This window comes from Medicago sativa, chromosome 2 (genome assembly GCF_051527215.1).
Source record: "Medicago sativa cultivar Bolivia chromosome 2, Bolivia_mono, whole genome shotgun sequence".
Lineage (NCBI taxonomy): Eukaryota > Viridiplantae > Streptophyta > Magnoliopsida > Fabales > Fabaceae > Medicago > Medicago sativa.
In genome coordinates this window covers 82,487,067-82,608,410 of record NC_140750.1, presented here as the reverse complement: position 1 = coordinate 82,608,410, position 121,344 = coordinate 82,487,067, and the positions used below count along the sequence as shown (strand labels likewise).

The 121,344-nt window shown below is 33.5% G+C and overlaps 13 protein-coding genes, 3 long non-coding RNA genes and 1 pseudogene across 66 annotated transcripts; 11 read left to right on the top strand and 6 right to left on the bottom strand.

The window, feature by feature from the left end:
- Positions 1-3,892: 3,892 nt before the first annotated feature.
- On the top strand, positions 3,893-16,290 carry LOC146951548 (uncharacterized). Of its 12 annotated transcripts, XM_085747548.1 has the most exons (11): positions 4,109-6,430; positions 7,147-7,435; positions 8,301-8,368; positions 10,152-10,961; positions 11,203-11,273; positions 11,374-12,127; positions 12,397-12,861; positions 14,189-14,282; positions 15,294-15,408; positions 15,512-15,630; positions 15,840-16,290. In XM_085747548.1, the coding sequence occupies exons 4-10, from the start codon at positions 10,946-10,948 to the stop codon at positions 15,623-15,625; spliced, it is 1,629 nt and encodes a 542-aa protein (XP_085603674.1). In that variant the 5' UTR covers positions 4,109-6,430; positions 7,147-7,435; positions 8,301-8,368; positions 10,152-10,945; the 3' UTR covers positions 15,626-15,630; positions 15,840-16,290. The 12 variants fall into 12 exon arrangements, 7 of the variants coding, with proteins under 7 accessions (XP_085603676.1, XP_085603674.1, XP_085603678.1 ...); XM_085747550.1 differs by lacking the exon at positions 8,301-8,368 and having other exon boundaries at positions 4,047-7,435; positions 11,221-11,273; positions 11,371-12,127; XM_085747552.1 differs by lacking the exons at positions 4,109-6,430; positions 7,147-7,435; positions 8,301-8,368 and adding an exon at positions 9,504-9,551 and having other exon boundaries at positions 11,221-11,273.
- A 1,876-nt stretch (positions 16,291-18,166) lies between these two features.
- On the bottom strand, positions 18,167-20,947 carry LOC146951547 (uncharacterized; annotated as a pseudogene).
- Positions 20,948-22,840: 1,893 nt separating this feature from the next.
- On the top strand, positions 22,841-28,606 carry LOC146951546 (uncharacterized). The gene is made up of 5 exons (XM_085748754.1): positions 22,841-23,911; positions 24,656-25,357; positions 25,811-26,451; positions 27,355-27,433; positions 27,950-28,606. The coding sequence occupies exons 1-5, from the start codon at positions 22,841-22,843 to the stop codon at positions 28,604-28,606; spliced, it is 3,150 nt and encodes a 1,049-aa protein (XP_085604880.1).
- An 8,701-nt stretch (positions 28,607-37,307) lies between these two features.
- On the bottom strand, positions 37,308-37,694 carry LOC146951545 (E3 ubiquitin-protein ligase ATL4-like). Its single transcript, XM_085748752.1, has one exon. It carries the CDS (start codon positions 37,692-37,694, stop codon positions 37,308-37,310), a length of 387 nt encoding a protein of 128 aa, XP_085604878.1.
- Positions 37,695-43,776: 6,082 nt separating this feature from the next.
- LOC146951544 (uncharacterized) lies at positions 43,777-45,409 on the top strand. The gene is made up of 4 exons (XR_015027938.1): positions 43,777-43,913; positions 44,446-44,568; positions 44,815-44,890; positions 45,348-45,409. It is a non-coding gene; the product is annotated as an uncharacterized LOC146951544 (long non-coding RNA).
- A 771-nt stretch (positions 45,410-46,180) lies between these two features.
- On the top strand, positions 46,181-49,687 carry LOC146951543 (mediator of RNA polymerase II transcription subunit 15a-like). The gene is made up of 6 exons (XM_085747559.1): positions 46,181-46,338; positions 46,762-46,832; positions 47,660-47,751; positions 48,784-48,901; positions 49,007-49,106; positions 49,303-49,687. The coding sequence occupies exons 1-6, from the start codon at positions 46,323-46,325 to the stop codon at positions 49,323-49,325; spliced, it is 420 nt and encodes a 139-aa protein (XP_085603685.1). The 5' UTR covers positions 46,181-46,322; the 3' UTR covers positions 49,326-49,687.
- Positions 49,688-51,214: 1,527 nt separating this feature from the next.
- On the top strand, positions 51,215-53,617 carry LOC146951542 (mediator of RNA polymerase II transcription subunit 15a-like). Of its 4 annotated transcripts, none has more exons than XM_085747558.1 (6): positions 51,215-51,310; positions 51,420-51,483; positions 52,041-52,115; positions 52,321-52,749; positions 52,877-53,221; positions 53,310-53,617. In XM_085747558.1, exons 2-5 carry the CDS (start codon positions 51,430-51,432, stop codon positions 53,219-53,221), a joined length of 903 nt encoding a protein of 300 aa, XP_085603684.1. In that variant the 5' UTR covers positions 51,215-51,310; positions 51,420-51,429; the 3' UTR covers positions 53,310-53,617. The 4 variants fall into 4 exon arrangements, with proteins under 4 accessions (XP_085603684.1, XP_085603682.1, XP_085603683.1 ...); XM_085747556.1 differs by having other exon boundaries at positions 51,254-51,310; positions 51,420-51,495; XM_085747557.1 differs by lacking the exon at positions 51,215-51,310 and having other exon boundaries at positions 51,330-51,483.
- Positions 53,618-54,620: 1,003 nt separating this feature from the next.
- LOC146951541 (uncharacterized) lies at positions 54,621-57,119 on the bottom strand. The gene is made up of 5 exons (XM_085747561.1): positions 56,916-57,119; positions 56,748-56,837; positions 55,145-55,223; positions 55,019-55,064; positions 54,621-54,929 (listed from the first exon to the last, which is right to left on the bottom strand). The coding sequence occupies exons 1-5, from the start codon at positions 56,955-56,957 to the stop codon at positions 54,920-54,922; spliced, it is 267 nt and encodes an 88-aa protein (XP_085603687.1). The 5' UTR covers positions 56,958-57,119; the 3' UTR covers positions 54,621-54,919.
- A 2,132-nt stretch (positions 57,120-59,251) lies between these two features.
- LOC146951540 (mediator of RNA polymerase II transcription subunit 15a-like) lies at positions 59,252-70,695 on the top strand. Of its 2 annotated transcripts, none has more exons than XM_085747553.1 (11): positions 59,252-59,336; positions 60,594-60,717; positions 65,608-65,719; positions 65,829-65,949; positions 67,342-67,412; positions 68,022-68,096; positions 68,304-68,567; positions 69,154-69,228; positions 69,416-69,844; positions 69,971-70,315; positions 70,404-70,695. In XM_085747553.1, exons 2-11 carry the CDS (start codon positions 60,608-60,610, stop codon positions 70,407-70,409), a joined length of 1,608 nt encoding a protein of 535 aa, XP_085603679.1. In that variant the 5' UTR covers positions 59,252-59,336; positions 60,594-60,607; the 3' UTR covers positions 70,410-70,695. The 2 variants fall into 2 exon arrangements, with proteins under 2 accessions (XP_085603679.1, XP_085603680.1); XM_085747554.1 differs by having other exon boundaries at positions 59,252-60,499.
- Positions 70,696-75,268: 4,573 nt separating this feature from the next.
- Positions 75,269-77,195, top strand: LOC146951539 (mediator of RNA polymerase II transcription subunit 15a-like). Its single transcript, XM_085747560.1, has 5 exons — positions 75,269-75,497; positions 75,975-76,062; positions 76,292-76,403; positions 76,510-76,642; positions 76,819-77,195. The coding sequence occupies exons 2-5, from the start codon at positions 75,998-76,000 to the stop codon at positions 76,839-76,841; spliced, it is 333 nt and encodes a 110-aa protein (XP_085603686.1). The 5' UTR covers positions 75,269-75,497; positions 75,975-75,997; the 3' UTR covers positions 76,842-77,195.
- Positions 77,196-81,687: 4,492 nt separating this feature from the next.
- Positions 81,688-91,847, top strand: NRB4 (mediator of RNA polymerase II transcription subunit 15a-like protein). Its single transcript, XM_085747545.1, has 12 exons — positions 81,688-81,832; positions 83,269-83,392; positions 83,948-84,059; positions 84,169-84,289; positions 84,600-85,829; positions 87,130-87,200; positions 87,542-87,616; positions 87,824-89,143; positions 89,270-89,611; positions 90,171-90,371; positions 90,683-90,771; positions 91,415-91,847. Exons 2-12 carry the CDS (start codon positions 83,283-83,285, stop codon positions 91,617-91,619), a joined length of 3,876 nt encoding a protein of 1,291 aa, XP_085603671.1. The 5' UTR covers positions 81,688-81,832; positions 83,269-83,282; the 3' UTR covers positions 91,620-91,847.
- Positions 91,848-94,722: 2,875 nt separating this feature from the next.
- LOC146951536 (metal-nicotianamine transporter YSL3-like) lies at positions 94,723-99,940 on the top strand. Of its 36 annotated transcripts, none has more exons than XM_085747532.1 (14): positions 94,723-95,033; positions 95,160-95,232; positions 95,349-95,444; positions 95,537-95,589; positions 96,325-96,363; positions 96,559-96,589; positions 97,429-97,635; positions 97,724-97,870; positions 97,974-98,063; positions 98,357-98,493; positions 98,734-98,769; positions 98,884-99,091; positions 99,188-99,287; positions 99,457-99,940. In XM_085747532.1, exons 1-5 carry the CDS (start codon positions 95,008-95,010, stop codon positions 96,341-96,343), a joined length of 267 nt encoding a protein of 88 aa, XP_085603658.1. In that variant the 5' UTR covers positions 94,723-95,007; the 3' UTR covers positions 96,344-96,363; positions 96,559-96,589; positions 97,429-97,635; positions 97,724-97,870; positions 97,974-98,063; positions 98,357-98,493; positions 98,734-98,769; positions 98,884-99,091; positions 99,188-99,287; positions 99,457-99,940. The 36 variants fall into 36 exon arrangements, with proteins under 36 accessions (XP_085603658.1, XP_085603656.1, XP_085603668.1 ...); XM_085747530.1 differs by having other exon boundaries at positions 97,724-97,899; XM_085747542.1 differs by having other exon boundaries at positions 96,475-96,589; positions 97,724-97,899; positions 98,437-98,493.
- LOC146951537 (65-kDa microtubule-associated protein 1-like) lies at positions 98,921-99,818 on the top strand. Its single transcript, XM_085748751.1, has 4 exons — positions 98,921-99,018; positions 99,125-99,287; positions 99,457-99,612; positions 99,696-99,818. Exons 1-4 carry the CDS (start codon positions 98,921-98,923, stop codon positions 99,816-99,818), a joined length of 540 nt encoding a protein of 179 aa, XP_085604877.1.
- Positions 99,941-103,789: 3,849 nt separating the features above from the next.
- On the bottom strand, positions 103,790-107,457 carry LOC146951535 (uncharacterized). Its single transcript, XR_015025510.1, has 2 exons — positions 107,231-107,457; positions 103,790-104,039 (listed from the first exon to the last, which is right to left on the bottom strand). It is a non-coding gene; the product is annotated as an uncharacterized LOC146951535 (long non-coding RNA).
- Positions 107,458-110,857: 3,400 nt separating this feature from the next.
- On the top strand, positions 110,858-111,945 carry LOC146951534 (uncharacterized). The gene has a single exon (XM_085747507.1). The coding sequence runs from the start codon at positions 111,040-111,042 to the stop codon at positions 111,661-111,663; it is 624 nt and encodes a 207-aa protein (XP_085603633.1). The 5' UTR covers positions 110,858-111,039; the 3' UTR covers positions 111,664-111,945.
- A 2,638-nt stretch (positions 111,946-114,583) lies between these two features.
- Positions 114,584-117,178, bottom strand: LOC146951533 (uncharacterized). Its single transcript, XR_015027932.1, has 2 exons — positions 116,788-117,178; positions 114,584-115,471 (listed from the first exon to the last, which is right to left on the bottom strand). It is a non-coding gene; the product is annotated as an uncharacterized LOC146951533 (long non-coding RNA).
- A 3,216-nt stretch (positions 117,179-120,394) lies between these two features.
- Positions 120,395-120,889, bottom strand: LOC146951532 (uncharacterized). The gene has a single exon (XM_085748750.1). It carries the CDS (start codon positions 120,887-120,889, stop codon positions 120,395-120,397), a length of 495 nt encoding a protein of 164 aa, XP_085604876.1.
- Between the last annotated feature and the right edge of the window lie 455 nt (positions 120,890-121,344).

The following is a 121,344-nucleotide window of genomic DNA, read 5'->3' as shown; positions in this document are numbered from 1 at the left end:
ATAAGAAAGGAAATGCCCCTTGAAATTACCAATTTGCCCCTATGAGGGGCATTTTGGTAATTCAATTATTGGAAGTGGTTTTTTTTTTTTTTTTTAAGGTTTGGCCTATGAATTTCCATTTTTGCCCCTAACCAATTTTTTTAATTATTTTCTTATTTTTATATTTTTAATAACATTTAATTATTTTCCAATTTTTATATTTTTAACTATTTTTCAATTTTTCCTCCCAAATTCAATTGCTTCTACATTGCCGTTGTGGGAGATTAAGGTATCGTTTGACCCGACTTTTTTCAAACTTCTCTACATTTTTAAGGAGAAGTTAGGCCGAATACAATATCAATTAAGTACTTACTAAAAAAAGTACTTTTTTTGAACGCATAAAATTGAATGGAATGAGCTTTGACCAGAAGCTTTTGAATGTTACTTTAAAAAACTACTTCTCGACAAGTTTTTTTTTTTTTTAAGGTTTGGCCTATGAATTTCCATTTTTGCCCCTAACTAATTTTTTTAATTATTTTCTTATTTTTATATTTTTAATAACATTTAATTATTTTCCAATTTTTATATTTTTAACTATTTTTCAATTTTTTTTCCCAAATTCAATTGCTTCTACATTGCCTTTGTGGGAGATTAAGGTATCGTTTGACCCGACTTTTTTCAAACTTCTCTACATTTTTAAGGAGAAGTTAGGCCGAATACAATATCAATTAATTACTTACTAAAAAAAGTACTTTTTTTGAACGCATAAAATTGAATGGAATGAGCTTTGACCAGAAGCTGTTGAATGTTACTTTAAAAAACTACTTCTCGACAATTTATTTCACAAGCACCTCTTTTCAACTCACGCCGGGAACTTTTTCTTTATTTTTTAATATTATATTTCATTATGTTTTTTTCTTCCATTTAACTTTTTTTTAACCGTTCCATTAATTTTTTAAGGAGATTCCATTTAATTTTATTACCTTTTTTTCAAAGGAATTTTATTATCTTTTTATCACTTATATATTTAATTTCAATATCGTTTAATCATCACAATCTCACAAATATTTTTATTCACGATGTCATTTAATGATCCCAAATATTTTTATGTCCTTTCTTCAACCTCGCGAATATATACACACATTAACGTTTAGAGTAATATTTTATGTCCGTCTGTCTGTTTTTTTGTTACGCTAATGCATGTAATTTTTTTAGTGTTGCTTGGTTGAGTGCTACCTCACCAATTTTTTTAACTATATTCCAATTTTTATATTTTTAAAAACTTTTAACTATTTTAGAATTTTTTATTTTTAACTATTTAAAACTAAGTTGATGGTTCATGGTTTTTAAGGTTTATATTTTGACATATTATAATGATTCACAATTATCCGTCATTTTACCATCTATCCTTTCAATGTAATCTTTCAGACTGAATATTACTAAGCATATGTGAAGAGACTGAATATTGCTCAGTTGATATTACTTTTTTGATGTCAAAGAGATTTTTTATTTTTTAACGGTCAAAATATTAATAACCAAGTTCCTACACAAGACGCTAAAGAGTTTAATGTGTTTCTTTCGTTCATTTTGTGTCATGTAAATATTGGTGTTAATCCCTTTTTGGTAACTCTATGACAGTAGCGCTCACTTTTATAATTTTAACTATTATGTAATTTATGTTGTTTTCCTGCTCTTGATAAAGCTTTCATAAATATTTTGATAAAGTTTTTTAATTTTTGTGCAATATTCATTAATTTGTTCATTTTTCCTTCGGAACAATTTTTTTACAAAATACGTTACTGAACCCCATGCCTTAAAACATGCATCACAAATATTTGGATTATGCGAACTTCATTCTCAAATTTACTAAGAATGGTAATATTCCGTAATTTGAACATCTCTCCTTTAAAACAAGTTTTTAAAAGTGCGTATAATTCACATGAAAGGACTCGATACTAAATTGCAGTTAATATCTGCCTTTGCTGTAGATCATGTGAAATGATTTATATACGTTGAAACTGAAAGGCAAAATGATATAAATCAAGTAGAGAGACATTCAACTATCTGTCTGATTCAGAAGTTTGTTCACCTGAAAGGAATGGATACTAAATTGCAGTTACTATCTACCTTTGTTGTAGATCATGTGAAAGGATTTATATATGTGGTACTAAATTGCAGTTAATATCTGCCTTTGCTAGGGGTGGCAAAAATACCCATGCCCATGGGTACCCGTGGGTAAAATCCGTCACGGGTATGGAGCGGGTAGCTAAACTGGTATCCACGGGTATAATAAACGGGTATTTGACTACCCATTATTATATGGACATAGACACGGATTGGATTGTATCCATATCTATGGGTACCCATACCCGATAATAAATTAAGTAAATTACTAATATATCTTTATATATCACATCTTATTACTTAAAGTTGGTACCTTATTGAAGAAAATTTTACCCCCCACCTAAAAATCCTCAATAATAACCTATTTTTATTTTAAATTTTTTAAATTCATCTTATTAAGTTCACCATTTCTACTTCATTCACATCATAAAACATATAGATTATATAAGAATCATGAATTTTCTATGAATTATGTATGATTAATGAAATTTGAGTGGATTATGTATGGATGTTTAAAAGTTGAAGTTTTTTGGTAATTAAAAAAAGTTATTATTTGTACCAAAAAATAAATAAATTCAAAACTCCATGGGTACCCATGGATACCTCAATACCCACGGGTACCGGTATAGTGAGTACCCACGAGGATACGGGGCGGGCACGGGTATCATACTTATCCAACGGGGCGGGGACAGGTATCATATTATCCGTACCCATTGGTATCCATTGACATCCCTAGCCTTTGCTGTAGATAATGTGAAAAGATTTATATACGTTGAAGCTAAAACACAAAATGATATAAATTAGGTAGAGAGGCTTTCAGCTATCTATCTGATGCAGAAGTTTGTTCGCCTGAAAGAACTGGATACTAAATTGCAGTTACTGTCTTTGCTGTAGATCATGTGAAATGATTTATATATGTTGAAGCTGAAAGTCAAAATGATATAAATCAGGCAGCTTTGGTAATAGGGTTTTCATTGGTTTATAGATAGATATCAATTATTACTGGAAAAGTGTTTCTACCGCTGACAAAATATGTTTTCATTTGTTACTTGTGATCTAACCATTTTAAAGATTTAATTTTGTAATCCGTAATGCAAGAGTACTCTAAATATTGTATTATGGTTTATAATTATCTGTCATTTCACAATCTATCCTTCCAATATAATATTTTGTCAAATACGTTACTGAACCCCCGTGCGAAGCACGGGTTTGTAACTAGTTTTGTGTCAAAAAAAATGATCGGGACAATATTTAGACACACATAAGAAAATGTTTATTTTTTAAAAAATACGTGTTTTTTTTTTGTCAAATAATCTAATTGTTGAAGTTCCCATATTTTAAATGTTGAAAATTATTGTTTAGTTCCTCTTCTCTTTCATTTTTTAAAATATGTGAATGTGTCTAAATAATTGTGATTACTCAAGACTTTCTCTAAATTAATTTGTCAATTGTGTAGTTTGAAGCAGCAACTTTGGTTACTTCATCTGTAAAAATAAAAAGCACTTACAAAAACAAGTCTTTATCATTAGAACAAACCTTAAAAAATTTCTACAATTTTTTCATTTTGTCTAAGGTTTATTTTGGGTAAAATGTTTAATCAACCATTTGAGGAATACACTAAAATAAAAATGTTAAATAGACGTTTACAAATTTAGTTGATTGAATTTACAAAGTTACAACGTTTGATCCGACTTATTTTAAACGTTTTTACTTCGTAAAAGAGAAGCTTAGCAGCCTAGCCAAGCATATTTCTAGAGAAACTCTTGATAGTAAAAGTTGTTTATTTTTTGTATGTAAAATATACAAATAAAGGATTTCTGAAAAATGTTGTTTAGAGAATCAGAGTTACCTTAATTAAAAAAGAATTGGCGTAACATCATTTTGATTGTGAATGTGTAACTAATAGCAACATTAGTCGGTGAATGTGCAGAGTAACAAGTTTCACCTTCCTCAGACTGACTGAAAAACGAAGCAATAATGCGTTGGCCAATTCTCCTTTCAACTCGCCATCTCCGATTCCGTTTTCTCCCTTTCCAAACCCTTTCCTCATATCACACCTTCACCACACAACAAAACCCTAACCCTAATTCAATTTCCTTCGTGGACCCCACAACCGTTCGTGCAACCCTAACCTCCTTCAACAACGATTACAAACGCGCTTTAGAATTCTTCAATTGGGTCGAAACCGAATATAAATTCCAACACTCCACTGAAACATACAACCTTGTACTCGACATTCTTGGTAAATTTTTTGAATTCCAACAATGTTGGAACTTGATTCATCGTATGCGTCAAAACCCTCATTCTTTGCCCAATCACACCACCTTCAGAGTTATGTTCAAACGTTACGTATCCGCTCATTGTGTCGACGACGCTGTTAGCACTTTTCAACGTCTCAATGAGTTCAATTTGAAAGATGAAACTTCCTTTTCAAATCTCATTGATGCGCTTTGTGAGTATAAACATGTTCTTGAAGCTCAGGATTTGGTTTTTGGGGACAAAAAGATTCAAACTTTAACTTGGAACGTTGATGGGGTTGATGGGTTTGTTGTGAGTTGTAAAAATACTAAAATTTTTAACATTGTGCTTCGTGGGTGGTATAAATTGGGGTGGTGGAGTAAATGTTGGGAGTTTTGGGATGAAATGGATAGAAAAGGGGTTGAAAAGGATTTGCATTCGTATTCAATTTATATGGATATTTTGTCGAAAGGTGGGAAGCCATGGAAAGCTGTGAAATTGTTTAAGGAGATGAAGAGAAAAGGTATTCCATTAGATGTTGTTGTTTATAACATTGTGATTAGAGCCATTGGTGTTTCTCAAGGTGTTGATTTTTCGATTAGGTTGTTTCGTGAAATGAAGGATTTAGGTTTGAATCCTACTGTTGTTACTTATAATACAATTATAAGGCTTTTGTGTGATAATTATAGATATAAGGAAGCTCTTACGTTGCTAAGAACCATGCGTCGTGATGGTTGTTCTCCTAATGCTGTTTCATATCAATGCTTTTTCGCTTGTCTTGAGAAACCCAAGTTTATTATTGAGTTGTTTGATGGTATGATTGAGAGTGGGGTTCGTCCTACTATGGATACATATGTTATGCTTCTCAAGAAGTTTGCGAGGTGGGGGTTTCTTCGATTGGTTTTTTTAGTTTGGAATAGAATGGAAGAACTTGGATGTAGTCCTGATGCGTCTGCTTACAATGCTTTGATTGATGCTCTTGTGGAGAAGGGGTTGATAGATATGGCTAGGAAGTATGATGAAGAGATGTTGGCTAAAGGACTTTCGCCTAAGCCGAGGAAAGAGTTGGGGACAAAGGTTCTGGGAGGAGAATCTGTCGAGGAATAGCTCTTATGAAACCACACGAGATTTCGGTCTTATTCATTGAAGAGATATTCAAGTTTTGGGGCTTATAGTTTTATACAATAGAATGTGAGTAACGTGTCAGAAACTTTTACATCTATAGAACATTGCTCATAAATTATAACCATTTTTGAAATGCCAGTTTTTGGATCCTTACACCATTAATTTCTTCCAAAACCACACAAATAACTTTTTATGACATTCCTGATGCAATTTGTCACTGCATTGCTATTAGGAAGCTACCTTCACATTTTGAGACACAATGACACTTGTTAACCTCACATTCAGTCCTCTTCGTATCCTTACAAAGTTTGTTCTCATTTAGTGGACCCTGTTTTCAGTTTTCACAATACTGTGCAGATTTTAACTGGTTGGAGAAATGTCATATCTTAGTGCAATTGTTGAGACTGAACCAGAGTGAACTGCAAAACTGATCTCACACATGCTGTTTGATGGAACCCTTCTTCATCTGTCTCTTTTACTACAAAGCTAGGTTTTACTAATTGAATGAGCTTACTAAATCAGTGATTACTGTTCAAACTTGGATTCATAACTTAGACACAGGCCAAATGGCCCAAACTTAAGCCATAGATATTAGGGAGGAATCCACTTATTTCCTTGGCATGGCAATGCAATAGTCCTATGTCTATAACTTGCAATGGGAGGGCCTGAAGGGTTTCACTATTCATTTTGTGCACTGTCAGGCAGGACTGTCCAGAATTATTGATGTGCAGATAGAAGTTCAACTGGTGGATGTTGGTATCTAATATATTCATAGGCAACAGTTATCGGCTGCAGAAGACAAGGTGTTTCACAGTTAGTTTCCTGATGCTTTTTGACAGTTGATGGCTTCAGTAAGTATATCAAGTGCTGCCTGGTCAGTTGGAAATTTCTTTTCAATGGGATTTGCTTTTGGCTCACAATATTGCCTTACTTAGCCATTGATGTATTTGGGGATTTTCAACTGGTAATGGATTGTTTATATATAAGCTACTAAGCTCCACTAGTTTAATTTTTTTTATAGCTCTATTTATTTTATTCGTGCAATTCAATGCACCAACCAAACTTTCTGAGATAATCTATATGTTCTCAATGCAATCAAAATAAAACTCTGCACACACAAATATGATGGCAGCTTCTGCTTTGACAATCCAATGCATATTTTTCCATTTGAGATTGAACATTTTCTTGTAGATAAACCAAAGAAGAAGAATTTGAGCAATATGATAGATTCAATATTTGATTTGTCTCACAAAACTTATCATCCACACATTGCATGATGACATTTCTTATGAGAAAAAGATTAAAATATTTTCCAACTCAACAGAACCTCCCAAACATATTATTTGTTTGATTCGCTTTGATTGAATTCAAATTTGGATAATAATAATAAAAATCAATTAAGAAAAATAACATGTATTTGTTTGATTCACCTTACTTTTGTCTTTGATTCTGTTATTCTCCTCGTTGATTCTGTTGCTTTTGGCTTTGATTGATTAAATTTGTACAAGTTATTATTATAGTATGATGAGTAATAATATTTTCATATATGAATATTGATGTTGAATACGGTGTGTTTTGGTTTTTGTGTATATGTATATTTTTTTTTTTATAAACGTGTAAGTCGTAAAAAATTAAAAAGTTAGAGATAGATTTAGATAAAGATTGTCATTGGCAATCCAGGCGTGCCGATGAGCCAATAGAAGAATCCAATTCAGCAACAATCACAACAAGGTATGTCAAATTTGCTACCAACCATATTAAGCACAGTGGTCACAGCCACAAGCTCCACAGCAGCAATCAATGGCACAGATTCAATCTCATCCTGCACAATGGGAACAAGAAATGAGTTTGTGATGAGATATGTAGCAAATGCTTCAGGCACCAGGTTCCTTACTTCAACAATCGGGTGTTATTGATCAACAAAAGCAGTTATATCAATCACAAAGACCCCTTCCAGAAACGAAGTCAAGTAAAATTGGAACTATGCAATTTATGGTTCTTTTATTATTTGAAATTATGTCTCCAAATGTAGTAAAATATTTAGGGTCCTACCAACTACATTGGAACATTTAGGGTTAGATGTGAGATTGTGAGAGCGTACAGTTAAGGTCGATGTTCTGTTGGTCCCCAACAAGTGGTATTTGAGCCCTGATTAAGCTTGGTGGGGGAGCGGGAGTGGATCCTAGTGTGGATCAAGGATAGTGATGTGGCTGATTCACACTTGAAGGGGAAATTGTTGGAATTCAAGTGAGTGGTTAGTCCCAACTCCCAATCGACTAGGAATTGAGGTTTTGAAATGGTTGTTTTGGAATATGAGATGCTAATTCCAAAATTTTTGGGATTGGTTGGATTGCACAATCTCAGCCGAATGAATTTCCTTCTGGTATCGGGATGCCTCCTGCCTTTCTAATATGTAGAATCATAGGATTTTATATGTAGGATCTTGATTTTGACAGTCTTGGACAACACTCTTGTGCTTTTAACAATTCTTGACAAACACTTGCAAAGAAAAGGACAAGTGAAAAACAAAAAGTTACTACATGAATTCAACATATTTTTGTGCTTTTTTTAGTTATATCTGGATTTAGAACCTTGATTTATGCGCTTCTCCTGTTTCTTTATATCCTGCTAATCTTCTTATTTCATTTTGAAAAAATTGAGACTGTCGTCTTCATCTTTTTCATTTCTCGAATGTTTATCCTTTAATTTGTGATTATCCCATCTATTCTATTCTATATCTATTAAAAAAGCAAAGTGAGAAACAAAAAACAGAAGCGGATTTCCACATTTTTTAGCCTGTATGCTGATGTGTTTATCATAATATATTGTTGTAGATTCTCTGGATTCAGCAGCAAAGACCTAGCAGCCAAGTGAGGGTGATTGGCAAGAAGTATATCAAAAAGTATTATGCTACTTTCTCATCTTTATTTCTTGGGCACATTGGGTTTATCAACTTAAAATTGTCAAATAAATGACTTTTGTGCCAAGAAATATCTTATTGGTAGGAACAAGGAATTCTCACTAGTTAGTTAATGAAAAAAATATGGAGACGAATCCAAACTTATTGCTTTTTATGTGGATTCCTTCATCTAATGTATGAAAACATTCGGGCTGCATTGATAATGAATTTTTTCATTTTGCTTTTCTGTAGTGAATTTTGTATTACTATGTTTTTTTGTCCTATGGTAGTTGCTAGCATGAAGAAAGATTTCAGATTAGTTGTAATTATAGTTTTCTTACCCAGAACAATTTTTGAAAAACTTTTGAAAACAGGGTTAAAAGTTGATATAAATTATATAAAAACTAAACTTAAAAAATCATAACTTTTTAAAACTAAAAATATATTTAACAGGGTTAAAAGTTTTCTTAATTTTGATATGCTGTTAGTATAAATTTTATTACACTATCAATCAATTAAAAAATAATTGTTGTACCACTATTAAAATAGTTATGGTTAAAATCAAATATAAAACAATCCAATTGATTGATTGACAACAGGAAGGAAAATATACCTAAGTAGGGGTATTGAAACATTGGAAGGTGCCAAAAAAACACGAAGAAAAATATGATGGTGAACAATATAATTCAAAGATTAATACGTTAGTAAGTGATATAATTAACATAAATTCGATAAAAGTCAATAAAAGGATCAAATTGCTCGGCATTATTCAAAATCAGTTTTTTTTTTTTTTACAAGGGGATAAATATTCGACTCATAAATTCATGGATGAATTGGTGATTTACTCTTATCAATATCAATCTTTGAAAACCTTTATAAGATGACCTTTCTCTAACATTGAGAGTCACAATTAGGGGTGGAAACAACCTAGTTCACGAGATAAGAACTTACAACCTAACCTACGTAAGACCTTAACCACACCAAACTTTTTCTAAAATAGAGAAGACTTATACTTTTTTAAAAGTTTATCTAGCAAATAAGGGTAGGTCACACACCATATAAAAAGTCGGATATGAGGGACCCTACTTGTTTATATAGGAACCTCATATATAGGAAAAAAGAGTGCGGTGATAGCCTTGAACATGCTAACAAAAATGAGGAATGCCACCACTGCTACCATCTCCAGGTTTCCTTTTAAATTTTATATTCATCCTTTCAGAGTCTAATTTGACACGAATATTCCATTTTATGTTGTATTTTCAGTTAATTTAATCATTTACATTACAGATACTAGTGATTCAAGAGGTCGTTTTTTTTATACTTTATCACTAATTCATATATCAAAAGAACAATTAAATTTAAATTGTTGATTGATTCGGTTTGATTGAATTCAAAGGCCTTGGAAGAAGAAATAGTTGAGATCTTCCAGGGAAAAACAATAGGTAACATCATCCTGTTGTAGCCAAATTTGGAGAATAATCGATTAACACTAGATAGGAAAACCGAAAAAAAAGGAAGGAACAGTTTTATATGATATCAGATTTTTATATTTAATTACTAAAAAACAGTTTAGTTTGGGCTTTGATTACGTTCTTTGTTCGAGAATTATACATTTTTGGTATGCTTTCTAGGTATAAGGTTAGTTAATTAGCTTTCTTAAGTTTGATAAAACCATTGTCCGTTTATGAATCGTTATATGTATGTTTGTTTAGCTTTTGCTTCGACTACTACAATCAATGAAATCCTCTCAAGGCTTTTCCATATGGAAATTCTCAATCAATTTCAGATCGCACTGATTGAACAATGGCTCGACAACAGAAGCCGCAGCAACAGTTTATGAGGCAACAGGCAAATGCAACCGACATGGAACACACTCAGATGCTTGGGCCACAGAATAATGTTGCTGATTTGCAGCAATCACATAGGTTTCTTGCACATCAGAATAATCTTTCCAACTTGTGATGAGATATGCATCGGGATTCTTACTTCAACAATCGGCTGATCTTGATCAACAAAAGCAGTTGCATCAATCACAAAGACCCCTTCCAAAAACTTCGTCAAGCAAGTAAATTTGGGTATACACAATCAATTGAAATTATGGCTCCAGAGGTAGTCATATTTTTTGGGTCCTACCTACTCTACATTGGATCATTTAGGGTTAGATTTGTAGGTTGTGAAAGCGTAAAGTTTTTAAGGTCGATGTTGAGTCAGTCCCAGGGAAAAAACAAAGCAAAGAAAAAGATGATCTACGGCCTCTAATAAAACAAAGATCAGAAGTTGATGTTACAAATCAGAATCTTAAAACACTTAAAGTAACATTTTAGTTAATTGCAAGGACTAAACAGCAAATGCAATTTACCGAAATAGGTCTAGGGTTGGACAGGAATATATAAGAGAAAAAATCAAGTCGTGGAACCACTGTTTCAAGGTTAAAGGTAGAACGGCGCCCTCTTCGAAACTGAATCAGAGGCGGGCTGGTCAAAATTGAGGCATAGATAAAACGGCAACACAGAACCAACCACAGTCTCGAGTTTCAGATCAATCAGGACAGTGTTCCAGCATATAACAGGGTTTTTATCGATGGCGACGATGTCAGGTTAGTTTCAATCAGGTTAGCATATAATAGGGTTTTGATAAACCATGAACCTTGATTTTTGCACTTATCCTGTTTCTTTAAATCCTGATAATCATCTTATTTCATTTAAAGAAAAATTGAGACTGTTGTCTTTATCGTTTCCATTTATCGAATGTTTATCCTTCAATTTTTTGCCATCTTAATGCTTTTGGGAATATGTGGTATCCCTGTTGTACCGTTTATCATAATATATATGTTATAGGTTCTTTGGATTTAACAGCACGAACTGGACAGCCAAGTGGGGGTGATTGGAAGGAAGAAGTAGATCAAAAGGTAATATGCTATTTTCTCATCTTTATTTCTTCAGTGAATAGGGTTGAAAAACAATAAATTCTGTAGTTAAATGATGGATTTTAATGCTTCTGTTTAGAAGATGGATACTACTGCACTGCCAGTTAAGAGGTTATTTGACAGCAACAATTCCTTGGAAAGCAACAATTCCTTGGAATTTTCTGTTAAGAAATCAAAGGTGTCACTATATGATGATCGTGACAAAGATGAAGACGATATTCCTTCGTTGAATATGAATAAAAGGCCAGGCAAATCAGCTGATAATTCATTTTCCTCGCTGAGGAAAGAACTTGCATTGTTGAAAAAATCATTTGAGGAATGCAACGGGAATCAACAAATAGAAGAGTGGCGATTGTGGTCCATAAAGAGAAATATTGAGAAGTGCTGCAAAGAGCTAGAAAATAAGGAGACCCAAGTTAAGGAACTTGAGTCTGAAAAGAATATACTTGATGGTCGAGTAAATGAGCTTGAATCAAAAAAGGGTGAATTTGAAGGCCTAGTGAAGAACTTTGAATCAGAAAAGACACATTTCGCGAGCCGACAAAAGGAATTTGAATCAAAAGAAAAGGATTTTGAAAGAAGAGTGAAGGAGTTCCAGTCAAAAGAGGAGGAATTTAAAGGTCGAGTGAAAGTGTTTGAAGCAAAGGAAGAGGAATTCGAAGGAAAAATGCAGCAATTTGAAAACCAAGCTGAGGACAATCTCAAAGCACTCCAGTTAAAAGAGAATCAGATTGAAGTACAAATCAAGGATCCTGAGTCAAAGCTGAATAATTTTGGTGGACAACTAAAGGAGCTTGAGTTGACAGAGAAACAATATGATGAAGAAAAAGAATTTGGTAAATTTTGCTATTCATCTATTTTATTGAAAGAATTTCATTTCAACAACTTCTTTTATGGATGCAGTATATCGTAACCAAGTTGAAAAGCTAGTCCAGTTTCTATATCACACACATAATAGTCCTATTTGTAGTTTTGGCTATAATATTGACATTGAAACTGTTAGTATAATGTTTTTCTCTACATGCTTTCATAGTATATATCTTTTTTAATTCTTATTGTCACCTTCAATTTTTGTTGCTTAACTATCTGCTATCTAAATATGCAGATACATCTAACATGGATGATCAATTCAGTATTACCATTGATGGCACAAGCGAGGAATTTGGCATTCTAGATAATTTGCAAAAATCATCAGATCCAGCAAAACTTGTTTTGGATATAATACTAAACCCCACGATTCCACTGCCTAAGAAGGGAGACAAAGCTGTGATTATTGATGAAAGCCGCATCTATCTGCTAGAAAAACTGATGATAATCTCACCAGATATTAAATCTTGTGTAAGAGATGAAGCTTTGAAGCTAGCACATGAATTGAAAGCTAACATGAAAGAAAATACTGAAAATTCTTTGGAGGTTCTCGGATTTCTGATGATTTTGTCGATTTATGGATTGCTTACTTACTTTGATGAAGATGAAGTCTTCAAGCTTTTTGCTTCTGTTGCGTCTGTTGCTGAATACAAGATAGCTGTAAAGCTGTTTAGGACCCTGGGTTTTGTACATAAAGTCTCTGGTATGTTGATTTAGAAATTCTTTCGTCAGTCATCAGGATCTCTCTTATTGTGTCTATGCTTATGTTACATCATATAATTATCAAATCCATATTGCAGTTTTGTATCTAATCATGTCTTTTATGTTGTTTTAGATTGGCTTTAAATTTTAGTTGGAAATCAGTGCATACTGTGAACTTAAGAAGTTGATAGAATGTTGATTACATTTGTAGCTCATTTACATTTTTGCATGTTTTATAAAATGTATGATAGATTTTTGAGAAAAACATATGTAGAACATATTATTTGTGTGGTTGTACAAATGTTCCTGAAATAGGACAACTCTTGTTTAAAGTTTCCAAAGTCAAATACTTTTAGATGATAAGTAAAAACTATGCAGGATATATACAAAGATACTAAGATTAATAAGATATTAGATCTAGGTAACTTGGTACAAAATTGAACTCATGCAATTGGCTTCATTTTGTTTCCCCAAACAGTTTTGTCAATTGTTAAGAGAAAATTGACGTCTTGGGTGTTAATGTTTGGAAACTGAAATAGACTTGAAATCTATCTATCTTTTTATGTATCTCTTTCATTTTCTAAATGGTTTGATTAATTTTGAATTATTCAAACCAATTTGTTAGTTTTTTGTTAAGTAGAACTTATTTAGCCTACATTCTAGAAGTTTAAATGATGTGAATTTTTCTTCCACCTTGCAAATTTTGTTGAGAAATCAAGATGAAGAAATTTGATTCAGTAAATTGGCCGACAAGAATGAACAAGTTTTTGCACTAGAAAAATTTATTGTTGAAACCTGCTAATAGGATTTGACTACTAATGCTGGAATCTTAGATTTTTTTTCTTTTGTATTTTAACTTTCAAGGCTTAGTTTTGTTATGAAGAAACATTTTCACGCGTAATTTGTGCAATCATTTTTTTTTTTTTGTAACGAAACCTTTAAGTTGAATGTGAAAATGACATTCAATTTTAATTTGAATTATCTTGTTATCCACTCTTACCATCCATCTCAAAGAAATAAGAGCTGATATGGGTATTGAGATTGGTTTGTGTAGCTCAAAACTTATTTTTTGTTGAATTAAATTAACCATTGATTACAACATCAGTTGAGTTCAACGAAAATAGTTAGAGTTCTGTTATATTATGTGACGAATCAATTTTCAAATTTCGGTTAAGTTGGTTTGAAGCAATTTTAGCTTTTCTCTCCAAAGTGAGGATAAAATAAGAGCAGTTTTAGCTTTTCAGTTTGGCTCACTGAAAAATCAGTACCACTAATTACCTTTTAAATGTTATATTCTTATATATTCATCCTATATACCTTCCTTTCAGAGTCCTGTGATTGGAGAGTTCAATTTCGTATTAGTGATTGGAGTTGGAGAGGTCAATTGTCACCCGAATCACGCACAAGTATTGTCTCCAAAATGTAAGCTTTAGTTTTAATACGGTATCACTGATTTGATATGTAGTTTTTTACTATTAATGTATATCAAAATAACAATTAAATATAGATTGTTGATTGATATGATTCCATAGACTGGCAACATTTCATTAGGTTTTCGGCCTCTTTTTTTATAAGAAAAGAAAAATATATGTATGATAAGGCTCATGCACGGACTTCTAATATGAAAAACGATACATAGTACTATAAAGCTCCCCTCATGGCAAGTACCGGGAGCTCTGTTGTGAATCTATTGCAACAGTCTTATCTTGCATTTGCAAGAGGTTGATTCCACTAATCAAACCTCGACTTCGTAATCATTTCATATGGAAGAAACTCCATTTGTTGTGTCAAGACTCACCTTCAGACTTCGAATATGATACTGAAGAAACTTATATATAGCACAGATTCAAATAAACACCAGTTTCATGTGTGGGCATTGTGTGTCCCCGTAGAATGTGGATTATGGACTTCTCTTGCTTATTCAATTTAGACCTTTAGGTCTTGAAGGAGGAGAAAGAACCAAGTTTATGTTCTCCATGTGCTATCTTTGTATGCATGAGGCGTGTTTGGTTGGAGATTGCTTTCAATGAGTTTTGAACAAGAACCTGGGTTTTTTGCATGCTGTTTCAGGGTTGTGGTTTTGGCTCTTATGTCACATTCTTCTCAATTTCTTATGTTTTATGGAAAATGGATGTTTATTGGAAAACTAAAGTAATGTTTATAGTATTTATTTCCCTAATGTTGCCAAGAAAATTTCTTAAGGAGGAGAATATCTAAGATGTTATTGAGTAAATTTCGAGTACTCTTAAGCCATGTCTGACATCCATTCTACTTCCTATTTTTGGCGGGGATAATGAGAACATGTCCAGATGACTTTAGCGAGTTCTTCTTGCATGTCAGTCATATTCTATTATCTGAGGGTCGTCCAATGACAATAACATATCAAGAACTCATTTTATTTAATAATTGAGCCACTGTTTTTCATTTTTGTAGCGTGGAGATATTAAAAAGATGTCTTCCTCTTGGTTGTGGTGAAGAGGGATTGCATCATCTTTGGAAGATTGCCCTGCGGTTTGAAGAGAAGATGTTTACAGCTGCAACAAGTCAGGTACATCTTTAATTAGAAGCCTCGTGATTATCAATTTATTATAGTTATCTGTATTAACGCACATGGAAGATTGACACTTTACTGTTGCATTCCCTAATTTCAGTATGATTACAACTGGAAAATAGCTAGTAAGTTGCTTCAAACGATGGCTAGACACCGGGTCCAGGACCCTGTGGCCAACAATTTACCAACGAATCAAGTTGGCCCTAGCCTCTGATCCAGGTTAGCATTTAAAAGCCTTGGCATGGTAAAAGTATTCCGAGAGTATCTGACTCTCAGTTGTTTCATGTCTTTCAACATTAGCTATTAGGAGTTAGGACTATACTATGAAATATTGTTTTGAAATATAATTAAAACTTCAAGTTCTTCTCGTCCTACATGATCATTATCCCTATCATCCTAATTTTTTTAAAATTTTTAATATTTTGCAGAACACTCGTGAAACAACTTCTAGTGCTGATTTGATTAAATGGATTCCTCCAAATTCTAGTGAAGTTGCTACTTGCTCTTAAGTGTGATTATGCAGTTTTTAGTTCTGATAAGGACATTTCATTTTCGGTTATGCTATCAAGCTTGCTCAGTTTTGCAAGCAGAACTGTGGGGGATTTGACATGGTTTCAACATAGACTGAATAGAGGCTACAAAGAGATTCGAGTTTACTTCGACTCTAAGCTGCTATTCAATTGGTTAAGGACAATTGTCTTAATACTCATTTGTGTAGATGGGGTTAGAATTTTTTAGTTTCTGCCTGCATTTATTTAAGTTTTTTAATTGGCAGATGTTACTTGTATTTTCATAGAAGTTTTGAGTCCTTTTGTTTTTGGGCCCTACCCTTCATATCATAAATTTATAATAAAACAAGTTTGGCTATTACTTTTCTCACCCTATGAGTTTCTAACACGTCCTATCTGGATTCTTAAATCTGAAATGTTTTAACGTGTTTTGGAGATGCCGTTCGGATTCTATAATCTGAACTACATACGTCGCGCAAGAAATCAATAGAGTGGGAAAATGAGTCAACAATTTTGACTTTTAAAACAGTAGTGCTATATGGTACGAGGCTTTTTTTTTCGCACAAAAGGCACGACGGCTTGTTTACCTTACAATATCACTATATATGCACCCATTTTAATTATTTTAAACGTGAAGAAAAACAAATAAAATATACTCACAATCAGTGGCGGATCCAGGACCCTCGGCCAGGGGGTGCGAACTAATTAACTCCAATTAATTTTTTTACCTTAGGCTTTATTAATATTGGTCAAATTTAAACTAACTTTGCCCATGAAGAGTTCTAAAAAGAAACGCTATAATTCTCTAGAATACTAAAGTAATACTTCAATTAATTTTTTTACCTTAGGCTTTATTAATATTGGTCAAATTTAAACTAACTTTGCCCGTGAAGAGTTCCAAAAAGAAACGCTATAATTTTCTAGAATACTAAAGTAATTTAAGTACAAATTATCAAGGGTACAAAAACATATTTCTAAAAGCAAAGCCATATACAACTGTATACATTAATTTATTGATCCAAATAAAATTATAATAGACAACAAAACTCTAACCCTAGTTTCTTCACCTTCATCCACCAAAGAGGGGTGATTTGGGGTCAATTTTTGACCCAAAATCATCCCTCTAACTCGTTTTTTCTATTTCCCTTCTATTGAAATAAGTGATTTTCACATCTATTTCGCCTTTTCTTTCGTGATTTTGTCGTCTTTGTGCGACGTTGTTTTGTTCGTCGTCTTTGTGCGACGTTGTTTGTCTTTTTTGTTTCGTTCAGGTATTTGTTCGGTTCAGATTGTCAGATCAGCTTCGATCCAGTGCAGATTAAATCAATGACTTTGGAATCATCAATGTTGCAGATCCGGAGACATGAGTATTCCGGTGATTTAAATATAGTCATATGGGTAGGCTTTAGTACTTTGCCGTTTGATGCTATTAACATGGATGCTGTGAGTTTGTTCACAGATTCATCCCTTTTGTTTTTGGCGAATTTTCATTGTATCGATGTACTCTATCAATTTAAATGAATGAATATTATTTATTTTTGTCAAAAAAAGCAAAGCCATATATCATATCGGTAGGACAAAGGGAGTGATATTGCATTTGCCTTTAATTATAAACATTTATTACAAATTTTACATATATTAAGAAAAATTTGCAGTGCAGTTAATGTATCGAATTTGGGTGAGAATACTACTAAATTGCAGTTTGTATATAACCGTATCGAATATTGAATTTTATATTTTAAGACAAACTAGTAGTATCGATTAAAGTTATTTTTGAAAAAATAATATTAAATGCATATAGTTATTTTATATTTTAAGACTTATATTTACGGCCATATTTCTTGTTAATAGGTCTTTATAAAGTGTATAAATAAAATATAAAATTAAATTCAAGTTTTTTTTTTTTACAAGGAAATTAAATTCAAGTTAAAACTTTGAATTGATATTTATATCAAATTTACAAGGAATATTCACAACTTTTGCTTTAGTCCAGTGGCAAACCCATAAGATATGAGTCCTCAAATCATGTGTTCGATCACTTTGGCCTTAAAGTTTTAATTTAAATATGAATACTTGGTAAAAAGTAAAAGTTCTAATAAAATGAAATGTTGTTCAGATAAGAGACAGTAAAGACATAAGAAGTCATGACTCATAACAGTGGTTAGTCATAATGATTACAATAATAAATAAAATGCAAAAATGGCAAAAATGAAAAGAGTTTTGTCATAACATATATCACATATGTGAGTGAGAGAAGTTCAACGGGTGCAAGATGCAACCTCAAATATTCATGGTGTGCAAATGTGATTTTTTTTTTTGAAAGTGCTGACTTTATTAAAATAAAGGTGGCAATAAGTCAAAAGCCACAACTGCAGATATACAAAGAGGGGTTTCCTCAATCCATATGAAATCAGTACAAGATAGTAATGCAAATTTAGCTAAATAGTGAGCAGCTTGATTCGCCTCTCGACGAGCATGGCAAAATTCTAACCTTTGAAAACTTGAAACGAACCTTTTGCAATCTTCAACAATTGATCCCAAATAAGAGAGTTGGCGTTGATTTTCATTGATGCAAGTGATGATATTAAATGAATCTGATTCTACAATCAACTTTAGAAACACCATATCCTTTGCAAATTCCAACCCCTTAAGTAAAGCCAAACCTTCAGCCACATCTGAATCTGGCAGTGTCAATATGCACCAGCACTTCGCTGCAACAACGACACCTTCTGTGTCTCGGATAACCGCTGCTAATCCCCACTTCCCGTCACTATTCGGTCCAGCTGGGTCTACATTCATCTTGAAAGAATTTCCTATAGGTGAAGTCCAACGCACTGCCGATACCGGAATTGGAATAGGATTTATTACTGAACGCAATAGCAAGGCATCAATTGAATTAAATTCATGAATTGCTTTAATTGCACTATTACACACAGAAAGAGCATTAGGCATATCAATTCTTTCAAAGCACCTTTTATTCCTCACCTTCCATATCTCGTAACATATAGCTACCACCAATTGCACAATATCTCTTGCTTCATGAATAATAATTTTGGTTAGCCATTCATTAAAATTTAAACTTTCTTCACCATTGGTGGTAAAATTAATTCCTAAGGGTGATGCAAACCAAACTGTTTTAGCCCAATCACAACCCATAAATACATGGTTGATTGACTCTATGTGATGATCACAAACACATCACAATGGGGAACAATTAACTCCTCTTGTAAATTACAAAATTCCAGGGTGTGCACGTGCACACCCTCAAAGCAGTGTAGCTTCGCCCCTGTTCTAACTTAGTATCTCAATTAGGCATAATAATTAACATATCATAAGAGAACTATTATAATTATATACAATTTCCATATAAAGTATAAATTAATTGTGTTGTTCACCTCTTTGTTCTAATAACTCATTATCTCAATTACGCATACCAGTTAACATATCATAATAGAACTATTATAATTACATACAATTTCCATATAAAGTATAAACTAATTGTGTTGCTCACCTCTTTGTTCTAATAACTCATTATCTCAATTAGGCATACCAGTTAACATATCATAATAGAACTATTATAATTACATATAATTACCACATAAAGTATAAACAACCAAATTTTAAGTCTCAAATGTGTTGCTCTCCTCTTTGTTCTAACTCACTATCTTAATTAGACATACTAATTAACACATATCATAACATAACTATTATAATTACATACAATTTTAATATATAAAGTATAAACTAATTGTGTTACTCACCTCTTTGTTCTAACTCGCTATCTCAATTACGCATACTAATTAACATATCATAATAATCAACCAAAGTTTAAATCATAAATGGGTTGCTCATCTCTTTGTTCTAACTCACTATCTCAATTAGACATAATAGTTAACATATTGCATGAGAACTATTATAATTATATACAATTTCCATATAAAGTATAAACTAATTGTGTTGATCACTTCTTTATTCTAACTCATTATCTCAATTACGCATACCAGTTAACATATCATAATAGAACTATTATAATTACATAAAATTACCACATAAAGTATAAACAACCAAAGTTTAAGTCTTACTGTGTTGCCCACCTCTTTGTTCTAACTCAATATCTCAATTAGGCATAATAATTAACATGTCATAATAGAATTATTATAATTACATACAATTTCCACATAAAGTATAAACAAGCAATGTTTAAGTCCTAACTATGTTGCTCACCTCTTTGTTCTAACTCATTATCTCAATTAAGCATATTAGTTAACATATCATAATAGAACTATTATAATTACATATAATTTCCATATAAAGTATAAACTAACTGTGTTGATTAAATCTTTGTTCTAATTCACTATCTCAATTAGGCATACTAGTTAATATATCATAATAGAACTATTATAATTACATACAATTTCCATCTAAATATAGAATTTACAAATTCGATGCTTCGCAAAATCAAATATCTTATATAAACTAAAACCAGTTAACATATCATGATTTTTTTTTTTTACCTTTTTATATATCAGTTTACATCCATTGATAAAGTCTGAAAACTCCCTAATTACGTCGGCATTAGCCAGCATGCTAGGATGAGGTTCACATTTTAATTTTAGGACAACACCTATATTGGAATTTATCCTTCTCAAGTATGCAAGATACTTCGAAAAATCGCCGTCTTGAAATATAAGTGTTTGTTGAATTGGAATAATGAAAAAGTAAGTATAAATATACGGTACAAAGTATGTGTCAAACTTCGTTGTTTCTGATAATAGGTTGCATGTAATCCCTCATACTCATATCCCAAGATTCCAACTCAATTTCTTCATGTTCCAAAAGTTTCGATAGATCTTTGATCCGACTCGAATACAGAGCTTTCCTTTCTTCTAAAGAAACCACCAAACGGAAGCCGGAGATCCATACATTCCGGATCCGCTCTTCTTTTGAACAGATTCCAGAGCCACTTCACTGAAAGTTCTCCTCGCATTCAGATTCCTTGGTAATGAACGGCTAATGAAACGCAACATGATTTGTTGATTGATGTAGATTTATGACGAAGATATGGTGTTGCTGGTGTTGAGGCAAAATCCCTAATTAATTTTAAAGATAATAAACCAATATGATTAAAGAATTAATGGACTTTGATTAATTCCTTGGTATTTAACTTGTGCTCTTGAGTGTTTTACTAAGACAGGAACAAGGTTTAAATCATACCAAGAATAAAGAAATCAAAGGACATTTGAATTCATGATCTAACACTGAGGTCAGAAAGTTAGATCAGAATGTTGCTCAGAGATCAGAATGTTCGCACAAGAGATCAGAAGGTTGCTTTTATACAAGCCCAGAATCTCAAGAACATGGATCAAGGTCATGCAAGGCACATGTGACATAAATAAATGTCAAGAGAAGTACTTTTGCATGGATCAATCAAGCAATAAAGGCATATACAAGGATTATGTCAAAAAGGATACTTTATGTTCATTTAAGACTATGAACATTAAAGTCCTAGGAATATTCCACAAGGGAATATCATCCTAGATGTTATATTTACTGCTCTTCATTGTGTTTCACTATTAGGATTTGATTACATCAAATGGTAGTCTTACAAATCATCCTAAGTGAAACAAATGGAACATTCTGATGATCAGAATGTTCAGCTCAGCACAGGCCTACTTTATGAACAGTACAGTAGGTGAAAAGCAAAAGCAAAAGCAAAGCAAATCTATCTTGCTCAATCAGAGATAGACACGTATGAGAGTTGGTACAGAACAAGGACCACACAATCTCTCAAAGCCTGTGTATGAAGATGCAGAATCCCACTATATCCTCCTGCACCAAGTTCCAAGGCAGATCTGGCAACTGAACTTTCTGAAGTATGAAGCAAAGTCCATACTTTGGTTATTGCCCAGAAATTCATATGAAAAGCATATGACACGCCCAGAACTTCATATGTTCATTCATATATGATGAACCCATATGAAGAACATGATGAACCCAGATGAAGATCATCATGAACGCAACAACATTCTGAAGTTCATCAGAGATCAGAATGTTTGCCCAGAATTTCAAGTAAAAGCTTGTGGGACCCATGACACATGGCATAACACCATTGGACACCCCACAACGGCTATTTGAGCCCAAGGACTCTATAAATACAGTTCAAAGGCTCAGCATTACTTGCACCATTGCAAAGCATACAAGAAAACAACTCTGATTTTGTTTGAAGCTCTTGCAAACTGAAATTGATCAATCTCTAAGGCTTTCATTACTTAGTGCAAATCAATACTCCTTGTTATCTCTAAGATAACTCCTTTCTCTTCTTCCTCCTCTGTTTGATTCACAAACATTCAACTTCCATATAAATTGTAACTAAGTCTCATCTAGCTTTAGGGGTACTAAAGTGTTAGTTTGAGCAAAGGTTGTAAAAGTCTAAGTGGGTAACTTAGCAAGAAGGTGCAAGCCTGCTGAGGCTTAGAGAATACAGGATTGTAATTGTTCAGGTGAACAAAGATTGTAAGGTGCAGGACTTGAGAGGTTATCTCAAGCATCATAGTGGAAACTCTCACAAGATTGTGAGGAGAGGACTAGCCCACATTGGGTGAACCTCTATAAATCTCTGTGTGTTCTTTCTTTCTTCCTTATACTCTTTAATTTCAGTATACACAACACACACCAACACATTTACTTTATTAATCAGTTTCTGTGTATGAACTTCAGAACGTTCTGAGTTCAGAAAGTTAACTTAACTATTCCAAGTAAACTACTTGAGAATAACTTTTAAGTTTCAGGATAATTTTTAAAGGGTCACAATTCAAACCCCCCCTTTCTTGTGACTATTTTATCTACTTCAATTGGTATCAAGAGCCCGGTTCTAAGGGTTTGAACACTTTAACAAGTGTTAGAGAAAAGATTTAGGAAGCATGTCTAAAGTCAAGTACATAGCTGAAGGAGGATCATCAAACAGACCACCACTTTTTGATGGCTCAAACTATTACTTCTGGAAAGGCAAAATGGAACTCTTCCTCAGATCTCAAGACAATGATATGTGGCAAGTCATCACAGATGGAGATTTTGTCCCAACAACCAAAGAAGGAGCTGTCAAAGAAAAGAGTTCATGGTCAACAGATGAAAAGGCTCAGGTATTGTTAAACTCTAAAGCTAGACTCTTTTTATCATGTGCACTAACCATGGAAGAAAGTGAAAGAGTTGATGAATGTAAGAATGCTAAAGAGGTATGGGATACTCTGAAAATACATCATGAGGGTACATCTCATGTCAAAGAAACTAGAATTGACATAGGTGTCAGAAAGTTTGAAGTCTTTGAAATGAGTGAAAATGAAACCATTGATGAGATGTATGCTAGATTTACTACAATAGTAAATGAAATGAGATCTCTTGGAAAGGCATATTCTACTCATGATAGAATCAGAAAAATATTAAGATGTCTTCCAAGTGTTTGGAGACCTATGGTCACTGCAATCACTCAGGCCAAAGATTTGAAATCTATGAACCTGGAAGATCTCATTGGATCACTGAGAGCTCATGAAGTGGTACTTCAAGGAGACAAACCAGTGAAGAAGGTTAAAACACTTGCTTTAAAAGCATCTCAGCAAACCCCATCAGTTGCTGATGATGAGGTACAAGAACCACAAGAATTAGATGAAGTTCATGAAGAAGAAGCTGAAGATGAACTTGCACTAATCTCCAAAAGAATTCAAAGAATGATGTTGAGAAGAAATCAGATCAGAAAGAAGTTTCCAAACACCAACAATAGCACCAGAACTGAAGCTGACAAAAGCCAAGTCACTTGTTATGGCTGCAACAAAACTGGACACTACAAGAGTGAATGCCCTGACATCAAGAAGGTGCAAAGGAAACCTCCCTTCAAGAAGAAGGCAATGATCACTTGGGATGACTTAGAAGAGTCAGAACCTCAAGAAGATGAAGAAGCCAACATGGGATTGATGGCTCAGTCAGATAATGAAGAAGAGGTAATTGTCTATAAAACTGATTCTTTTTATAAAGATCTTGAAAGTAAAATAGATAGTCTCTTATATGACTCAAACTTCTTAACTAATAGATGTCATTCTTTAATCAAGGAACTTTCTGAAATAAAAGCAGAAAAAGAAACACTTCAAAACAAATATGATGAATCTAGAAAAACCATACAGATTTTGCAAGATTCCCATTTTGAAATGTCAGAAAAACAAAAAGAGTTAAACAAGAAACAAAAAGGCATTATTTCTGTACCTTCTGAGATGAAAAAGGAAAACACACTTTTGAAAAAGGAAGTTGAAACTTTGAAAAATGATCTTACAGGTTTTATAAAATCTACAGAAACATTTCAAAATATCTTAGGATCTCAAAATGAAAGTGCAAAAAAATCTGGCTTAGGCTTTAAGGATCCACACAAAATCATTGAAAGTTTTGTACCTAAAACTAAACCAAGAACTAAATGTTATTTTTGTGATAGGTATGGACATGATGAAAAAATATGCCATGTCAAGAAAAAAGATATCAAAGAAAATAAAATTAATCTTAGTTCAGAACGTTCTCATCTCAATAGATCAGAAAGTTCACAAAAGGCTGAGAAAGCTAAGAAGTCATGCTCCTACTGTAACAAATCTGATCACACAAGACAGAATGTTACAATAAGGAAGGATCTCTTAGAAGAACTAACCCTCAAGGACCCAACATTACATGGGTACCTAAAATTTTTATCTTGTCAAATGTAGGTCCTGCCTCAGGGTGCTAGAACAAAGCCATGGTACTTGGATAGTGGTTGTTCTAGGCACATGACAGGTGACAGGAACTGTTTCCTGACCTTTGAAAAGAAGGATGGAGGACTGGTGACATTTGGAAACAATGACAAAGGTAAGATCAGAGGTAAAGGTACTATAGGTAAACCTAACTCTGCTAAGATAGAAAATGTTCAGTATGTAGAAGGTTTAAAACACAATCTACTTAGCATAAGTCAATTGTGTGATAGTGGATTTGAAGTGATCTTTAAACCTAACATATGTGAAATAAGACAAACCTCCTCTAACAAACTGTTTTTCTCTGGATCAAGAAGAAAGAACTTGTATGTCTTAGAACTAAATGATATGCCTGCAGAATCCTGTTTCATGTCCCTTGAAAAGGACAAATGGATTTGGCACAAAAGGGCTGGTCATATAAGCATGAAAACCATTGCTAAACTTTCTCAACTTGATCTAGTTAGAGGTTTGCCTAAGATTAGCTTTGACAAGGATAAGATCTGTGAAGCATGTGTCAAAGGTAAACAAGTGAAAAGTAGTTTTAAAACCATTGAGTTTGTTTCAACTCAGAAACCTTTAGAACTTCTTCACATTGATCTATTTGGTCCAGTTCAAACTGCTAGTCTAACAGGCAAAAGATATGGGTTTGTTATTGTTGATGATTTTTCCAGATTTACATGGGTGCTGTTTTTAAAACACAAAGATGAATCTTTTGAAGCATTTCAACACTTTTGTAAAAGAGTTCAAAATGAAAAAGGTTCTAATATCATTACAGTAAGGAGTGATCATGGAGGAGAATTTGAAAATGCATCTTTCAAAACATTCTTTGATGAAAATGGTATTAAACATAATTTTTCTTGTGCAAGAACTCCACAACAAAATGGAGTTGTTGAAAGAAAAAATAGGACTTTACAAGAAATGGCTAGAACAATGTTAAATGAATCAAATGTTGAAGATTATTTTTGGGCAGAAGCCATTAACACATCTTGCTACATTTTGAATAGAGTTTCAATAAGAAAAGTTCTTAATAAAACTCCATATGAACTCTGGAAAAACATTAAACCTAGCATATCTTATTTTCACATATTTGGCTGTTATTGCTACATTCTGAACAATAAAGAAAAATTGGGTAAGTTTGATCCTAAATCAGATAAAGCTATCTTTTTAGGATACTCTACAACTTCTAAAGGTTATAGAGTGTACAATCTAAAAACCCAGACAGTTGAAATTAGTATGCATGTCATATTTGATGAATATGATGAACATTCTCAACCAAAAGAAAGTGAAGACACAGAAGTGCCAACACTTCAGAATGTTCCCAGTCAGAACATTGACACTTCAGTTGAGAAAGAAGATGATCAGAATGTTCAGGATCAAACCTTCCAAAGTCCACCAAGAAGTTGGAGAATGGTAGGAGACCATCCTGTAGATCAAATCATTGGAAGCACAACTGATGGTGTAAGAACCAGATTGTCCTTTCAAGATACCAACATGGCAATGAACTCTCAAATGGAACCCAAGTCAATCAATGAAGCTATTATTGATGATTCCTGGATTGAGGCCATGAAGGAGGAACTTTCTCAGTTTGAAAGGAACAAAGTTTGGAACCTGGTTCCAAATAATCAAGAGAAAACCATCATTGGAACAAGATGGGTTTTCAGAAACAAACTTGATGAAAATGGTAAGGTTGTCAGAAACAAAGCAAGGTTAGTTGCTCAAGGTCACAACCAACAAGAAGGTATTGACTATGATGAGACCGTTGCACCAGTGGCAAGGTTAGAAGCCATCAGAATTCTCCTTGCATATGCTGCACATAAAAGCATTAAACTTTTTCAAATGGATGTTAAAAGTGCATTTTTAAATGGTTTTCTAAATGAGGAAGTTTATGTAAGTCAACCTCCTGGTTTCATAAGTAAAGAAAAACCAGATCATGTTTTCAAACTCACTAAAGCACTCTATGGTCTTAAACAAGCTCCTAGAGCTTGGTATGACAGACTTAGCACATTTTTAATTGAAAATGGTTTTTCAAGAGGAAAAATTGATACCACACTTTTTAGAAAAACACATGACTCTGACTTACTTATTGTTCAAGTTTATGTGGATGATATTATTTTTGGTGCCACCAAAATGAAAATGTGTGAAGAATTTTCCAACCTTATGCAAAGTGAATTTGAGATGAGCATGATGGGTGAACTTGGTTTCTTCCTTGGTTTACAAATCAAACAACATCCAAATGGAATTTTCATAAGTCAAGAAAAATATGTCAAAGACATTCTTAAGAAATATAAAATGAATGAGGCAAAAATCATGGTCACCCCTATGCATCCATCTTCAAGTTTAGATAAGGATGAGAGTGGAAAATCTATTTCTGAAAAAGAATATAGAGGCATGATAGGCTCATTATTATATTTGACTGCTAGCAGACCTGACATTATGTTTGCAGTAGGATTATGTGCTAGATTTCAAACTTGTGCAAAAGAATCCCATTTAACTGCAGTTAAAAGGATTTTTAGATATCTAGTAGGTACTACTGATCTTGGCCTTTGGTATAGAAAAGGTTCTAGTTTTGATCTTGTAGCATATTGTGATGCTGACTATGCTGGAGACAAAGTTGAGAGGAAGAGTACAAGTGGATCATGTCAATTCTTGGGACAAGCATTGATTGGATGGTCTTGCAGAAAGCAAAACACCATTGCTCTCTCCACAACTGAAGCTGAGTATGTATCTGCAGCTAGTTGTTGCTCTCAAATTTTATGGGTAAGAAATCAGTTGGAAGATTACTCATTAAGGTACACAAGTGTTCCTATTTTTTGTGATAATACAAGTGCAATTAATCTTTCTAAGAATCCTATTCAGCATTCTAGGTCTAAACATATTGAAATAAAGCATCATTTCATTAGAGACCATGTTCAGAAAAAGAATATTGCATTAAGCTTTGTTGATACTGAAAATCAACTAGCTGACATTTTCACAAAACCCCTTGTTGAGGATAGATTCAATTTTCTTAAAGAAAAATTGTCAATCATGAAAAATCCCAATAAAGATTGATTACAGATCACTAAGGGCCTTAGACTAAACCCCTTGATGTCATCTGATGCAAATCAGATAGATCTATCTCAATCAGAACATTAATCAGAATGTTCCTGAGCTCAGAATGTTCCTGAGTTCAGAATGTTCATCAGGTCAGAATGTTCATATGATCAGAATGTTCATCCTAACATTCATACAATCAAAACATTCACAAGTTTGTTCACCTAAGTTTCATCCTTTCAGGAACCAGCTGCAGGTCAGAATGTTGAAATCTCTGAAGCTCAGAATGTTGAAATTCCTGCTGAAGATGTTCCAGTCAGTCAGAATGTTCAAATCTCTGCTGGTTTGAATGCATCAAATGAGCCTCTTCTTGCTCAAGTTAGCCAGCTGTCAGCAGATCCAGTGCCTATGGCCTCAGGATCTTTGCCTTCTGCTGAGGTACAGCTCATGGCTCAAACTGGTCAGAATGTTAACCTCTCATCCTCCACAATGGGATCTGTTGCTGGTGCAAGCAACTTTTTGGTTTCTAACCTTCCAACTCCAGACACCATTCCCTCATACACTCCACCACCACCACCAATGAAAACTACCACCACAAGCAAGCTTCCTAATATGGCTGCTCTTTTTGACTCCCTCAATACCTTTGTGTCTGCCAACAAAGAGAAGGCTGAAGCTTCTGATGCTGGTCCACCTGCTGCACCTGCCAAGCCTTCAAGGGCTGAGAAGTTAGCCTCAAGGGCACTCAGGGTCTCCACCAAGACACACAAAATTGTCTGTGCTTTGGCTGATTGGACTGTCAAAGTCCATGCTCCTGGTCTGGCCATTGATCCACCAGTTTTTGATGATCCATCTGTGTTTGAGTCTGAACCATCCTCAGATTCTGGGGATTCAACTCCCTGAATCATTTATGATCCTGATCCCTATCCTTTTTGCAGATGACTAAAGGGGGAGAAGCTTTAGGATTTAAGTCTTAAGTTTTTCTTAGTTTAAGGCCCTAAGTAGGTCTAGTGATCACTAGTTATTGGAGTTAGAAACTTCACTTTTTGCTTGATCACATGCTTTGAATTTCTTTTTGTTTTTGAACCATATATTCATGTAATTGTACTTCATGCTTTACATTAATGAATGATATTGAGTTTGGTTCAAATCTGCATATTTTTTATTTTATGCAATGAATTATGAAATTGAGGGGGAGCTTTTTAAAGTTCTTAAAAACTCTGCATAATGAATTATAAAAATGAGGGGGAGCATTAAAATAAATTTTCAAGCTCTGTTATTCTTCATATATAATCAAAATCCTTAATCCTAAATCATAGGTTTATCATCTTCAAAAAGGGGGAGATTGTTGAGGCAAAATCCCTAATTAATTTTAAAGATAATAAACCAATATGATTAAAGAATTAATGGACTTTGATTAATTCCTTGGTATTTAACTTGTGCTCTTGAGTGTTTTACTAAGACAGGAACAAGGTTTAAATCATACCAAGAATAAAGAAATCAAAGGACATTTGAATTCATGATCTAACACTGAGGTCAGAAAGTTAGATCAGAATGTTGCTCAGAGATCAGAATGTTCGCACAAGAGATCAGAAGGTTGCTTTTATACAAGCCCAGAATCTCAAGAACATGGATCAAGGTCATGCAAGGCACATGTGACATAAATAAATGTCAAGAGAAGTACTTTTGCATGGATCAATCAAGCAATAAAGGCATATACAAGGATTATGTCAAAAAGGATACTTTATGTTCATTTAAGACTATGAACATTAAAGTCCTAGGAATATTCCACAAGGGAATATCATCCTAGATGTTATATTTACTGCTCTTCATTGTGTTTCACTATTAGGATTTGATTACATCAAATGGTAGTCTTACAAATCATCCTAAGTGAAACAAATGGAACATTCTGATGATCAGAATGTTCAGCTCAGCACAGGCCTACTTTATGAACAGTACAGTAGGTGAAAAGCAAAAGCAAAAGCAAAGCAAATCTATCTTGCTCAATCAGAGATAGACACGTATGAGAGTTGGTACAGAACAAGGACCACACAATCTCTCAAAGCCTGTGTATGAAGATGCAGAATCCCACTATATCCTCCTGCACCAAGTTCCAAGGCAGATCTGGCAACTGAACTTTCTGAAGTATGAAGCAAAGTCCATACTTTGGTTATTGCCCAGAAATTCATATGAAAAGCATATGACACGCCCAGAACTTCATATGTTCATTCATATATGATGAACCCAGATGAAGAACATGATGAACCCAGATGAAGATCATCATGAACGCAACAACATTCTGAAGTTCATCAGAGATCAGAATGTTTGCCCAGAATTTCAAGTAAAAGCTTGTGGGACCCAGGACACATGGCATAACACCATTGGACACCCCACAACGGCTATTTGAGCCCAAGGACTCTATAAATACAGTTCAAAGGCTCAGCATTACTTGCACCATTGCAAAGCATACAAGAAAACAACTCTGATTTTGTTTGAAGCTCTTGCAAACTGAAATTGATCAATCTCTAAGGCTTTCATTACTTAGTGCAAATCAATACTCCTTGTTATCTCTAAGATAACTCCTTTCTCTTCTTCCTCCTCTGTTTGATTCACAAACATTCAACTTCCATATAAATTGTAACTAAGTCTCATCTAGCTTTAGGGGTACTAAAGTGTTAGTTTGAGCAAAGGTTGTAAAAGTCTAAGTGGGTAACTTAGCAAGAAGGTGCAAGCCTGCTGAGGCTTAGAGAATACAGGATTGTAATTGTTCAGGTGAACAAAGATTGTAAGGTGCAGGACTTGAGAGGTTATCTCAAGCATCATAGTGGAAACTCTCACAAGATTGTGAGGAGAGGACTAGCCCACATTGGGTGAACCTCTATAAATCTCTGTGTGTTCTTTCTTTCTTCCTTATACTCTTTAATTTCAGTATACACAACACACACCAACACATTTACTTTATTAATCAGTTTCTGTGTATGAACTTCAGAACGTTCTGAGTTCAGAAAGTTAACTTAACTATTCCAAGTAAACTACTTGAGAATAACTTTTAAGTTTCAGGATAATTTTTAAAGGGTCACAATTCAAACCCCCCCTTTCTTGTGACTATTTTATCTACTTCAGCTGGGTTTATAATTGTTGTTGATTTTTGAGACTACTAAACTCTATTCCCCCTTTTATAGATACCCATAATTTTTTGTTTAATTTCTCACCCTGTTTTCAACTTCTTTTCTTTTTATTATTCTTTTCTTTCTTTGCTTGGATTATGGTTTCATTTTGTAATTTACAAATTTGTGCAATAGTACTTAACAAATGTGTATGTTACACAGTACATATATTATTTTTACCCTTTTTTCTAAAAAAAAAAAAGGTAAAGTATAAATATACTCATCTAGTTTATTACACTTTTTAAATGATAAAGGAAAAAAGAAACCATATATATATATATATATATATATATATATATATATATTTATATTTATATCGTGTTTGTTATTTTTTTAATATTTAAATTTATTCTTATCTATTTGTTACATGTGTTATTTGTATTGAAAATTGAGGGTATTTTTTTTGAAAGAGAAAAGCCAGACCAAAAGAGCTGAAAGTGGTTTTTTACTTTATATATAGTATAGATGATAGTTTAGTAGAAAAACAATGCTTTAATTAAATATCACTCAAACTATAGTAATTGACACACTAGTTTGAAACTACAAAATACAAATTGTAATGTATAATACAACAAAGACTAATGTACTACGACATTTGGATTGACACTAAATATAGGACAAAAATATTATTATAAATGATGGCTATCTAGCTAAAATAGTGGTTTCTAATTCAATATTTAAAGAAACCAATTCATCTCTGAATCTTGTACTTCCACACTGATCCATGGACAAAGAGAGACATATCGTTAGCTCCACCAATATTTGGTTTATGTGTGACTTTTCAGTTTCAGTTTGAGAAATGCATAACATGGTTATGTCTATAATTTTCTACACATAATCAATGTTGAATTCACCCTGCAAACTCATATCAACTATGTTTTGAATATTTTCGCTTATGATTATAGGAATAACCCATTGAAGTATGCGAATGTTTTCTAGTTAACATATCATAACAAAACTATTATAATTACATACAATTTTCGTATAAAGTATAAACTAATTGTGTTGCTCATCTCTTTGTTCTAACTCACTGTCTCAATTAGGCATACTAGTTAACATATCATAATATAACTATTATAATTACATACAATTTCCACATAAAGTATAAACAATCAAAGTTTAAGTCAATTGTGTTGTTCACCTCTTTGTTCTAACTCACTATCTTAGTTAGACATATTAGTTAACATATCATAATAGAACTATTATAATTACATACAAATTTAATATATAAAGTATAAACTAATTGTGTTGCCCACCTCTTTGTTCTAACTCGCTATTTCAATTAGGCATACTAGTTAACGTATCATAATAATCAACCAAAGTTTAAATCATAATTGGGTTTCTCATCTCTTTGTTCTAACTTACTATCTCAATTAGGCATAATAGTTAACATATCATAAGAGAACTATTATAATTATATAAATAAATATAAATATATAAATATACTAGTATAATTAAATATAAATAAATAGTTAACATACTAGAGAATTATTATAATTAAATAAATATAAATAAATAAATAAATATACTAGTATTTCCATTTCTTTGAATATCAAGTACAATTTCTCGTACGCGCTTGAATTTAACTTTGATGTTAACGTTAGCAGCATACATTATTATAGGTTTAAAACCAGCAGGATATACATGGATGTGAAAACATAATTTATTAAAGGCTATTTTGGAGTAACTAAATAAATGGAGTTGAAAACATAATTTATATATTTATAAACTTCCTTTAAAACAAAAAAAATGGATGTGAAAACATAATTTATTAAAGACTTTTTTTGAAGGAAATTTATAAAAAGACTATTTGTTTACTTAATAACAATATATGTATTGGGTGCATTATCTTCAATTTTTTTTATAAATATTATTATGTAGAAAAAAGAATAAAAAGAATACAATATTATATTGTTGTATGGGCCGATTTTAATTTACTACTTTTATATTTAAAATCAAAATATGACTTGTAATAATTGTTTTATAAAGTCACTACAACTAATAGAATATCTAAAGTAGACGTACGGCTCCAAAAAGAAATATATAATACTATTTACTAAAATTAATAAGTATTGTTTTCAACAAAAATATCATTTATTATCATGCCCGCATATATATCGTAGAATTTAATAAAAGAAGAGATAAGATTATTAAACAATGTATTATTTTGTTAAAAGCCAAAAAAAAAAAAATTATTGGATAATATAAGTATCAGAGCTATCAAAGAATATGGTACAATCCTTAAAAAATATGGTACAAAAGTGACAATTGTCTAAAGATCAAAAGCTAAAAATACCAAATACTACATGCATCTTGTATCGGTTTTCATTTAAAAAAACAACAAATAAATATTTTAGAATGGAAAATATTCCAACATAACTCTGCTGAAGTGAAAACTGCAAATTACATAACCACTTCCACCTTGAAGAAAAACAGTCATACCAAAAGATACTACACCCCGCCACTTCTATTGGATCAAAGATTTGCTAAGTTAAAATGTCCACTAATCTGCTTAAACACAACATAACTTCACTTCCAAGACAAAAGAAATCGACCACGCCTGGGAATACACGATCACTTTGAGAACATGGAACAATCACTTACATAAGTAATTATGATCTTCGAGTTGATAGTAATCATATAAAATTATGCTAAAGAAAGTGCACTCTTATCAAACTTGCAAATAAAGATGTAACAAATGAAAGTTCTCTACGAATATGAAAAAGAAGTCTATTATTCATGTTGTATGTTAATCCTTAGTAACATTTAAAACTCTGAATGAATGTAAACTCCAAAAAAAACTCTAAATGAAATAATTACTGTTGAGGGAATATGACTTGGAAAGAGCGTATTACATGTACCAATGCTTGGGAAACAGTCTGATTATTAATTTTGCAGAGGCACGTTTTAATAGTCAAATTACTCATTAAATAAGACTCTTTATATTCCAAAAGTCAGATTGCAATGAACCAATAGTTTACTCATTAAGGCAGCAACAGAAAAACGACATTAATATAACGTGCAAACATATAGTATAATGGATTGAATCAATGTCTTCTTCTAATAGGATGTTATCTGTTAAATATAAGATAATATGAATCTGTAATTGCGGCAACAACCAAGATGCTGCAATCATAGATTAGTATAAAGATGGATTGAATCAATACATATTTTGAACGTTCATAATTCGTAATTACGGCAAAGACCAACAACATTAATATGTATATAAAATACATGATTTACTTTCCTTTTCCATCGTGACAGATTTGAATATCTCATTGTTGACCCTTTGCAGAACTCATGTATTAATATTACCAACATAAAGAACCATTATTTAAGTAGCAAACTCAGAAAACAATGAAAAAATAGTTTAGTTTTGAAGGGATGCAACAACATTGAAGTATATCTAAATTGCAATTGTTATTCACAAAAGGGCCTATTACATTAATACAGTAAAACATGTCACAAACATTCTAAATAGTGAAAAGATACATATCAATCCAAACCATAATAGCAGATATACGAGTTAAGTAGTGATATGACAACAAAGTTTCAATATTAAGACCTGACATTTTATGAATGGACGTTTGAAGGAATGGATAATGTTGTTTTGATTACACTGTGTGTTGCATTGATTTATAGTGAGTAGAGATTGTGGAGGGATACGTGTATGTGCTTTGGAAACAGCTAAAATTGTGTCGAGTGGAGGTTTGTATGGGTTTGCATGTGGTATCCCAAAGGATGTTATTAAAAGCAACAAGAAAAATTATGGGAAAAACAACCAGGAGTATGTTATGGTACCGTATGTCGAGTGTATATTTATAAATATGAGATATTGTGGATACTTATGGGAAGTAGGGATGACGATGAACCGAACCAACTCGACAATAGTTCGGAATTCAATTCGACAATTAGCTTGTTGAACTTGGTTCATGAACCAAATGAGCTGAAAATTAAGTTCGTTAAATAATCGAGCTGAATTTGAGTTGTATATAGTTTAACTCGGTTGGTTCGTGAGTTGGTTTGATAGTGTGTGTAATTGGAAGTGGAAGAATATTTTGAATGAATGGTAAAACTAAGAAGCCTGTAAAATACCTCTCTAGTTTAAGCTTTCAAACTAACATTTTAATAATGTCCTACATCGGCCATTTTTAAGCAACATAGAGGAACATCAGCTATAAAATAACCAAAGCATGTAGGAAGGCTAATGTATAATGGAAATCAAGCATTTATTTGCGGCTTCCACGTTTGCTTGTTTAAAATTTTAAGGAGCAATTTTGTTTTTAATTCAATAATAATTGCCTTTTAAAAAATCTTAAAAAACTGGCCTTGAAATTTTGTTATTCGAGCCGAGTTGTTCGTGAACATCAAACGAGCCGAAATTGAGTTGTAAAAAAAGTTCGTATTGAACTCGAGTCGAGCTCAGATGAGTTCGATTCGACTCAACTCATTTCCAGCCCTAATGAGAAGAATTGTTTGGTTTTCAATTTGGTATTTCAATATTTAATGCTTTTCATATCTTAAGCATGGAAATTTTGAAAATCAATCTGCATAAAAACCATAAGGTTACCATGTCACAGTTAACAACAAAAACCTCAGTAAATACCACCGAAATTTAAATTCTTATAAGATGGGAGGGAAAATTTTAGCGTTGTTGTCATTAGTATTTAATGCATTAGAAATAGAGGGAAATTATTAGGGTTAAGTGTAGCTTAACCTAATAAGCTTTAAGAATAAGGGAAATATGAAATTGCCACTGGTAAAAAGAAAGAAACTAAGGAATCATTAATTTAAAGTTTTTTAGTTCGAAAATAAGATTCCGTCAAAAAAATATGTTTGTTGTATAGTCTCTTAACAGAAAGTATGAGTTAAAAATGGCCTAAAGTTCGTCCCACATTACGGTGACGGAGCTAAAAAAAAATATATATTAGTGAGCTACAAAAATAAACTAAAATATATAAACACAATTTAAGTTGTAATAAACCTTAAGCACAAAACCGAAGTGAAAGAGTTTGACTAAAAAACTTGGGAAGGTACTTTAAAAAAATGAATTACGTGATTTACAACTGTTTTAAATCATGAAATTGTTTTTTCTTATAGTGCAATAGTTAATTGGAGGGAATTTTTAGTTAACAAGACAATATAAGAGAGGTTTGAAACCCCAAAAATTAGAAGGTTTGTAAACTTCTCTAATAAGTATAATTGTAACAAAAATTATGTCACCATGTTGGTGTTCGGAACAGCTGAAAACTAAAATTGTCATAAAATTATTTAAACCCTTGCAAAACGGACCTGTACATTTTAATTTTTTGATCCACCTCAACCCATGAGGAGTTCCACGGCTGCCACCATGGATACCTATGTTATGCTTCTCGAGATGTTTGCGAGGTTGGGGTTTATTCGATTGGTTAGTAGAATATATAAAGACAAAAGTTATTCATAAGCATTGACAATGTTTGAGTCTTGATAATTTATGTCTTTATTACACATATTAAGAAACTCAAAGATGTCCACAGATTAATTCTATCCTCAATTGGTAAAATTGTTAAAATTGCTAGGCCAGACGTCAAAATCGTGATCGAACCCTGACCCCTCCATTTGTATGTGTGAGTTACAACGGTTATTTGTCATTTTAAGGAACTTTGAAATGGAATCTATAAAGCGGAAATGTCATTGTTGAACTATAAAATGGAATATTATTTAAGGAACATTTTCAATGAATGAGTTAATGTAACTAGTCAATGACGTATTTGAAACTTAAAAACTTAAAACTTCAAATAGATGTATTAAATTAATAACTTAATTGACATATTTGAAACATAAAAAACCTAAAACACCTAAAAAACTTATAAAGACTAACCCATTATTTTTGTAAAATTTAAAAGACTAGAAGATGTATTTTGCCAAAAATATACAAACTACTGATACTAACCATTTTTTTAAGGATACTACTAACCATAATTGGTGCGCCTTTAATTATATAGAATATTATAGTTCCGTGAATAAGTTGTATTTTTCCTTCCCTGAAAAAAAAAATTGTATCTTTCCCTTTGCCGTGAGTTTAGCTCAGTTATTAGGATATTACATATTATATGCGGTGGTCGGGGTTTGAACCCCGGGTACCCCACTTATCTATATTTTGGGTTCTAACCATTAGCTGCTTGACAAACAAAATTGTATCTTTCCCTAAAAAAATAACTCATGATTTTGCTAAATCCATAGGTAAGTATGTCTCCCATGCTATCATCCTCCACACCGGTTGTAAACTCGCACTAAAACGTTCTCTAAAGTCTACAAACTCGAATGGAAAATAAAAATAAGGAACCAAAATAACAAAGGAAAGTTTGAAAAGAAAAAGAACCAAAATAACTATCAAAATTTAAAATTAAACCTAATTGTTTAATCTAACATTTTAAAATTAAACCTAATTGTTTAATCTAACATGCTTGACAGCCAAGTAAACTTTCACCACGAATGCCATTGTCGAATAAATATGTTGTCGCAAGCTTTTCCACCATTTCCTTCATCCCATCTTCACGGCCAACGACTTCGCTTTTTTGTGTCACTGGAGTCGGAATGTTCTCGTGATTGGAGATACTTATCGAATGCTCCTCACAGGAGACGTTGGGATTGGTTCCTTCGGTTTCTGAGGGTGATCGGAGAATCTCAATGAGGTCGGCTTCGGAGAGTAAGACGGAGGCGCGGTAGAGAGGACAGAAGCTATTAGAACCAAGCCACTTGTCGATGCATTCAGCATGGAAGGCGTGGCAGCAAAGAGGGAGTAAACGGAGGATATCGTTGTCCTCGAACTTGGAGACACACATGGTGCACTCGACTGTGTCTGATGCAACAGAGCGGTGGCGAGAGACGGAGGAGAAAACAATAAGCGGGAGGTTGTCAAATAACGAGGGATGTTGCCACTCCGGTGGTGAGCAGTGGCGGAGCTACATATGCCCTTGTGTGGGCATGTGCCTCCACAAATAATCTAATATTAGTACTAGTGATGGTGTTAAGCCTACTGATCCCCCATTAGTTAGTAAAAAAAATATTATCAAAGTAAAATTAGTCAAATTATCTAGTATCTCAATAATTGATAAATTGATCCATTGATCATAAAATATATTCCCCGTGAACTTAACTCAATTATTAGGGACATTGTCTAATATATGTAGGAGTCGTGTTTCGAACTCGAATATCTCACTTCTCCATATTTAAAATTTGTAATAAAATTTTGTTTTAAATTAAATGATCATTTCAATTTTTAATGCAATCTTAATTGCTTTTTCTAATTGTACACTAATAATTGCACTATTCTTAAGTATGATTGGAAATAGGTTAGACTGGCCTACAACCTAGTCTACATCATATAAGGCCAAACTTTTTTGTTTAACAGAGAAGACCAAGACTATTTTAGAACCCTTTTAGCTAAAAAAGGTCAGGCTACAACAATAGAAAACATCTTTTAGGCCTACAAGACCAATCTATTAAGTACATACAAATAACTTGCAAAGTCGAGCTCATATACCAGCTTATTGCACTTTGGAAAAATAACATTTTTAGTATTATAGTATATGAATATTGCCCCCACAATTTAAAATTTCTGGCTCCGCCACTGGTGGTGAGTCGAAATTATTGACGGTAAGCTTACGGCGGAGACAACGAAGAATGAGGTAGAGGAGGATGATACTAAAAACGATGTTAAGGAGGGCAAGAAAAGTAATGAGAATGATGGGACCGGCACCGTGTATCTGGTTTGAGTGTGCCCTAGGTCGTGTGTTTGAATAGACGGTGTTGTTAACCATTCTATGAGAGATAATAGAAAGGACTTTGTTATGACTTGCAGTGTTGTGTTGTTTGTTTTCAGGTTTGAGTTTGATAAGAATATGTTGTAGGTTATGGAAGGAATTGATACGAGGGTTTCTCTCTTTTGGTTGCAGGTTATGAAACAAAGATAGGGATACTCACTCGTACTATTATTCTCTCACAATCTCTCTAGTTTTATGTTTCCACGTATAGGAATCTAAACCACTATATATAGGAGGGATAGAAGTTTTGGGCTTTTTATTTCTTCCGTTTTTAACCTTTTTTAAAAATATTTTATATCCATTGAAATACAAATCTTTCTACTGTAATAGGAATAATCTTTTAACACTCGTATTTGCTAAATATATTTATTCATATTTCATAGTATATATCAAACTATATAATAAACGTAATAGAAGAGTGGAGATAGACGAATGATGTGATTGTCCCACTCGTATTTTTCTTCTTTACCTTTTCACTTTTAATCATATATTTATAAAATGTATGATATTAAAACTATTTTTTAATGTTATTTATCTACAAAAAATTTCTTGGTGACTGTTCCCCTTGAATCAGGCAAATTTATTGTATTTTTTTTTCTTTTATTAACATTAACATATTTACGATATTATTAATTTTTTTTAATGATTTGAAAGAAAAAAAAACTTTGTTTTTAGAAAAAAATTCTAAATTGAAACAACTCAAAATCTCAGAACTTCAGAGAGACAAAGACAAGTGTCTAGCATGATAGAGGATTTTGTGTATTTTGCTTTACTGGTTGATGAAAAAACCAATAAACATAGAAGAGGCATTTGAGAAATAGAATTGGAAGAAGCAAATGATTGAAGAATTGCAAGCAAAAAAAAAGGCAATACGTGGAAATTATAATTAAGGCCATGATGTGAATTGGGGTTTCGAGGTGAAATTTAAGCCAAACGGAGAGGTGTATTAGATTATGCAAAAAATGAGGTTTTATGCAAAAATTTGTGTTTGATTGTACAAGAAGTATAAACTGCACCACCTCTAGTAAGTTTGGTGATTATGCACCAAAAAAAAGCTGGTGTAATGACCAAGATAGGCAGGCGAGAATATAATAATCCAAGTAGATAAAGATTACGATGAGTTAGTGCATTAGATATTTTAGAGATGAGTCATCATGTTCTAGTTCTAGAAGGATTTAGAGATATATCCTTTGTGATGAGTCATTGAAATACCAATGCTATAAATAATGAGTTTGTTTTTTTTTTTTTTGAAGAAATAAATAATGAGTTTGTCATTATAATCATTAGTCTTTTTTAGAGTAATTTTCATCTATTAATGAACAACCCCAAAAGTTGTTCATTAGAAACTAGGTTTGTTGTTGTCTTAGGTCGTGATAGAAATTGACCTTTGTATCATTTAGATTTGAAATTGCTCTTTTTAAATGGTCTTCTTAAATGTCCATTTAGATGTGAAATTGCACCACCTCTAGGTTTGGTGATTGAAGGAAAACAAATAATAGTGTATAAATTATAAAGCTTTTTCTGGATTTAAAGCAGCTATCAAGAGATTGAAATAAGAGGATTTATTGTTTTCTACTTTTATAAGGATTCAAAAGAATATGTGATTCACATATATTATTTATTTGTTTATTTAATGATGATCTATTTGCGATTAAAATTTGAAAGTGACATCAAGGAGATTTTGAAGTTTAAAAAGATGTTTGTGGAAGAATTAGTATGTTTTCCTTTGAATAAAATTTGTCAATGCTTAAATGGAATGATCATGCAACAAAAAATTTACATACGTATCTCCAATTAATTTTTTTCTGAGATGTGGATGTATGTCATAGATGATAATATGAGCCACTTAAATTTTCATTTTGCTCTTTTCAAAACATGATAAAACTACTTTTTGCATGACTTTTAAAATAGTTGTGGTAGAATCAAATACTACTATTTTTTTAAGAGAAATACGACTCAATTGTTATGATTAATTGAAAATAGAAAACTTACTTATATAAGGAAATTGCTAAATGTTAAGGGAGGATTGTACTTCTTGTAGGTCATCGTTTAACTCTTTCAAATAATAACCACCCCTATCGGCTATTGCATGTATGGTTAGCCCGAACTTAATTGGTCAAATCCTCTATTTTTGTGGATTCTTCTCTTTCTTGCTTAAATAATTCTTACTAGCATTGCTCCTTATTATATAATAAAATAAAATAAAATTATCAAAAAAACAAATAGAAGATATCTCATGCATTGAGTGTCGAGAAGCGAAAAATTACATATTTGAATCCACAATCTAACATCAAATATTCATTCAACTATCATATAGAGTGTACCTACAAAACAAACATAAAAATATTTAATTAAATATGATTTTTTTTTTTTACAAAGTTTAATTAAATACTTAAAAACTTCGTATTGAATGAGATAAGAGTTTTATAAGGTTGATTTTGACACCGGACACGACACAACACGTTGACACCGATAATAATTTGAAAAACTGACATAATTCAATGTGATCATATGTGTCGGTGTCGGACATTGGAACGCCTAATTCGAGGAGTATGTGTGCTCATGGAGAGTCTATCATTGAATGAGATAATATTCCAATATAGATTTATAAGTAGAGTAGTCCTTACCTTACAAGCATGTCTGTAAGAGTGAGCTAGACTCAATCTAAATTCTGAGAAGGATAGTTCATTAGCAAAATTGATTCTTCTATGTTTGATTTTTGTTCTTGTATGTTTGTTTCCACTTTTGGAATAAACAAAATTGTTTCTATAGGTCTATAATTGGTTTTGACATATTTGATTGTTGTTGAGTAGAATTGATTTTGCCTCTTGAATTGATTGTGACTTGAAACTAGAATTTGTAGCTTTTGCCTTAAGAATTGATTTTTACCCTTAGATCGATCAATCAACTCGCTTAGTATCTGAATGTATTCAAATATAAATCATTTCATCTTCAACTCAGTTTTAGCCAAAATCAATTTTACATACAAACACATATTAAATTGAAGATTGACCCTTTATTAATATTGTGGCATTCCCTAATTTCAGTCTGATTATCTACGGAAAATATCTATGAAGATGCTTAAAATGGAGATTAGACCCCAGGACACCATCGAATCAAGGTGGCTCTAGCATTTAAAAGCCTTGGCATGGTGACAGTACTCCGAGAGTATCTATCTGACTCTCAGTTGTTTCATGATGTCTTTCAATATTAGCTATTAGGACTACACTGTGAAACATTGTTTATTTTTTTGAAATATAATTAAAACCTCAAGTTTTTCTCGTCATACACGTACGATCATTCTCCCCTATCTCTGATCTTAATCACTTTTAAATTTTTAATATTATGCAGAGCGCTCGTCAGACAACATCTAGTGCTTAAATGGATTCCTCCAAATTCTAGTGAAGTCATTGATAAAAATTGGTGGTCTAGCACTTCTCAAAATTCAACACTACATAGAGATAGAGGGAGAAAAGTTAATGCCATGTCGTTTATAACCTTTCTTTATAAAGAGAAGGATTGAAACAAAAACTGTTAGCAAGTAAGTGTCTTATTTTGGAACATTTGGAGAAGCAAGTAATGAAAGTATTGGTCTCATGACTCTGCAAGTATCAATCTTTCATTGCAAGAAGAAAGAAAGAAGAAAATCGAACAAAACAAAGTGAATCTCATATTTTAATGAGTAAATCACCAATTCATCCATTTAAATTGTACGAGTCGAACATTTATCCCCTTGAAATTTGATAACATGCAAAAAAGACCCTGATTATGAATGACCTCAGACAACTTGGTCATCATGAATCATAACTTGTAAGGATTAGTTTGACGGTAAGTGATATTATTCAAGGACTAATTTGCTAGCAAGTGACATAATCTATGGACTAATATGTTAGTAAATGATGTAATTTAAGGACTAATATGATGGTGAATGATATAACTCAAGGACGAATATGTTAGGAAGTGGTGTAATTCAGGAATTAAAATTGACATCAAATTAGATACAAGTCAACAGAAGGATGGATATCATAGTATTTTTTCGCTATTTGCAAATTTCAAGAGGATAAATGTTTCACTAATAAATTCATGAGCGAATTGGTGATTTGCTCTTTATCAAAATCAATATTTGAAAATCTTTAAGTTGGTCTTTTTGATATTGAGAGTCATAATTAGGCGGAGGAACAACCTAGGCCACTAGTAAGAGTCTACAATCGAGTCTAGTCAAGATTTTTTTAAAATAGAGAAGACTTATGCTTTTTTTAAAAGAAAAATGCTAACAAATGCTCTTACGATATCGTTAAACAATAAAAAATGGTAACCTTTACCTATAAAGTTGAGTAATTTATTATTCTTACATGTATTTAGGGCATCACTTGTTAGCTAGCATGTCCCTTTCTAAAAATATATACGACCAAACTATTTTGTTTGAGGGAATACGGCCAAACATTATAATATGTCATGTTGAATATAAAAAAATTAGTCTCGAGGGCTAGTTTGACTTAAAAAAATCAGTAAATCAGTCCACGTGTCTTAGCTCAATTGAAAATGTCAAAATTGTTAAACTGAACGTCGTAATCAGGGTTCAAACAATCGACCAAAAAACGAAAATCAATGAATGATAAAAGTAAATAGTCTTTTTAGTCACTGAATGTGTAACAAGTTGTCACAATAATCCATAAATGTATTGAAATTCCAAAGTAGTTTTTGACGTTAGAATAGTTCCTCAATGCCGACAATAACTCTATTCCTATGAGAACTAATATAACAATAAATATGTATAGACTCATATGGATATGATAAGAAGTATAATGTTGACTAAACATTTTAAAGTTAGGACTATTTTGCCTAATATTGTGCATAATGCTATTTTAATATTTCTACAAATTGAAAACTATTGTTGCTAGCTGCAAAAATATTATTTAGGGTAAATTATACCAAGAGTCTTTTAAGTTTGATGTTTGTAATAGATTTGTCCTTTTAAATTATTTTGTTCTCACATAAGTCCTTTAAGTTTGTATACGTTTTCAATTTAGTCCAAAGACTGAATGGAAAACGTTTTTAGACCTAAAACTTACAGATTTTAGCCTATTATTTACCAACAATTGATTGGAATTGAAATCCGCCTGAAAACCGGATCCTATATAAATCTTCACACCGAGTTCATGGATTCTAAGTTGGGTTTATAAAATCCTCCTTGCTCATGGAGATCGGTGACACCACAGGAATATTCATATTCATCAGGTTCTCTCTTCCACCGTCGCATGTTTCGTTCATTTTTTTAGATGATCAAATAAAAAAGAAGGAATGCTTTTATACGATACCCGATTTTTGTATTTCATATGAAAATTTAATTACTAAATAACACCTTTGATTCTGTTCTTATTCGTATAAGGTTAGTTGATTACCAAAATTGATTCATGAGGTCGACACTTTTGTTGTGATTACATTGAATTATGTCATTTTTCTTGAAAATTAATGGGTGCCAACGTGTCAATGTCATGTGTCATGTCCGGTGTCTACATCTGTGCTTCATAGATAGATACTCCATGTGAAATCACGAGCTTGTTAAAATAACAACAACCATTGATTTTCTCACTTTACACTTTTCTTGCTGCTTACATTTATCTAAAGTTAGAAATCATGATTTTATCGATACTCACTCACTTTGGCTCTCTAACAATTGATTACCTTTTAAATGTTAATATTCATATATGTTCATCCTTTATACATTCCTTTCAGAGTTTGATTTGACATTATTTCATTGTGTTTTCAGTTAATTTAATTATTTAAATTCGATGGATACCAATAATTGGAGTCCTAATCAAGCTGCTGAGCCGAATATGGATACTACTGATGGAGAGGTCAATTTCAACCACCAATAAATTGTCACTAAAATGTAAGCTTTGGTTTTAATAGTGTATCACTGATTTGATATGTAGTTTTTGACTATTAATGCATATATCAAGTAAATATAAATTGTTAATTGATATGATTCAATGGACTGGCAACATTTCAGTGATGTTTCTGGTCTATGTTTATGATCAAAGAAGTCAGCACCATATTTGAAAACCTCTTTACAAGTACAATATGTCTTTTTCTGAGGTTGAATTAGTCAATATTAACCCACAAGTTCATGAGCTAGACACGCAACAACGCAACGGAACCCTGTGAACCACCCCACCACCGGAATATTCATCTCCACTGTCTACTACCTTCAGGTTCCTTCTCTTTCTCTCTTCACAGTGATTGTATTCGTGTTTTTGGGTGAATAAATTTCCTTGTTGATTTTGCTCACCAAAAAATAAATAAAAGCTTGGTATTTGATTGATTCGTTTTGATTGAATTCAAAGGCCTTGGAAGAAATAGTTGAGATCTTCCAAGGGAAAACAATAGGTAACATCATCCTGTTGTAGCCAAATTTGGAGAATAATCAATTAACAATAGTAAATCAAAAAGAAAAGGGAAGGAATGATTCTATACGATATCAGAGTTTTCTATTTTATATAAAAAATTAATCCTAGGTATAAGGTTAGTTAATTAGCTTTCTTAGTTTGATAAAATCATTGTCTGTTTATGAATAGATATATGTAGGTTTGTTTAGCTTTTTCTTTGACTATTACAATCAATGAAATCCTCTCAAGGCTTTTTCACATGGAAATTCTCAATCTATTTCAGAGCGTGTTGATCGAACAAGTTAATGTGATAACGGCTCAACAGTCAATTTTGTCTAAGCCACAACAACTTTTTATGAGGCAACATGCAAATGCAACCAACATGAAACACACTCAGATGCTTGGGCCACAGAATAATGTTGGTGATTTGCAGCAATCACATACTCCCTCCTGTCTCAAATGTAAGAAACTTTTCACTTTTTTGGTTCATTCAATAAATGATGTATGTGGTCTATAATAAAGACCACATACATAATTTATTGAATGAATCTAAAAAGTGAAAAGTTTCTTACATTTGAGACCGGAGGGGAGGGAGTAGGTTTCTTGCACATCAGAATAATCTTTCCAAATTGTGACGAGACATGCATCAGGTTCCTTACTTCAATAATCGGGTGATCTTGATCAACAAAAGCAGTTACATCAATCACAAAGACCCCTTCTAGAAACTTTGTCAAGTAAGTAAATTTGGGATCTACACAACTTTTGTGTTGTTTTATCTTTAATCAATTGAAATTATAGCTCCAGAGGTAGTCATATTTTTTGGGTCCTACCTACTACATTGAATCATTTAGGGTTAGATTTGTAGGTTGTGAAAGCGTAAAATTTTTAGGTCGATGTTGAGTCAGTCCCAGGGAAAAAACGAAGCAAAGAAAAAGATGATCTACGGCCTCTAATAAAACAAAGGTCAGAAGTTGATGTTACAAATCAGAATCTTAAAACAGTTAAAGTAACATTTTAGTTAATTGCAAGGACTGAACAGCAAATGCAATATACCAAAACGGGGTCTAGGGTTGGTCAGGAATATATAAGAGAAAAAATCAAGTTGTGGAACCACTGTTTCAAGGTTAAAGGTAGAACAGCACCCTCTTCGAAACTGAATCGGAGGCGGGCAGGTCAAAATTGAGGCATAGATAAAACAGCAGTCTAAAGTTTCAGATCAATTAGGACAGCGTTCCAGTATATAACAGGGTTTTGATCAATGTCGACGACGTCAGGTTAGTTTCAATTGGGATAGCATATAATAGGGTTTTGATCTATGAAGCAGAGACACTCCTCGGATTAGGCGTGTCTCGGTGTCCAACACGTGTCGTGTCCGACACCGACACTTGTAATTACACTTGAGTTATGTAATTTTCTCAAATTATTATCGGTGTCGGCGTGTCAGTGTCCATGTCGTGTTTGGTGTTCGTGTCCGTATCCGTGATTCATAGGTTTTGATAGATCGTGAACCTTGATTTTTGCACTTTTGTTTCTTTAAATCCTGATAATCATCTTATTTCATTTAAAGAAAAATTGAGACGGTTGTCTTCTTCGTTTCCATTTATCGATTGTTTATCCTTCAATTTTTTGCCATCTTAATGCTTTTGGGAATATGTGATATCCCTGTTGTACTGTTTATCATAATATATCTGTTTTAGGTTCTCTGGATTCAACAGCACGATCTGGACAGCCAAGTGGGGGTGATTGGGAAGAAGAAGTAAATCAAATGGTAATATGCTACTTTCTCATCTTTATTTCTTCGGTAAATAGGGTTGAACAAAACTAAATTGTCAAACAAATTGGTTTTGTGCCAAGAATTATCTTATAGTAGGAACATAGAATTCTTACTAGTTAAGGACTAAAATGGAGATGAATCCATACTTTTTGGTTTTTATGTGGATAATTCTTATGCATCTATACTGACTTTTTTCATTTTGGTTTTCTGTAGTGAATTTTATACTATGTTTTTTATCCTTTAATAGTTGCTAGCATCAAGAAAGACTTGTTTTAATTATTAAATTGACTCTTTGCTAATATAGATGCTATTGCTTTGACGAGTTTTAAAGTTTTCAAGGGTAGCCAAATGCATAGTTTCATCCTCCCAATTTCAGCATGAAATTGAAATTTGTAATTTATGATGCTTTACAAATGGAAATATTTATTTTACTTATTGTGCCACTTAATACAAAAAATAATGCGGATATTATTGCGTGGGAAGTTTCATGCTTTCTAATGCATTCTTTATTTGGTTTTGATGATTTTAACAATAGATCAAAGCTATGAAAGAGAGCTCCTTCCTGGAGCTCAATGAGATGTATCAGAAAATTGCAACGAAACTTTCTCTCTCCCATCGTCGCATGTTCGTTCATTGTTTTTAGATTAACAAACCTTGTTGATTTCGTTCAAAAAAAAATAAAAATAATAGGTCATTTTCTATAGTTTAAAATCATGTTTTTATGGATAGCCAGTTTGGCTCACTGAAAAATCAGTAATTATCACTAATTACCTTTTAAATATTATATTTGTATATATTCATCCTACATACCTTCCTTTCAGATTCCTAATCGAGTTGCTGAGCAGAATATGAATACTAGTGATTGGAGAGGTCAATTGCCGCCTGGATCACGCCAAATACTTCTCTACAAAATGTAAGCTTCAGTTTTAAAACGGCTATCACTGATTTGATATGTAGTTTTTGACTATTAATGCATATCAAAAGAGCAATTAAATATAAATTGTTGATTGATATGATTCCATAGATTGGCAATATTTCATTGAGGTTTTCGGTCTCTTTTTTTGCAAGAAAAGAAAAATATATGTATGATAGGGCTCCATGGACTTAAATGCAAAATAATAGGGTTCTGGTTTGAAGCAGTTTTTATTGACCCTGGGGTTTTCTGCATGCCGTTTCAGGGTTGTGGTTTTGGCTCTTCTGTCAGATTCTTCTCATTTTCTTCATGTTTAATGGAAAATAGATGTTCAGTGGAAAACTAAAGTAATGTTTATAGGATTTATTTTCCTAATGTTGCCAAGTAAATTTCTTATGGAGGAGACTATCTAAGATGTGTTGGAATGAAAAGCTAAACACAACTGTGAGAGGATGATTATAGAAGAAGAATGAGAGAGATAAGAATGAATAAAAACTGTAAAATTTATTAATGAGAAGATGTTGTATATACAAGTGTGTATTCTACAGAGGCAATAACCTTATATATATGGAGAGATGGTTATGCTCACTAACTATAGTTAAGGTAACTACGTGATCAGGTTAGTCTCTAACTAACTCAATCTTATCCAACTAACTTCTAACTCAAGTAACTGAACTCTAACAAACTTGTGCTAATGTATAGTATATACTATATACATCTTAACAACTATGTACTAGACTATTGAACCATCGCATCCTCTGTGGTGCATTATCCTTAGGTACATAATCCTCTGTAGTTTGAATTATACAACTAATAAGATGTTATTGAGTTAATTTCTAGTACTTGTAATCCATGTCTGACGTCCATTCTACTTCCTATATTTTGGTGGGGTAATGAGAACATGTCCAGATGATTTCAGCGAGTTCTTCTTACATCTCGGTCATATTCTATCATTTGAGGGTCGTCTAATGACAATAACATATTAAGAGCTCATTTATTTAATAATTGAACCACTGTTTTTAATTTTTGTAGCGTGGAGACATTAAAAAGATGTCTTCCTCCTCCTGGTTTTAGTGAAGAGGGATTGCATCAACTTTGGAAGCTTGCCCACCAGTTTGAACAGAAGATGTTTACTGTTGCAACAAGTCAGGTACATCTCTAATCAGAAGCCTCGTGATTATCAATTTATAGTTACCCATACAAACACATACTATATGGAAGATTGACACTTTATTGTGGCATTCCCTAATTTCAGTATGATTATCTACGGAAAATATCTATGAAGATGCTTTTAATGGAGATTAGATTTAGACCCCAGGACACCATTGAATCAAGTGCTCTAGCATCTAATCCAGGTTAGCATTTAAAAGCCTTGGCATGGTGATAGCATTCCAAGAGCATCTGACTCTCGGTTGTTTCATGTCTTTCAAAATTCGCTGTTGGGACAATACTGTTGTTTTGAAATACAATTAAAACTAGTTTTCTCGTCCTACATGATCATTCTCCCCTATCTTCGATCTTAATCGCTTTTAAATTTTTAATATTATGCAGAACACTCATCAGACAACTTCTAGAGCTGATTTGATTAAATGGATTCCTCCGAATTCAAGTGAAGTTGCTCTTAAGTGTGATTATGCAGTTTTGAACTATGATAAGGACATTTCATTTTCAGTTATGCTAATAAGCTTCGATCTTGCTCAGTTCTGCAAGCAGAACTGTGGGGGATTTGACACGGTTTGAACATAGATTGAATAGAGGCTACAGAGAGATTCGAGTTTACTTCAACTCTAAGCGTTCTATTCAATCCAAACTGCTTTTATTTCAATTTTTTGTTGGCAGCTGCTACTTGTATTTCATTTCATAGAAGTTGAGTCCTTTTGTTTTTGAGGCCTACCCTTCATATCATACTAAAACAAGTTTTGACTTTTGAGATTAAGTTTGTTGTGCGGCGCATCTTATATGAAATCATGGATAAAAAGTGGCCTGGCACTTCTAAAATCCAACACTATGTAGTGTTTACTTCACATGAAAAAACTTGGAGAAAGAAAAACTAGAGGAAGAAAGAATGAAAGAAGCTATTGTTCTTTCGTTTATAACCTTTCTGTAAAGGGTAGGAATGAAATAAAAATAAAAATTGTCCGCATGTCTCATATTTTGAAACATTTTGAGAAGCAAGGAGTGAAAATCGAGTACATGTGTCATGTAGAACATTTTCTTGAGTTGGAGCGTAGAGTAAATTTCCAAAGAGAAAAAAATTATTATTTAAAATTGCTTTTTTATTTCATTCAATAAATAAATTTATGCGTAAACATCTTCTTGGTCATTTATCTCTACTGTCAAGTTCATATTGGTCTCCTAACAAAAAAAAAAAAAAAAAGATGCATACTGGTCCTTTAATTTGATTTAATGGTAGCAAGGTTAACATGTTTTTTTTTTTTTTTTGAATCGGGCAAAGGTTAACATTTGTGATACATGCCGTTGATGTGGGTACTCAATCACAATATCATGTGTCATAAATGTTAACTTTGACTAACAAATCTGCTCAAAAAAAAAAAAAAAAAACTTTGACTAACAAAATGAATGAAAATGATTAAATTAAAACTATTTAATCAAGGTTTAATTGCAGTTTTGACCCTTATGTTTCACAATCTTGCGATTTTGGCCTTCTATAAAAAACAATAACAAATCAGTCTCTTAAATTTACCCTTTTTTTAGAGAAATGATATTTGTACAACCATTTTGGTACAACTTTTGTACAACTTTCTCACTCATACTCACATTATGTTTTTATTCTCTCTCTTCCTTTTTCTCTCTCTATTGTTTTTGATCAATGAGAAGAGAGAACAACAAAGTTGTCTCAAAGGTTGTACCAAAATAGTTGTCAAAATATCACTACTCTTAACCACACCATCCATACACGCAACCGAAGCGTGAACCACTGCTCACGCCACCACCGTCCACCACCACCACCACCACCACCAGGTTTCATTTCTATCTCTTCTTTGCGCGTTCTTTCATTCTTTTAGATGAATTAATCTTCTCGTTTAGATTTTGCTACTATCTGTAATTTGATTTGCTTTCATTGAATTCAAATTTGGACAATCCCAATGATTCTATGTGCTGGGATACATTACATTCCATGCACAATCTCAGCAGGATGAATTTCCACTCTTGTGCTTTCAACAACTCTTAACAAACAAACACTTGCAAAGAATTACTACATGAATTCTATTCAACATATGTTTGTGCTTTTTAGTTGTATTTTGATTTATAAACCAATGATTTGTAAGATTAACCCCACAATATTTCTTGAATGCATTGTTTGTTTCAAATTGGCAGAATAAAGTCATATAAGTTTACTTGTGATTATCCCACCTGTTCTATATCTATTAAAAAGCAAAGTGAAGCAGATTTCCACATTTTAGTGTGTGTTTGGATGGGGGAATGTAATGTTATGAGGGAATTTAAATACTTTGAGGTGAATTCCATTGTTTGGATGGGGGAATGTAATGTAATATTGAGGAAATATAATGTTATGAGTGAATTCAAATACTTTGAGGTAAATTGTCTAGAATTTTAAATTCTTTAAAATTTCCAAATTACCTCATCCAAACACACTCTTAATAGCCTTGTATGCTAATGTGTGTATCGTAATATATCTGCTGTAGATTCCATTCCATGGATTCAACAGCACATACCGGACAGCCAAGTGGGGGTGATTGGCAAGAAGAAGTATATCAAATAGTATTATTCTACTATCTTATCTTTATTTCTTGTGTAAATTGGGTTTACAAAAAGAAAATTGACAAACAACTGGTTTTTGTGCCAAGAAATATCTTAATATATAGTAGGAACATGGAATTCTCAGTAGTTCAGGAAAAAAATGGAGACGGATCCATATTCTTTGGTTTTTACGGGGATGATTCCTATCCTTCATGTAATATATGAAAAGATGTGGGCTTTATCTATGACGAATATTTTCTCATTTTGATTTTCTGTAGTGAATTGTGTACTACTTTTTTTATTGTATAGTAGTTGCTAGCATTAAGAATGACTTATTACAATTATTAAATTGACCCTTAGCTTGCTTTGATAGGTTTTAAAGTTTTCAATTCAATATTCAAAGTCATGGTCTCACGTATAGCCAATTTGGCCAAATGCTTTACAATTGGGAAAAATTTGTATTACTTACGGTGCCACTTAATACAACAGCAATACAGATATTCTTGTATCAAGTATTTCATCGTTTCTAACACGTTCTTTATTTGATTATGATGATTTTAAAATAGATCAAAGCTATGAAAGAGAGCTACTTGCCAGAGCTTAGTGAGATGAAGCAGAAAATTGCAACAAAAATTCAGCAGGTACTTTTTGTTAGGCAAATTTTTAATAGCTTCTATGGATAGAAGCCTTTTCTGTTATAATTATCCCGGAAAACGTTGAAGGTTGCAGTGTGTGCTGAACACTAACAAGCAATCACCCTTCTTGAAAGGAAGCTCTTAATTTTTTTTCATTTGCTTATAACTTACATTAGTTGTGTTTAATCTTGTATCTTCTTTATTCTATCAGCATGATTCTCTTCCCCACCAGCTAAAGTCGGATAAGCTTGAAAAGCTTAAAGTATTCAATATGATGTTGGACCGTCTTATAACCTTCCTCCAGGTTTCCAAGAGCAACATCTCACCTAGTTTAAAGGAGAAACTGAGTTCATATGAGAAGCAGATTATAAATTTCATAAATACAAATAGACCTAGGGAAATGTCATCACTGCAGCCAGGGCAGCTTCCCCCACCTCACATGCACTCCATGTCACAAACGCAGCCCCAAGTTACTCAAAGGCAACAACTTCACCAAATGAATGATGTAAATGACATGAGGATGGGGCAAATAATTGGTGTTAAGCAAGGGAGTTTTGAGCAACATATCGGTAATGCATTAGTGCCCTCGTCAGGAAAGTCAACTGTTACTGAGGAACTTATGGACCGCCTTATTAAAGCGGTTAGTCTAGTTTATCTAATGCTGGTCCGACCAGAGTTTGTGACCACAGTTTGTACAAATATGAAGTAAAATTTCTTTTTAATTTTGGAATTGTAGATGACTAATTTATGTCTAGTCATGATTCCAGGTGAGTTCATTGACCCCTGCAGCTTTAAGTGCAGCTGTCAGCGATATTAGTTCAGTTATCAGCATGATCGATAGGATAGCGGCGTCTGCTCCAGGCAATGGATCTAGAGATGCTGATGGTGAAGATTTGGTTGCCATGACTAATTGTCACCTTCAGGATAGAAATTTCATCCCGCAAGATGGTGTGAGTGGAACCAGGAAGATGAAACGCTGCATCGATGCTACACCCTTGGATGTTGTATCATCTGCTGGTTGTGTGAATGATAGTATCAAGCAGTTAAATGCTATGGAGGCTTCTGATTTGGAGCTAATTGCAACATCCATTATTAAAAGGCCAAAGATTTAGGTACTACATTATTTCTCTTAATTGTTTTCTTTTATTTAGCAATTGATACCTTAGCTGTTATTGTAACTTTTGGGGCTTGCCACTACAGTTTTGAACTACGCTTGTGGAGGTGTTATACTAAGATGATGTAGGACGTTCATTATGTTACTATGCTTGGATCTTGCTTAGTTTTGGAATGAGATCGCCGGAGGAATTAGCATGGTCTCAACATAGCTTGGAATGATGGCTACAAAAAGATTCGAGTTTACCGAAACTAATACTCCTTTATATATATTTAGTGGATTCACACCGTCATTATGTATATATTTATTGGATTCATTATGTAGATATTTATATGAAATCATGGATAAAAACCTCGTCAAGAATTAAAAACTGAAAAGGATGCTTTCTTGACCACCCCCAATGAACCAACTTTCACCAAATTATCAAAAAATCAAGTACAAACATGCTGGTCAAAGAGAATACCAACATTATATGGAAACTCTACATACTATGCGTGGCATTCTTTTCAGACAGCCGTATGAGCCAGTTTTCAGGAGCCTTCTTTGTAGAGTTCTGTAAATGGTAATGAAAGTACTCCCTCCGTTTCAAAATGAGTGTCGCTTTAGCAAAAAAAAAAATTGTTTCAAAATGAATGTCGCTTTCAGTTTCCAATGCAATAATAACTTTTTCTTTTCAATTGTACCCTCCAATTAATACTCTGCACACTACTTCCAAAATATTACTTTTAAAACTAACCAATAGTTAATGAGGATAATTTGGTAAAATAACCATTCTCTTTCTCTTAATCATTGTATTTCTTAATATGTGTGTAAACATCTAAAACGACACTCATTTTGAAACGGAGGGAGTACAAAACAACCTCATGAATCAAGCTAAACCGACATACCGGTAAATGCTAATGAAAGTATCGGCTATTTATTGTGCATTTCTTACAATACGTTGGACATGGTATTCATTGGTATACGAATTCTGTTCATTATAGCTTTGGCGAATACTCTATACCTCCCATCTAATAACTTTATAAATCGAGGGGTTTAAAATTGAGACATTTTATTAAATTCACACGGAATAAAATATTAAAATGATCCCCGTAAGTTTAGCTCAGTTGGTAGAGATATTGCATATTATATGCAGGGGCCGGGGTTCGAATCTCGGACACCCCACTTCTCCACAATTAAATTGTGTGAGCTCTAACCACTATACTACTAGACAAAAAAAAAAAAAATTAAAATGAAACGAACCTTTATGTAAGAGCTATACCTTTATGTTATAAGTTTGAAGGTTATTTCATTCGCTTCCCAAAGACTTGAGCTAGATTAGAGTTTCCTACTTGGATTGATTTATCTTATTGGCAAGGCATTCCTATCAAAATTGACGACAGAAAAAGATATACATGTGATAAAAGAACCTCTACATAACTGAAGGTTATTATATCGGTGTTACAGTTGGTTTTGGAGTCTAGGCATTAATACAGGCAACAAGAAAGCATAACTAAAATCTTTCAAAAAAAAAAAAATCATAACTAAGATGACCAACAAACCAAAGCATTTGTCCGGTGCATAAAAATTTCATATTGCCAACATAATACTTCTCAAACACCATGTTCAACATGTTGACATGAGAAATAGTAACAAACTGAAAAGGTAGTGATAAATCGGCCTTCTTGTTGAGTGGAACCATGTGGCGTGCTCATCCTCATTTACCCCTGAAATTTGTAAAAGCAAATCATTTCACTTAAATTTAGGACAAGAAACCCATAGAAATAGATGAAAATGCAATTTCAACTTCACTTACGTGTTCATCATCAAAGTTATGTTGTCTCCTTTAAGAAGGATCCTCCCTGATCAAAACAATAACATCATTCAGAAAATGCATATGTTGCAAGGACAAAAATGATAAACTTTGAGAAATTTATCTTACCTAGTGTCTTTTTGCTCTTCTTCTTGACGTTTACTTCTTCAGCATCATCCAAAACCAAATTCATGTATTCATCAAAACCCTATTTATAACAAAAAGAAAAAGACAAGATCCTTAACCAACCACTCAAATATCCAATTTGAAATGAGTACCATGTACACTCTATACCAAAAACAATAAGCAAACATTTTCCCCTAAGAAATGAGCTCATGAATCAAAAAGTTTACAAAGTCCTAAACTGTTGAAAGAGACAAATGAGATTCAAATTCAAAGTTTTGGATAACATGGATTTGGCCAAGATAAATGTAGACAGTGCAAAGTAGTGACAAGTGTAATATTTCTTAGAGAGGCTGATAGACAAATAACTACAACAGATTCATTTCTTATCTCTTCTTTCAGAGGGGATTGTGTATTATAATTTTCTACCTCAGTTTGAAATACAAAATTCCTTTGAAGTTAGTATTAAAGTTAGGCACAAATAACTACAGTTCTGCCTCCATAGTCTATACAGTGGTTGATGCTAATTTCAGATCATCTCTTCTAGGAATTAACTATAAATTAATCCCTAACATCCACAAATAAGACAGCTGAACCCCAAAAACTAACCAATCCTAAGTTTATGAGCTGGGGTGGGCAGACGTGGCTGGCCTGGTCTAACCAGACCAGACTAGAGCAGACCTGGCTGGCCTGGTCTAACCAGAATCAGAATCCAAATAACTAGAGCAACGAATCCACAATCATAGCATCAGAATTCAAATTTCACTGACAAATTAATAAACCAAAAGACAGGTTCACAACCTGGCACACAACAACAGCATAAAGAAGTTCCAAATCGATAAACTACAAGGTTCAAAGTTACTAGAAAATGAATGATGGATGGACGAGGTTGCACCTAACAGGCTGACTTGGCGAATAAACTACAAGGCTGAGTTGGGCTCATTCACCAAGTTAGTCTGTTAGGTGCAACCTCGCAATAATGGGCTTATTCATGTTTTCTAATTTGTAAATTAAGTTATGCTGGGAGCTATGGGGTTGTCTCCAGACAACACATCCACCTCGTTTGTTGATGGTTTACATTGGGCTGTTGGATGCATACATGGAATTGAGTGCTACAACTGTAAGATAGGATAGTGTTTTGCACAATACAAGGCATTACCCTTCGGCTGTTGCATCTGCCATTTGGGGTTTCTTAACAAACACTAAATCACCATTGTTTTAAACATGTCTCGGAGAAAATAAATAACCATTATGCTCCAGACATGTTCAATCGTCCTCAAGCTCGTGAATCTAGCTAATTTTATAGGGGGCCAAAATCGCAACATTTTGAAATTTAGGGGGCAAAAAGTGCAGTTTAGCCAATAAATAACCATTATGCTCCAGACATGTTCAATCGTCCTCAAGCTCGTGAATCTAGCTAATTTTACATGGAAACAGATTTATAATTGAGTTAACTCAATTTTGATACCTAGAGTTATTGAGGCACATGATTTTGAGTTAGCTACACCGAGATTGAAAAGCATAGTGACAAGTGCTCTTCCTCCTATTCAAAAACATGCCATAAAAAACAATGATTTTAAAACTAAAAAAAAAAAAAAAAAAAACTTACAATGATTCTTCCTTCAATCCTCAAATCCTTTTGCTCAAAAAGCCAAATCTGAATCCGCGCTTTGCTTTGAAGAAATCTGAAGATCAAGTTCTGAGAAAAAAAAAACGGAGATTAGGTTAAGTTGTTAAAGAGAAATTGAAAGGGAAAGAGAGTGATGAGAAAGCATACAATGGGTTGGGTCATGACCCTTTGAACTTTGGTGCTCGCCATGGAAGCAGGTGAGGGTGTGCGGACGATGAAGGTTTGGAGAGCGATGAAAGCTAAACCCTAGAAATTGAGCGAAAGAATTACTCAGAAGAGCAAAAGAAAGCACGAACTTGAACAACTGACTTAGTATTATTGGCGCCTAACTTTACAAAAATTCCTACAAGTATTAATATCAACTTCCCTAAAGAATATGATGATAAAACTTTTGTACATCAAAAATACTTCGGAAAAATAAACATTTATTACTCTTCATTACTCCCTCCGTCCCATATTACTTGACCTATTTAGAATATTTACACTATTCATGTAACATGCTTTGACTCTATTTTTCTACTAATATATAAAAACAAAATATAGCATATAAGATGTTGTTAGATTCGTCTCGATTAATATTTTCAAAATATCAAATTTTCATAATTTTTTCTACTAGATTATTACAGAAATTTAAGTTTAAAATTGTGCATTGGCATACGTGACAGAGTCGACTAAGTCAAGTAATATGGAACGGAGGGAGTAGTATATAATTATAAAACTCACGATTTACAAAAAATAATACATGTGATAAAATAAAAAATGTGATGTTTTCGTATAAATCATATTCTATTTTTAATCATACATTAGGATGGGAGCCCCTAATATGGACTTCTTTTATTAGGGGTCCACCCATGGTCCTTGCATATTGATTGGCTATAGCAGCTTCCCATTTTATTTTTTTGGTGATATGTTCCTTCTCACTTTACATTGTACAAATTGAGAAAAAAGGAAAAGTTGTTGGATTGGGTGTTGTGTTGAAAACCACCGCCACTACCAATTAATTCCACATTTCACAACAACAAATTTACATGGTTGAATGTAAAATGAAAGAATAATCAATTCCCAACAAATCTAAGTCGCTATTTTTTATACACCTTCAATTTCATCCCTCAAAGGTTGACGAAACACAACAACAACAAACAATGAAACTGTTCATTGGAGACGGCAACATCCTTGAAGCCGTAATCATTTCCGACAAGCTTACCAACAGATTCAAATACTACGACATCCTTGTGTGGTCAATCATTACATTAAACACTAGTAAATTCATTCCCAATCCTTAATTTGATCAAATATTATATAAGAAAGATGTAGGTAGCATTCAAGGAAGCACATGCAGGGAAGAAGGCTTGCGAGGAACCAAGTGTGAACATCACTCCAAGCCAACCTTCTCTGTGTGCTAGCCGACGAAGGTCTGCTCAACATTAAGATATACATGGAAGAAGGATACGAAACTTGAAATGAAGGAATGGAGTGAAGAAATAAAAGGGAAATGTAATAGTGATTTGTACAACTTAAAAAAAAAAAAGGAACGAAATCTACCTGCTATAGCCAGTCAATTTGCAAGGACCCTGGGTGGACCGTAATAAAAGAGGTCCCTAGTAGGGACTCCCCATTAGGATATCAACAAATACATCAATAAAAAAACTCAAAGTAAAATTTGTTTAATGTTGATTGATTCGATCTCCTCTCGTGTTATCTTCATCCACCAAAAACATAATTTTTAATTGGTTGATTAAAAAACAATTATATTGTTTTATATCTTAAATTGAAGGGTTAAATATGTTTTTGGTCCTTATAAATATACCAACTTTTCGTTTTAGGCCACTCTAAAATTTTCCTTCAACTTTTAGTCCTTATAAAATTTTCAATCACTACTTTTGGTCCATATTTTTAAGTTAATTTTAGTATTTTTTTTAATGAAATTGCACAGAAATGTGTAAAATATTGTAAAAATCTTTCCCAAAAAAAACTAGAATTTTTTAACAAAACATAAATTTAATATGAATTTTTAACCGTCAAAAATATAAAAATTCATATTAAATTCATGTTTTGTTAAAAAATTCTAAATTTTTTTGGGAGATATTCTTATAATATTATGAATTTTTCTGCAAAATTTTATTCAAAAATATGAATTCTACATATGAGTTTACTTTAAAAGAGGGACCAAAGGTGAACATGGAAAATTTTTGAGGGACTAAAAGTTGAAGGAAAATTTTAAAAGGACTAAAATAAAAAGTTAATATATTTATAGGGATTAAAAACATATTTAAGCTTAAATTAAATCATATACTCCTCCATTGAATTTTCAGAGTATAGTCTTACTTTTTTTACCCTTCGAATCAAATGCTGTTTTCAGCTCGGATTAGTTCCAGTCTTGTAGGACCCTAACTTTACGGAAATAAATTGAAGTAGTGGTACTAGTATTTTCCAATAATAGTTTTATTAAAATGTATATTAATGCATGTGAAAGTTTAACACACATTCATACACGCAACTGAAGCGTGAACCACTGCTCACGCCACCACCGGAGTATTCATCTCCACCGTCTACCACCACCGCTATCAGGTTTCATTTCTATCTCTTCTTCACGCGTTCTTTCATTTTTTTAGATGAATTAACCTTCTCGTTGAGATTTTGCTACTATTTGCAATTTGATTTGCTTTGGATGAATTCAATTTGGATAATGATGATAATCGATTAAGAAGATTATTTAAACGCTGGATGTGATATGATTGTGCATTTGTTTGATTCACCTTACTTTTGCCTTTTCATTCTGTTATTCTCCTTGTTCATTCCGTCATTGAATTCAATTTTGGACAATGATATTAATAACAATCAATTAAGATAATTGTTATTTTCGTACAAAGCTAGAGCGTGTTGGTTGAACAATTTATTACATTACAAGTAATCATGTTTTCACATCACAATTTTGAATGAAGCACGGAACGGACACTGACAGACACGTCGACACCGATCAAATTTTGAAAAAATGATATAATTCAATGTAATCACAAGTGCTACATGTTGGACACGGACGCTGCTTCTTGTCCGTGCAACAAAGTGTTCAACCATGTCTTTTGTTGTGTGTATTTTTTTTTATAACTTGTTAAATCAACTGTTTGTATATGTTCATTTAGGGTCTATTTGGTAAGACATAAAGTTGAGCTTATGGCTTATAGCTTATAAGCTTGTATGATTAAAAAAGACCAGTTTGGTAACTGTCATCTGAACACGAGCTTATAACTTATTTTCATGAGCTTGTATCATTTTTTGATAAGCTAATTCAAGTAGCTTATAGCTTAAAGTTTAAAGCTTATAGGTTATCACTTTTTATCTCAATTTTACCCTAGTAATCTTAATCGAAAAAATAAATATTAATTAAATGCACATTTTTGTATGTCATTTCATATTTATAAGGTACTTTAACCGCTAATTTTACAAAATACTACAAATTGAATCTGCTAGCTTATCCGCTATCAGCTATAAGCTAACTTATAAGTCATCTGCTATAAACTCATCCTCTATAAGCTAGCTTATTAGCTACCGGTTATGTTTTTACCAAACAGAGTCTTAATGCAACTCGGTGTCTTGTTTTTTGTGCATGTTTTTGAAAAACGTGCAAGTTTTTTAAGGTAAAAAAAGTAAAAGAGATAGAGTTAAATGTGAAAAAAGTGAGGATATGTGAAGCGTAATATTGGTGGTAATAAACCACAGCAAGCATGTATAAGGTATGAGATGTGTGGTAATTCTCATGCTTTATACTTTCCTTCCAGAGTCTGATTTGAAAAGAATATTAATATTTTTTTTTTTTTGTGGTTTCAGTTAATTTATATTCAATGGTTACCAATAATTGGAGACCTAATCAAGGTGCTGAACCGAATATGGATACTAGTGATTGGAGAGGTCAATTGCAGCCTGAATCACGCCAAAGAATTGTCAACAAAATGTAAGCTCTAGTTTTAGTACTGTATCACTGATTTGATGAGTTTTTGACTATTAATTCATATCAAAAGAACGATTAAATATAAATTGTAAATTGATCTTCTATCTTTGTAAACATGTGGTGTGTTTGGGTGGAGAATTGTTGAACGTGTGTATCAGCAGTTGTTACTGCCAGCTGCACTGATTGACCAAGTCTTTAGGAGAATTTGTTTTTAATATTTCAGTTTTTAATTAGCTAATAAAGTAGTGGCTAAAGATTAGGAGTTAGTTACTCAGTATTTGTTTTTATTTAAGTTACAGCTTTGTATTTGACAGCAGTTTTTCAATTCAATAAAGTTCTAGTTTTTCCCTTCCTATTTATTTAAGTTACGTATAAACACCAACAGATTGGTATCTAGAGCCTTCTTCTTAGAGGGACTTGTGGGTGAAGTGAGTGAAACCCACCATAAAAGCTTAAACACTATCTTTCAATTCATCAATCAGATGGATTCTGAAACATCCTACAAAGCCCTACCAATACCTGTGTTTGATGGTGAAAACTATCATATATGGGCAGCAAGAATGGAGGCGTATTTAGAGGCAAATGACCTCTGGGAAGCTGTTGAGGAGGACTACGAAGTTCTTCCTTTGTCAGACAATCCAACAATGGCTCAGATAAAAAATCACAAGGAAAGGAAAACAAGAAAGTCAAAAGCAAGAGCTACTTTGTTTGCTGCTGTCTCAGAAGAAATCTTCACCAGAATCATGACCATCAAATCAGCATATGAAATATGGAATTTCCTCAAAACTGAATATGAAGGAGATGAAAGAATTAGGGGAATGCAAGCTCTTAATTTGATTCGAGAATTTGAGATGCAAAAGATGAAGGAGTCTGAAACAATTAAAGAGTATGCAAATAAACTTATTAGCATTGCTAACAAAGTAAGATTGCTTGGTTCTGAATTGTCTGATTCAAGAATAGTTCAGAAAATAATCGTGACTGTCCCTGAAAGATTTGAAGCTACTATCACTTCCTTGGAAAATACCAAGGACATGTCAAAGCTTACCGTGGCGGAGCTTGTAAATGCTATGCAGGCCCAAGAACAAAGAAGAATAATAAGGTCTGAAGGTTCAGTGGAAGGAGCATTACAAGCTAAATTAAAAATCAACAAAGGAGAAAAGAGCATGGGAAATAAGTATAAGAAGAGTTTCAACAAACAAGAGGCAGTTGGAAGCACCGACTACAAAAATGAAGAAAAAAATAGAGAATTTCCTCCTTGCAAGCATTGTGGAAAATTCGGTCATCCTCCTTTCAAATGTTGGAGAAGACCTGATGTGAAGTGTGACAAGTGCAACAAACTTGGGCATCATGAGAGAATTTGCAGAAGCAATTTTCAACAAAGTAATGAGGCTCAAGCTGAAAATCAACAAGAGGAAGAAGAGGAAGAAGAGGAAGAGCGGTTGTTTGTAGCGACATGTTTTACAAGCAGTAGCTCAAGTGAAAGTTGGCTAGTGGATAGTGGTTGTACCCATCACATGACCCATGATAAAGAAATATTCAGAGAGCTGGACAAATCACAAATATCAAAAGTCAGAATCGGTAATGGTAAACTGATTGATGTCGAAGGAAAAGGAACCGTGGCCATTGAAAGTTGCACAGGTACAAAGCTAATTTCTGATGTTTTATATGTACCTGAGATTGATCAAAACTTGCTGAGTGTGGGTCAATTACTTGATAAAGGATTTAAAGTCATCTTTGAAAATAAGCAATGTTTGATCAAAGATGCCAATGATAAGGTAATTTTCAGCATTAAAATGAGAAGCAAAAGTTTTTCATTTGATCCAATGAAGGAGGAGCAAATAGCTTATCCAGCTACGGTTAATAGTACAGAGATATGGCACAAAAGATTAGGCCATTTTCATCATGCAGCAGTATTGAATTTGCAAAGAAAGGATCTGGCTCAAGGCTTGCCTCATTTAGATGCTGAATTACCAAGCTGCAAGGCATGTCAGTATGGTAAGCAAGTAAGATTACCGTTCAAGCAAGCAACCTGGAGAGCAACAGAGAAGCTGCAACTGATTCACACAGATCTGGCTGGACCGCAAAGAACAGCTTCACTTAATGAGAGCAAATACTACATTGTCTTTATAGATGATTACACCAGAATGTGTTGGATTTATTTTCTCAAGTCCAAGTCAGAGGTTGCAGGGGTATTTTGGAGATTTAAGAATTGGATTGAAAAGCAAAGTGGTTGTGTGATTCAAGTTTTAAGGTCTGACAATGGCACTGAGTACACTTCAACACAATTCACTATGTTCTGTGAGGAGGCAGGCATTGAGCATCAACTTACAGCCCCTTACACCCCTCAACAAAATGGAGTGAGTGAAAGGAAGAACAGAACAATAATGGAAATGGTCAGATGCATGCTTCATGAGAAAGGATTGCCTAAAGAATATTGGGCAGAGGCTGCAAACACAGCTGTATTTCTACTTAATAGACTTCCCACCAAAGCAGTAGACGGGAAGACTCCTTTTGAAGCTTGGGATGTGCAGTTCATGGAGAATGAGCAGTGGAACTGGAATGATACAGAAAATAAGTCAATAGTTGATCCTTTTCAAAATCAAGATGAGTTAGTTGATGATCCTCCTGTAAGAGGTACTAGATTGCTTTCTGATGTTTATGAAAGATGCAATGTTGCAGTCCTTGAACCTGCAGGATATTGGGATGCAAAAAAAGATCCCAAATGGAGGGCTGCAATGCAGGAGGAGCTTACCATGATCGATAAAAACCAGACTTGGAAACTTATTAAAAGGCCTGAGCATAAAAGAGTCATAGGGGTGAAGTGGGTGTTTAGAACAAAGCTAAACGCAGATGGATCAATCAACAAGCATAAAGCCAGGTTAGTGGTTAAAGGGTATGCTCAAATTTTTGGAGTAGATTTCTTTGATACATTTGCTCCAGTTGCTAGGCAAGATACTATTAGAATGTTGTTAGCTATTGCAGCACAAAAGGGATGGAAAATATGTCATCTTGATGTCAAGTCAGCATTTTTAAATGGATTTCTAGAGGAAGAAATATATGTTGAGCAACCTGAAGGTTTTGTTGTGAAAGGGCATGAAGATAATGTCTATCTATTAAAGAAAGCCTTGTATGGTTTGAAACAAGCTCCAAGAGCTTGGTACAGCAGGATTGACGAGTACTTAGTGCAGTTAGGCTTTGTTAAAAGTCTAAGTGAATCCACTTTATATGTCAAAGGTGATCAAGCTAATTTTTTGGTGATCTCTTTGTATGTTGATGATCTCCTAGTTACTGGCAGCAGTGTTGAACTGATTCAGCAGTTCAAGGATGATATGATGCAAGTGTTTGAGATGTCAGACTTGGGAGAAATGTCTTATTTCCTTGGCATGGAAGTTGAGCAGAAAAGTGGAGATATATTCATCTGTCAAAGAAAGTATGCAAAGGAGATGTTAAAGAAATTCAATATGGAGAACTGTAAAAGCATGAGCACTCCTATGTGTCCAAAGGAGAAGCTATGCAAGGATGTCGAAGAAAAACAAGTGGATGAAACACTCTACCGAAGTTTAATTGGCTGTTTAATGTATCTTACAACTACAAGACCAGATATTTTGTATGCTGTAAATGTTCTTTCAAGATTCATGAATTGTGCTAAAGAATCTCATTTCAAAGGAGCAAAAAGAGTGTTGAGGTATGTTAAGGGAACCATAAATTTTGGCATTAAGTTTTGTCGATCGGAAAATTTCAAGTTACAAGGTTACTCAGATAGTGATTGGGCAGGATCTTTGGATGACATGAAAAGCACTTCAGGCTACTGTTTTAGTTATGGAACAGGGATATTCTCTTGGAGTTCAAAAAAACAAGATATTGTTGCACAATCAACAGCTGAAGCAGAGTTTATTGCAGCCACAGCAGCTGTTAATCAGGCCTTGTGGCTAAGAAAAGTTCTAGCTGATTTGCACTTAGAGCAAAGGGAAACTACTGAGGTAATGGTGGACAACCAGGCAGCCATTGCCATCTCCAAAAATCCTGTCTTTCACGGTAAAACAAAGCATTTTAGCATCAAATTATTTTTCCTCCAAGATGTCCAAAAGAATGGAGATGTGTGTTTGAAGTACTGCAAGACTGAAGACCAGCTGTCAGACATCTTTACAAAAGCTCTTCCAATAGGCAGGTTTGAGTTACTAAGGGAGAAACTTGGAATATCCAACTACTGATACAAGGAGGAGTGTTGAACGTGTGTATCAGCAGTTGTTACTGCCAGCTGCACTGATTGACCAAGTCTTTAGGAGAATTTGTTTTTAATATTTCAGTTTTTAATTAGCTAATAAAGTAGTGGCTAAAGATTAGGAGTTAGTTACTCAGTATTTGTTTTTATTTAAGTTACAGCTTTGTATTTGACAGCAGTTTTTCAATTCAATAAAGTTCTAGTTTTTCCCTTCCTATTTTCTGAGTTACGTATAAACGCCAACAAGAATGCTACCTTGTTGCTTTGAACAAGAACCTGGGGTTTTCTGCGTACTGTTTCAGAGTTGTGTATTTGGCTCTCGTGTGACGTTCTTCTCATTTTGTTTGCGGTTTTATGGCAAATGGATGTTTAGCGGAAAATTATAGTGCTTTTATTAGGATTGAATTTTCCTCATGTTACAAAGAATTTTTTTTAAGGAGAAAACTGTCTAAAATGTTACCAAGAAAATTTATAGTTTTTGTAATCCATGTCTGACATCCATTCTACAATCTTTTTTTTTTTATTTTTTTTATGAGAACATGTCTAGATGATTTCAATTAGGTCTTCTTGCATGTGAGTCATATTCCATCATTTGAGGATTGTCTAATGAATATAACATATCAATAATTCATATTATTTAATAATTGAACCATTGTTTTTCAATTTTGGAGTATGGACACATTAAAAAGGCATCTTCCTGTTTCTGGTCAAGAAGGATTGCATGAACTTCGGAAGATTGCCCAAAGGTTTGAAGAGAAGATTTATACTGCTGCAACAAGCCAGGTATATCGCTAATTAGAAGCCACTTGATTATCAAATTATAGTTACCTATACAACAAACACATACTATTATAGAAGATTGACCATTTATTCTGGCATTTTCTAATTTCAGTCTGATTATCTACGGAAAATATCTTTGAAGATGCTTACGATGGAGACTAAATCCCGGGGTACTATTGCCAACAATATACCGCCGAATCAAGTTGGCCCTAGCAATCAACCTCCTTATCCAGGTTTGCATTTAAGATCCCTGGCATGTTGATACTATTCCGAGAGTATCTGGCTCTCAGTTGTTTCATGTCTTTCAGCATCAGCTATTGGGACTATACGCTGACATTTTGCTTTGAAATATCATTAAAACTTTAAGTTTTGCTTGTCCTACATGATCCTTGTACCATCTCTTCAACCTCTATTGCTTTTAATTTTTTTATATTAATATTATTCTTGTGTTGTTAATGAATCATTCATCAATTGGATTCTGACATTACATCATTGTTTTTTTTTGCATCTCCTACTTGGTCAATCATTACGAGGTCTTTTGGTTTTTGTGTATACTTTTTATAAACGTGTAAGTTGCAGAAAATAAAAAGTAAGAGAGATAAAGATAAACATATACAGTGTCACCGGAAATTCAGGCATGCAGACGATCCAGCACTCTGCACAGTGTCACTAGATCATTTAGGGTTAGATGTGTAGAGTGTGAGAGTGTAAAGTGTTTAAGGTCGATGTTCTGTCCGTCCCTGGGAAAAAAGGAAACAGAGAAAAAGATGGTCTACGGCCGCTAATTAAAGAATTAAGGTCAAAAGTTGATGTTATATATCAGAATCTTAAAACACTTAAAGATTGACATTTTAGTTAATTGTAATGGGCTGGACAGCAGATGTAATATACCAAAATAGGTCTAGGGTTGTGCAGCGATCTTTGATAGAACAAATCAAGTCGTGGAACCACAATCTCAAGGTCAAAGGTAGAACTAGAAGAGCGTCCTCTGCAAAACTGAATCAAAAGCCGGCAAGTCAAAATAGTGGCATTGATTAAACAAGTGTGAGTGGGATCCTAGTGTGGATCAAGGCTAGTGATGTGGGTGACTCGCACAGGAGGGGGAAATTGTTGGAATTCAAGTGAGTGGTTAGAGTCCCACATCGACGAGAAATGGAGGTTTTGAAAAGTTTGTTTTGGAATATGAGATGCCAATTCCAAGATTTTCGGGATTGGTTGGATTGCACAATCCCAATGATTCTATGTGCTGGGATGCATTCCATGCAATCTCAGCATAATGAATTTCCTTCTGGTATTGGGGCGCCTCCTGCCTTTTTAATATGTAGAATCAATAGGGTTTTATATGTAGGATTTTGATTTTGACAGTCTCGGATAACACTCTTATGCTTTCAACAATTCTTAACAAACACTTGCAAAGAAAAGGAAAAGTAAAAGATAGGAAACCACAATATTTCTTGAATGCATTTTTTCTAATTGGCAGAGTAAAGTCATGCAAGTTAATTTGTGATTATCCCATCTGTTCTATATCTATTAAAAAGTCAAACTGAAAAGAAAAAAAAAGTAGCAGATTTCCACATTTTATTAGCCTTGTATGCTAATGTGTGTATCATAATATATCTTTGTAGATTCTCTGGATTCAGCAGCACAGACCGGACAACCAAATGGTGGTGATTGGCAAGAAGAAGTATATCAAAATGTATTATGCTACTTTCTCATCTTTATTTATTGGGTAAATTGGGTTTATTAATAGAAAATTGACAAACAAATGGCTTTTTGTGCCAAGAAATATCTTAATAGTAGGAACATGGAATTCTTGCTAGTTTAGGGAAAAAAAAATGGACATGAATCCACATTCTCTGGCTTTTATGTGTCTGATTCCTATTTCTTATCCTTCACATTATATATGAAAAGATGCGGGCTGCATCTATAATGAATATTTTCACTTTGGTTTTCTGCAGTGAATTTTGTACTACTTTGTTTATCCTATACTAATTGCTACCATCAATAAAGTCTTGTTGTAATCATTAAATTGACTATTTGCTGATATAGATGGTATTGCTTTGATGGGTTTTAAAGTTTTCAATTCAATATTTAAAATCATGGTCTCACGTGTAGCCAAATGCGTAATTGCATCTTCCCAATCTCAGCCCGAAAATGAAACTTGCAATTTATGATGCTTTACAAATGGAAAAAATTATTTTACTTACGGTGTCACTTAATACAACAGTAATACAGATATTCTTGCATGAGATATTTCATGGTTTCTAACACGTTCTTTATTTGATTATGATGATTTTAACAATAGATCAAAGCTATGAAAGAGCGCTACTTGCCAAAGCTTAGTGAGATGATTCAGAAAATTGCAACGAGACTTCAGCAGGTACCTTTTGTTAGGCAAATTTTTAATAGCTTTTTATCGATATAGAATCCTTTTCTGTTATAGTTATCCCGGAAAACTTTGAAGGTTGCAGTGTGTGCTTAACACTAACAAGCCATCACCCTTCTTGAAAGGAAGCTTTTATTTTTTTTCATTTGCTTATAACTTATTTTAATTGTGTTTAATGTTGTATCCTCTTTTTTCTATCAGCATGATTCTCATCCCCAGCAGCCAAAGTCGGATGAGCTTGAAATGCTTAAAGAATTTAAAGCGGTGTTGGAACGTCTGATAACATTCCTCCAGGTTTCCAAGAGAAACATCTCACCTAGTTTAAAGGAGAAATTGGGTTCATGTGAGCAGCAGATTATAAATTGCATAAATACATATAGACCTAACAAAATGTCTTCTCTGGATTCAACTGCAAAGACTGGACAGCCAAGTGGGGGTGATTGGCAAGACGAAGTATATCAAAAAGTATTATGCTACTTTCTTATCTTTATTTCTTGGGCAAATTGGGTTTATCAACTGAAAATTGTCAAATAAATGGCTTTTTATGCCGAGAAATATCTTAATAGTAGGAACATGGAATTCTCACTAGTTAATTAAAAAAAATGGAGACGACTCCAAACTTCTTGCTTTTCGTGGGGGATGATTCTTATCCTTCATCTAATATATGAAAAGATTTGGGCTGCATCTATAATAAATTTTTTCATTTTGGTTTTCTGTACTACACTTTTTATCCTATAGCATTAATAAAGACTTCAGACTTGTTGTAATTATTTAATTGACTCCTTGCTGATATAGATGGTATTGATTTGATGAGTTTTGAAGTTTTTAATTCAATTATCAAAGTCATGGGATCATGGGTAACCAAATGCGTAATTGCATCTTCCCAATTTCAGCACACAAACGAAACTTGCAATTTACGACGCTTTTCAAATGGAAAAAACTATTTTACTTACTATGCCACTTAATACAACTATAATCCAAATATTCTTGTGTGAAATATTTCATGGTTTCTAACACATTCTTTATTTGATTCTGATGCTTTTAACAATAGATCAAAGCTATGAAAGAGAGCTACTTGCCGGAGCTCAATGAGCTGTATCAGAAAATAGCAACGAAACTTCAGCAGGTACATTTTGTTAGGCAACTTTGTAATCCTTTTCTGTCATAATTATCCCGGAAAACTCTGAAGGTTGCAGTGTGTGCCGAACACTGACAAGAGATCACCCTTCTTGAAAGGAAGCTTTAAATATTTTTTCATTTGTTTCTAACTTATTTTTTTTGTGTTTAATGTTGTATCTTGTTTTTTCTATCAGCATGATTCTCTTCCCCACCAGCCAAAGTCGGATCAGCTTGAAAAGCTTAAGGTATTTAAACTGATGTTGGAGCGTCTTATAACATTCCTCCAAGTTTCCAAGAGCAACATCTCACCTAGTTTGAAGGAGAAACTGGGTTCATATGAGAAGCAGATTATAAATTTCATAAATACAAATAGACCTAGGGAAATGTCATCACTGGAGCCAGGGCAGCTTCCCCCACCTCACATGCATTCCATGTCACAAACGCAGCCCCAAGTTACTCAATGGCAACAACTTCACCAAATGAATGATGTAAATGACATGAAGATGAGGCAAGTAATTGGTGTTAAGCCAGGGGTTTTTGAACAACATATTGGTAATGCATTAGCGCCCTCATCAGGAAAGTCAACTGTTACTGAGGAGCTTATGGACCGCCTAGTTAAAGCGGTTAGTCTAGTTTATCTAAACCTGGTCCGATCCGTATTTGTGACCATAGTTTGTATAAATATGACGTAAGTTTCTTTGTAATTTTGGAGTTGTAGATGACTAATTTATGTCTAATCATGATTCCAGGTGAGTTCATTGACCCCTGCGGCTTTAAGTGCAGCTGTCAGCGATACTAGTTCAGTTATCAGCATGATTGATAGGATAGCAGCGTCAGCTCCAGGCAATGGATCCAGAGTTTCCGTTGGTGAAGATTTGGTTGCCATGACTAATTGTCACCTTCAGGATAGAAATTTCCTACCCCAAGATGGTGTGAATGGAACCAGGAAGATGAAACGCTGCATCAATGCTACACCCTTTGATGTTGTATCATCCGCTGGTTGTGTGAATGATAGTATCAAGCAGTTAAATGCTATAGAGGCTTCTGATTTGGAGCCAATTGCAACATCCATTATCAAAAGGCCAAAGATTGAGGTACTGCATTATTTCTCTTAATTGTTTTCTTTTATTTAGTAATTGATACCTTTGCTGCTATTGTAACTTTTGGGGCTTGCCACTGCAGTTTTGAACTAAGCTTGTGGAGGTCTTATACTAAGATGATGTAGGACATTCATTACGCTACTAAGCTGGGATCTATCTTAGTTTTGGGAGGAAGATCGACGGAGGACTTAGCATGGTCTCAATAAAGCTTGGAGGCTACAAAAAGATTCGAATTTACTGCAACTCTAAGCTTGCAATTCAATTAGTTAAGGAGAGTTGTCTTATTAATCATTTGTGATATGCTCTTATTGACTTAATTCACCGGATTCACACCGTCATTAGAGAAATGATATTTATACAACTATTTTTGACAACTTTTGTGACAACTTTCTCTCATACTCGTATTATGTTTTTACTTTCTCTATTATTATGGTTTTTGTGTAAATACCTCATTTTCTTTGTAAATTTATGATTGTCTCATAAGTTGTCATTCAAATGATTGTTCAAATAACACAATTTCCGTCATTATGTAGATATTTAGTGTATTCATTTATATAGATATTTATATGAATAAAATCATGGATAAAAATTGGTCTAACACTTCCAAAATTCAACACTACATTCTGTTTACTCTATATGAAAGCTTCAGGAGAAAAGTTAATGCCAGGTCATTTATAACCTTTCTATAAAAAGAGAAGGATCGAAACAAAAATTGTTAGCAAGCGTCTTATTTTGGAACATTCGAAGATGCAAGGAGTGAAATATCATGAGATGTAGTACTGGTCTCGTGAGTGCAAGTTGATAATCAAACTTTCATTGCAAGAAGGGAAAAAAATAAATTGAAAAAATCAAACTGCGAGTCGCACATTTTCAGAACCTCTAAAAAAAATCGATTATCTCACTAAACATAAAATAAGTCTCACTCCTTCAAAAAAATAAATAATAAGTCTCACCGGTGTAGTCACTACCATTTCAAATAGAAAAATAGAATACTTTTTGATTAAATATTTTCTACCATTCTTATCATCTGCCATTTTTATTTAGAGTAGTTTTGCAAATTTAATATTTCATTTGAAGTTTCACAAAACAGAGGGAGTTTTTTTTGGAAAGATTCGGTCCTTATTATGTTGTCCATACATAAATACTAATTTATTTTTTAATGAAAAAAGACTCACGTTTATTGTCAATAAATTTAACTCAGATGCTACGCACATTGCATTATATATGCAAAGATCAAAGTTCGACTCAAATTCTCCATTCATTCAATTTAAAAGATGAATTTATAACTACTAAATTACTTGATAAAAGAAGACTTACATTTCGTATGAGAAAAAACTCGCTTTAATTAAAAAGTATAAAAAAAAATACAGTTTTAGTTCTTCCAATATACAATTTCTTCCTTTATTTAATTATTGTCTACTTTTATTTTATATAAATAAATGACTTCACTTAGAGCAACTTTAGTGCATGATGCACTATGTCCAAATTTCTTATAAATGATGACATATAAAACTTGCATTGGAGTGAACCAAAACTTAGTATACATCAACTATAGAAGCTTCCCTAAAAAAATTAATTATAGAAACAACCTAAAAAATATATATCCAAGCATTGCAATCATTGATAAAAAAAATCTTAAGCATTAATTTTTTTTGAAGGAGCATTAAATATTATTATTATCTCATATCAATATATTTTTTCCCAATTGAAAATGTAGTTTTTATGTATTATTGTTGTGAACTTTATATCATTTTAAATTTTATAATTTAAATATGTATGATTATTTACAATTTGTTTATGTAACACCCCGTTTTCCCAACTTGAAAATTTCATCATAAATCAGAGTATTTAAATCACAAACGGAATGTCACATACTTCTTTAAAACCACAAAATAGATAATAATAATTATCTTTCAAAATTCAACGTCAAAATCTATAATCATGCAGCGGAAAATATTCAACATAATAAAAGTCTTGGCACACAGGCCTTATCAGAAATCTCATAAGTCTTAGTTAATGTTTACTCATAAAAAGTTCATGAAAGCAAGCCCATCCCGTTACATATCAGAGCACCTAGACACAAAGTGAGGAGTCCACTCACGAACGCCTCTAGTCTTTATTACCTGCAAGTTACCCATACGAAGGGCAACATTTTCAAGCAGAAGGGGTGAGATTTCACAGTCAATAAATTAAGCATATAATTCATCAAATGTATTTAACAACATAAAACTTTATTAACATATCAAAAATTTATCATTTAGCATCATATCAAATCATAATCATTTATCATCATCAAATATCATCATTAGTTCGTAAACAAATATCATCATAAATCATAATCAAGTATCACCATATATTCAACAACTTAAGACATCATAAACATTAGCATTAATAATCATTTAGTATCATATTATTATCATCATCAATCATAACAAACATCATCATTAAAACATAAACAAACATCATCAACAAGCATCATAAACATCAACATCATCTAAACGACAACAACATCTTAAGCAATCATCATTTATTTCATGTTATGACGACTCTACAATGCAACAACAACTCCTCATCTTAAACAACAACATCTTAGACAACTTCAATATGCATGTGGTACCACCAGGGCATTAAGCCCCCTTCGCTAAGGTCATATTTGGACCTGTCGGGCATTAAGCCCCCTTCGCTAAGGTCATATTTGGACCTGTCGGGCATTAAGCCCCCATCGCTAAGGTCACAAAGGACCTGTCGGGCATTAAGCCCCCATCGCTAACTATGCAACGACACAACGCTAAATGCAACAACGTGAACATCTTATACAACTCCATAATCATGGACAACTTCTTAAATTCTTGCAACTTAGACCGACTCATGCGACTTCCCGACAATAACAATCAACAGCAGTAAACAGCAGCAAGACACAACATATAATAGTGCTCGAATGCATTAACATCATGTAAGGAATGAATTACATCAACAAAATTATCATAAAACATCATAAATAGACTCATGCAACATTACTAATCATCTCGGTCATATAAACAGACTTCTGTAACATCTGGAAACATCCTAAACAACCCTCATTCGTAATTCTAAGATTAACTCATGACTACACGTGCGAAAGGATCGCATCGGACAACAATTTGGGCAACTAACAGTCTAGCTCGCAATGGCGAGTAACTTGGCTCGTAGTGGCGAGCTCAATGGTCTAGCTCGCAGTGGCAAGGGTTATTGCTCGCAATGGCGAGTGGTGGCTTGCTCGCAATGGCGAGCGATTTTACTCGCAGTGGCGAGCGGTCTGGGTTGGCTCGCAGTTGCGAGTGCTCTAGCTCGCAGTTGCGAGCGATGACAGTTCAGGCTCGGGCAGAAACCTAAAAACTTCAACTTTTCATCTACCTTCATGATTCTAACACCAAAACAACATCTAATTAACACCCTAATGTATATCTAAGGTCTGTACACTAATTTTGCATCAATCTAACATCTTTTCATGGTTTAATCATCAAATCGGTCATATAACCCTAATCCCAATTCTCACCAAAACTCAACCTAATCATGTCAAATTCAATTCTCATAATCATACCCTTAATAATATTGAAAGTTAGTCTCACCCTTACCTAGTAATAGATGAAAATCGACAGCCTCCTCTTGTTCTTCTCTCTTTCTGACTTTTTCTCCCTTTTCTCCAAAAACGTACGTTCTGCCTAAAAACTTTTCTCAACCTAACTCCTTCTATTTATAACCTCACTTCTAATTTCTCTTTACACCTCTAAAAATGCTCTTTTCACATCACAGCCCAAATTCTAATATTTTTATTTTATTTCTCGAATCTTATTTTATTAAATAATAAAATAAGTCTCAACACCTCATAACATCTCTAAAAATCATAACAACGCATATATCACATAATTTTCAGATAAATCATATATCTGACATAAACTCACGTAAACCTCATAAATCACTTAAATTCATAAATCATATAAGAATAAATATATTCTAAACTTCATTGAATTAATTAGATAATTAAGACGGGCGTTACAGTTTAGGTAAAGTTTATTGAAATAATTTTTCTGCAAATTTAATAATTAATATTTTTATGCATTTTAATTAAAATAGTTAAATTTCCTTTTAAAAAAATAAAATTCTTAAATTAATATTAGTTTTGAATCAAAATCAATTACAAATAATAAAATATAAACATGTGGGGGTCAGTTTGAGTTCTTTATAAACAATCACCGTCAAGTAAAAATTATTTAGATTAACTATTAATTGATTAAATCCTACATAACAATTCCCACAAAAAAAAAAACTACATAGTTTACCCACTTTAGTTCACTCTATTAAATTTTTTTTTTGTTACAAAGCTAAAAAAGGAAAAAGAAGCAAAAACAGAAAAGAAAAAAGAAACTAAGCTCTAGGGAAATAAGTTCCCATAGCGTCGTTTCTGATTAGGGGGAGGAGGTCCGCAGGAGGAGCTGAATAAATAGTGAAATCTTCATTCGACGATGCTCCGAGCTTAGCCATGAAGTCAGCACATTGATTTCTTTCTCTAAGACAATGTTGAATGGAGTAGTTTCTTGGGGAGAGAATGTCTTTAATGTCTTGTATTAAAACAGCATAGGCATGATAGCTTGATGTGTGCTCGGTGAGAAGCTTGATGGATAGGAGAGAGTCCGAATAACAAACTAATTCCTCAATTCCCTTATCAACCGCCATCAGCAGGCCTTTATGAATTGCAGTAAGCTCCGCAAAAAGAATGTTCGATCAATAATTTGACAAATCTCAATCCGAATCGACTTACCAAACCAATTTGTTCTTTATCAATTTGTTTCAAATTTGGTAAAAAAAATTACAAATCCGAACCAAATATTTTGAATTATTTCAAACTTTTTCTTCTAAAAATTGAACCAAATCGTCTGTTACAACGTACAACCATAATCTAAACTAACCAAAAAAATAATATTCAAACCAATTTATAATTTTGAATCTCTAAAGGGTCTTGACAACGCTACAATTTCTGATCATATTTTAAATAAATGTTAGAAATTTGAGAGATTTATTGAACAATTATCACTTTTAATAGATTTGGGGGACCAACAAACTGATTCCAAACAAAGAGTCATACTTAACGCTGAGCCACGCTCACGCCACCACCGGAATATTCATCGCCACCTATCAGGTTCCATTACTCTCTCTTCGTTTCGTGTTCGTTCAGTTTTTTTGTTTTTTTTTGTTGAAGATTAAGGGTCTGTTTGAAATAGTTTTTATTTTCAGTTTTTGAAATATACAAGTCATCTTTTCACAATGGTTATCCTTTTACATATTTTAGTTTTTTAGTCCCCAAAACTAAAAAATTCAAGACAGTTTCCAAAACTGTAATTTTAAAAATAGTTTAGCAAATACGTTTTTAATTTTCAAGTTTTTAAAAACTAAAAAAGAGTTTTTGGAAAGTGTTTCAAACAAGCTCTAAATCTCCTCTTTCATTTTCAGCTTAGTTTTGGCTTTGATTTTGGGTATAGTAAGATTCTTTAATTATTGTATGTTTCAATTTCCTCCATCAAAATTGATTTTCAGTTTTCACATATTTGGTTGTTGTCTAGTAGAATTGATTCAGACTTGAAGCTAGAATGACATTGATTTTAACACCAATTTTCAGTTAATCAAGGTGCTGAACTGAATATGGATACTAGTGATTGGAGAGGTCAATTTCCGCCTGAATCACGTCAAAGAATTGTCAACAAAATGTAAGATGTTTCCGAGAAATTTTCTAGTCCCTTTAATCCGTATCTGACGTCCATTCTACTACATGTTTTTTGGACGTCGGATATGGATTACAGGAACTAGAATGGATGATTTCTAGTGGGGTCTTTTTACATGTCTGTCATATTATATTATTAGAGGGTTGTCTAATGAATTGAAAATAGCATACTAATATTTGTTTGATAATTGAACCACTGTTTTTCATTTTTGTAGCATGGAGACATTAAAAAGACATCTTCCTGTTTCTGGTGAAGAGGGATTGCATGAACTTTGGAAGATTGCCCGACGGTTTGAAGACAAGATTTTTACTGCTGCAACAAGTCAGGTACATCTCTAATTAGATGCCTCGTGATTATCGATTTATAGTTGCCTGTACAAACACTTACTATTATGGAAGATTGACAATTTATTGTGGCATTCCCTAATTTCAGTCTGATTATCTACGGAAAATATCCTCGAAGATGCTTGCAATGGAGACTAGAACTAGACCCCAGGTCCAGGACCCTGTAGCCAACAATTTACCATCAAATCAAGTTGGCCCTAGCAATGAACCTCCTAACCCAGGTTAGCATTTAAGAGCCTTGTTATGGTGATAGTATTCCGAGAGTATCCGATACTCAGTTGTTTAATGTCCTTCAACATTAGCTATTGGAACTATACTGTGATATATTGGTTTGAAATATCATTAAAACTTGGAATTTTGCTTGTCTCACATGATCCTTGTTCTTTATACTGTGCAGAACACTCACCAGACAACGCTTAATGCTGATTTGATTAAACTGATTCCTCCAAATTCTAGTAAAGTTGCTCTGGAGTGTGATCATGTAGTTTTGAACTGTGATCTGAATGCTGATCAAGGACACTTTGTTTTCCATTATGCTAATAAGCTTGGATCTTGCTCAGTTTTACAAGCAGAACTGTGGGGGATTTGACATGGTCTCAACATAGATTGGAATAGAGGATACAGTAAGATTCGAGTTTACTACGACTCTAGGCTTGTTATTCGATTGCTTAAAGACAGTTGTCTTAATACTCATTTGTGTTATGCTCTTATTGACTCAATTCACCGGATTCACCGGCATTATGGAGATATTCAGTGGATCCATGTTTTGCTACAGTCTAACCAGGACTTTTATTAGATGCGATTAGGATTTTTGAGTTTCTTCCTAGCTTTATTTCAAAAATGTTTTATTAGCAGACAGTGCTTGTATTTCTTATGCTTTTGTTTTTGGAGCCTAGCCTTCATACCATAAAAAAAAAAAAAAAAAAACAAGTTTTGACTTTTGAAATTAAGTTTGTTGTGTGGCATCTTAATTGAAATCATGGATAAAAAATGGCAGAACTCTTCAAAATTCAATCAACACTGGTTATGTTTACTCTACATTAAAACACTAGGAGAAAGAAAACAAAAGGAAGAAAGAATGAGAAGAGGCATTGTTCTTTCGTTTTTGACCTTTCTGTGAAAAGAGCAGGAATGAAACAAAAATTGTTTTCCAAAAAATAAAATCATTATATATAATAGTATTTATTTTATTTCAATCAATAATAAATTTGAAGTTTCAAATTAAGTCCGTTGAAATTTTCCATGAAATTATAGATGAAATATTGACGTAACACTTTTCAGACATTCAACACTACATATACGTTTACTTTATATGAAAATAAGATGAAAATATAAACAAGGGAAAATAATGAAGAAAAAATTGTCTCACCTTTACAACTTCTATTTCAAAAGAATACATTGAACATAAACAAGATGCACGCCTCTCATCTTCCTTAGATTTCATAGATGAAAAAATAAAAGACTATTACAGTTTCGATTCCTTTATTTTTTTTTTATCTGGAATTCTAGTCCTTTATTTTTAAAATTTGCAATTTTGATCCCTTGATTTTTTAATATACACAGCATTGATACCACCATAAATTTTGACGTCGGAGTTAGTCCCAACCCAAAATATTTTTAAAATTTGCAATTTTGATCCCTTGATTTTTTAATATACACAGCATTGATACCACCATAAATTTTGACGTCGGAGTTAGTCCCAACCCAAAATCTTAGTATGATAGTTGAGCATATTCAAGATATGTTGTATCATCTATGAAGAGACTCACATTAAGTTTCGGTATTAGAGACTCACATTAAAAGAGATATGATATGAACAAATATTTATATGTGACGTGTCGTCAAATATAAAACTATCATTCACATGTGTATGATCCACAATCTTGGTTTGAAATTCTACCAAGAGGCCACATCTATCCAACATGTTATTATTTGACAGTGCATATATAATACAAATATCAACTAACGTAAAAGAATGATAAAATGAATATATAGTTATCAAAATTGAACAAATATATTATCTAAAAAATGTTATTATAATAAAAACTTTTATTTCGAAAGAAGGTAGTATTGAACAAAAACAAATGTCAGCCTCATATCTTCCATGATTTCGAGATGAAATAATCAACTAGCACTTCTATGATTTTTAGCATTAAATTAACTTTTTTTTTGGTTGTCAAATAGTTTAATGATTAAAGTTTCATTTTTTAAGGGTGAATAGGTGGGAGTTTAAAGTTCGAACCCTACTTTTGCATATTACAACTTTCTTGTTAACTATGAGTTATATTTACTTAAACAACACTAGATAAATTATACTTTATATGAGATCACAATGAGAGAAAAATTCAAAAGAATAATGAGCAAACGACATAGTTTGCCGCTTAAAACTTTAATTGTATGAGAAAAAAATCGAACAAAAACAAACTATGAGTTTCATATTTTCATAACTTCTCTAAAAAAGAGAGGATCTAATGCAAATAACAATTCTAAGCTTTTACATTTTCAAAATTAATTCGCAACTTAACCTAGCATATCAAATTTGTGATATTATTATGATCAAATTTCATTCAATTCAAGGATTTTTTTGTCATCTAACCCATCATTAGTCATCGTGCAAACTTCAAACAAAACATTTGAAACATGGAAAAGTGGGGAATCCGAGGTTCAAAATTCAGTCATTTGCAGTTATCAATTGAGTTGTATTTACATGACAATAACATATTAAATGCAAATAATCACTTTAGTCCCTGACTCTGCCCCTCGCTGTCACATATGTCCCTACCTCAGGATTAAATACAAACAAGTTCCTGACTCTACACTTCCGTTACCACTTTAGTCCCTGCCGTTAAAAAAATCTGTTAAGTGATGATGTGGCACGCTGACAAAGAGTATGACGTGTCACAGGGACTAAAGTGAAAGTAAAAAATGGTCACTTTAGTCCCTGAATCGAAAATCAATATCCTCAATTTACTGTTAAATCCCTGACTGTGTATACTTATTGTCAGTTAGGTCCCTGAATCGAAAATTAATATTCTCAACTTACTGTTAGGTCCTTGACTGTGTATACTTACTGTCAGTTAGGTCCCTGACAGTAAACACTAAATTTCATTAAGATCCTTAGCAAGTTGTTAGTTTAACATGCTACTTAGTGACAACACTAAGGTATCTGAGTATATCAGAAATAGTTTTATGGTTTGTTTTCATAGTCTAATAAAAATATACACAGAGATGGTGTTCTTGTTTTTTAGCATATCATTCATAGAAATTTCCAAATAGTTATGTTATGACTTAATAGTTATGTTATCTTTCATAAATACCCAAATATGGTGCAATCTTTTGATTACTCTACGGTTGTCATTAATGACTTAATAGTTATGTTATGGAAACTTTTTTTTATTAAACTATGGAATTATTTTTATAAGTGTCATAATAATATTTTGGTATTTAGCACAAATACCTTAGTGTTGTCAATAAGTAGCATGTTAAACTAACAACTTGCCAAGGATCTTAGTGAAATTTCGTGTTTACTATCAGGGACCTAACTGACAGTAAATATACATAGTCAAGGACCTAACAGTAAGTTGAGGATATTAATTTTCGATTCAGGGACCTAACTGACAGTAAGTATACACAGTCAGAGATCTAACAGTAAATTGATGATATTGATTTTCGATTCAGGGACCAAAGTGACCATTTTTTACTTTCACTTTAGTCCCTGTGACACGTCATACTCCTTGTCAGTGTGCCACATCATCACTTAACAGATTTTTTTAACGGCAGGGACTAAAGTGATAAAGGAAGTGTAGAGTCAGGGACTTGTTTGTATTTAATCCTGAGTCAGGGACCTATGTGACAGCGAGATGCAGAGTCAGGGACTAAAGTGACTATCTGCTCATTATTTAATACACATTTTTTCAACACATTCGCTTTGATCAATTAAAATTCGTTTGAGTCTCATCAAATCATATGAATCTTATGTAAATTTGGTAAAAATTATGTGAATTTTAACCATTCAAAGATAAGAGTTGAAAAATATATTATTAAAAAATATCTTTTATTGTTAAATAACTGAATGACTAGACTCACATATTTTAAATCATGCATATTAACGTCCTTACAACTATTTATCAACAAACTTTTTTGTATTAAATTAAATTAAATATTAAAAATATGGAAAGTGAGCGAGTCTTTAAATTTAAGGCTTAAGTGCAGTTTTGCCCCCCTCTATTTTGACTAAAATTGAATTTTACCCCCTCAATTTTAAAACTCGGAATTCCACCCCCTCTATTTTATATTTTCTAGGATTTTACCCCCTAAATAAATTAAAACTCATTTATGCTGATGTGGCATTGCTATATGGATTTTAAAATATTATCTTATTATTTACCTAATTTTATTTATATTAATTGCTCTGAATTAAAAAAATAAATAAAAAAATAAATCAAGTAAATTAAAAACGTAACCCAAAATAATATAAAAAAGACAATTGATTTTATTTTGTTCTGTAACCAAAAAGCCAAACGCATAAGCTCTTCCCAAAACCAAACACGGAGGCCAAACGCATCGCATCGCTTCCCTTCCTCACTTTCTTGTCGTCGTTCCTTACCCTTTCCCCTACTTTTATCTGTCTTCTTATATGGTAACTGGATTGTATCGTCACTGGATTCTTGTTAGTTTTTTTGTGTTGTGTTTAATTTTGGACCGTTGTGCTACTGCTATGTGGTTATAAATGTCAAGTTCCAAGAGGTTTGAGTGGAGAATTTGTGTCATCGTTGGTAAGATGTTAAGGTGATCCATCTTTTCATTTACTGCATTGCCTTGGCAATTTCTTTTTCTTGTCTAGTAAGCTCTCGTCGTTTAGTTTTTGAAGTGAATTTGGGTTTGGCTTCTGCGTTTCTGCGTTTGGTTTTGGGAAGAGCTTATGCGTTTGGCTTTTGCTTACATAACAAAATAAAATCAATTGTCTTTTTTATATTACTTGATTTATTTTTTTATTAATTTTTTAATTCAGTGCAATTAATATAAATAATTAATTAGGTAAATAATATGATAATATTTTAAAATCCATATAGCAATGCCACATCAGCATAAATGAGTTTTAATTTATTTAGGGGGGTAAAATCCTAGAAAATGTAAAATAGAGAGGGTGGAATTCCGAGTTTTAAAATAGAGGGGGTAAAATTCAGTTTTAGTCAAAATAGGAGGGGTAAAACTGCACTTAAGCCTATATATAAATATGTATGATGACATGAAGTCGGTCTTTCTTATTACAAGTTTCTTTGACATTGGGAGAGTGCCTCAATTCAATTAACCTTCAAGCTCCCCCATTCAGACACGCAACAACCGCCACCGTTAACCACCACCGGTGGAGGAGGAATATTCATCTCCACCGCCTCCCCCACCGCCATCAGGTTCCATCTCTTTCTCTCTCTCTCTCTCTCTCTCTCTCTCTATCGTTCATTTTTTGAATGAATAAATCTTCTCTTCTCGTTGATTTTGCTACTATTTGTTTGATTCGTTTTGATTGAATTCAAAGGCTTTTGAAGAAGAAATAGTTAAGATCTCCCAAGCAAAATTAATCATCTCTTTGGAGAAGAATGAATTATAATCAATCAACAAGAATAACGCTAGATATTCTTCGTAAGATAATTCTTATTTTGCTTTGCGTTTTAAGTATAAGGTTAGTTAATTAACATGTTTAGTTACATGATAAAACTAAAACCATTGTTTGTTGATGTATAGATAGATAGATATGTAAGTTTGTTTCAACTACTACAATCCATGGAATCTTTTCAAGGCTTTTCCTCATGGAAATCATCAATCAATTTTTGATGTCAAAATATCATTACTCATACATGATATAATAATGATTTGTTTAACCGACACGCGCGGCGCGAATTTTTGGCGCGCTAATTTTTGGTGAACAAATTATTATTATTATTATATTATGTATGAGTAATGATATTTTCGTATCAAATTTTGATATAAATTACGGTGTCTTTGTTTTTGTGTATTTTTGAAAAACGTATGAGTTTTTTGAAGGTAAAAATTCTGAGAGATAGAGATGAAAATGTTTAAATAACACAAGTTTTACATTTTATATGTTAGAAACCGCAACAATGTTCATAGATTTGATTGTCCTATGTGTTGTTTTTTATAGCTTAAATATGATTTTAGTCCATGACATCATAGCCCAATAAGCTGATGTTAGGGACTAAAAGCAACAACATTTGTATTTGTAGAGACTTAACCCTAACAATTTCTTTTGAAGGGACTAAGACAAAAAAAACGTTGTAATTGCAAAGACTAACATCATATTTAACCACGACCCTGGAGGATACTCCCTCCGATCATTATTATAAGCAAAAAACCACTTTTTATGTTTATTGAATAATTAATGTATCTGGTCTATAATATTAGATACATTAATTATTCAATAAACCTAAAAAATTGTTTTTTGATTATTATAGTGACTGGAGGGAGTACATTTTTTCGAGCCCTGAAGAGTGAAGATATGTTAAGGGTAATATTGGTGGTAATAAACCACAACAAGCATGTTAAGGTATTAGATGTGTGATACTTCTCATGCTTTCTCCATGGTGACTAAATCTCTAGCTTTACCTTGCCTTCCTCTTGGGTTGATTTACCCTTCTTGCTACTTTACATTTGTCTTATTACAATCTAAAGTTAGAAAGCACAATTTTATTGATAGCCCTGTTTGGCGCTCCGACAAGTTAGTAACCGCCATTTATTACCTTTTTAAATTTTATAATCTGGTTTTATACTTTCCTTTTAGAGTCTTATTTGACAAGAACATTAATTTTCTTTTGGCTTTTTGTGGTTTCAGTTAATTTAAGTTCAATGGATACCAATAATTGGAGACCTAATCAAGGTGCTGAACCGAATATGGATACTAGTGATTGGAGAGGTCAATTGCAGCCTGAATCACGCCAAAGAATTGTCAACAAAATGTAAGCTCTAGTTTTAGTACTGTATCACTGATTTGATGAGTTTTTGACTGTTAATTCATATCAAAAGAACGATTAAATATAAATTGTTGATTGATTTGCTATCTTTGTAAACATGTGGTGTGTTTGGGTGGAGAATGCTACCTTGTTGCTTTGAACAAGAACCTGGGGTTTTCTGCGTACTGTTCAGAGTTGTTTATTTGGCTCTCGTGTGACGTCCTTCTCATTTTGTTTGCGGTTTTATGGCAAATGGATGTTTAGCAGAAAATTATAGTGCTTTTATTAGGATTGAATTTTCCTCATGTTACAAAGAATTTTTTTTTTAAGGAGAAGACTATCTAAAATGTTACCAAGAAAATTTATAGTTCCTGTAATCCATGTCTGACATCCATTCTACTATCTTTTTTTTCTTTCTTCTATGAGAACATGTCTAGATGATTTCAATTAGGTCTTCTTACATGTGAGTCATATTCCATCATTTGAGGATTGTCTAATGAATATAACATATCAATAATTCATATTATTTAATAATTGAACCATTGTTTTTCAATTTTGGAGTATGGACACATTAAAAAGGCATCTTCCTGTTTCTGGTCAAGAAGGATTGCATGAACTTCGGAAGATTGCCCAAAGGTTTGAAGAGAAGATTTATACTGCTGCAACAAGCCAGGTATATTACTAATTAGAAGCCACTTGATTATCACATTATAGTTACCTATACAACAAACACATACCATTATAGAAGCTTGACCATTTATTCTGGCATTTTCTAATTTCAGTCTGATTATCTACGGAAAATATCTTTGAAGATGCTTACGATGGAGACTAAATCCCAGGGCACTATATCCAACAATATACCGCCGAATCAAGTTGGCCCTAGTAATCAACCTCCTGATCCAGGTTTGCATTTAAGAGCCTTGGCATGTTGATAGTTTTCTGAGAGTATCTGGCTCTCAGTTGTTTCATGTCTTTCAGCATCAACTATTGGGACTATACTCTGACATTTTGCTTTCGAATATCATTAAAACTTTTAAGTTTTTCTTGTCCTACATGATGATCCTTTTACTATATCTTCAATCTCTATTGCTTTTAATCTTTTTATATTAACATTATTCTTGTGTTGTTAATGAATCATGAATCAGTTGGAGTCTGACTTACATCATAGTTCTTTTTGCATCTCTGAATTGGTCAATCATACTTTTTTTAATAGGACTTGGTATTCAGTCTCAAGTTCTCAATCAAGGGCAGCAACATCCTATTCCTTTGCCCAATCAGCCCCAGTCACGCCAACAGCTTCTATCTCAAAACATTCAAAATAATATTGCATCTCAACCTAACTTGCCACCAGTATCTGGTCTAACCCAGACTCCCATCGCGAATGTTGGCCAGAATTCCAACATTCAAAATATGTTCAATGCTTCCCAGAGACTGCAAGGAAGGCAGCAGGTTGTTCCTCAACAACAGCAGCAGCAGCAACAGCAGCAATCACAGAATCCACAACAGTATCTGTACCAACAGCAGCTTTTGAGGCAAAAGCTTCAGTTGCAATCTCAACAGCAGCAACAACAACAGCACCACCAACAGCAGCAACAGCAACAGCAACAGCAGCAGCAGCAGCAGCAGAACCTTCTACAATCGAATCAGTTGCAATCTTCTCAGCAATCTGTCATGCAGCAGCCTCCCATGATGCAAACATCTTCTTTATCTAGCATTCAGCACAATCAGCAATCTAATAATGGTCAACAGTCAACACAGTCCATGCTTCAGCAACACCCCCAGGTCATCAGGCAGCAGCAGCAACAACAGACTTCTATTATGCATCAGCAACAAACACCAATGACTCAACAGTCAATTTTGCCTCAACAACAGCAGCCGCAGCAACAACTTATGGGTCAACAGGCAAATGCAACCAACATGCAACACAACCAGATACTTGGGCAACAGAATAATGTTGGTGATTTGCAGCAATCACAAAGGTTACTTGCCCAACAGAATAATCTTTCAAACTTGCAACAGCAGCAACTAATAAATCAGCAAAACAACCTATCAAATATACATCAACAGTTGGGAAATAATGCCCCTGGGTTACAGCCGCAACAGGTCCTTGGACCTCAATCTGGCAATTCAGGCATGCAGACAAGCCAGCACTCTGCACATGTGCTACAACAATCGAAGGTTCCAATTCAGCAACAATCACAACAAGGTGCATCAAATTTGTTACCATCTCAACCACAGCAGTCACAGCCACAAGCTCCGCAGCAGCAATTGATACCACAGGTTCAATCTCAGCCTGCTCAATTGCAACAGCAACCAAATCCCTTGCAACGAGATATGCAGCAAAGGCTTCAGGCATCGGGGTCATTACTTCAACAATCGGGTGTTTTTGATCAACAAAAGCAGATATATCAATCACAAAGACCCCTCCCAGAAACTTCGTCAAGTAAGTAAATCTGGATCTACACAGTTTTTGTGTCCTTTTATCTTTTATCAATTGAAATTATGGCTCAAGAGGTAGTCTAATTTTTAGGGCCCTATCTACTACGAAGGATCATTTAGGGTCTGTTTGAGAGAGGGGGGGTTGGTGGGGAGGGCTTTGTCGGGCTAGGTCTATATTTTGAAATATATTTGATGTTTTTAAAAAATGGAAATTACAACATGATTAATGATTATACAGTACTTCATTCACACTTAATTTATTTTAAAAACATTTTATAGTGTCTAGAATTTAAAAATGAAAAGTAACCCTCCCTCCCAAAACCTCCATCCAAACGTACCCTTAGGGTTAGATGCATAGATTGTCAGAGCGTGAAGTTTTTAAGGTTGATTACTTGTCTATCCCAGTAAAAGTTGGATACAAAGAATAAGATAAAGTCAAAAGCTGATGTTACAAATTAGAATCTTAAAACACTAAAAGATTGACATTCTAGTTAATTGTAAGGGCTGAACAGCAAATGTAATATACCAAAATAGGTCTAGGGTTGGACAGCAATATATAATAGAACAAATCAACTCGTAGAGGTCAAAGGTGAATCAGAGGCTGGCAGGTCAAAATCGAGGCATAGATAAAACAGCAACACAGAACCACACCCAGTCTCAAGTTTCAGATCAATCATGATAGTGTTCTAGCATATAATAGGGTTTTGATAGATGTCGTCAGGTTAGTTTCAATTAGGTTCAAGATTTTGAGAAGGTTATTATGGAATATGAGATGCCAAATCCAAAATTATTGAGGTTGGTTAGTTTGCGCAATCCCAGTGATTTTCGCTCATCTCATGTTTCTTTATATCCCGATAATCATCTTATTTCATTTAAAGAAAAATTGAGGCTGCTGCCTTCATCTTTTCCATTTCACGAACTGTTTATCCTTCATTTTTTGCCCTGTCTGAATGCTTTTTGGAAGTCGTCTGAATGTATGTGCCTATGTGGTATGGCACAAGGCGTGTCCGAAATGTTTATACTGTTTATGGCACAAGGCCTGTGCCTCTCAAGTCTATTTATCAGTTGTTTGTAGGATTACCCCCCAACTTCCTGAAAGTATCTTCATGAAGTCCATAGGAAACCACAATATTTCATGAATATATTTTTTCAAATTGGTAGAATGAAGTCATGTAAATTAATTTATGATTATCCCATTTGTTCCATATCTCTTAAAAATGCAAAGGAAAAAAAAAAGCAGATTTCCACATTTTTTAGCCATGTATGCTTATGCGTGTACATAGTTAATGATATATCTGTTGTAGATTCTATGGATTCAACAGCACAGACTGGACAGACAAGTGGGGGTGATTGGCAAGAAGAAGTATATCAAAAAGTAATATGCTACTATCTCATCTTAATTTCTTGGGTAAATTGGGTTGAACAACAGAAAATTGTCAAACAAATGGCTTTTGTGCTAAGAATTATTTTATAATAGTAGGTACATGGAATTCTCACCAGTTAAGGAAACAAATGGAGACAAATCCATGCTTTTTGTTTTTTATATGGATGTTTCTTATCCTTCATGTAAAATAGATGAAAAGATATGGGCGATTGGCTGCATTTTCAAATGGGAAAAAATATTTACTTACTGTGCTAATTAATACAGATATATTTGCATGAGATTTTATGGTTTCTAATGCATTCCTTATATGATTCGGATGATTTTAATAATAGATCAAAGCTATGAAAGAGAGCTACTTGCCAGAGCTTAGCGAGATGTATCAGAAAATCGCAACGAAACTTCATCAGGTAGATTTCTTTAGGCAACTTTTTAATATCTTTTATGAATAAATAAGCCTTTTCTGTTATAATTATCCTGGAAAATTATGAAGGTTGCAGTGTGTGCTGAACACCATCTAGCCATCACTCTCTTGAAAGGAAGCTCTTGATTTTTTCGGCATTTGCTTACAATTTATTTTTATTGAGTTTAATGTTGTATCTTCTTTTTTCTATCAGCATGATTCTCTTCCCCACCAGCCAAAGTCAGATCAGCTTGAAAAGCTCAAGGTATTTAAAATGATGCTGGAGCGTCTTATAACATTCCTCCAGGTTTCCAAGAGCAACATCTCACCTAGTTTGAAGGAGAAACTGGGTTCATACGAGAAGCAGATTATAAATTTCATAAATACAAACAGACCTAGGAAAATTTCTTCATTGCAGCCAGGGTCGCTTCCCCCACCTCACATGCACCCCATGCCACAGACACAGCCCCAAGCTACTCAAGTGCAATCCCGTGATAATCAAATGAACACTCAGTTGCAAACCACCAATATGCAAGGCCCTGTACCAACAATGCAGCAGAATAATTTGACGAGCATTCCACATAGCTCTCTGTCTGGTGTATCTACAGCACAACAGAATATGATGGATGTAATGCAACCTAGTGCCAGTTTGGATTTAGGACAAGGAAATATGAGCTCCCTTCAACAAAACTCTGTTACTGCTCCTCAACAAACTAACGGTAGCTCTTTATCTTCACAAGCTGGGGTAAATGTGATCCAACAAAATCTTAATCCCCTTCAGCCAGGTTCTGGTATGCTTCAACACCAGCAACTGAAACAACAGCAGGAACAACAGATGTTGCAGAGTCAACAATTTAAACAACAATATCAACGACAACTAATGCAGAGGCAGCAATTGATACAGCAGCAGCAGTTGCACCAGCCAGGAAAACAACAGCTGCCTGGGCAAATGCAAACACATCAAATGCAACAACTTCACCAAATGAATGATGTAAATGACATGAAGTTGAGGCAAGGAATTAATGCTAAGCCAGGGGTTTTTCAGCAACATCTTGCTTCCAGTCAACGCCCAGCTTATCCCCATCAACAGTTGAAACAAGGTCCTTTTCCCGTTTCTTCACCCCAACTCCTACATGCTACATCTCCACAGATTCCACAACATTCGTCTCCCCAGGTTGATCAACAAAATCACCTCCCATCTGTGACAAAAGTTGGCACCCCTTTGCAATCTGCTAACTCGCCTTTTATAATCCCCACTCCTTCACCTCCCTTAGCTCCATCTCCTATGCCAGGAGATTTTGAAAAGCCCATTTCTGGTGTTTCATCGATATCAAATGTTGCAAATGTTGGACACCAACAAACAGGGAGTGGAGCAGCACCTGCTCAATCGCTTGCCATTGGAACTCCTGGAATATCAGCCTCTCCTTTACTGGCAGAGTTCACCGTTCCAGATGGTGCTCATGGTAATGCATTAGCGCCCTCTTCAGGAAAGTCAACTGTTACTGAGGAGCCTATGGACCGCCTAATTAAAGCGGTTAGTCTCGTTTATCTAAAGCTGGCCCGATCAGTGTTTGTGACCTTAGCTTGTACAAACATGACATAAATTTCTTTTTAATTTTGGATTTGTAGATGACTAATTGATGTCTAATCATGATTCCAGGTGAGTTCGTTGACCCCTGCAGCTTTAAGTGCAGCTGTCAGCGATATTAGTTCAGTTATCAGCATGAACGATAGGATAGCAGGGTCAGCTCCAGGCAATGGATCTAGAGCTGCTGTTGGTGAAGATTTGGTTGCCATGACTAATTGTCGCCTTCAGGCTAGAAATTTCATCACCCAAGATGGTGCCAATGGAACCAGGAGGATGAAACGCAGCACCAATGCTACACCCTTGAATGTTGTATCATCTGCTGGTAGTGTGAATGATAGTATCAAGTTAAATGGTATGGAGGCTTCTGATTTAGAGTCAACTGCAACATCCAATATCAAGAAGCCAAAGTTTGAGGTACTGCATTATTTCTCTTAATTGTTTTGTTTTATTTAATAATTGATACCTTTGTTATTATTGTCATTTTTTTGGCTTGCCACTGCAATTCATTTATAGGTTCAATTAATTGCCGATACATTATGCACATTGCTATTACACACATTTAGGTTTCTCTTTCTAAAGATTCAAATGATACTAGAGGATGTTGTAAAATAATGGCGATTCAAGAGAAACAACTATAGTTATGCTTAAATTGTTACAACTGACCATTATCCTCATTTATAAAATATAATCAAGGGTGACATGAGCTTAGGAAATGGAACGTGATGTGAGTAACTCTCACATTAGGTATTGAATAGTCAACTTGGACATTCAATTGGATCCATTGTATAATCACTAAGATTTTGCATGGTCCAAATTAGCTATTGACACTTTTTTATTAGAACATGATGATTCATTAGATTGTAGGTTTGCAATAATTTTGAAATTAGTATTGCAAGGCTATCTCTTCATAATTTGTGGATTTGCTCTTGACATTTTCTGAATGCTGATAAGGAATATGTAACTTATATGGCAGGCTAATCATGCCCTTCTGGAAGAAATTAGGGAGGTTAATCAGCGACTTATTGACACAGTAGTGAGCATAAGTGATGAAGAAGTTGATCAAACTGCAGCTGCAGCCGCTGCTGAAGGGGCAGAAGGGACTATTGTCAAATGTTCTTACATTGCCGTGGCTCTCAGTCCAAGTTTAAAAGCCCTATATGGTTCAGCACAAATGGTGGGTTCTCGAAACTATTAAATTATGTAGATTTGTTTATTTTTTTAACAGCTTTGGTGTAACTTTGACCCTTATAAATTTGGAAAAAAAACATTTTGGTCTTCATAGAATTTTATCCGTTTTTAGTCCTTACAAAACAAAAAATGTGTTTTTAGTGCCGATAAGCTAATGATGAAGGACGTCAAACAAATAAATTTTTATAGGGATCAAAACTAAACCTTACCAATTTCATATGAATAAAAAAGATATTGGAATTTTTATTTATACCATTTTATAACCTTGTTGTTATCTTTGTTTTTTCTGCCATGCAGTCGCCAATTCAACCCCTGCGCCTCCTTGTTCCTACAAATTATCCCAATTATTCTCCCATATTCCTCGACAAGTTTCCAGTTGAATCCAGGTGAGAGAATCAGTATTTTGGCATCTAGTGTGCTATTTCTCTTCCAAATAAAATACGTGTAATCTCAGTCAACCTTGAATTATGACGCCAAAAATGTTCTTTGCTTGCTTTTATCAGCAAAAAGGCTTATTTGTTTTGAGAAAATGTTCGTCTGTTTATTGTGTTCACTTTGTATCCTACTTCTAAAAATTTGTACCAAAATCAGTGCAACTTTATTTATTGTTTTCATTGCTTCATTTGCAAAATCTTCAAAAGAAATAACATAAAAAAACAATTTGGCATTTTCATAATTAGAAGTCAAAAAACAACTTTTCAAAACTGAATGTATCTGCAAATCAAACAATGTTCACATCTTGCAAAACTTTCAGTGATTATGATTCGCCAACTTCGTTCATGCATGAAGCATCTGTTTGAGTAAAGTAGTTAAGGCTGACAGGCGCCTCTTATAATTTCTTCTTCTGTTATGGATTGATATTAAGAATTGGACGGTCTAGGGACATAAGTGAATAACAAGTTAATCCAGTCACTCTTAAATTACTATAATCACCACAATTTATTTTTCTCTCCATCTCCGTGGTTCATCTTAAATTTGCTGAGAATCCTGTTTCTGATAAAATGAAATGTTGTTGGATATTTCTGACAGTATTGAGAATGAAGATCTTTCTGCCAAAGCGAAGTCAAGGTTTAGCATATCATTGCGAGGTTTTTCACAACCTATGTCTCTTAAAGAGATAGCAAAAACTTGGGATGTATGTGCTCGCACAGTTATTTCTGAGTATGCACAACAGAGTGGTGGAGGGACTTTCAGCTCTAAATACGGCTCTTGGGAGGATTGCTCCACATGGTAATCCTTCCGCGCCATGCTTTGTTGTGTAAAAAGTCTCGGTCTTTTCCTTGTTTGTCTAATGTATTCAGCTTGTGATTGCAATGTATGTTGTTGTCTTAGTCTAATGTATTCAGTTTAGTAAATTTATTTATGACTTGAATCATATTGTCCTTAGCAAAGGCCTTGTTCATAACTAATACAGAAGGCTATATAGTTATACCCCGATACAAATATGATTTTTGTTGGAGTATGAGTTCAGTTTATTTTTTATTGCATAAAAATGACACTCTTTTACAAAAATAGGTGATTGTATTTGTATATTTTCATCCAATCACCCTGTTGCAACCACAGTTGCAACCACAGCTGCAATGTTGGAAGGATAAAAAACTCATTTGCTAAATAGATTAGACTTGTTCTTCAGTCCTCACACAACACCAGACACAGATTATACAGAAAAAAGAGTAGATTATGCAGTACACTTATTGTAAGATAGTGTACCAGTCCAGTTTGGTGTAAGGGACAAAAAGGAAGAAGAAAAATCCCACCTTTATAAAATCTACACCGTTCGTTAAATAATTGAAAAACAAGGTGGATTCTAGGGTGAGGGCTCAATTAAGTCCCTCACCGGTGAACCATGAGGAAAATACCATCAGATCTAATCAATGGTCTGGATTTATTAAAAAAAATTGAGAACTTCTAAACATTTTCACATACAATCTTGTCCCTATTATATTTCTTCATCTTATTCAACTTCTAAATCCAGAAGATACTTGCAGAAAACATCTGCATCCATTTGAAAATGAAAAGGCATAGACAGGAAAGTGACAGGATCGCAATTTCTTTGACCAACATTTTCACAGCGTTATAAAATGAAAAATTAAAGTCACTGTTGATAACTATTGTGTTAGAACTTAGAAGAGAAACTCCTTAAATTTGAAACTTTAATACATGATGAAAAACGCTACCATGAATAATGTTAGGTTCTCTGGTCATTAACACACAAACAAATAAATTGAAAGAACGTAGTAAAAAATGGCCTTTGAACTTTAAGATTATTGATATGAACATTACAAAATCGTTATGCTTTCTTTTTGGTCTCAACAAACATATATAAGCAAAGAGAATTAATTAAAGTGTGTTCATCTTTTAGAAAAGTATAATTTTTGCAAACACTGGTTAGTTATAGTTACAATTCTTTAATTTTCAACAAACATTTACGCAATTGCAATTCAGTGGATGAAGATGAGGAAGACATAAGGGCATGATTGTGTGTGAACATGTGTTGATGGTCTCATTTTTTATTTTAATAAATCTAGACCATTAATTAGATCTAATGGTATTTTTGTCATGGTTCACCGGTGAGGGACTTAATTGAACCCTCACCCTAGAATCCACCGAAAAACAAATCATATATATATCCATTAGTAAAACGTGGTGCATGCATGGCCTTTTTTTTTTTTTTTTTTTTTATCATTAAATCATAAAACTTCACCAAATATACTGTACATCCTCAGCACCAAGTATAATTTATTTAATAATGGTACAAGTCACAATAAGATACACCATTTTTTGGAAATAAAAGAAAAAGATACACCCTTTTTTAATTTATATACCTTACATGTGGCCTTGAGTTGCTTCAGAATTGCCAAAGCAAAAGCTCTACTTTACACTTATATACATACACAATAGTATAAAAATAAATAATACACCTTTCTCCTCAAAAAGAGAAAAATAATGATACATCACTACACCTTTCAGCAAATTAAAGTAGATTAAATGTAGCCTATGTACATTTATGAAAAAAGAAATGGATGTTATATGCGCCTTTCTCTTATATTAGTGGATCTCCTTTTTTTTGGTATACTTTACTAGTAGACTTTACTAGTAGATTAGATTTTGTTATCAAGTTTTTCTTTAGACAAAAAAACTTAATTAACCCAAAAAAAATGCTCTCGACATCACATTCAGTCCTTACAAAAATTTTCTTTAGTCCCTGTAAAAATTTTTCATCAGCATTTTTAGCCCCTGTAAAAAATTCCCATCAACATTTTTGGTCCCTAAAATGCTTAAGGAAAATGTCATAGGAACTAAAAAGTATGATTTTATTTTGTAGGGACTAAAAACAAAACTGTAAATATTTATAGGGACTAAAAACTTAATTAACCTTTTTTTTTGACAAGTACATCAAGGCATTGTTATGGTGTATATTATTTCAATCCATCTAATATTTCTTTATGTCTATTCAACTTTTCAACAATATTTTCCTATTCTATCAATCAACTATATGAAAACATAATTTTATTTTATGGTGTATTTTGAAATGCTTCAAGTTATAATGAGAATAAAATATAGTAAAAATAAATTCAAATTGTAACTGTATTTTTGTAGAAACAAGGTAGGGGTATTTTTGTAACTGTATCATGTTTTTCTAGGATATATATATATATATATATATATATATATATATATATATATATATATATATATATATATCCCAAACCAAACACCAATTAGCTGTTTATGTGAACTTTTTTTGAAAATATTCCCGGAGAATTAGAATACTAACCAATCACTTTTTTTCAAAATACCCAGGAATAAACTTCCCACTACTTTATTCTCGGGTAAGTTATTCTCGGGATTAATTTATGAATATCTGAAACAAACGCTGGGAATCATACTCATGACCACTCTTATCACTCTACTCTTTAATTCACTCACATTAGCCACCAAAACAACTTTATATCCTCTAAAAATTATGTATTATGCTTGAGGTCTTTATTTGAATGCTTTGAAAATTTATCTTTATTTGAATTTAAAAATTGATTATAATTATTCTATATTATAATCACTTGGAGCGGTGCTAGTTGCAGCGAGAAATATTCTCACGAATTGATTGCGAATCAACTAGCATCATTAATCTTCTATTAAGTGGAAAACACGGAAGTGGAAGTGAAAATAAAGAGGACCCACTACAATTATAATTTGCAGGTCGTGAAATCTACTAAACTAAATATGAAAATAGTAGTCCGTGCGTTTTACCATTTTGCCCTTCTGAGGGGCATTTTGGTAAATCGGTAAATTGAACTCCCCTTACTTATATATATGTGAGAAGAAAAAAAAAAAAAGGGGGGGGGAGAGGGAAACAGAACGGGAGAAGAGAAAGAAGGGGGAACGGGAACAGGAAAGGGAAAGGGAGGAGAATCGATTCTCCTCCGTCACAACTGTGGCGCCGGTGAGGAAGAGTCAGAGAGAGACGGTAACAGGAACGGGAGAAGAGAAAGAAGGGGGAACGGGATTGGAACGGGAAAGGGAGGAGAATCCATTCTCCTCCGTCACAGCTGCGGCGAAAAACGACGGCGCCGGTGAGGAAGAGTAAGAGAGAGACGATTGTCTCCAATCTAAAGCCATGCATGTATAAGTCTTTCCCTCCGACCAGGTATCATTCTTCTTCTCTTTCAATCCCTAATTCCCCATTTCTATAACCCTAATTAAGTGATTACATAGCTATTAGATCTAATTGAGACTCCAAAATTGAAAGGTTAGTTTATATGCACAAATTTAGGTTTTCTGGGTTTCATATAGTAATTGAAAAATGGGTTTCATTTGCTTGCAGGTCAAAAACTGAAGCGTTTGAGGTATTTTGCAATAAAACTGTTTCTGCAATTTTTGTTTTTGATCTTGAATAAGCATTTTGGTTGAATAAATTTGCAGTCTATTTATGTCAAAATTGCTGATCTAAATCTATATGCAGGAAATGAAAGCCGCTAGCATTGTAGATGGAAATGGTACCGAAATCAGACATATAATTGTCACAACCATTGGTGGTAAAAATGGCCAATTAATGCAGGTATGTCCCTGTTTGGCATCTTTGATTTTGAGTAGGTTTGAAACCACAAAATTTGTTGATAGTTCGCCGCACTAATTCAGTAAGGCTTGCAGATTTTGGATTGGCTAGGGCATTTGGCATACCTGTCAGAACATTTACACATGAGGTTTACTATTATTTACACATTTACACATTTGGCATTTGTTTTTTCTTAAAGGGTTTGATTATTGAGCATGCTTAATTATGATTGTGATAAAATTGATGATGTTTTGTTTGTATGCAAAACAGTTGAGCATGCTTAATTATGATTAGTACTATATAATATAAAAGTGCAAATTATGATTGTAACATACCTGTGATATAATTCATGCTTTCATTTTTCAAAGAGTATAAGTTCAAATGTATCTCTATTCTCTAAAATTTGTTATGTCCTATAATTGTACACACAGTTGATATATGCCTGTATAAATATGAATCTGGTGGTTGCGAAACCAATTAGATTGGAAAGCTTACTTTTACTACTTTAATACTGTCAAGTCTTATATTTTTATATTGGTTATGTGATTTATAGTGATTTTATGAATTGAGCTGTTCGATTTTACAAGTTATGTTGCTTCAGTCAGCTTAGAAAGTTAATATCTTAAGCTTGGAAACTCCTTTTCGAGTGGGACAAGTTGCGTTTGAAAGAGGACATACAGTAGTTTCTTCATGTTTAATTTCATAATTTTATAATTTGCCTATATGTCCCAGTTGCTATTTAAACACAGCTGTTCTGTCACAAAATTTTAAGGTACATGGTTGACTTTAGGTAATCCAAAACTTGAGTTATATGAATAGGCTTAAGAAGCTGTTTTTCCAAGTTTATGTCTATCTTCTCATCAATGTGTATGTTATGTTGCAGAGACAAAGAAACATCATGAAGAGTCTTAATGGTTATAAGGTCTTTGAATAAACAAAAACTTAAGAACACTCTATTAGAACTTCTTTGATTTGAGTTGTGTTTTTTCTCTTCCATTTTAAGTCTTAACTTTTCTTTATTTTCATGATGCAGGTTTTTATTTCCTTTGCATTAATCCTTGGTGATGGACTATACAACTTTATCAAAATTATATATTTTAGTGCCTTAAATTTTCAGGCCAGCATGAAAAAGAGGGATCACAATGCAGGTAAATAAATGACCTTTTATCACTTTTTGCAGTAAAAAAGCATATTAACAAAGCTATTTATGCTCTGATAATAAGTCTAAAAAATGAGTCACTTTAAAGGTGACAAGTGGTTTAGGTCATTATACAAGTATATGGATGATTAGTTAACAAAACCGTAGGCCATGATGCTAGATAACTTATAATTTTAAGATCCTAAACTCTCACATTTTGTCTCCTCTAGCATGGAAAAATTTTCTGGACTATTTTGCAGAAATCATACTTAAATATGAGTGTTTTCAACCTTGGTGGATCAATTGAAGATGAAATATGGTGGAAGTGCTAGGCAGCCGCCTTGAAACTAACCTTTGTTTGGAGGGAATATGAAATGTTGTTTTGAATGTGATTGTTCTCTCTTGGACATCCTTTGTCACCAATAGTGGTGATCAATTTCAGTGTTGCTAAGCTAGCTTCTATTATCCTTTTAACTCAACATGTTCTTACATATTTTAAGATAATTTCAGGCCTGACAGGTTGTGACTTTGAAAATTCCTGATTTTAGTTTCTATTTTTTCTTTATAAATTGATGAAAGGTTGTGATTAAGTTGTGCATCAATTGATTTGAAGCTATGTAGTCTTCTTTGTGCAGATTTTCTGTCTCTATTTGAGATAAATATTGTTATTTCGGTCTCTATTTGAGATGAAGAGTGAGATAATTAATATTGAAAATACAACTATTATATGCCATGCTATTTTTATCCATACGTTGCATCTTATTATACAGTTATGTCATATGCTTCTAATTTATTCGCTTAACATTCCTAATCTATCTCAACTGGTAAATTCAATGGTTATTCCTGCAGAAACCAGTCCAGATAAGCTCATTTAGATGAATACTCCATCTGGTGACCTTTCCCTCAAAGATGCCTATCTTTTCAAAGATAATCATTCTCAGAAATTGCATTGGGCTAAGACCATATGGATTATTGATATACCTCCATCTAGATTTCTGATTGCTTGGAGAGTGATGCATGATAAAATGCCTACAAATGAGAAACTAATGGAGAGAGGTTGTAATATTCCTTCCATCTGTAATCTTTATTTGAAGCATACTGAAACAACCTTTCATTTGTTCTTTGACTGTACTTATGTTATCAGAATATGGAACTGGCTTTTTGCTACTCTCAATCTCAACCTGCATTTCAATAGCATAAAGGACGTTTTGCAGATTTGTGACACGAGATGAAGTCCTCAATGCAAGATTGCTATCAAAGCAGCCATTGTCAATATTTTGGCTACAATTTGGTATGCTAGGAATTCTGCAAGATTCAAAGGTACATACATCCATTGAAAAACTGCCATTTCCCTAATCTCATCTAATGTAGCACTTTCTGGTAACACTTCTCAGGCTACTTCAAACTCCTCCATGACTGATTTTGCTATTCTAAAGAAGTTCAATATTCACATTCATCCACCTAGAGCACCTCAAATCAAAGAAGTAATTTGGCATATCATTTTGAATTTTCTGTTTTGTTCTTAACAATGTTTAGCAAATTAAATAGTGTAGTGAGGTCATATTACAAAGTTGTCGAATTTTTTTTTCCAAGTAAATAGTGTAGTGAGGCCTTATAATGTGACAACCTTATGATTTTTAACCAGAATAATGTGATTGTTTTTTATGTTTTTTAATCTTAACTTCATTCCGTGATTGACAAGTAATACCTACACTAAGCGATATTTGCACGTAATCAATCTTCAAAGTTTGACATTTTTTTTAACAACTTGCTGCAGTAGCGATTTTGCTTCCTCAAAATGCGCCTAACTATATCTCATTTCATTGTTACATAACCTTTGGGTGATATCAATTGAAGCAAAGGAGTAAAAGAAATAAACTTCATCATTGTGCATGGTCAAGAAATTTGCAACGGGTGAGTTCTCTTCTGTAATATGATAATTATTGATGCTGATTAGGAGTATTTAGTCCACTTTGAGTACTGATTTTGGTTCTTATAATGAATGATTGTTGTCCACTTTGAGAAATTGAATCAGTCTTGGTGCTTTTCTTCCATTTATTTGTTGTGTTTTTGTCTTTCCTATATAAGTCTGTTGATGGCTGATTTTTTTTATCACATTGTATATATATCTTTTTTTTTTTTACGATTCTGCAGGTTTTTTATGGAGAAATTCAGATTGGTACTCATTTGGTAAGTTGTTTTTGAAGGATATTAACTTGAATTGATTTGAGTCTGTTAAATTTTGATGAGTTAATTTATCTAAACCTCATATGTCCTGATTTGTATGTGTTGAATGTTGTTTAGGAGAGGTATTGTTGCATCCAATTCACATGAATAGGGGATGGAAGGTCAAGTACAAGCTTTAATTAGAACTGTTGCATCTTATTTAGGAGAGGTATTGTTGCATCCAATTCACATGAATAGGGGATGGAAGGTCAAGTACAAGCTTTAATTAGAACTGTTGCATCTTATGCAAGAAGTACTAGCAACAATGGTTACTTACCTCAAATTTGTAAGTTGCTATTAAACTGCATTTGTGTCATAGCCGAGAAGATATGTTGGACGTTGTGCGTGATATATGTGTTGTTCTTGGTATGGACTCCTCCAGTACTATAGCTGAGATTCATCCACGCTGGAATGGTTCTACTGCTAGGCTTGCTAACACAGTCTTGATGCTGAAAGACATTAAAAAGCAGAGACTTCACAAGGTTGTTAACTGCAAGCTTTCAATTATTTCTAATTTTTTGCATTCTGTGGTTTTGTCTCAACATATTCATGTTTATAACACTAGGAAGTGAATTTACCTCAAATATTTTGAATTCATTTCTGATTGGCTTTTAGTCTAATGGTATAATATTTTTTCTTCAACATGTGCAGCTCAAAGAATTAGCTTCTAAGTTAATTGATATGTGGAATCTAATGGATACTCCTCCCTTGGAAAGGAATCTGTTTAACAATGTTACCTGCAATATCTCAGCTTATGTCGATGAAGTCACTACTCCTGGCGACCTTGCTCATGCTCTGATTATGCAGGTACTGAAAGAGCTTCTGAGCTTTAAAGGTTTGGGTTCCAAAAGGTACGCGAGGTGATTATTTTTTATTATAATGTTTTGAAGACTGAAGAGGAGGTCGAGATACTTGACCAGCTTAAAGTAAGCAGGGTGAAGGAAATCACTTTCCAAAAGCTAGATATAAAAAGAGATTTCTTCACTTTATGTGCCATAGACTTAAGTTCTTAATTAGACATGATGATATATTTGTAAATCAACATTAATAGATAGTCCTTTTTTTTAGAGCAACATTAATAGATAGTATTTAGATCTGTTGAATTATTCCATTTAATATTTTGTTCTTTCTTTTATTCTGTTTTATTTTTATTTTATTTTACAACAAATGTACGTGTTAAATTTGTCTAAAAAAAGGTATGAATGTTAACAAGTTATCGACAGTGACATTGTCCAACAAATATTTTTTCTTCTTCATTTCCATGTAGAATCCACGAGAACTCTTTCTCTCACTCAAGTCTCTTTTAATTCAATAATTAAAGAATCATTGTCCAAAATGAATCTTCAATACGTCTAAAAATAAGTTTTAACATTCTTTTTGTTGTGAAATTATTGGAGTCTAAATAAACTAATCTAATCAGTTGCTTCATGTAAAATCATCATTTCGTCATTTCTCTACATTACTGATAAAATTATGGATAGGAGGGATAATCATTTGAGTATACAAAAAAAAGACACATAATAGCTTGCTGTCATTTGAGCCATTCCTTTCAAGACAAGGACCTAAGGCTCTTATGTTTGTAATCATCTTGTGTTTTGTGCCGTCTATCATTAAGTGACATTCTTATGAATCTTTTCATGTTAATCCATGATTTGGGTGTAAATTGTTTCCTTCATTGGCTAAGTGGATTATTCCTTTGTACTAAAAGTTGTTACCTTATTGAAGGAAATTTTACCGCCCATCTAAAAATCCTCAATAATAACTTATTTTTATTTTAAATTTTTTTAATTCATCTTATTAGGTTGACCGTTTCCACTTCATTCACATCATAAAACATATAAATTATCTAAGAATCATGAATTTCCTATGGATTATGTATGATTTATGAAATTTTGAACGGATTATATATGGATGTTTAAAAGTTGAGGTTTTTTGGTAATTAAAAAAAGTTTTTATTTGTACCAAAAAATAAACAAATTCAAAACTCCATGGGTACCCATGGATACCTGAATACCCACGAGTACCCGTATAGTGGGTACCCACGAGGTTAGATTGACTCTGCATAGTGCAGGGGTGGTGGATCAGATCAAGTACACAGTTCACAATTATTCTACTAAATTAACTTTACAGTTATTGAGTTGTTGAAAGCCACTACTTTTTCAATGCACGTTTAGCCTTCTCAATTGTTGTCTTCGCTGCAACTTGCTTTGTATCTCTCTACAAAAAAGTCCTTGACGTTTTCATTTGTTACTCGTGATAAGCCGTTTTGAACATTTCATTTTCTAACCCCAGATGCAGGAGTACTCTAAATATTGTGTTATGGTTTATAATTATCTGTCATTTCGCAATCTATCTGTTCGATATAATATTTTGTCAAAAAAGTAGCTAACCCCCGTGCGAAGCACGGGTTTGTAACTAGTATTCGGGAAAAAGTTTTCGCTCAAAGTAGCATTTTCCATACTCTCGACATCACATACCTAAATTATTCTTTTATGGTTTGTTAGAATTTGATCAAAGGAAACGCATACACACTTAGAGTGAAATAGTCGTAGAAAAGGAATTGAATTTAAAAAATGATCGACTTAACTAACTTCTATTAATAGATATGTCGCTTATTTATACACTTGTGCACTTCAAATGGATATACGCTTATATACACTAGCTAATGCGCATCATAAAATCCAAACCTATCTACACAAGTAACTTAACTAACTTTTAATTAACACGTGTATTATCTAACTACCACAACTACTTTGATTTATACTTCAACACTCCCCTTTAAATCAAAGTCTCTTTAAGTTAAGTACATTGAGCATCTCTCTCTCTCTCTCTCTCTCTCTCTCTCTCTCTCTCTCTCTCTCTCTCAACTTTTTAATCTCAAATGACTCTATTTTAATCATGATTCCTGCTCATTAATAATAAATCATCTACACATAGGCACATCATAATGAGATTGTCTTGTACTCAGTAGGCTCTTGTTTCTCCTCAATGAATGCAAATGGCACACTTGATGATGACTCACCAACGTATTCCTGCCGATTCCGGCATCCTTCTCATTGATTGTAACATATCTACTAGCAGTGATCTTCTTTGTAAGTGGACTATACAACATATATGATCCTGCAAAGTGGTAACCTACAAGTATTCATAGGCTCACTTTTATCATCAAGTTTCTTTCTCTTATGATCTGGGACATGTCTCAAGCACAATTATATATCCAAATATCCTGAAGCTCTTGATAAATGGCGTCTTGTCTGACCACATGAAACACTTCTTTAGACTTGATTAGTTAAACCCACGTAATTTTACTGTATTCACCCACAAATGAGACAACGTACTCTTCCCTCACAATGATAATCTATCAAATGGTCCACTAACATCATATTAAACCACCTCATTGGAATTTGAGAAACAAATGAGTTCCTTCGTTACTTGCTCGTCAAGCAATTTTTACACATATCTATAGGCAACTTAATTATGGGCAAACCATGCACCATTTACCTTGACTTCGAAATGGTAAGAATTTTAAAGTTAATTAGGTGTCCATACCCGAGGTACCACAACCATGCTACATCATCAATCACCTCAGTTGCAAAACAGTGAAATTTTGTTGCATTGATTTGGACTTTAAATATTCTATTATGAGATATACGAGCTGTAACACCCATACTAAACGTACCTAGGAAGTTTAGCATGTGCGTTATACTCAGTACTGGATACATTAAAATTTACAACAATAAAAGTTCGAATGAATATTATATACAACAAATCACGTTCGTACTACAACAAAACAATACATCTCGACCATACATAATGAAAATATCCTTGAATCCATGACATCCTGCAGCGTTACGAACGAGCACTTGCTAAAATATCCATCCGACTTCAAGCTTGCAAAACCATCCTGCTTATCTGAAACAAATAAGGATTGGGATGAGACATAATGTCTCAGTGAGTTCTACCTAATCCTAGGCTATAGGTAACCTCGGGGGAAACCTACGGTCACCACGTGTCTACAATACAACCTGACGGTTGATTATACGTGTGTGGTCATGCTTTTCTAGACGGTAGTGCATACTAGATCCGTCATAGGTTTATCTTTCTTGTCATAGGTCTTTACTAACATCATACGTGTCATGGCGGTTAAGGGAATCCTAAGACCGCTATGCCAAGATACGCTAAACGCATCGAGGCCTAAACATAACATATTCATGACACGGTCCTAAACCGGACGATTAGGGAAACCTAAGATCGTCATCGGTATATCATTCATATCTTGCTCTATTGCACGACTTGTCCATGGCTAACATCATATCATACATAGTCATATTCATTCATTAGGTTAGCGTTGAACAAACAATCATTATCTTGATTCATTTTACGGAGTGCCCCGGGTGGAGTAACCCCGAGTACAATCTCATACATAACCGATGAAAACCTAGCTAAGGCGCATCAGACTCCCTCAGTGACGTGTGGCCCGCCCTTGCGGAGCTTATCCCGTTCTCACGACACCTACGTCTTGCTTACTCAGTGACATGCGGGCCCCCCCTTACGGAGCTTATCTCGTTCCCATGCGAACCTTGCGTGGACCACAAGAGACATGACACCTACATCATTCATTTTAGTCATAGTCTTAATCATTCATGTAAGGCTAAACCTATACATGCATACTCATTTACCTTGGATCCGGAATCGATCCGAATAGCGGTAAACTACATACTTAGTCATTCATTCATGTTCATACTTATTCATAATGGAGAGATTAACTTATCAATCCACGACTTATCATGCGTGCATAATCTTTCTTAATCATATGCGAAGAGAATATACTTCGCGTTTGAACTTACATAGGATTCCTAGCTTAACATTCTAGTTCTCGACTGTAACACCCTACTTCTAATAAGCGGTAAAACGCGCGAATATACAAATATATTCTAGAAATAGATGCTACGTCATCGAAACAAAAACATCATACATGTGTAAATTGTCAAGTCTCATAAACATAGCAGCGGAACATATATATAATCATGTGAATAACATCTCCAAATCTCATGACAATAAATACATCTCTCAGATACAATCAATGTCTCAACTCCAAACTACATAATCAAAACAAAATCTAACATGCAAGTACTATCCTAGATCAAAGCCCTAATCTAGACACTTGCACATAAAAAGAGGAACTCCGCTCCTCGGCAACATCAAGCACACAACCTAAGCACCCTGCACTCCATCTACCCGTCCATACGGAAAGGCAGGTGGTAAACCACTGAGGGTGAACATTACATCATCATAATCCATATAAGATTAAATCAAGAACATTGGAAATGAAAGATATATTCAAGAACAATTCATACAGATATTCACAAATATTAACGACACTCATATCATTCAATATCATCATTCCAAGTTTGTACCAACAAGTGTATCATACACGTACCACAATTTCAATCATGTCAATTAACAATTAACAAATTCAATCATCATGCACAACTCAAATGCATTTCAATCCACCAACAATGTATGCAATGTCACTAGACTCATCTAGATGCATGTGGTACCATATCACCTCAAGGTCGTCACCTTCGATGCAACAAAAACATCGTAATCACCTCAATTGGATATAAAATCCACCACCATCAGTCATGAATGCATGAACATATGACTCGACTACAATGCATATGTTCACACAAACTAATCACCTCAACATCACCAATACTTGTATATATGCAATCAACAACAATTCACCACCACTTAACATATATACAATCACCAACAACATCCATAATTCAAGCAACATATAGTTGTCACATATATACACCACCAATCATCTCCACATAAATCAACATATAGTTGCCACATTTCCACATAATTCCTTACAATCCAAATAAAGGAACAAATACAACATATGATCACAAACATCATATTCATCACTCAACAACGATTCATACATCATCTCATAATCATATTAATCTATTCATATAAGGTTCATAAGCAACTGGCTCTCAAAAATCATTTTGTACCAAGTTCGTCTCCAAAAATCACAACATTTAAAATAATTGAGCATTGAAGTCAAAACCAAGTAAACAAGCTTAATTGCCTATATCATGTATTCTCACAAGTCACATATACGTGCAGTAGAGGTTACATAATCATTTCATCAGCCAAGTATGACGGATTCGTGAAAATCACAAAGTTCGTCTCTCTTTATCATTTTTCCAAATGAATACCGTTTTGAAAGCAAAACAAGTTAAATCAATCACATCATAGTTTAAATATCATTAGGCACCTTAATTGAACTCATAGAACATAAATTTGAAGTTAAGAAACAATCCATGAGGTTTGGGTCGACTTAGAAATAGTTATGCGGATTTTCGTAAAAATTCACTAAGACCTCTTAAGAGTATTTTCCTCATAACTCAAAAACCAAAAATCATTTTCATGTCAAACCAACGGCATTGGAAAGCCAACTCAAATATCTACAACTTTCATGTTTACACCAAAAGCCAAATCAAAACAGAAACAAGGGAAAAAGACACAAGAACGCGAAACAGAAAAAGTTGTCTCTGGGCAATTTCGCTATTAGCGAGATTTTCGCTATCAGCGAAAAAGCTCCAGACAACTTCGCTATTAGCGAGTTCCTGGCGAATTTCTTCTATAGTTTACGGGTTTCACACCATTTTCACCCCAAAACCCAAATTTTGATCATTTTAAAGCCCCAAACTAAATCCCAAAGATGTTTATAGGTCATACATGTTACCAAGCACTCAAACATATATCAAATTTGGAATTATAACATCAAATGCACATAGTTCATCAAATTATCATTACTTCTTCAACCTTCAACAACAACACAAAACCTCTACATCAATTCATCAATCTTGATACCCAAAGCATCAATTCAACAACAACATGTTCCAAATCAGTAACAACAACTAATGAACATGAATTCTTACATCATTCAACAACAACAACTTCATTATTCACCATACTTGCTCAAGAACAAAATATACCAACAATTATGCATTTCAACATATTAATTCTCATACAATCACACAATTATCATGTAATTCATGTTCTCAAACATAACAACAACATTCATGCACGAATTTACAACATTTAGGTTTAATTCATCAATTTCACAAAATGGGTAAAAAGGAAAAAAATTATGAAATTATGAGTGAAGCCTAACCCTCTTACCTCTAGCACCAAGAATCTCTAACCCAATCTTCAATTTAGCTCCTAGATGATGAATTCCTCTTCTAGCTCTAGCCTCCAACCCCTTTCTCTTGTTTTTCCTCTTCAAACCCTTTTCTTCTCTCTATCTCTATCTCTATCAATTGCAAATGTTGGTGAAAACCTATTTTCTCTACTAACAAGAGTATATATAGGTCCTATTTAATTGGGCTTAACTACACCTTAATGGGCCTAACCCATTTCTATTCCAACCCCAAAATGTTACTACTCACTTAACGGTAAAAAGTAATACTAACGGTCACCTACCGGTAAATAAATAAATTACTACAACTCCCTAACACTTAGTAAAATAACAACTCTCACTAAACACCAAACTAACCCTCAACCAAATTACAAAATTACCCCTACTCTCAAAATGACCAAAATGCCCCTAAGTCCAAAATGACTAAAATACCCTTCTAACACCAAATTCTACAATTCCCAAGCAAAAATACACACAGAGGCAAATAATCACATAAGAGCACATATAACACACATAAAATAAATAATAAAATAAATCTAGCGAAAATCGGGTTGTTACATCGACAAACTATGTCGAGGCTCTACATTCATTCCCTTCCTTATTCATCATCATCTACCCGAGTAATTCGGCTAAAACTCTCATGTGCCGTCCTTGCCATACATGCTAAGATTGCCATGATTTTTGATTCAAGGATCATTTGATGTTATGTGCATGGATTTGATGTTGTTTTGGGGTTATCAAGTTGTAAATCGATGAAAGAAAGGCTTCGGATTGCACCACCGGCCCTAAAATGGGCCAACAAGCCAAAAGGAAGTTGGCCAAGTCAGAGAATTTCGCTATTAGCTAACTTTTTCTTGGCAGGTTCTGGAAATTTAGCTATTAGCGAAAATTGAGCTAATAACGACTTTCATCTGGGTAATTTCGCTATTAGCGAAATTATTTCGCTAATAGCGAGTTTCTTCGGGTCTGTGGTGCAAATTTTGCAATTTTGACCCAAAACTCGTCCAATTCGATCCTGCAATGCACCATAAACATCCAGCAACATATAGAGACATTTTTAAACATATTTCATGGCAATTTAACACATAATCAACAAGAATCACTTTGGGGGTAGAAAAGTTCATCAAAACTAAACTAACATAAATCATGTTTTCTTCACACAATTAATCACGTAATCCCAAAGGTGGGTTCTATCTAAAAACTCACATAGCATGATTCTTGTGATTGCTTCAAGTTCCAAGCTTCCCAAGATCAAACCCTATCTCCAAGTTTCCCCAATCATGCTAAAACCTCTTCTTCTTGATGTTTTCTTGTCCATGAAGCTTCTATAATCCATGTTTAATCACCAATTTTCATGTATTAGGAAGCTTTGATGGCTTAGAAAGGGGGAGATGGGGGCGGTTCTAGAGAGAAGGTGGAGAGAAAATCTTCTCTCAAAACCTAGAGAGAGAAGGAACATGAGAAAATGAAATATTTTGAGCCAAACATGCTTTTATACTCCTTGCGTGCAAATACCCAAAATACCCTTGGCCTTAATCGTGTTTAGCTTGACACTGATACATAAGTCCATACTTGACTGATATCGTTGATAAATGTTCCCCGTCATACTCGTCTTCAATGTACATTAGTCCTCTGACACTTTAAACTGGTAAGGTTTCCATTAGCTGAAGAGCGGGATGTTACACGAGCTCTTAGAATTCTCATATGTTGAAAATCAAATACTTCTATTTGATTGTGTTCAATGTGCATAGTAAAACCTTTTTCTAGTAATTGGCCCATGCTCATTAAATTACTCTTCACCCTAGGAACATAAAGCACACTTGTGAAGAGTTCCTTGTATCAATGCTTTGCCATTGATCAACACTCATCTAATCTTGGTTTTTACTGGTTTCTTCAAAATATATAAGCCATTCTTTATGACTTGTCATATGATTTGAACATCTTGTGTCCAAATACCAATCATCAGTGTTACCCAATTCATAATTAGTTGTTGAAATGAGAAGAATATGATTATATCCATAATCATTTTCATTTTCAACCATGCGAGCTTCACCTTTTGTTTTTCCTGATCCTTTAGAAACACTTGCTTTTGCAATCATTTGTAAAATGTCCTTATCTTTGACATTTATAACACTAAATAATTCATGTGCTATCAATTATAACACAGTTAGGGTATGGAATTTAAAAAACGATCAACTCCACTAACTTTTGTTGATAGATATGTCACTTATTTATACACTTGTGCACTTCATATGGATTCGGGCTTACATACACAAACTTGGTCCAATACACATCATGCAACCCATAAATAACTAATTACTTATGTAACAAGTAAGTTAACTAACACGTGTATTAATTCTCTAACTAACACAATTACTTTGATTAATACTTCACCCATAACAGGATTTTCTTCGAGGAATCTATTTAGTCCAGGACCCAATTTTTATACGTATATTATTATAGGAGAATTATATATATGATGATAACTAATTAAGTGCCTCATTTGATAAGAAATTGAACTAACATACTATATAAATGATTATTGTAACCTCTAACTTTATCTTTGCTAAAAGAAACTTCTAAATTAATAATCTTATTAGTAGATTGGGGCACACGAAATTGAAAGTAAGCCTTAAGGTTCGAAGTTCAACCTCAATGTATATTGTAGTATGTGGATAGTGGTGTTTTTTTTTTTTAACAGAAACGTGCAAGTAGTGTAAAAATTGTTCTAACTCATCATAGAAATCATCAGTTTTAAATGTTTAATTTTTTTTAGATGGACTAAATAATAATCTTCATTGAAAACTCACACATATAAATGGATAAATCGAACTTTATATTTTAATCACGATGTTCGGCTTAACAATTTTATTATTATTGTTTTTGTCGTATTGTCCTTGTAAACATATAAATCTTAGAAATAAATTAATTATGGTTATAGTTGTGAGAGTATGGAAAGAAACACGTAGTACTTCATTCAACAACAGTAGTAATGCGTGGCACCGATTACCGCTTAAAAGGAATTGTGGGCCGGCACGTTAATTATTAAGTGAAGATAAATTGTAACGATAATAACTTACAATAAAATATTACTAAAAATAAATAAAATATATACAATAAAATAACCTAGGAATATTTTACAGTCTTGTTCAAAGCCAAAAAATATTTTTTATTCTTAATTTTAAATTCCAGGGTTGTTCAACAAAGCATCCCACAGCATTCTCACATATCATATCTTGACAAACAAACAATGGGTATTACTCGCCCAATGTTTGTGAAATACTGCTTAGGTGTCACACCACAAATCAAATTATAGCTAATTGTTTCTTCATCTATCAAATTTTATATTTTATATTAGTAGTATTTGTTTACTTGCATTTTTTTACCTAAACAAACTTTAGCGTTTATCCTTTCTCAAACAGACAGCGTTAAATAATTACCAATATCTTTCTATGAACATTCAACAATTGTAACCTTTGCTTAAAATTGACTTTTGCCTCAGGAAAAAGATTAGAAACTTTAAAAAATTAATGATTTTTTAATTTGTTACTATTAAGAGTCTCACAAAAAGAGTTTTACATTGAATAAGGTATAATCTAAAATGTATTGACAATTTTCATTTTATTAGTCAGTTTTAAAGGATCATGTCTAACTCATATTTTAAGATGATATCATAACATATCCAAGATCCGTTGAGCCATTTACGATCACATGACCTCTATCGAGCCATTTGAATTATGCTCTAAATGTTTATTCATGATCTTAAACATGATAGGGTGTGGTAAGAGTTCTTACATTTGATGTGATATGACATGAAAATATATTTATAAGTGGAAGCAATTGTCACCTTATTAAATCGTGAAAATGCTATAAACTCCTAAGATAAAACTCTTACCAAATAGTACAACTTTGATCCTACAAAGTTAAACAAATTTATCCCTTATAAGCTAGCGATTTGACATTGTCAAACGTAATTGAAAGAAAAAAGAAACATTCTCTTGATAAATTTATATTAAGGCTAGGCTAGTTTTGTCAAAAGAAGGGTTAAGTTAGTGAGCTAACACCACATTAAAATGCTCAATTATCCTTATTAACGTTCATTGTACAAGTTTCTTTTCGAGACAGTATCCCATAATTTTCCTCTACTCACGTACTATTCTTGCTTCCTAGTTTCACTACAGTTTCTTTATCATTGATCGTGTCAAAAAAACTATTGAACTATACTAGTACTATTTTATTCCTGGCCGTGGCATAATTTACTAATCTAATGTCGACATGTCGGTCTAAAAATAAAAAATAGTTTAAAATGATTTACAAAAACTATGATTCGTCTTGATAATGACATTTTTCATTTTTTAAAAGATAATCTTCCCTTCAATTTCATGTCAGCTCAGCAGATCCACCACGTAACATAAAATAATAACTTCCACTATTCCTTTTTCTGAATTATTTTATAAATACCCACCTTTTACTAGATTTGTGACACCTGATTAATAATATTTAAAATTATACTAAATTCTGTTCAATATTTGATTAATTTATATCACTTTGAAAATAAAAATTGCGATAAATTATATGTGATTATTAACCATAATTTTGACCGTAAATTGAATTAATTTATTTAACTAAGTTAATGTATTTTTGACTAATAAAGTCAATGAAATTTAGTTTAGAAAATATCAATAATAATATTGTTCAAAAAAATATTAATCTTTTTATAAAATATTTTTTTGTTACAATCTTTTTATAAAAGATATCATAAGTAAAAATATAATATTATTATATGAGACAGGTAATACAATTACTGTTTTCCACCTTTGTTCTAGCTCCTTCTATATAAAACCCTACAGATGATTCTTCAATTTGTTACGTAACTGAATTTCGAATATCACGTTTTCTTCTCTAACCGTCTAAACAAACTTGTAAACTTAATAAATCTAAAACTTCTTCACTTTCTCACTTTAAAACCCTAACACACACACTCTCTCTCTCTCTCTCTCTAAAAACCTTCAACAATGACTATGGCTTTTCGTTCCTCAAGATCCGAAACTTCATCGTATTCACACTTCGCTTCTTCATCAGTATCAACTTTCACTCCAAGAGCTTCTCCTGTGATGATGCAATCCTCATCGTACGGTCACCGTCCTACACCACCGTCTCCACCGTCACCTTCTTCCACCGTTAGATTCTCCGTCGAACAACGACCGGAATCTCCATGTCCTAAATCGATGACGGCGGTTTCTTCCACGAGTACGAAGACGGCGAGGAGATGCATGTGTTCTCCTACGACACACGCAGGTTCGTTTCGGTGCGCGTATCATAAACGCTTGGCGGAGCAAGAAAAGCAACGGCAACAGAAACAAGAAAAAGTTCATCAACAACAACAACAGCAAAAGGAAGTTCAACAGCATCAGCAGCAGCAACAACAACGGCAACAAATCGTGGCGTTGTCGAGAAGTAGAACGCTGAATCTTCGAAGATCGGCGATGAAGAATTCGTTGATTCGAATCGGTGTAGAAGGTGAAATTGTGAAGAGAACGTTAACGAATTTGATTCGACCTTCGCCGCAACAACTTCGCCGCCGGGAAGCTTTTCAGGCGAAGCCGAGCCGGCTCTCTGTTATGTCAAAAGCTGCTTAAGGCTCGTAGTGAATATTTTATTTTTTTATTTTATTTTCTTTTGTTCTTTATTTTTCTTCTTTTTTTGGTGTTGTGTGAATGAACTTGAAGAACACGCGCTAGCTATGATTTTATAATTCTTATGCTGTGTTAGCGTAACAGAGGGAAACCTTTTTCTTCTTCTTTTTTAGTTTTGGTAGTGGAAAATAGTCAAATACAATGGGACCGTTTGTATATAGTTTGTTCCTTTTTAGGAATTTTTTGTGAATTTATTGTATATATACAGACTTTTCTTTCATGCAATATAGTTTTTTTTTTTTTTGTTTTCCTTCAAATTTCTTTGTCACGCATGAATTCATAGGGTCCGTTTGGTTCGAGAGTTTTGGAGGGGAGGAGAGGAGATATTTTTAATTTGAAGTGTTTGGTTCAATTTTTAGAAGGGGAAGGGAGGGGAGCAAATTTTATTGCATTGCCAAAATTATGCTTATATTAATTTAAAATCTCAATATTATCTTTTTAACAACATTTATTATTTATTAGGTTATATTATCCATGAAACAACTTTTATTATTATTAGGCTAGGTTATATCTTGTAACAACTTTTATTCCATATTATTATTAACAATTTTTTCTATCCTCGTGAGCTTAACTCAGTTGGTATGGACAATGCATAAAAATATGCAAGGTCCGGGGTTCGAACCCCGACCACCACCAAAAAACAATTGTTTCTTGTAACAACTTTTATTCTATATTATTGATGTTTATTCTATATTATTGATGAAGTATTTTTGCATCAAACAAGATAAGTATTTGTGTATCGTCTCCACAGGGATTAGTGCGATATCAAGGACAGTTTAACATCAAATATCATTCCAAGTATTAAGAGTACTTGTTTGTTTTAATTGTAACTAGCTAAACTAAATTGCAAAAGTAAAAGTTGAGATAAATAAGACGTGAAACTTGTTAGGACTAGAGTTCCTTAACCAAGCGTCACACATAACCTAATGATCAATACGGATTCTAGCTTTATAACCAATATTATCACAATCATTTCTACAATATCCTTCGTGTCCAAAACGATATCATTATTTCGAAGGTATCGTTTAAACATTCGTATCCTTCGTGAACAAAATATACCAACAATTATGCATTTCAACATATTAATTCTCATACAATCACACAATTATCATGTAATTCATGTTCTCAAACATAACAACATTCATGCACGAATTTACAACATTTAGGTTTAATTCATCAATTTCACAAAATGGGTAAAAAGGAAAAAAATTATGAAATTATGAGTGAAGCCTAACCCTCTTACCTCTAGCACCAAGAATCTCTAACCCAATCTTCAATTTAGCTCCTAGATGATGAATTCCTCTTCTAGCTCTAGCCTCCAACCCCTTTCTCTTGTTCTTCCTCTTCAAACCCTTTTCTTCTCTCTATCTCTATCAATTGCAAATGTTGGTGAAAACCTATTTTCTCTACTAACAAGAGTATATATAGGTCCTATTTAATTGGGCTTAACTACACCTTAATGAATGCACGGGCAAGTCTAAGCTTCCAACTAATCTAAAATTCTACTAAAAATATGAAATGAGTCCTAAGTTCAAAGTTCATGTCAAATATTTCAAGACAATAATACAATTATTTACGAACCACACCTAACACACTTCTTTGAAAGTAGATAAACAATTGAAATCAATGAATGAGGGTTATGAACACACATCCTGCAATCAAGTTAACATTCCAATCAAGTTATATGTCCATTCAACTATCATTTCAAAAGGCATAAAAACATGGATCAAAAGGTCTTTGAGGGTTATAACTTGGCTTGGCTACAAAAAGAAATGTCATATGTGGGGCAATTGAAATCAAAAAGCCTATCAAAGAGGAACATTCCTTGTATCAACCATTAAAATCCACAACCTTCCCTACCAATCATTACAAACCCTTGGTGTTCACACATGAAACACTTTGATCTCGACAACTTATTCTATTTTTGGATTTTTCTTTCTTTTTCTCTTTTTCTCTTTTTCTTTTTTTTTTCTTTTCATGTACACATTGTTTTCTTTTCTTTTTCTTTTTGTATTTACAACACCAAGTTGTCTTGATCAAGAATAAATTACACCATTGTACTTGACAAAAGATTTACATCTACCTTCTCTCCCCAACTTGAATCAACAAATACCCTGTTTGAATGTTCCTCTACTCTAAGGCAAAAGGGACAATTAAACAATGAAATTTTAGGGTTCAACAATTAAAAACATATCAGAGTCCTAAAATGCGTCAAAAATGAATTGGATCTTGAAAAATTTAAGGGCAAATTCATCAAGCATTGTGCTTATGAATTGACAGTTCATAATTGATGACTTCGATTCATTTGGCTCAAGTGGGTTAGCAAATACTCGCTCTTCTCACAAGGTAGGCTATTTGTGGTCAAGTATGTTTCACTCAATAACAAAAAATTTGCCTTGATCATTTCCATGCCTTCACACAATTTAAAACAATTATTGGATTTAACATAACACAACCGAGTTAAACAATGAATGCCGGTCTCCTTGCATATAGTACCACACATTTGAGGTTTCCTCACTTTTGGCTAGAACTAAGTGGTTCACAAACAAATAAATTATCGCGGAGAACTAAATGCAATGAAATTTGTACAAAGTACTCGTTCCATATTCGAGTAAAAACCTAGAAAAAACTGGAAACTTGTACCTTGGCTTTGCGCTTTAATCACAACTATGAATCATTATCAATCATCCGAGATTTGAAAATTAAGCAAGAGTGATACAAAAGAAGCTTCCACAACTTTTAAATTAAAACCAAATGAAGTACTTATTTAAACCAAAAGTGCTAACACATAACCAAAATACTAATTAAACAATACTAATTAAAATACGAACATCACGATATTAATTAAAAACAATTGTCACCATACAACAATCTCCAAAATGATTAAACAAAGTACTGAATAAGAAACAAAGTACGAGTCCATGTGCTAAAAGAAAACAAACAACCGAAACAAAATAAAATTCACAAAGTAGCATAAGAGAAAGCAAATAAAAGATAAATGAGAAGGTAAGAATTGACTGAAAGCTTGATAATATATCAATAAAAAGAATAAGCTTTCAAGTCTTTTCTTCCTTCTCAACCCTGCATGTCATCATCTGATCCCTGGTGAGATGAAGTGGCACTATGGACTTGAATTGGATCATCCTGCTCCATGCCTTCTTCATTACCATCACCACCAACATCTTCAGCTGCGCCTTCAAAGAATTCACCCTCTCCAAATGGACCTGGCATGCCCTCAGGCCAATTAACATAACTCTGAAAAGCGGGAGGGGTCATAAACTGATCCATGATCTCCTGAGGGTACGCGGACTGCTGCTGCATCAAATATTGTGACTGCTGGAAGTACATATTTGCACGGTTGGTGTGACACCCTAAATCCCAATTAATAATTATTGCTATTATTTAATTAAAAATAGAGTTTGATTCGCAGCGGAAAGTGTCAAATAAAAACTTCTCTAATGATATAGGAATTCTTCCACAAAATTTAGGATATCACATTGACTCATAACAAACATAATTCATATTTCACTTCATTAAAAATTATAGTAATAACAACATCGAATCTTTTTCTTTTGAAAATATTTCATTTTACATCATAGACAATGGTTTTCTTGCACAAAATTAAATAAGTAAGCATATCCCTCTTCCCGTGTCACTATCAGAGCGATGCTTTTCCCCAAAATAACCGACGACACAAGACAAGTCCTCACGAAAGGCATGCACTTGACTCCAAGACTCATAACCTATATAACTACGATTTCGCAACCGCAGGGCCAAGCCAGCAAACACAAACAACGAAGGGGTGAGTTCCGAGAACATGTAATAGTATAAAAAAAATGAGAAGAACATGTAAGCAATTAAGTTAAAGTCGTTTCACATCACAACCTTGAAGAATATACTATATCATCTCAATCTATATTAGTAGAAAATATCATTACAACTTAAGAACCAAAAAAAACTTCACAACACACAATGTCACAATTCAATTCCAACTAGTCACAATACATGTAGTCACCAATAACCATCTTCATAAGAACATCAACAAATAATCACCTTCATCGTCTCACACAATTACATTAATAGACATCACAAAGTAATTCGTTAAAACATCACAACTTAACAACTTGACTCGACAACACGACTCAACTTGACAATGCACTCTTAACAACTTTACAACTTAAATCATCGTGAAACTTCTTGATATGCAAATGCATGTGGTACCATTCAACAACATATATGAGCGTAATTAGGCTCTTCAACAAGTGAGCATAAAGCTGCCGGGCTTAAAGCCCCCAACGTATTTGAGCATAAAGCTGCCGGGCCTAAAGCCCCCAACATAGTTTGAGCATAAAGCTGCCGGACCTAAAACCCCAATCTTTAATGAGTATGCAATGGACCCAATCTTCCTACAACTTAGATAACAACGTGAACATCTTATACAATTCCATAATCATGGACAACTTCTTAATTCTTGCAACTTAGACCGACTCATGCAACTTCAAACTTTTAAATGATCAACAACATTAAACAGCACATATTAATTCATAGCATATCAACATCATAATATAACAGTATCAAATGATAATCAATCAACATTTAAGAATATCAAAAAGACATTTAGCAAAATACATATCATTCACACATGACCATTTAGAAGCACATCATTGAATATCACATCTTTAAATCACACATAATCATATTCCAATAGTTATCATATACATGTGGTATACCAATAATTACATTCAAATACATAACATCACATCTATATCAATCATTAAATAAGTCATCAATCCAAATAGTTGCAGCAAATCAAGCATAAGCACCCACAAATTTATCCATGACTTCAAATACCACATATTTACATAATTTAAATCAAGCAACACCTTAATAATGTTTCTAATTATTCTTTTAACCTCCCACATCTAAATTTGCACATTAATTAATTATTCTCTCAAAGGGCTACAACCGTCACGGTGAGTCCCGAATGAACTTTGGGAAATACGGCTTTCCCGTTCATCCCAATTAATTTACACTCATGATCTCGAACTCTTCTCTCTCACCCCATACCTTAATTGAAGATTCAGCGAAAGAAATTGAATAGCTCAATTAGCATGCCTCATCTGCAGCGACTGTCGTATCTCTATCAAACCGTGTTCCAATTTTCTTCACTTAATCTCCCTTCCACTCTTGATTAAAGTGACAAATTGTTTTGGATTGTGCTGTGAGTTCTCTCATCTCAGGTACGGCTGACTAAGCGATTCAGTATTAGGTTTTTGTGCTACCCTTCTTAACCTAATGGGATAAGAGTATATATACTAGCTATTGGGCTATATTGCGGCGCTACCGGTTGAAAGGAAAATTAGGTTTTATATACAAGGATCTTCTATGTCTATATATAATATGAAGGACCATTGGTTTGGGTGAAGCGTGACAACCACTTCACCCCTTTGGCTCTCGTTTTTTTTTATTTTTTATTTTATTTCTTCTTTTCCTCTTTCCATTTTAATTGACATTCATATATTAAAATAATATCATAATAATATAATAACTTTCATAAGCTATTGAAGCAAGCACATAAAGAGAATTTGATATGATTTTATAATCTACCATAAATATGGTCACAGGCTACTAGCCTAGATAGATGCTATAATAACTAATTCTATTTTACTCACTCATAACTAATATCATCCTAAAAATAATCATAGTAAACTACTATCATTTTTCTATAATAATTAGAATAATAAATCAATAAATAAAATATTTTAAATAGCATTACTATCATTAAACTTCAGTAAATTACTATGCAAACACTAAAAGCAAACAAGTAGAAAATAATAACATCATATCAAAGATGAGTCAGGATCCATTGACACCAGGTGTAAGTCAAAAGACTTACACCAAATCTCAACCGTTTAATTTAGTTAATCGTGCAGTTTAAAGTATATCACCATAATAAATTAAAAGAACATGTTGCACTGGATCTCCTTTCTTCTTTCCTCGGCTTTTCCTTATGCCACCGTACAACGTCGGAAAGAAATAATCTACTACTGCTTCTAAAATATGTTACGGTTACAACCTAGGAAATAAATAATTGTAAATTATGATTTTGATAGATAGTCAAGAAATTTGTACAACCTTGGATCCCTCCTCTCGATTCTTTTAGGGTTATCACCTACCTAAATCCCAAAGAACAATAAACTGGCCATTTGGAATTGTAGAAAGCAAAATTGAGGAATGGTTGATTATTGGTGTTTTATATTATTAGGAAATTTGTGATGTCGATCATCTCCACGTAATTGCAAGGCTATTTCATGGAATTATGGTAGCTCTAACACAGGCGGTGCCACACATGAAATTTTTGAAACAGATCCAGTGCAACGTGTTCTTTTAATTTATTGTGGTGATATAATTTAAACCGCACGATTAACTAAATTAAACGATTGAGATTTGGTGTAAGTCTTTTAACTTACACCTGGTGTCAATGGATCCTGACTCATCAAAGATATACATTATAATGATAATTAATCACAATATTATTCATTTTTAAGAATAAGAATTTTGGGGTGTTACAGTTGGTGGCTTCCAGCATTTTCCAAGTGTGCATGTTACTCTGATGTTGCCACTGAGCGTAGCATGCAAAGTCAAAATCAGCAGTGGGTTGTGAGGGAGGTGCCCGAGAAGATGAAGCTTTCTTGCTTTTACCTTTACCCTTATCTTTGTCACTCCAAATCCAGCGGGTAATGAAAGCGTCATCAATGGGGTTTTTGATGACTTCATGAACAGAAGAGGGCATCCGCATATTGGTGTCTTTGATCAATCCCATGATTAATCCGGGAAAGGAGAGGCGAGTTTTTGGTTCACTGTGACCTTGAAGTGCAACCAACTTCAGCTCCCAAGCAATTGTTCGGGCAATGTCTACCTTAATCCCCTTGAGAATGTAGTAAATAAGGGGGCATACATCAACAGTGCAATCAACCATATGGCTGTTGGGCTTGACATTGTGGAGGATGAACCTCATGATGAGTTGGGCCGGTTTTGTCATGAGTTTGTATTGGGCCCTATGTTCTCTCCCCGCATCACTTAGGTCATAGTTTTCCCCCTCTAACATAATGAACCTCTTAATCTCTTCATGGATGTCCTCAAGGAGAAAGTGACCTAAGTTCTGTTTATTATGAAAGTCATCTATCCCATCCTCAGCCTCAACATCCAGATCGAAAGGGTTTCCTAAGAATTTGTTGATAGCCTCTCGATCGAACCAGATTGTCCGACCTCTCACAAAAGTTTCAAAGGTGAGTGGGTCGGTTTGTGGGTTTTCTGGAAGGGCGTTAGCATAGAATTCACGCACTAACTCATCATTGATGTTGGTTATAGGGTTGAGAAGTCGGGTCCACCCTTGTGCAAGGAAAAGTTCAAGAATGTGCCTATATGGTCCTTGGGGGACTAATTTGAAATACCCTCTCAGCCCATGTGGACTTTTTGAGCAACACATTATACCTGTTCTGATGGTACCTAGACCTAAACCTCTCCCTATCAAATGATTGGTTTCTTGGTGGGGGTTCGGGTGCGGATGATTTGCCTTGCTTTCGTTTACCGGTGTTAACTCTCTTTGGTGCTATACCTGCAAAACTACCAGGAGATACCACATACAAAATGATATAACAGTTATACAACAGTATGGAACAATTCAGAATAATTGCAGGCTTAAACAGTTTGGTTCAGAGAAAATGTTGCAGGTTCTGTTTCAGCTCGCAGTGGCGAGCATTTTCACTCGCAGTTGCGAGTTATGAAGAACACTCGCAGTTGCGAGTCAATTCACTCGCAGTTGCGAGTTACCCAGAAAATTTCAAAAACGACCCTTTTTCAAAATTCCACAGTTTTAAGACTTAAGCATGCTTTTCGATTCTAAATAGACACAGAGATGAATCTAAATCACAACTTGTTCCATGTTTTACTGAAAACCCATTTAATTTTTCAATTTGATAAGATTAGGGTTGTTAAAAACGCTGTTGTTCTGAAACTAACAAAGATTTAGTGATTCAGAATCATCTCAAGTCTCAACTAATTCGAAATTTTTGAAACAAATCACAGAAAGTAGTCCTCTACCCTAAGGTTTTGCGTTCATTCATATATCATGTACAAAGAAAACTTAAGAACAGAGAGTAAAATGAGATGCAAACCTGAATGAATTGAAATGCAAGTGCAGAGATGCTTATGCTTGGATTTTGACTTGACTTGATTTGTTTTTGTGGCTTTGTAATTTAGGGTTTGTGGTGGTGTCGTTTGTTGAAGAGAGAAAATTGTTTTGAAATTGTGGTGAGAGAAAGAAAGAAAATTTTGGAGATAATGAGTGGGTGAGGGAGGTTAATGCAAGTTAGTGGTATTGGTTTTCGTAACTGTCAGAACTGCACTAACTCGCAGTTACGAGCAGCTCTACTCGCAGTTGCGAGTGAATTGGTGGTCAACGCAGTCAATGACCATTTTGTTCGCAGTTGCGAGTTGTTTTACTCGCAATTGCGAGTTATGACATTGCAGAATTTTGCTCTCTGTTTGGCTTCTGATTTGGATGTTTTGATGTTTTGCACATGACTCTAAAACTTATTATGCATTAAAACAATAAATTAACTTACAAAGTTGGGTTGCCTCCCAACAAGCGCTTGTTTAACGTTAGGAAACCCTACACTTTTGAAACCCTACGCTTTGGGAGGAATTCCATGAACTTTAGGAACAGATGAATTGGAGTCCATGTCCTCCTTAACTTTGGTTTATTGAACAAGGAACATATTTGATCAATGACCTGATCAATTTCTACCTTGCTCATTTTCTTCCCCCTTGCTTCCATTAAGTCTTCCTTGATTAGTAACCGTTCCTTTTTCTCTACCACTTTCACTTCTCCATTATCAACAGTTTTGGCCTCTTCAATATATGACATTTCTTGAGGAAGTTCTTCTTTGTGTGGTGCACCACATTCTTTTAATATTTTATCTTCCTCAGTTTCATCAACACCTTCTTCAACAATCTCGCCGACTTTCTCGAACATATTTGAATTATTTTCTTGTTCTCCGTGAGTGGATTGATTGTTGGCTTGGTTATCCATGATTTGTGCTTGAATCAACTCAATTTGAAGTGATAAATTCTTCAATCTTTGGTTGGTATCCTGCATGTTTATCATGGATTGTTGCATGAAGACATTCAAAGTATTTTCTATCACTGAATATCTTTCATCTTCATAAGAATGTTGTTGATACTGTTGATATGATTCATACTCGGGTGGAGTGTAGAAGTTGTTATAACCATGATCAGCCATGATTTTGTCTAGGTGATGATCCTGAAACGGAAGCAACTAACAAGAATCTTTTCATTGTTTATCAAAGAGGGGTTAGTACAAACAACTATAAAGTAAAGAAAACTATTTACGGATTATGTACGAATGCTTAAAATGATAAATCAATCGTTCTATCTGTGATATCTAAACACCATTCCCCGGCAACGGCGCCATTTTGATGAAGTATTTTTGCATCAAACAAGATAAGTATTTGTGTATCGTCTCCATAGGGATTAGTGCGATATCAAGGACAGTTTAACATCAAATATCATTCCAAGTATTAAGAGTACTTGTTTGTTTTA

Coding starts and splice junctions, on each gene's coding strand:
- LOC146951548 (XM_085747546.1), top strand. CDS start 11,157: ATGTGGTATCCCTGTTGTACCGTTTATCATAATATATATGTTATAGGT. Junction 11,274..11,370: donor AGGAAGAAGTAGATCAAAAG/GTAATATGCTAT, acceptor GCTTCTGTTTAG/AAGATGGATACTACTGCACT. Junction 12,862..14,188: donor TTTTGTACATAAAGTCTCTG/GTATGTTGATTT, acceptor CCTTCCTTTCAG/AGTCCTGTGATTGGAGAGTT.
- LOC146951546 (XM_085748754.1), top strand. CDS start 22,841: ATGTCTAAAGTCAAGTACATAGCTGAAGGAGGATCATCAAACAGACCA. Junction 23,912..24,655: donor AGTCAGATAATGAAGAAGAG/GTAATTGTCTAT, acceptor TGTCAAATGTAG/GTCCTGCCTCAGGGTGCTAG. Junction 26,452..27,354: donor ACCGTTGCACCAGTGGCAAG/GTTAGAAGCCAT, acceptor ATGGTCTTGCAG/AAAGCAAAACACCATTGCTC.
- LOC146951545 (XM_085748752.1), bottom strand. CDS start 37,694: ATGTGTGTCTCCAAGTTCGAGGACAACGATATCCTCCGTTTACTCCCT.
- LOC146951543 (XM_085747559.1), top strand. Junction 46,833..47,659: donor AAGAAGAAGTAAATCAAATG/GTAATATGCTAC, acceptor CCTTCCTTTCAG/ATTCCTAATCGAGTTGCTGA. Junction 49,107..49,302: donor TGCTCTAGCATCTAATCCAG/GTTAGCATTTAA, acceptor AATATTATGCAG/AACACTCATCAGACAACTTC.
- LOC146951542 (XM_085747556.1), top strand. CDS start 51,430: ATGGATTCAACAGCACATACCGGACAGCCAAGTGGGGGTGATTGGCAA. Junction 51,496..52,040: donor AAGAAGAAGTATATCAAATA/GTATTATTCTAC, acceptor ATTTTAAAATAG/ATCAAAGCTATGAAAGAGAG. Junction 52,750..52,876: donor TGGACCGCCTTATTAAAGCG/GTTAGTCTAGTT, acceptor TCATGATTCCAG/GTGAGTTCATTGACCCCTGC.
- LOC146951541 (XM_085747561.1), bottom strand. CDS start 56,957: ATGGCGAGCACCAAAGTTCAAAGGGTCATGACCCAACCCATT. Junction 55,224..56,747: donor GGATTGAAGGAAGAATCATT/GTAAGTTTTTTT, acceptor TGTTATAAATAG/GGTTTTGATGAATACATGAA. Junction 55,065..55,144: donor GAAGAGCAAAAAGACACTAG/GTAAGATAAATT, acceptor TGTTTTGATCAG/GGAGGATCCTTCTTAAAGGA.
- LOC146951540 (XM_085747553.1), top strand. CDS start 60,608: ATGGTTACCAATAATTGGAGACCTAATCAAGGTGCTGAACCGAATATG. Junction 68,097..68,303: donor TTGCAACGAGACTTCAGCAG/GTACCTTTTGTT, acceptor TTTTTCTATCAG/CATGATTCTCATCCCCAGCA. Junction 69,845..69,970: donor TGGACCGCCTAGTTAAAGCG/GTTAGTCTAGTT, acceptor TCATGATTCCAG/GTGAGTTCATTGACCCCTGC.
- LOC146951539 (XM_085747560.1), top strand. CDS start 75,998: ATGGATACTAGTGATTGGAGAGGTCAATTTCCGCCTGAATCACGTCAA. Junction 76,404..76,509: donor TTACTGCTGCAACAAGTCAG/GTACATCTCTAA, acceptor CCCTAATTTCAG/TCTGATTATCTACGGAAAAT. Junction 76,643..76,818: donor CAATGAACCTCCTAACCCAG/GTTAGCATTTAA, acceptor TATACTGTGCAG/AACACTCACCAGACAACGCT.
- NRB4 (XM_085747545.1), top strand. CDS start 83,283: ATGGATACCAATAATTGGAGACCTAATCAAGGTGCTGAACCGAATATG. Junction 90,372..90,682: donor TATATGGTTCAGCACAAATG/GTGGGTTCTCGA, acceptor TCTGCCATGCAG/TCGCCAATTCAACCCCTGCG. Junction 90,772..91,414: donor AAGTTTCCAGTTGAATCCAG/GTGAGAGAATCA, acceptor TATTTCTGACAG/TATTGAGAATGAAGATCTTT.
- LOC146951536 (XM_085747516.1), top strand. CDS start 95,008: ATGTATAAGTCTTTCCCTCCGACCAG. Junction 95,034..95,159: donor AAGTCTTTCCCTCCGACCAG/GTATCATTCTTC, acceptor GCACAAATTTAG/GTTTTCTGGGTTTCATATAG. Junction 96,364..96,474: donor AGAGTCTTAATGGTTATAAG/GTCTTTGAATAA, acceptor TTCATGATGCAG/GTTTTTATTTCCTTTGCATT.
- LOC146951537 (XM_085748751.1), top strand. CDS start 98,921: ATGGAAGGTCAAGTACAAGCTTTAATTAGAACTGTTGCATCTTATTTA. Junction 99,019..99,124: donor AATAGGGGATGGAAGGTCAA/GTACAAGCTTTA, acceptor TTTGTGTCATAG/CCGAGAAGATATGTTGGACG. Junction 99,613..99,695: donor CTCATGCTCTGATTATGCAG/GTACTGAAAGAG, acceptor AATGTTTTGAAG/ACTGAAGAGGAGGTCGAGAT.
- LOC146951534 (XM_085747507.1), top strand. CDS start 111,040: ATGACTATGGCTTTTCGTTCCTCAAGATCCGAAACTTCATCGTATTCA.
- LOC146951532 (XM_085748750.1), bottom strand. CDS start 120,889: ATGATAAACATGCAGGATACCAACCAAAGATTGAAGAATTTATCACTT.